Below are 143,521 nucleotides of genomic sequence, written 5' to 3'. Positions count from 1 at the left end.
CTCAGTACTGACCCTCCGACAGAGCCGCGCTCCCTCAGTACTGACCCTCCGACAGTGCAGCGCTCCCTCAGTACTGACCCTCGGACAGTGCAGTGCTCCCTCAGTACTGACCCTCCGACAGTGCAGCGCTCCCTCAGTACTGACCCTTGGACAGTGCAGTGCTCCCTCAGTACTGACCCTTGGACAGTGCAGTGCTCCCTCAGTACTGACCCTTGGACAGTGCAGTGCTCCCTCAGTACTGACCCTCCGACAGTGCAGCGCTCCCTCAGTACTGACCCTTGGACAGTGCAGTGCTCCCTCAGTACTGACCCTTGGACAGTGCAGTGCTCCCTCAGTACTGACCCTCGGACAGTGCAGTGCTCCCTCAGTACTGACCCTCGGATAGTGCAGCGCTCCTTCAGTACTGACCCTCGGACAGTGCAGTGCTCCCTCAGTTCTGACCCTCGGACAGTGCAGTGCTCCCTCAGTACTGAGCCTCCGACAGTGCAGCGCTCCTTCAGTACTGACCCTCGGACAGTGCAGCGCTCCCTCAGTACTGACCCTTGGACAGTGCAGTGCTCCCTCAGTACTGACCCTTGGACAGTGCAGTGCTCCCTCAGTACTGACCCTCGGACAGTGCAGTGCTCCCTCAGTACTGACCCTCCGACAGTGCAGCGCTCCCTCAGTACTGACCCTCGGACAGTGCAGTGCTCCCTCAGTACTGACCCTTGGACAGTGCAGTGCTCCCTCAGTACTGACCCTCGGATAGTGCAGCGCTCCTTCAGTACTGTGCTGGGAGAGTCAGCCTGGAGTTTTTACTCAGATCTCTGGAGTGGGACTCAAATCCACGACTCTCTGACTTAGTGGCAAGAGACTACCCATGCCAGAGCAATACTGTGTAGATCACATGGTGTAAGTCTCCTTTTCATTATAAAATAGCACATCATCTCATTAAGAGTTAAAACAGAGCCCCCCATTTACTAAAAATATCACAAACTGTGACACCCTCACTTAGCTACTTCCAACATTTCATCAAATTTATGTGTTTTGCTTATAGATATTGGAGTGACCTTCACTGCAAAGTTGTTCCCAATCACCAACTCATCTTATTTTCTTTCTGTGGTAAAGTCACTAACACATGTCACCTGTAAGTGACAGTTGATGAGAGACTGTCTTTGCAGGTCAAGTCAAGAGCTTGGGAAAATAAACAAGGATCGATCCATTCATAACTCCAAAGAGTTGTGGTGATGAACGGAGTCTCATCAATTCGAAGAAATTCCCCTAAAAATGTCCCTGTGTTTTCAAAATCCCACTCATCATCTAATTTTGCACTGGTGGGGGATTTCCAGAACCAAGGATCACAAATATGATAAAAGCAAAAGGGCCACTGACCCGAAACGTTAACTCTGCTTCTCTTTCCACAGATGCTGCCAGACCTGCTGAATGGTTCCAGCATTTCTTGTTTTTATCACAAATATGATTGTCAGAGGGTCAGTACTGTGGAAATGCCGCACTGTCGGAGGGGCAGTACTGAGGGAGCGCTGCACTGTCAGAGGGTCAGTACTGAGGGAGTGCCGCACTGTCGGAGGGTCAGTACTGAGGGAGCACTGCACTGTCAGAGGGTCAGTACTGAGGGAGTGCCGCACTGTCGGAGGGTCAGTACTGAGGGAGCACTGCACTGTCAGAGGGTCAGTACTGTGGGAATGCCGCACTGTCGGAAGATCAGTACTGAGGGAGCACCGCACTGTCAGAGGGTCAGTACTGTGGGAATGCCGCACTGTTGGAGGCCTCATCTTCCCTCTCAGGAGCATGGAAAAGAAGAGCAGAGGAATTTGTCAGTTTGGATTTTTACACAAGTTTTTAGAGTGGGACTTTAATCCTCAGCTCTCCGACCCAGTGGTGAGAAGGCTACCCACTGAGCAGAGCAATACTTTGTATATCACATGGGCCAATATTTATCTCTCAACCATCATTAATTGTGATGAAAAGTCACAGACCTGAAACGTTAACTCTGTTTCTCTTTCCACGGATGCTGCCAGACCTGCTGCTGTGTATTTCCAGCACTTTCTGGGTTTTTTTCAGATTTCCAGCATCCACAGTATTTTTCCTTTTGTTTTCACTAAAAACGGGTGATTTGGTCATTTATCACCTTGCTGTTTGTGGGAGCTTGCTGTGTGCAAATTGGCTGCCACGTTTCCTACATTACAACAGTGGCTACACTCCTAAAATTGGCTGTAAAGTTCTTTGGGACATTCTGAGGCAAGGAGAGGCGCTGTAGACCCGCTCCGGAGGAATTGGCACCTGGGGCTGTATACCTGTCACACTAACTCAGGCTTCCTCAGGCGAATTCAGGCAGGAGCAGAAGGTCATTAAATTAGCCAAAAAAATGTAGCATCTTGTTCCAGTCTAGACACTCAATTTGATATAATCTGATTTTAATATATTTGACAAATAGACAGAAACATAAATATAGGCTAGAGTCCAAGGGAAGCCTTTAGCCAAAGAACTGTCAGGACAGGAGAAGAGGTCATTAACAAAAAAGATAATTCTCAAATATTTTGGTGACAAATCTTGGATTTGTGGACAGTGGATTTGCAGTGTGTCAATCTTATTTAGAACATAATCCACACAGAGACCTTTAGATGAACAGACTGCTCTCTGTGCAGTGAAGTAAATGTTGTTGCTCATTTTGCAGATGCTCTTTACTCCTCAACAGTTAATAATGACATTTACGGAAAGGCATGGAAAGTAGTTTCAATTTTGTTTCTTAGTGAACTCATGTATTTGCATAAGGTACTTACCAGTGAGTTCAGCTCTGCTATAAATGTGTCGCACTGTTATATAACCTCACCCTGTTCAAGCAAAGAATAATTTTCATTTTCCCCTGTTTCCTCCCCTTTTGTGCCAGATACACGAGCAGTTTGCACCAGAGAGAATGACTTGCAGGGTGACTTACTTCCCCTGATGATGGTCTTTTCTGCTTTTTTGCGGGGGAAGTGGGGTGTATTTTCTCAGGTGTTAGTGATCCTCACGTACCCCTTCCCCAAATGGCCAGTTTCTGTGAGGGTTCCATAAGCAAGTACCACCCTCTCCTAAAACGCACGCCGAAGGCTACCTACCGAGTAGTAATCAGGAATGGAAATCTTGACTAATTTTAAGGATTCACTAGGGCCAGTTTGTAACTAATTCTTGGGATATGGGTCTCACTAGCAATGCTGAAATTTGTTGCCCATCCCTATTTGTGCCTTGAGAAGGTGGTGGTGAGCCGCCTTCTTGAATCGATGCAGTCTGTGCGGTGAAGGTACACCCACAGTGCCGTTAGGGAGAGAGTTCCAGGATTTTGACCCAGTGACAGTGAAGGAACTGTGATATAGTTCCAAGTCAGGATGGTGTGTGTCTGGGAGGGGAACTTGGTGGTGTTCCCATTTGTCTGCTGCCTTTGTCCTTCTCGATAGTAGAGGTCATGAGTTTGGGAGGATTATCTTTTCTATACAAAATGAGGAGGGAGGTGGTGTGAGTACACTGAGGAACTGAGAAAGACTCCAGGTGAATTCCCATTTACAGTATGTGCAGCAATCAGGCAAAATACAAAACCACAAAGAACATTTTGCATCTTTGTACCTTAACACATTCAAGTGCTATTTCTCCTACCTGCAGTAATTCAGTGCTTTTGGAATTTCTCAGAACTGTTCTCTCTCCAGCACCCCCAACAAAATATTTATCTGATACTACATTTTTCTCTGTTATAAATTTTCTGCTTGCCAAGCATGACACATGTTGGTACCAGATCAGTTTGAGCACTCAGGGTCAGCAACGAACACGTGAAAGTCTGATAGAAGATGGTTAGATGCAAAGAAATGCCGTAGTTTTAACAAGGGTTGTGGGACATAGTTGTTTCCAGAGACAAACCGGCTTGGAAAAAGGCCACATGGAGCCTGTTTTCTAGGCTCCAACATTGCCTCCTAGGCCTGCAGTATGGTGGCAGGAAGTTCATTAAGATAAGGAAGTGCACCGCGCTTCTTATCGTTAACGATAACGGGCATGCAGTGCCTCAAGCCTGAAAGGGGAATTAGCCCCTTTGCATACACCTATATGAGGCCCCGCTGCTTTGCCTTGAGGCTGTTGGTGCTGGCTACACTCAGAAAACCCTGGTCTGTGTCAGCCATGGCTCAGTTGCTAGCACTCTCGTCTCGAGTCAGAAGGTTATGGGTTCAAGTCCCACTCCAGAGACTTGAGCACATAATCCAGGCCGACACTTCCAGTGCACTACTGAGGGAGCGCTGCACTGTTGAAAGGGCAGTACTGAGGGAGCGCTGCACTGTCGGAGAGGTAGTACAGAATGAGTGCTGCACTGTCAGAGGGTCAGGACTGAGGGAGCGCTGCACTGTTGGAGAGGTAGTACAGAATGAGTGCTGCACTGTCAGAGGGTCAGGACTGAGGGAGTGCTGCACTGTCGGAGAGGTAGTACAGAATGAGTGCTGCACTGTCAGAGGGTCAGTACTGAGGGAGCGCTGCACTGTTGGAGGGGCAGTACTGAGGGAGCGCTGCACTGTCGGAGAGGTAGTACAGAATGAGTGCTGCACTGTCAGAGGGTCAGGACTGAGAGAGTGCCGCATTGCTGGAGGGTCAGTACTGAGGGAGCGCTGCACTGTTAGAGGAGACATTAATCCAAGGCACTGTCTTCTTTCTCAAGTGGACATAAAAGATCCCATGGCCACTGTTTTGAAGAAGAGCAGGGGAGTTCTCTCCGGTGTCCTGGGACAATATTTATCCCTCAATCAACAGCTAAAAATGGATTATCTGGTCGTTATCGCTATGCTGTTTGTGGGAACTATGCACTCTTTGGTCATCTATGTCATTGCTGCTTCTTGGATGCCCTGGCTGCAAGAAAGAACTTACATTTATCGGGTGCCTATTATGTTCATAGGACATCCCAACAAGGTAACAGTCAATAAATGACATTGACCTGTAGTCACTGTTGTAATGTAGGCAAATGCAGCAGCCAATTTACATACAGCAAGATCCCACAAACAACAGTGAGATGAATGGCCTCGAAATCTGTTTTGTTCGAAGGGATGATATTGGCCAGGACACTGGGAACACCTTGCTTGTCAAATAGTGCCATGGGAACATCTATATCCGCCTGAACAGGACAGGTGGAGACCTCGGTGTCTTTCCAAAAGGCAGCCTTCCACAACGAGCCCTCCTTCAGTACTATTGGGAGCAGCCACTTCAATTTTACGCGCAGTGTATTGGGCAGATTCAAACTAATACTGGCGTAGTCTATATAAAAACATTCATTCTTCACAGTTAAGTCACTACTTGTGAAGCGCTTTCTACATTTCTGAGATGTGGCTCTGTACAAGGTCTTTCTGCAATTTGCATAACAGCTTTTTGTGTAGCTGCAGAAACTGGTGCTGGGGTTGCTGGGGGAAATGTACCTTGCTGAACAATTGCCTCTACAAGGCTTTGATATTCAGTCAAATCACACTTTTAACAAAACCACAATCTGCACAAGATAGGTAGGTGGCAAACAAGATCCAAGCATTTTATAAATTCACAGTAAGAACCTATGTGATTCAGATTACTCATTTTCCTATGCTGTCCGCCCACAGAACAATCTTCATCTGATTCATCGTATTGAGATGGTGTGTGCTGTGCATCAGGTTGTCTCTGTTGTAGTGCACCAGAATAAAAAAAGAAAGATTTTAAATATTTGCATTTACCCAGTTGCATTCACAAACACTGAACATCACAAAGTGCTTTACAGCCAATGAAAAACTCTTTTTGTACTGTTGTCACTGCTGTAATTTAGGACAGCAAGCCCCCACGAACAGCAATGTGATAATGGCCAGATCATCTGTTTTAGTGATGGTTGGTTAGGGATAAATATTGGCCCCAGGACACGGGGCAGTACTCCCCCTGCTACTCTAATCTTGCCATGGGATCTTTTATGGTCATCTGAGAGGGCAGAATTGGCCTCATCCAAAATAAGGTACTTCCCACAGTGCAGTGCTCCCTCAGTACTGATCCTCTGACAATGCAGCACTACCTCAGTACTGTCCCTCCGACAGTGCAGCGCTCCCTTAGTACTGACCCTCCGACAGTGCAGTGCTTCCTCACTACTGCCCCTCCGACAGTGCAGTGCTTCCTCACTACTGCCCCTCCGACAGTGCAGCGCTCCTTCAGTACTGCCCCTCCAACAGTGCAGCGCTCCCTCAGTACTCCTTCAGTACTGCCCCTTCGACAGTGCAGCACTCCCTCAGTACTGACCCTCCAACAGTGCAGCACTCCCTCAGTACTGCCCGTTTAACAGTGCAGTACTCCTTCAGTACTGCCCCTTCGACAGTGCAGCCCTCCCTCTACTGACCTCCAACAGTGCAGCGCTCCCTCGGTACTAACTCTCTGACAGTGCAGCACCCCCTCAGTACTGACCCTCCGACAGTGCAGTGCTCCCTCAGTACTGACACTCCGACAGTGCAATGCTCCCTCAGTACTGACCCTCGGACAGTGCAGTGCTCCCTCAGTACTGACCCTCCGACAGTGCAGTGCTCCCTCAGTACAGACCCCCAACAGTGCAGTGCTCCCTCAGTACTGACCCTCTGACAGTGCAGTGCTCCCTCAGTACTGTCCCCCAACAGTGCAGTGCTCCCTCAGTACTGTCCCCCAACTGTGCAGTGCTCCCTCAGTACTGTCCCCCAATAGTGCAGTGCTCCCTCAGTACTGACCCTCCGACAGTGCAGTGCTTCCTCAGTACTGTCCACCAACAGTGCAGTGCTCCCTCAGTACTGTCCCCCAACAGTGCAGTGCTCCCCCAGTACTGTCCCCCAACAGTGCAATTCTCCCTCAGTACTGACCCTCCGACAATGCAGTGCTCCCTTAGTACTCTCCCCCAACAGTGCAGTGCTCCCTCAGTACTGACCCTCCGACAGTGCAGTGCTCCTTTAGTTGGCCTGGATAATGGGCTGAAGTCTCTGGAGTGGAACATGAACCCACGATCTCCTGTCTCTGAGGTGAGAGTGACCTACAGAGCCAGAGGTAAATACTCTGCCCAATGCCATGCAGATCATGTGGGGTGCTGCCAAGTGTTGTCTGATATTAGCAGTACAAGGTTTGCGTCAGCATCATCCTACTGTAGGCTGGGGTAAAAATCAGCCTGCAGCCCTCTACTCCAATGACTACTGCTGGAAGGTGCATGGATGCGTGTGTCAGGCTGGGCTGTGATACCAGAATACAGTAGAATAACCTGTCAAACATACACACATTGTCCATGCCACTTGTATAAATTGGCCACTTGGACACACTAAGAGACATCTGGTACTGCTTTCCATACTGTATGCCGAAATTCAGCACCTTCAGTTAACTGGTGATGTAAGGACAGTGTCACACTCCAGGTATATAAAGCAGCAGCTTCATCTCCTGTTAATGCTTAACAACTCATCAGTACACTCAGGAGCTGTGAGTCACGAGATTCCCCCTCATCTACTGCCTCAGAGGGAAGTTACAAACTCACGTGATCGATCACAGGAACCTGCCATCGACTGCGAGCAAAAATAACTCAGAGGAAACAGATTGGGACCAGCCTCCCCGCCCACCCCTCCACAAACCTCACTTTGGTATATATTTACAAACTAGAAGACATAGTTTTTTCTCTTAGACACTAGCCCATAACCGAGGTCTCTCAATAATAGAATATACAGAAAGATTTCTCTGTACTTTGGCAAAAGTCACTGATAATCCATGTCAGCCTGTTAGCTGGTGTCTATCAGATGCTATTACCTGCAGTATTATCAGTCCTGTGTGTGATCCAGGGGGAATGGTGGGGGGTAATCTAGCCTCAGCTAGCATAACACACCCTATGTCATATTCCATTTGACAATCAATAACTCATATTTTGTGATGCCACCAGAACTCAATTAGATCCTGCTGGGAATGCAGCAGTCCCTCAGTGCTGATCCTCCAACAGTGCAGCACTCGCTCAGTACTGACCCTCCGACAGTGCAGTGCTCCCTCAGTACTGACTCTCCAACAGTGCAGCGTTCCCTCAGTACTGACCCTCTGACAGTGCAGCACTCCCTCAGTACTGACCCTCCGACAGTGCAGCACTCGCTCAGTACTGACCCTCCGACAGTGCAGCGCTCCCTCAGTACTGTCTCTCCAACAGTGCAGCGCTTCCTCGGTACTGACCCTCCGACAATGCAGTGCTCCCTCAGTATTGACTCTCCGACAGTGCAGTGCTCCCTTAGAACTGACTCTCCAACAGTGCAGCGTTCCCTCAGTACTGACCCTCTGACAGTGCAGCACTCCCTCAGTACTGACCCTCCGACAGTGCAGCACTCGCTCAGTACTGACCCTCCGACAGTGCAGTGCTCCCTCAGTACTGACTCTCCAACAGTGCAGCGTTCCCTCAGTACTGACCCTCTGACTGCAGCACTCCCTCAGTACTGACCCTCCGACAGTGCAGCACTCGCTCAGTACTGACCCTCCGACAGTGCAGCGCTCCCTCAGTACTGTCTCTCCAACAGTGCAGCGCTTCCTCGGTACTGACCCTCCGACAATGCAGTGCTCCCTCAGTATTGACTCTCCGACAGTGCAGTGCTCCCTTAGAACTGACTCTCCAACAGTGCAGCGTACCCTCAGTACTCACCCTCCAACAGTGCAGTGCTTCCTCATACTGACCCTCCGACAGTGCAGCGCTCCCTCAGTACTGACTCTCCCTCAGTATTGAACTGGGACTGTCAGCCTAGATTTTGTGCTTGAGTCTCTGAAGTGGGATTTGAGCCCATGACCTGACGAAGAGGTGAGCATGTGACCCACTGTGTCATGGCTGACAGTTGTCAAGGAAAGGAATGACCTCACTTGTCCAGCATGTCTGGAGGGAGCAGGAACTGACCAATTGTTGCATTTTAGTGAATGTGAAATTCGAATGAACCAATAAAACTGAAAGTATCACTAACTCTATAAAAATTGTTGCTTTCTGTATCAAAACAAATCAAATGGATAAAGAAAGCATCCAATCAAACCTGGATGCCAACACAGAATCTCATAAACATTTGTTACTTTGAGAAACTCAAACACATCATTCATGAAAAAAACTTACTGATAATAATCAATGTGACCTATGTGAATAAGCAATTGTTAACTGGTTTCAGGACTCAATAAAACTCCCTCTACACTCCCAAGGCAGGTACAGCACAGTTTAGATACAGAGTAAAGCTCACTCTACATTGCCACAACAATGTATCTTAATCAGAGTGGAGTGCCCCCAAATGCACCAGTGTGACATTTTTCCAGTTCCCACCCCAATGATTCTCTGGTCTATCTACATATTACCAAATTAGGGGTAATTTTCAACATTTGGCCTGGTTTTAATCGCTCCAGCATTGATAGCCGTGCCTACAGCTGCCTGGGCCCTAAGCTCTGGAATTTCCTCCTTAAACCTCTCTGCTTCTCCTCCTGTAGGCCATTCTTTTCAACCTAGCTTTTGGTCACCTGTCTGAAAATCTCTTTATGTGGCTCTGTGTCTAATTTTGCTATATAATGCCTTGGGATGTTTTACTATGTGCAAGATGCAAGTTTTTGTTGAACTGAACTGAGTCTCATTTCACATTGGATCCTTACAGGCAGAAAATAAGGGGGGAATCTCTCCTCCGTAGCTCTAGCCCAGTGATCCTCAACCTTTTTCATCTGAGGCAGGGCAAAAAGACTCCGTGGACCACCTACTGGTCCCATCCCACCTGCTTTTGCTTGCCACCGCAAAAAAAACTCATCAGAATTAATGGGAAGAATGGCGCTGCTTTTGATGAGACACCAATGAGGTGATGTCTGATTCCAAGCTGGAGAGCTCCAGTGTCATGTTGGGATTTACGTTCAGCCGGTTCCTCCTCTTTGTTTTCAGCGCCACAAGTAATGAGGATCCCATCTCGCTGTTGCATGTTGCAGCAGCAGTAACATAAATCTTGCTTATAGATCTAAATTATTTTTGCTCGCGCTTATGACGACTCATGCCGCGCTCGCAGGAGCCAGTCTGGTTGTGTGATGTCACGCGAGTGATGGGGTTGAGGGTTCTGGCCTGTGCTCTTGTATGGCCTGGGCTGTGCCGTTGCGCATCAGTGACTAGCAGCCTGTGGACCACCTGGAGGACCCTCGCAGGCCACACTTTGAGAACCACTGCTCTAGCCTGAGTTTGAATCCAGAACCCAGAGGTGGAAGGTCAGTGTCTAATCCACTGCACCAGCTCACTTGCTGTTAAGGAAATCAATGGTGCAGCATTGCTAACAAAAGCACACAAAGTGCTGGTGAGTCAAGAGTTAATATCTGTCTTAAAGCTGCTTCATTGTGGTTAGGCAGAGAACGGAAACATTATGTGTGTGTGTGAGTGAAAGCGTGAGAGAATCAGCCAGCCACCAGGGGAAGGAGAGACTTGTCTTAGTTTTGAGAGAGCGCCGACCGAGATACATCGCTGTTATGTTGGACACTGGAGTGTGTTTAAGCAGCTGAGAATGAATGAATCGGGGAACGGCACTGCCACGGAGGAGCGCCTCATCGAAGTCAGAGTCTTTGCTTCTGTCACCTCCTTTGTCCTGCTGGCTTTCTTCAACCTTGTGATCAATTACACCATTCTGAGTGAGGACCGCCTGCGGTCTCAAGCCAGGTTTGTTTTGCTGTTCCATCTCTTGGTGTCCGGTCTGATCTACTTTGGGCTGAGCAGCACCTTCTACCTTCTCATTTACCTGGGGGTGGCCATGTCCACCTCCTCCTGCCTGACCCTCCTCATGTTCCTAATGATGAGTGGCTCGACTATTCTCCTGACTCTGACTGTGATGGCAGTGGACCGATACTTTGCCATCTGCCACCCGCTCAAGTACAGTTCCTTCTGCACAAAACACAAAATCTGGATTCTCAGCAACCTGACCTGGGTGATCTCAGTGATCATCCCTCTGATCCTGGTCTCCCAACATTTGCGGGGGAAGCTTGGACCAGGAGGGACCGAGAGGTGCTCATCCTCCAACCTCCGCTCCAGCTACAACATGAAACAGACGTCCAAAATCCTGCTGATCTGCATCTGCACAGTCTTGATACTCTACAGCTACTTCAAAATACTGGCGGAAGGCAAACGCATTGGTGTGCTGAACCGGCGCAATAAGCGGGCGCGCAGCACCATCTTAATGCACGGGGTGCAGCTGGCGGTGTACATCATCCCTACATTCATCAACTTCATCCTACAATTGGTCGCACACGCTGGGAAGATCCACCAAAACACCAAAGCCCTCTTTGAGGTGCTAAACTTTGCCTTCTTCAGCCTGGCACAGTGCATCAGCCCCGTCATCTACGGCCTACGCAAAGAGGAGCTTTGGGAGCTCACCTCCCACAAGTTCCCGTGCTTCCTCTGGGACTTCAAGGGAACCCTGGAGTGGTTGGTGCGGACAACCCTACTCCTGCCCACAAAATCAAGTACCACGGCTGCAGTCCAGACCTGTCCCGAGGGGTTAACCCTGGTGAGTGAACAGACCACAGAAACATTCACGTTGTAGCCTCGCCTAAGTCATTTCTAGATGTTCCTTGGGATTTAATGGGGCTTCCCCACCTCTCATTGGCCCTGTGCATATTCAACATACACGTCCGTGGTCTTTGGAATATGGACAGCAAGGATTCTGTGACTTTTACTGCTGGATATTTTTGTTCACTGTGACTAAATGCAATGACTGAATGTTGATGACAGTTTTTCTTTGCGCTTCCTGTAAATGCCCTGATCTCAAATTATTTCTTCAACTCTTGGTTCAAACACTTCAAAAAGTCGCAGATTAGGGAGAAAATAACACTTTAACTTTAGCTCTTTCAAAGAGCTGGCACAGGCACGATGAGCTGAATGGCCACCTGTGATGTACTGTTACATCTTACAGAAACTTAAAAAAAGTAAAGACTCCTGGAGGAAATAAAACAAGGATTTAAAAAGGCTGAAGAGACAGTTTGATTTTTCACGTGAAAGACATTGGCTTGGGAGATGGGAATAAATGAGAAAAACTACACACAGTTATAAGAAGAAAGCTGTGAAGCAGGGCCATTAATTGGGACCCAGCTGTGCAGAGGAATGTGGTGAGGTATCACAGGGCAGGATGTCAATGCTTGGGATATTTTTATGACACAAAGCTTAAAATAAACACTGTGCTCTTTCCTGCCTAAAAGCGAATATCATCAAAACAAAATGTGAAAACTAACACTGCTTTTAGAAATGTTGGATTCCAAAGGAGAACTGTGCAATGATGACAAGAAGGAGATATATGTACAGATGGCTGACGATAAACCAGAGATAACATTCAAGCGGAACCCCCGGGAGTAGCTTGACATTTTCGGTGATGTTCTGGCAGCGAGCATGTGTGTCACAACCTAATCACCCTTAAAGTTGTCCAGATATGGAAGTCAATGTGATGATATCATGGTATCATTCCCCAAGTGCCAATGAGACATTAGAAATGGGACTGAATCTCCATTTGGAGCAACCAAAATGGCTGCCAGGGCAACCAAAATGTCTTGCCTTGCATCATCTCAGTTCTGTCTCAGTTTTTATTTTCCTGGATCATTCTATGGTCAAACGTTTAGGGGAACATTTTTCTTCCTCTTCACTTGAGGCAGCATTAGATACTTTTTTGTTATCTTACACTCATAACTGCCGAGTAGGAAATTACAGAACTTACAGAAAAAGTTCGGTTTGGAACATGCAGCTAAATTAATTTTGAAAGAGTTGCTTTTTTTAAAATTGCTAGTGCCAACACTGCTATGGATTGGTTCAATGTAAAATAAGGTTTGTGTGTTTTGCAAGCAGTCATGTTTTTTAAGAGACTGATTAAAGTAATCTGTGAATTTGAACTATTTCACGTTACATGGCTGATTGAAATCTGTCACTATTTTCTTTGAGGGATTGTGTGGTAAAGGAATTGTGTCTTTGGTTTGAAGATACATGTTTAAGGGTCCCCTCCTTAACAGCTGTGGCTCAGTAGGTTGCACTCTCACCTATAAGTCAGAAGATTGTGGGTTCAGTCCACTGCAGAGACTTAAGCACATAATCCAGGCTGAGGGAGTGCTGCAGTGTTGGGGGGGGGGGTCAGCACTGAAGGAGTGCTGCAGTGTAGGAGGGGCGGTACTCAGTGTTGGAGGGGGAGTACTGCAGTGTCAGAGGGTCAGTACTGAGAGAGTGCTGCAGTGCCGGAGGGTAAGTACTGAGGGAACGCTGCATGGTCGGAGGGTCAGTACTGAGGGAGTGCTGCACTGTCTGAGGGGCTGCACTGAGGGAGCACTGCATTGTTGCAGGGTCAGTACTGAGGCAGTGCTGCACTGTCGGAAGGTCAGTACTGAGGCAGTGCTGCACTGTCCGAAGGTCAGTACTGAGGGAGTGCTGCACTGTCGGAGGGTCAGTACTGAGGGAGTGCTGCACTGTCGGAGGGTCAGTACTGAGGGAGTGCTGCACTGTCGGAGGGTCAGCACTGAGGGAGTGCTGCACTGTCGGAGGGTCAGTACTGAAGGAGTTCTGCACTGTCAGAGGGTCAGTACTGTTGGTGCACTGCACTGTTGGAGGGTCAGTACTGAGGGTGCGCTGCACTGTCAGAGGGTCAGTACTATTGGTGCGCTGCACTGTCAGAGGGTCAGTACTGTTGGTGCACTGCACTGTCGGAGGGTCAGTACTGTTGGTGCACTGCACTGTCGGAGGGTCAGTACTGAGGGTGCGCTGCACTGTCAGAGGGTCAGTACTGTTGGTGCACTGCACTGTCGGAGGGTCAGTACTGAGGGTGCGCTGGGATCTTTCGGATGAGAGTTTAAACTGAGGCCCAGTCTGCCCTCTGACATGGGGATTAAAGATCCCATGGCACCAAAATCATATTGCTGTTTGTGAGAACTTGCTGTGCACAAAGTGGTTGCCACATTTACTACATTACAACAGTGACTACATTTCAAAAGTACTTCATTGACCATGGAGCGCTTTGAGACATCCTAAGGTCATGGAAGGTGCTATAAAAATGCAAGTTTTGTTTTTCTTAACCAAAGTACAGCATTTCCAACAATGTGTTACTATGCCGGACTGTCAGACTAGATAAGCTGCTGGTGTGAAGCTCGAACCCTCAGAGCTGGAGGTGAGAGTGCTACCAGCTGGGCAGAGTTACCACACAGGAGAAGGTGATGCTGCCTTGTCCCCCCACCACCGGCTCAGAATGCTGAAACAACTCAACTGCACTCCGTGCCTACCCCAGGCTGAGAACAGCAAATTCAGTGCGGAATCAAACCTGGGGCCTGTCTGTTCCGTGGGTCTGAGAGAGAGAGAGAGAGAGAGGAAGGTGCACACATTGGAGGGTGCTGGTTTCCAATCATATTTCATTTAAAATGGGGCTGCAAGTGTGCAGCAGTTCCAGAGGACAAGGAGCAGTGGGACTAAATGGATAGCTCTTACAAAGAGCTGGCACCACCATGATGGGGTGAATGGGCTCCTTCTATGCTGTATCATTCTATTAATTTTTGAAGTGTATTTTTTTATCTTAGTGTTAGAAGCTGCTGGCAGTGATTTCTGAAGCTTCATAATCCATTTTGAGGGAAATATAAAACAGATGCGAATCTTCTATTTTTACCATGCACTAAATATACTTTTACACTTCCTCTGGACTGTTTATTGGTCTGCGTGCTAACTCAGACAGGAATCGACTGGAAAACTCTCAGATCCTTTTCCTCTTTCAGTTTACAGCGTTCCATTAACCCTTACAGAGCTGGTTAAAAAAAAGCAGAAAGGAAGAACTCACATCAATACAACGCCTTTTGCCCCATCCTCTGGACATCCCAAAGCGCTTCACAGCCAATGAAGTACTTATTTTGAACTGTAGTCACTGTTGTAATGTAGGAAGCCCGGCAGCCAATTTGTGGACAGCAAATTCCCACAAACTGTCCTGCGCGAATGACCAGATGATCTGTGTTTGATCCTGTTGGTTGAGGGATAAATATTGGCCGGGTCTAGGTTTGCCAACTTTACTGGAGTATCCCAGAATTAATGATTAATCTGTGTGGTCCCCTGGCCTCTCACAGGTAACAGTATTGCATTAGTTAAGATGCTGGACTGATAATCCATAGAACATGAGTTCCAATCCCAACATGGGCCAGTTTGAGAATTTGAATTCAGTTTTTAAAAAAATCTGGAAATATAAAGCTGGTCCAGATAAAAGTGACCATAAAGCTGTCGGATTGTCATCAAAACCCAACAGGTTCACGTTCCTTGAGGGAAGGAAATATATGTGACTCCCATCCACAACAATATTTCTTTCCCCAGAGAGTAGGGAGAATGTGGAACTCGCGACCACAGGGAATGATTGTGATGAATAGTATAGATACATTTAAGGGGATGCTGGATAAACACATGAGGGAGAAAGGAATAGAAGGATATGCTGATGGGGTGAAATGAAGAGGGTGGGAGGAGGCTGATGTGGAGCAGAAACACTAGCATGGAGCAGTTGGGCCGAATGGCCTGTTTCTGTGCTGTACGTAATTCCTTGTAATATGGTTAACTTTATACTCCTTCTGAAGAGGCCTAACAAAGACTCTTAGTTGTACCAAACCTCAGAGACAACGAGGGACAGGCAATAGATGCCGGCCTTACCGGCGGTGCCCGTGTCCTGTGAAAGCATAAAAGAAAACCTGGGACAGAAAAATTGTGATGAGGTTTCAAAACACTGTGCCGCACTGCAATGCAACAGCATACAACGTACCACACCAGGATGCACTGCAGTGAAATGTGCCAGTATGCATTGAAACCCTGGCATATGTCTGTTCCAACTGATCAAGCCACAAGACGGATAGGGCAGTTTCTAGAGAGCGGAGGAATGTGGCTGTGATTATTGGCTCATTTCCGTGAGGATTGACGATACGGGAGACCAATGGTGGGAGAGTTGTGGAGGGGGTCAGGGGTGTTGGCGCAGTTTCAGGTGGGAGGTCTTGTTCTCAAACCCCGCCAGAACCCAGTCCCCCTCTATTGATGGGCGGCACAGTGGCGCAGTGGTTAGCACCGCAGCCTCACAGCTCCAGTGACCCGGGTTCAATTCTGGGTACTGCCTGTGTGGAGGTTGCAAGTTCTCCCTGTGTTTGCGTGGGTTTCCTCCGGGTGCTCCGGTTTCCTCCCACATGCCAAAGACTTGCAGGTTGATAGGTAAATTGGCCATTAGCAATTGCCCCTAGTGTAGGTAGGTGGTAGGGAAATATAGGGACAGATGGGGATGTGGTAGGAATATGGGATTAGTGTAGCATTAGTATAAATGGGTGGTTGATGTTCGGCACAGACTCGGTGGGCCGAAGGGCCTGTTTCAGTGCTGTATCTCTAAACTAAACTAAACTAAACTATTGCTGGCAACCCGAGTCTGGACACCACGAGAACATCCCTGCTCTACATTCTGAGGACAGGAACATCACAGTGATGATCCTCAAATTCTGGCTGCACTTCAGTCCCACGCTCCTGATCTTTGGGCACCCGGTGCGGAGGGGCTTGGGCCGGGAGGAGGATCTCCTCGTCGGTCTGCTCCTGGGCCTGGCCAAGGTGGCAATTCACAGGTCCAGGTTGCGGGCCGTCGGGGGGTCCGTCCTCCCCGATTGCCTGCCCCTCTTCCGTGGGTACGTTCGCGCCCGGGTGTCCCTGGAAAAGGAGCATGCGGTGTCCGCCGGTACGCTTGAGGCCTTCTGCGACCGGTGGGCACCGCAGGGACTGGAGTGCATCGTCGACGCCGAGAATGGCATTTTAATTTGAGTTTTTTTGTTTATTTATCTGGTTTTAATAAAGTTATTTTAAAAATAAAAAAAAAACAGTGATGGTCCACACTCACTGACCACCTCTAGCTACCCTGAGAAGCTGGGCCATGTCGGAGGGCAGTTAAGAGTTAACCGCGTTAACGTGGGACAAGAGTCATATACAGGCCCAGACTGGGCATGGACTTTGTAATGAACTTTAGAGAACCAATTGGGATTTTTCGATGATCTGATAGCTTCATGATTCCTTCATCAAATAGGAGGGTGGGATCTTTTTTGTCCACCTGAACAGGCAGTGGGGAGTTTGTCACATCCTCTTACAGTGCAGCACTCCCTCAAAACAGCACTGAAGCAGCAGCCTAGATTAGATCCTCAAATTACTTTGTGACACATCACACACTATCTGAAGCATTTTGCTCTTCCAGTAGTTGCCAAGGATCAATCCTTTAAAACTACAGCAAACCCAGAGCAGTTAAATCAGTTAGCACTTTTTGCTGATTTTGTTTGTTCTTCTAAGGGGTCAAACATTCCCATGGCAGGTACAGCATGGGGTTACATAGTAAAGCTCCCTCTACACTGTCCCCATCAAACACTCCCGGGACAGGTACAGCACAGGATTAGATACAGAGTAAAGCTCCCTCTACACTGTCCCATCAAACACTCCCGGGACGGGTACAGCAGAGGATTAGATACAGAGTAAAGCTCCCTCTACACTGTCCCCATCAAACACTCCCCAGGCCAGGTACAGCACAGGGTTAGATACAGAGTAAAGCTCCCTCTGCACAAAAAAAAGGGATTAGACACAGTAAAGTTCCCTCCACACTGTCCCCATCAAACACTCCCAGGACAGTTACAGCACCAGATTAGATACAGAGTAAAGTTCCCTCTGCACTGTCCCATCAAACACTCCCAGGACAGTTACAGCACTGGATTAGATACAGAGTAAAGTTCCCTCTACACTGTCCCATCAAACACTCCCAGGAGAGGTACAGCACGGGGTTAGATACAGAGTAATCTCAAAAAGGAAAAAAAAAAGAAAAGGAAATAAAAACAAAAAAAAAACGGGGTTAGATACAGAGTAAAGTTCCCTCTACACTGTCCCCATCAAACACTCCCAGGTCAGTTACAACACGGGTTAGATATAGCTCCTCAAGTTCTGGCTGCACTTCAGCCCCACGCTCCTGATCTTTGGGCTCCCGGTGCGGAGGGGCATGGACCGGGAGGAGGATCTCCTCGTCGGTCTGCTCCTGGGCCTGGCCAAGGTGGCAATTCACAGGCCCAGGTTGCGGGCCGTTGGGGGGTCCGTCCTCTCCGATTGCCTCCCCCTCTTCCGCGGTTACATTCGCGCCCGGGTGTCCCTGGAGAAGGAGCATGCGGTGTCCGCCGGTACGCTTGAGGCCTTCCGCGACCGGTGGGCACTGCAGGGCATTGTCGACGCCGAGAATGGCATTTTAATTTGAGTTTTTGTTTATTTCTGTTTTTAATAAAGTTATTTTTAAAAATATAAGTATGTATATAAAGGGGGTCTGAGCAATAAAGGCCTCCTTGGAAAAAAAAACGGGTTAGATACAGAGACCATAAGAAATAGGAGCTGGACTTTGCCATTTGGGGTAAAACTCCCTCTAAATGCTGTAAATTGTTTCGATGTCATGAAAAGAGCTACAAAAATACAAGTCTTTCTTTAACAGAGGTAAAAAGGCCCTGAAATGGAACAGTCAACAGCAGGATTTCAATTAGTCTCCTCTTTTCCTAGAAACAAATACTCCACACACAGGCAGCTAGTTTTTTTCAGCTGGCACAGACACGATGGGCTGAATGGCCTCTTTCTGTGCCATAACTCTTCTATGCTTCTACTATGTGTTGGAAATAAAGCTGATTTATTTGACATTTTTTTTAAAATGGGGTTAGGTACAGAGTAAAGCTCCCTCTAAAATAAAAGCAAAATACTGCAAATGCTGGAAATCTGAAACAAAAACAGAAAGTGCTGGAAATACTCAGCAGGTCAGGCAGCATCTGTGGAGAGAAAAGCAGAATTAACTGTTCAGGTCTATGACCTTTCATCAAAACTCTGATACAGCGTCTCTGGGCAGCAGCTCAGCAGAACCCCAGAGAATCGGCCTAAACAGCCATTGTGCTATTTTTCAATCTGCTGCCTGTGTTCTGCTGCATTGTGTTAAAAATTCATTCTTGGGATGTGGGCATCGCTGGTAAGGCCATCATTTATTGCTTGTCCCCTAATTGCCTTTGAGAAGGTGGTGGTGAGCTGCCTTCTTGAACCACTGCAGTCCATGTGGTGAAGATCCTTCCACAGTGCTATTAGGGAGGGATTTCCATGAGAAGATTATGAGAATTGCTGTGGATTCTCAGGAACAGAGTGCCAATCTGCAGCAGCTGTATCAGTGCTGTGATCCTTTCTGTTAATGCAGATTCATTGCAATTCAATGTCTAATCATTGTCTCCCGGCCAGGTAGCGCTTTGAATTTAAAATTCTCATTCTTGTTTTCAAATCCCTCCATGATCTTATTCCCTATCTCTGTAATCTCCTCCAGCTCCATAATCCTCCGAGATCTCTGCACTCCTCCAATTCTGGCCTCTTGCACATTCCCGATTTTAATGATGCCGCCCATTGATGGCTGTGCTTTCAGATGCCTGGGCCGTAAGCTCTGGAATTCCCTCCCTAAACCTCTCCATTTCTCTTCTTTTAAGACGCTTCTTAAAACCTACCTCTTTGACCAAGCTTTTGGTCACCTGTCCCAATATCTCCTTATGTAGCTAGGTGTCAGATTGAGGCATACAAAATTATGAGGGGCATAAATGGGGTAGATAGGAAGAAACTTTACCCTTAGCAGAGGTGTCATAGATTTAAGGTAAGGGGCATGAGGTTTAGAGGGATTTGAGAAAAAAAAATTTCACCCAGAGGGTGGGTGGAATCTGGAACACACTGCCTGAAGAGGTGGTAGAGGCAGGAACCCTCACAACATTTAAGAAGTATTTAGATGAGCACTTGAAATGCCATAGCATACAAGGCTACAGGCCAAGTGCTGGAAAATGGGATTAGAATAGATAGGTGCTTGATGGCCGGCACGGACATGATGGGCCGAAGGGCCTATTTCTGTGCTATATAACTTTATGACTCTATGACTGATTTACGCTCCAGTGAAGTGCCTTGGCGATGGTTTACTGCGGTATATGACTGCAGCTTGTGAGTGAGAATATAATTTTGCATACTGCAAAGGAAGTTCATCAGATTAATTTGTCAGTGAAGTATTCTTAATCTTCAAACATGCAACTAAACAGAGCCAGGAAATGCAATATTTCAAGGTTTGGTACAGTTCCAGCTCACAAAGGTCAATGTGCATAAAAGGTCATATCTTAAAGACTTCAAAATAATTCAGCTTCAGACAGTCTTCAAGCAAATCGGTGCCAAAGGTAAAGATCTCACGATCTCCTAAAAAAGACTTGCATTTCTATAGCGCCTTTCACAACCTCAAGATGTTTCAAATTGCTTTACAGCTAATAAGTGCTTTTGAAGTGTAGTCACTGCTGTACTGGAGGAAGTGCAGCAGACAATTTCGTGTACAGCAAGATCCCACAAACAGCAATGCGATAATGACATTTTTTTTAAATGATGTTGGTTGAGGGATAAATATTGGCCCCAGGACACCAGGAGGAACTCCCCTGCTCTTCTTCCAAATAGTGGCTGTGGGATCTTTTACAACCACTGGAGGGGACAGACAGGGCCTCAGTTTAATCTCTCACCCAAAACACGGCAGCTCTGATATTGCGGCGCTCCCTCAGTACTGCCCCTTCAATAGGACAGCGCTCCCTCAGTACTACCTCCTTGGACAGTGTAGCTCTCCCTCAGTACTCACCCTCCGACAATGCAGCGCTCCCTCAGTACTGAAGCTCTGACAGTGCAGCACTCCCTCAATACTGCCCCCTGGACTGTGCAGTGCTCCCTCAGGACTGCACTGGGTGTGTCGGCCTGCATTTTATGTTCAAGTCTCTGGAGTGGGACTTAAATCCTTGTGCCTCTGCATCAGAGGCGCATGTGCTACTCACTGAGGGACAGTTACCACATGTAGGCTCAGATATGAAGATTGGTGGCTGTAGTGAGGTTGAAGGAATGATGTTTTTAGATAGGAGGAGGGGGAATAGTGCAAATCAAAACATTGTTAGCGAAGACAGATTGGACCAGCCAGTGCTGCCCCTTGCAGTCAAACAGCCTGCGGGGACTTATTGCCTGGATTCACAATTGACTAACAGCCACTTGGATGAAGATTCCAAGGGGAGGTGTGGAGTGATGGGGGCGATTGGGGTATGGTGGAGGGGGTGAGTACTTGATGCCACATGGGGCTGTATTCATGTATATGGAGAGGAGAGAATGTCTGAGGGGCAGCACACAAGTGCCTGGGAGTTTAGCAACAGATGAGATGCTAAACCGAGGCTCCGTCTGCACTCACAGGTGGGTGTAAAAGATCCCATGGCCACTATTGGTAAAAGAGCAGGAGAGTTCTCTCCAGTATCCTGGGGTCAGTGTTTCGCAATGAATCAACACTAGCAGAGACAGGTTTGCTGGTCATTCATTGCTGTTTGTGAGATCTTGTTCTGTCCAAGTTAGCTGCATTACTTAAAAAGCAATTTTAAAAAAAATTCATTTTCAAGGTGTGGGCGTCACTAGCAAGGCCAGCATTTATTATCCATCCCAATTGCCCTGAGAAGGTGGTGGTAAGCCGCCTTCTTGAATCGAATATAGTGATACAACTGGGTGTCTCGCAAGGTCACTTCGGGGGCAGTAAAGGGTCAACAACATTGGTGTGGGACTGGAGTCACCTATAGGTCCAGATCGGATAAGGACAGCAGGTTTCCTTCCCTAACAACCTTAGTGAACCAGTTGGCTTTTTAATGACATTCCAACAGCCTCCTGGTCACTTTTTACCAAGACCAGCATTTTATTTCCAAATTCTTTTTTAAGCTGAATTGAAATTCTCAAAATGCCCAGGGTGAAATTTGAATCACTCTCTTCTGGTTGACTAGTCTAGGCCCCTTGGTTACTAACACAAAGCAGAGTACTACGGATGCTGGAAATCTGAAATAAAAATTGAAAATGCTGGATCCCACATGGACTGCAGCGGTTCATGAAGGCAGCTCATCACCACTTTCTCAAGGGCAATTAAGGATGGGCAATAAATGCTGGCCTAGCCAGCGATGCACACATCCCAGGAACGAATAAAAAAAATTACTCAGCTGGTCAGGCAGCGTCTGTGGAGAGAGAGAGAAAGAGTTAACATTACAGATCAACCACCTTTCACCCTCAGTTATTAGTCCTGTAGCATTGCCACTACACCACCGTGCTCAGAAATTGAATGGCCGTGAAATAGTTTGAGGATGCGGGAGGTGCTATATCAGTTTAGTTTCTTTCTTCATACAGTTAACGTTCTGATGTGTGCTTCCACCTCTTGTTCTCCAAAAGTCCACCTGTAACATGAGACTCCCTGATGGAAACACGTCAAAACATTACCGTTCTTAACTTATCATGGAGACTGCAAACTGCTCTTAAATAGCAAACTTTCATTCTGACAAAGCACTTCCCACACTTTATAAAACATTTCAGCAAATGTGGGTTTATTTTCCATTGTATTGCATCTCTGCGTCTCAATAAGTTTCATTCGTAACCTCTGCTTTGATATCCCACCACTTGAAGCACCGCTTTGCATCTTTGCTTGAGGTCCAACCGTTCCATCCTGTTTGTGAGATTTCGATTTGTTATCTTTGAATTTTTGAAAGTTAATATTGAATCTGCTTCCACCGCCCTTTCAGGCAGCACATTCCAGATCACAACAACTCACTGTGTTAAAAAACATTCTCATCTCCCCCTCTGGTTCTTTTACCAATTATTTTAAATCTCTGGTTACTGACTGTCCTGCCACTAGAATCAGTTTCTCCTTATTTACCCTATATAATGTTGAACGCCTGTACTAAATTAAATCTCCCCTTAACCTTGAATAGTAACTTTTGAAAGGGACTGGATAAATAATTCAAAGAGAAAAATTTTGCAGTGCTATGGTGAAAGAGCAGGGGGGAGTGGGACAAATTGGATAGCTCTTTCAAAGACATGTTGGGCCGAATGGCCCCCCTCCTCTGCTGTATGATTCTCTGGTTCTATCCCCAGTAGAGGAGTCAAGAAAAATAAAAGGAACAGATAAGGGGACCTTGACCTTGTTCAATCTGATAAAACAGACTTGAATTTCTACTGTGCCATTTTATACCTCAGGATGTCCCAAAACACTTCACACCAACAAAATACTTTGTGAAATGTAGTCACTGTTGGCTGTAAGGAAACTATGCAGTGGCAGACATTTAAGGGGATATTTCAGAATACACAGAATAGATACATTCCAATGAGAAAGAAAAATTCCAAGGGTGGGGAGACCCGCCATTTGTGGTCAACTAAAACATTTAAAGATAGTATCAAACTTAAAGAAAAGCATATCTTTGCGCAAAGATGGGAGGCAGGTCAGAAGATTGGACAGAATATAAAAAACAGCAAAGATTGACTAAAAGATTCATAAGGAAGGTAAAATTAGAGTACGAGAGAGAGCTAGCTAGAAATATAAAGACATAGTAAGAGTTTCTATAGATATTTAAAAAAGAAAGGTGTTAACAAATTGAACGTTGGTCCTATAGAAAATGAGTCTGGGGAATTAATAATGGATAGTAAGGAGATGGCAGATGAATTGAACAGGTATTTTGCATTGGTATTCACTATAGAGGATACAAGTAACATCCCAGTATTAGCAGTAAGGAAATGGAAGGGAGGGAGGAACTCAAGAAAATTACAATCACCAAAGTGGTACTGAATAAATTGTTGGAGCTGCGGGCTGACAAGTCCCCGGATCCTGATGGACTTCATCCTAGGGTGTTAAAAGAAGTGGCTAGTGAGATAGTTGAAGTGTTAGTTTTAATTTTCCAAAATTCCCTAGATGTAGGGAAGGTTCCGCTGGACTGGAAAATAGAGAATGTAACTCCTTTATTCAAAAAGGGAGCGAGACAGAAAGCAGGAAATAATAGGCCAGTTAGCTTAACATCTGTCTTAGGGAAAATGTTAGAAGCTATTATTAAAGATGTTATAGCAGGGAACTTAGAAAAATTGAAAGTAAACAGGCAGAGTGAACATGGTTTTGTTAAAGGGAAATCATGTTTAACCAATTTATTGGAGTTCTTTGAGGGAGTTACATGTGCTGTGGATGAAGGGGAACCAGTGGATGTATTGTATTTAGATTTCCAGAAGGCATTTGATAAGGTGCCACATCAAAAGTTATTGCAAAAAACAAGCTTATGGTGTAGGGGATAACATATTGGCATGGATAGAAGATTGGCTAGCTAACAGGAAACAGAGAGTAGCCATAAATGGGTCATTTTCTGGTTGGCAAGATGTAACAAGTCGTGTGCCACAAGTATCTGTGCTGGGGCCTCAACTTTTTGCAATTTATATACATGACTTAGATGACGAGACCGAAGGTATGGTTACTAAATTTGCTGACGACACAAAATTAGGTAGGAAAGTAGGTTGTGAAGACAACGTAAGGAGGCTACAAAGGGATATAGGTAGGCTAAGTGAGTGGGCAAAAATATGGCAGATGGAGTATAATGTGGGAAAATGCAAAGTTGTCCATTTTAGCAGGAAGAATAACAAAGAAGCATATTACCTAAATGGTGAGAGATTGCGGAGCTCTGAAATGCAGAGCGATCTGGGTGTCCTAGTGCATGAATTGCAAAGAGTTAGCATGCAGGTACAGCACATAATTAGGAAAGCTAATAGAATGTTATCGTTTATTGCGAGGGGAATTGAATACAAAAGTAGGGAGTAATGCTTCAGCTTTACAGGGCATTGGTGAGACCACATCTGGAGTACTGTGTACAGTATTGGTCTCCTTATTTAAGGAAGGATGTAAATGCGTTGGAAGCAGTTCAAAGAAGGTTTACTAGACTAATACCTGGAATGGGCGAGCTATATTATGAGGAAAGATTGGACAGGCTAGGCTTTTATCCACTGGAATTTAGAAGAGTAAGAGGCGACTTGATTGAAACATATAAGATCCTGAGGGGTCTTGACAGGGTGGATGTGGAAAGGATGTTTCCATTTGTGGGAGAATCTCGAACCAGGGGTCACTGTTTAAAAATAAGGGGTCGCCCATTTAAGAAAGAGATGAGGAGAAATTTTTTCTCAGAGGGTCGTGAATCTTTGGAATCCTCTTCCTCTAAAGGTGGTGGAAGCAGAGTCTTTGAATATGTTTAAGGCAGAGGGAGACAGATTTTTGATAAGCAAGGGGGTAAAAGGTTATTGGGGGTAGGTGGTAATGTGGAGAAATCAGTTCAGCCATGAACTTGTTGAATGGCGGAGCAGGCTCGAGGGGCTGAGTGGCCTCCTCCTGCTCCTAATTCGTATGTTCGTATAATCTGATCTTGAACATCTCTGCAAATTATTTATCAACCATAATATGATAACATGGTTTGTTAAAAGCTCGTGACCTGGAGGCTTTCTTGTTAGAAGCTGAGGGAAGATTCAGTTTAAAGTGATGAGTCCCATGGGACCAGGACTAACATCTTGAAGGGAGTCAGAGCCTGAACCCTATAATCTTGTTCTATTTTTTAATTGTGGTGGAGACAAACTGCTGATTCCAGGTCTCACAGGGTTGCCGAGGCTCTGGGAATCACTGAGCTCCAGCAGTCACGTGACTTCGCCTTGGTTAGCTAAACCTGTTATTTTGCCATTATCTCAACCGTTTATACAGCGAGAGGCCAGAGGGAGAGAGGGAGACAGCTCAGACTACCCTGGGAAAACTCATCACCTGTAATTGTTAGCTGAGGTTGAGCACTCGTTAACGCTGTGGGTTTTCCTATTTTACAATGCGTGTTTGTTAATTCCCAGTCCATTTCCTAGGAATTTGGGTTGCAGGGAACCTGACCGCGGGAAACTGTTTGCTGAATTCTACCCGTCATTAAACTTTGATTGCGTTGTTTTTGTTTTTTCACTCCCAGCTTATGCTCTATCTCCAGTCTGCACTCTTTTTACTCTCTGCTCGGCTATCTCGCTCTTTATCTTTGTGTTTCTTCTGTCTCCATTTCACTGTATCCTAACAGTTATATTTTGCTCTCGCTGTTTACTGTCCTATTTGTCACACCCTCTGTCTCATTCTATACTCTCCTACTTCTTTGCTTTACTCATTTCTTTTCCTGCTTCCCCTTCTCTCATCTGTTTAGAATCTCTTCCTAATTCCCTCTGCTCTGTTGATCAGCTGTGGTTCAGTGGGTAGTACTCTCACCTCTATCCAAAAGGTTGTGGATTCAGGTCCCACTGCAGAAACTTGAGCACAATATCCAGGCTGACACTCCCAGTGTGGTACTGAGAAAGTGCTGCACTGTCGGAGGGTCAGTACTGAGGGAACGCTGCACTGTTGGAGGGTCAGTACTGAGGGTGCACTGCACTGTCAGAGGGGCAGTACTGAAGAAGTGCTGCACTGTCGGAGGGTCAGTACTGAGGGTGCGCTGCACTGTCAGCGGGGCAGTACTGAGGAAGTGCTGCACTGTTGGATGGTCAGTACTGAGGGAGTGCTGCACTGTCGCAGGGTCAGTACTGAGGGAGTGCTGCACTGTTGGATGGGCAGTACTGAGGAAGTGCTGCACTGTCGGAGGGTCATACTGAGGGTGCACTGCATTGTCGGGGGGATAGAACTGAGGGAGCACTGCACTGTTGGGTGGTCAGTGCTGAGGGAGTGATGCAGGGGCAGTACTGAGGGAGCACTGCACTGTCAGAGGGGCAGTACTGAGGGAGTGCTGCACTGTCGGAGAGTCATACTGAGGGTGCACTGAACTGTTGGAGGGTCAGTGCTGAGGGAGTGATGCACTGTCGGAGGGTCAATACTGAGGAAGTGATGCACTGTTGCAGGGGCCGTACTGAGGGAACACTGCACTGTCAGGGGGTGATGGGTGAACAAATCTAGGTGTGAGTTAGGATGCAGGCAGCAGAGTTTGAGATGAGCTGAAGTTTACAGAAGATGTAAGGTGAGAGGCCGGACAGAGTACAGTGAGCCACTGTATAAACTGAGAGGGATAAACTGGGAGTGAGAGGGGAAGTGAAGTTTGATCCTGCCACCTAAAAATGAAAAGCAATAGGTGACAATATCAAATATTGAAAAAGGCCTTCGAATACTTGCCATGCAGGATGTGAGATTGCTGAACATGCATTTTTGTGATTTGTTTTTTTCGCCTTATCGGTGATCTGTCTCACTTTTTAGTGTTATATTTTCTCAGGCTTAAAAAGCAAAAAGAGAGGCTGGACCAATTCCAGGAAACGAGGTAGCAGCTTCAGATTCCAGTCACAGCGGATACTCATGTTGCATTTTTAAAAAAACCCCATTGGGTGGAGAGCTCCCTCTTACCTAGTGCACCCGTCACCTACTGTGCTTGCTGACCTACATTGGCTCCTGGTCCAGCAACGCCTCAATTTTAAAATTCACATCCGCGTGTTCAAAACCATCCATGACCTCTCCCGCACTCCCCACCCCACCCCGCCCTACAACCCCCGAGATCTCTCTATTCCTCCAACTCTGGCCTCTTGTCCATCAGTGATTTTCACTGTTGGCAGCTATGCCTTCAGCTGCCTGGGCCCCAAGCTCTGGAATTTTTTCCCTAAACCTCTCCACTCTCCTGTATGATGATCTTTAATTTTGGCTGCCTGTCTTAATATCTCCTAAAGTGGCTCGGCATCAATACTTATTTAATCATACTTCCGTGAAGCGCTTTTGCACGTTTTACTAAGTGAAAGATGCTATATAAATGCAACGCTTTGTTGTTGAAACATTAATCCTTTACATCAGATGCTTGTTGAATAATTCCACTCTTTCTTGCTGCTTCCCCATCTGGCCAGTCATACGAGACTAAAAGATAATCAAGAGGGAAGTGAAAGAGGCCATCATCAATGGTCAGGCAACATGTGACTAATAACCAAACGGGAAACTCAGAAGTACAAGTGTCGAGTGAGAGAAACTAAATTCAGTTGTTTGTCAAAAGCAAGGATAAATTGGCAGCACTCACAACAGGGCGAGCCACTTAATTTTCATTACTTTATCCTGATGCAGTCTAATCTTGCTCCTTTGTGTGTGACATTTGGTTGGAGGCTGACTCAGATGAAGAGCATTAGGGCTCCCATTCTCCTTCGAAGACCCTAGAGTCAGGAGGAGCTTACGATACCTCTTTGGAAACAGCCCTAAACACTTTGCAGGTATTGAACTGGTTTGAAGTTCAATCACTGTTGCTATGTAGGTGATCGTGCAAGCAGCCATGTACTCAAAATCCCAAAGCACCATTGAAATGAATAGCTGGTTAGTCCACAGCAGGACAAATCGCTGCTACTTGAATAGTGCCATGGGATCTTTACCATCCATCCAAGCAGGCAGATAGGGCCTCAGTTTAATATGCGTCAGCCTTGGCTCAGTGGTAGCACTCTCACCTCTGAGCCCCCAGAAGGTCAGGGGTTCAAGGGTAGGGAGAGGTGAGGCCATGCAGTGATTTGAACACAAAGATGATAATTTTAAAATCGAGTAATTGCCTGACCGGGAATCAATGTAAGTCAACGAGCACAGGGGGTGATGGGTGAAAGGTACTTGGTGCGAGTTTGGATACGGGGCAGAAGAATTTTAGATGAGCTCAAGTTTGTGGAGGGTGGAAATTGGGAAATCGGCCAGGAGAGCATTGGAATAAAAACAGGAAATGCTGGAAATACTCAGCAGGATAGTCAGCATCTGTGGAGAGGAAAACAGAGCTTGCATTTCAGGTCAGTGTGACCTTTCATCAGAACTGGCAAAAGTTAGAAATGTAATAGGTTTTTGAGTAAGTCAAAAGGGGGAGGGGGATGAACAACAAAAGGGAAGGTCTGTGATAAGGTGGATGGCAGAAGAGATTAAATGACAAAAAGGTTTCATGGTACAAAGCCAAGTAAAGAAACAAAAGATGTATCTGGATGAGGTATAAATGGCAGGATAGAGCCATCCAATTAAGAAAGAAACAAGGTTTGTGGGGGACACAAAAAAACAGCAAAGCAAAAAGAAAGAAAAAAGTGGGGGCAGAGGTTATGGTGTAAAATTATTGAACTCAATGTTGAGAAGGGAAGGTCGTAAAGTTCCCAGTCGAAAGATGAGGTGCTGTTCCTCGAGCTTGCGTTGAGCTTCACTGGAACACTATAGTAGGCCAAGGACAGAAAGGTCAGAATGGGAGCACGGTGGAGAGTTAAGATGACAAGTAACAGGAAGCTTGGGGTGATGTTTGCAGACTAAACGGATGTGTTCCACAAAGTGGTCACCCGGTCTGCATTGTAATAGTTGTGTCTAGAGGATATTGGCAGAAGAATGGCTGAGACGGGCAGAGACAGGTGATGTTAGGGAGGTGGAACCGCATATATAATAGAAACTATGGCACCACTATGGGCAGGAGGAAGTAATTATAATGTGACGAGTTTACATAGACAATTCCCATTATAAGTGCTGACAGTGGACATTTAAACATAATGTACGTCTTCAACATGATGACTGATATATGTTCCCTGGTCCAATTATCTCTCGTGCTGTTCCCCTGAAGACTATACTGTTTCAGTCTTGTGCAAAACGGTATCAGCTAGATTTAAAATAAAACCAGAAACACACAAAGCTTGATTATAGTTTCAAATTGTCAGATGTAAATCAATGTCACATCTTTCATTACTTCGCTTCCTAGATACAATCTCTCTAGGCGGATTGACCTACATTTTAAATGTTTAGAAGAACAACAAAAGTTAAACAAAAAAAATTTAAGATTTTTTTAAAATAGGGCAAATCATTGAGTCGGAACATCAGCGATCCTGGGGTAAACAGGGCCTGTGAGGAGCCCAGCACTGTCTCTTTTAGGCCTGGTACCTGTTGGACCTTCAGATCACTTGTGTATCTGAGTGGGTGACAGCAGTTCCATTTGGTGGCCAAGGTGGTTGCAATTACATCCTTCTATACTTAGAGCGGGCACTTGATGAAACGGCTTGCAAGCCACTTCAATTAGTTTTTAGGCTCCCCCATCCTGTCCTTAAGGTGCTGACTCATTCTGGACTACCCAGTCCCTCACCGTCACCAAGAGCTGAATCCTTTGCCCTCTTGCACTTTATCATAATCTTATGTAACCAAAGTCAAAATTGATTCTGAATGAACAAAGGCTTGCATTTTTACTACCACCACCTCAGGATAGCCAATGAAGTACTTCTTTTTGAAGTGTCGTCACTGTTTTAATGGAGGAAAAGTGGCAATCAATTTGTACTCTTGCCTCTGAATCATAGAATCATTTTTGGTACAGGAGGAGACCATTTGGCCCATCGAGTCCATGCCAACTCTCCGTGGAGCAATCCAGACAGTCCCACTCCCCTGCTCGTTCCCTGTAGCCCTGCAAGTTTATTTTCTTCAAGTGCCCATCCAATTTCTTTTTGAAATCATTGTTTGTCTCCGTTTCCACCATCCTTGTGGGCAGTGAGTTCCAGGTCATTACCACATGCTGCATAAAAAAAGTTATTTCTCATACTCTCCCTGTAAATCTTGCCCAAAACCTTCAATTTGTGTCCCCTAGTCCTTGTATCATTAGTTAATGGGAACAGTTTTTCCTTGTCTAACATCTAAGCCTGTCATAATCTTATACACCTCTATCAAATCTCCTCTCAATCTTCTAAGGATAACAACCCCAGCTTTTCCAACCTGACCTTGCAGCTAAAGTAACCCATCCCTGGAACCATTCTGGTAAATCACCTCTGCACCCTCACATCCTTCTTAAATTTTGACCAGAACTGGATGTAATACTCTAGTTGGGGCTTAACCAGAGCTTTATAAAGGTTCAGCATAACTTCCCTGCTTTTGTACTTAATGCCTCTACTTATGAAGCCCAAGAACCTATATACTTTGCTAACTATTTTCCCAAGGGCGGCGCAGTGGTTAGCACCGCAGCCTCACAGTTCCAGGGACCCGGGTTCGATTCTGGGTACTGCCTGTGTCGAGTTTGCAAGTTCTCCCTGTGACCGCGTGGGTTTTCGCCGGGTGCTCCGGTTTCCTCCCACAGCCAAAGACTTGCAGGTGATAGATAAATTGGCCATTGTAAATTGCCCCTGGTGTAGGTAGGGAATATGGGATTATTGTAGTGTTAGTATAAATGGGTGGTTCTTGGTCGACACAGACTCGGTGGGCTGAAGGGCCTGTTTCAGGCTGTATCTCTAAATAAATAAAATAAATAAAAAGATCAAAGATCGATGCACATGCACTGCTAAGTCCCTTGGTTCCTGCACACTCTTTAGAACTGTGTCATTAAGTCTATATTGCCTTCCCCTATTCCTTCTGCCAAAATGCATCACTTCACACTTGTCAGTATTAAATTCCATCTGCCACCTGTCTGCCCATTCTGCTAACCTCATCCTTACTGTTTGACCCATGTCCAAGTTTGGTGTCATCAGCAAATTTTGAAATTCTACTCTGTATTCCAAGATCCAAGTCATTTTTGTAGAGCTAAAAAAGCTGTGGTCTCAGCACTGACCCTTGGGGAACACCACTATCTACCATCCTCTAGTCTGAAAAACAACATTTTACCATGACTTGCTGTTTTCTGTCCTTAAGCCAATTTTTTTAATCCAATTGGACACTGACTCTCCTATTCCATGAGCCTCACTTTTGTTAAGCAGCCTTTTATGTGGTACTTTATCAAACGCTTTCGTAAAATCCATATAGACAAAATCCACCGCATTCCCGTCACCAACCTTCTCTGTTACTTCATCAAAAAATTCAATTAGATTAGTCAAGCATGATCTGCCTTTTACAAATTTGTGCTGGCTATCCTCAATTAACTCAAACCTCTCCAAGTGCCTATTAATTTCTTTCCCCTGATTATTGTTTCTAAAACCTTACCCACAACTGATGTTAAACTGAATGGCCTGTAGTTGCTAGACTGTCCATTAGACTGGGCATTATCACCCTGCTGCATTTCCTGTGACTACACTTCAGAAAGTGCTTTGGAACGTCCTGAGATCATGAAAGGCGTTGTAGAAACTGAAGTCTTCTGTTTTCTGGGACATTCCTGTCTGTTTCACTCAATCCCAGGCCAAGAAGCCCATTCTCCAGCAAGCCTACATAAATAAATACAGAACTGAGACTTTAACTATCAGGGAACATTGAACAGAATGGGGTTCTTTTCACTAGAAAAGAGAAGCCTAAGACCTGATCGAGATCTTTAAAATTATGAAAGGGTTTGATAGGGTAGACATGGAGAAGATGTTTCCACTTGTGGGAGAGACTAAAACCAGGAGCCATAATATAAGATAGTGACTAATAAATCCAATAGGGAATTCAGGAGAAACTTCTTTACCCAGAGAATGGGAGTGTCAACCTGAATTATGTGCTCAAGTATCTCCAAGGCACAGCTGACCCCATGAAGAATACTGCATCAAGAATTGTGGTCAGGTAGCCACTTCACTGACAGTTTATTTTTTTCTGCCCAAGCAAGCAGTGTCTAACAGTACACAATATTTGACGGTTGCAAGATTCTCATTGACTGGGCCCTTGTTTTGAACCACAAATGTTTCCTGTGGAAACCACAGCGACAGTGGTACCAAAAAGAACAAAAAATTTATTTATATATTATATATAAAAAATAACTCGGGTTGCCAATCTCAGCCATCCCAGCAGTGTCAGGGTGAACAGGTGAAATAATTACCATTTCATTTTTCTCGCTGGCTCCAAGGTTGCATCTGAATGGTCCATTGTTTCACTAACTTCCTGGGAAAGGTTCTTAGAGTAACAAAAGACAGATGGAGGCAAGATTCCAAGTTGTCTGGGCATTCAGAAAGTAGGAGACACTGCAGTGAAACTCAATTTCAGCTTTGTAAAACTCTAGCTCGTCCAAATCTCAGCTGCCTGTTTTGTAACTCGCAACAAGTCCCGTTTACCCATCACCCCCGTGCTTGCTGACCTACATTGGCTCCCAGTCCAGCAGTGGCTCAATTTTATTCAAATAACTCCATGGCCTTACCCTTTTCCTATCTTTGTATAATCTCCTCCAGCCTCTAAAACCTCCTGAGATTTCAGTGCTCCTCCAATTCTGGTCTCTTGAGCATCCCCGATTTTAATCACTCCACCATTGGTGGCCATGTCTTTAGCTACCTCGGCCCTAAACTCTGGAAATTCCTCCCTAAAGCTCTCCACCTCTCTCTATTCCATTTAAGACACTCCTTAAAATCTATCTATACGTAAATAGCCCAAGAGAAGATTTACTGTTGGATCTAGTAATAGGGAATGAATCAGAGCAGATAAGGGAAATAAAAGTAGGGGAACATCTAGGCACTAGTGACCATAATATAATACGTTTTAAGATGATAATGGAGAAGGACATAAGTATGACAAAAACCAGGTTAATAGATTGGAGAAAAGCTGATTTTGAGGGGCTGAGAATAGAACCTGGGAAAATAAAATGGGCAACAATATTGGTAAACAGCAATGTAGAACAATAATGGGAAACATTTAAAACAGTGTTCAATACAGAGTGCAGGAAAAATATATTCCGCAAAAAGGAAAGAACAAACTAAACACTAGTGAAACTGCACGGATGAATAAAGACATGAAGGAACAATTGAGGGTTAGGAAAAAGGCATACATTAAGTATAGAGGAGTACACGATAAGAGAGAATATGAAGAGATTAGGAGAGAAGTCAAGAAAACAATTCGGAAAGTAAAGTGGAACTATGAAATTAAATGATCAAGGAACATAAAACAAAATAGTAAAACATTTTCTTGGCACAGCAATAAAAATGGAAGACTGGGATGGGAATAGGACCATTAAGGGACAGACAGGATAATACCACAGGTAACGTTAGAGAGTTGGCAGAAATATTAAATAACTATTTTCACTTTGGTATTTACCAGGGAGATAGAACAGGTAGACATGGTTTGAATGGAGCTGAGTAATGAGATAAGTGCATTTAAAATAAAAAAAGGGATGTATTTAACAAACTAATCAGACTCAAAGAGGATAAAGCACCTGGTCCGAATGGATTGCATCCATACACTTTAAAAGAATCTGGGCGGCACAGTGGTTAGCACCGCAGCCTCACAGCTCCAGCGACCCGGGTTCAATTCTGGGTACTGCCTGTGTGGAGTTTGCAAGTTCTCCCTGTGTCTGCGTGGGTTTCCTCCGGGTGCTCTGGTTTCCTCCCACAGCCAAAAGACTTGCAGGTTGATAGGTAAATTGGCCATTATAAATTGCCCCTAGTATAGGTAGGTGGTAGGGGAATATAGGGACAGGTGAGGATGTGGTAGGAATATGGGATTAGTGTAGGATTAGTATAAATGGGTGGTTAATGGTCGGCACAGACTCGGTGGGCCGAAGGGCCTGTTTCAGTGCTGTATCTCTAAATCTAAATCTAAAATCTAAATCTAGGGAACAGCAGAGGCATTACTACACATATTTAATAATTTGTTAGGAAAAGGTGTAGTGCCAGAGGAGTGGTGGATAGCTAACATAATTCCTATATTTAAGAAGGGGGACATAACATGCCCAGGTAATTATAGACCAGTCAGTTTAACATTGGTGTTAGGAAGAATAATGGAATCCTTACTAAAGGAGAGAATAAAAGATATAGAAAAAATATATAATGAATAGCCAGCATGGATTTCAAAAGGGAAAATCTTGTTTGACCAACCTTATTGAATTTTTTATGGAGGTAACAGAGAGAGTAGATAATGATAATGAAGTAGATGGAATTTATCTGGATTTTCAAAAGGCCTTCAATAAGATGCCCCATAATAGACTACTGGGGTGTTCAGATAGAGGTAGTACCCTTGTATTTTCAGTCAATTGCATCCAATTTTGTAGGATGGACTGGAATCACTGGTCCTCATCTACACCCAGCTCTCATTGCTGGCTTCAAGCGCCACACCGTCTCAGCTGACGGCCGAAACGTAGTGAGGGGAGAAATGATGAACATGACATCACCTGGGCGGATGTCTTTCTTGATAAAGGTAACAGCTAGGGTGGAAGGATTCCAAGTGGCTCAAGTGACCATCATGTTCTGGACCAAAGGCGTACCACACGATATTGCGTGGGCTACGATTGTTGGTATACCAGCTATGGATAAAATAGCAAGGAAAGGAGGGTCCCTTCAAGCCTTAGTTGGCAACCCACCCAGGAGAGGGAAACTCTGAATCCAAACCTACGGCTTAGAGACCTCACTGCCGCCATCTCAGTTCACTGGGCCACGACAGATGAACTCCAGGCTTAAAGGTTGGGGTCAGTCAGTGCAAACTGTACTCCACCTTAAAGCATCACTGTGCAGGCAGAAGGAAATCCATCCACCCCAACTATAGCTCAACAAGTAAGTCCTGTAGCAACGAGAAAGGGGTGAAAACGGCAGGTGCAAGATGGCACTGGCAGCCACAGTTCCAATCCTACATGCAGGCGGCTCAGGATATTGTTCATTTTGATGATGACCTAAAGACGACATCATCAGCCGGTAGCACACCGAGCGATTAAGCAGCCTTTCTGAAGGACAGCACTGCTTGCTCAGAAATTGGAGAGGGCCTAGAAAAGGTGGCCTGAACAAATTCTCGTCTCCCTACCACCCAGTTGGCTTGCCACGGTCAACGGGCATCTCTTAATGTGGTCAAACTATGACAGAGAAGGAAACACGAACTCCTAACCTCGCTTCAAAAGGTGAAGAAAGAAACATTCTGAAACTCGCCTGCTGGAACGTGAGAACAATGCTCAACTCTGGTGACAACAGCCACCCCCAACGACGCTCAGCCCTGGTGGCCCATGAGCTAACCAGACTAGACTTTGATATAGTGGCCCTGAATGAGGTCCACTTCTCAGAGCAAGGCAGCCTAACAGAACACAACGCTGGCTACACCATCTATTGGTCAGGTAGACCTCAAGGTGAATAATGCCTCTTCGGTGTCGGCATCATGGTGAAGAAGACTATTGCCACTAAACTTTCAAGCCTGCCAATTGGCCACTCCGAACGCATCATGTCCCTGTGCCTGCCCCTCCAAGACCAGCAGCATGCAACTTTCATCAGTGTTTATGCTCCAACCCTGAAGGCTAACCCAGCTGACAAAGATAAGTTCTACACAGATCTCCGTGAATTCATCCAGAATGCTCCTCCCAAGGACAAAATTGTACTCCTTGGCGATTTCAACGCCAGAGTGGGCCATGACAGGGAGTGCTCGGAAACCCTGGAGTTGGAAACTGTAATGAAAACGGATGTTTACTCTTGGAATTCTGTGCAGAAAAGCTGCTGTCCATAATCAACACCTTTCAACAAAAAGATTGCTTCAAGACCACATGGATGTATCCCTGCTCTAAACACTGGCACCTGATAGATTACATCTTGGTGCACCAGTGTGACCTAAAGGACATCCTGCATACTAGAGTCATGCCCAGTGCTGACTGTCATACGGACCACCGGCTCGTTCGTTCAAAGCTGAACTCCCACTTCAAGCCTAAGCCCAAGAACAGATCTAGAGACAACCCATCAAAGAAATTTCGAGTCAGCAACTGCAAACCTCATCTTGCAGAGATAGACATCAAGCAACCTTACAGACTAGACTGGAGCATCCTGATCTCACTGCCGATTCCACTCCAGAAGAACTCTGGTAACACATCAAAGCTGCAGTACTGGATACTTCAGCTGAAAATCACAAGGAAATTCAAATTCTGCTAAAAATTAAAAGGTCAGCTCATGAGGCTCACCTGGCTCAGCCAGCCAGCCAAGACAAAAAGACAGCCTATCGTCAAGCATGCAGCACCCCTCAATGTAAACTGAGGGACACCTAAAATAACTGGTGGATTGCACTTGCGGAAAAAATTCAACTGTACGCTGGTACTGGCGACACAAGTTTCGATGAAGCACTAAAATCTGTCTATGGACCAGCATATCAAACCCAAAACCCCGAGGAGCACCGATGGCAAGATCCTACACACCAACAAGGAGTCAGTCCTGGATCGCTGGTCAGAGCACTTTGAAACTCTCTTCAGCGCCAAGTGCACAGTGCATGAAACTGCCATCAATCGTATCCAACGACAGTCTGTCAAAGAAGAACTGGATGACAGCTCAACTCTAGAGGAAACTGTGACCGCCATCAACCAGATAAAGAACAACAAAGCCCCCGGAGCCAATGGAATTCCACCTGAAGTCTTGAAGCATGGTGGCCCTGCCCTATACGCCAAGCTCCATGAGTTTTTCACGGCCTGCTGGGAACAGGAGCAGGATTCCATGGGATCTTCGTGATGCCGTTATCATCACCTTGTACAAAAACAAAGGAGAAAAATCAGACTGTTCCAACTACCATGGGATCACCCTCCTTTCTGTGGCTGGGAAGATCCTCGCTAGAATATTTCTGAACATGCTTGTGCCTACCATTGTGGAAGAAAACCTCCCAGAGAGCCAGTGTGGTTTCAGAGCAAACAGAGGCACCACAGACATGGTATTTGCACTCAGAAAATTACAAGAAAAGTGTCGTGAGCAAAACAAAGGCCTGTATGTCACTTCCATAGACCTCACCAAGGCATTTGACACTGTGAGCAGAGATGGACTTTGGAAAATCCTTGAAAAACTTGGATGCCCACCCAGGTTCCTGGCCATGAAGAAGCAGATTTGTGAAAATCAGTATGGACAAGCCAAGCAAAACAGCGACCTCTCAAGTCCCTTCCATATCTCCAGTAGTGTGAAACAGGGATGTGTGCTGGCCCTGACCCTACTCACGATCTTTTTCAGCAGAATGCTGCAGCAGGCAACGGAAGACCTTAAGGAGGGAGTTTATATTTGCTTCCGGACTGAGGGAGGCCTTTTCAACCTCAGGCGTCTTCAGGCTCACACAAAGACACAAGAAAAACTCATCCGTGAACTTCTTTTCGCCGATGCTGCTGGCCCACAGTCAGTCAGACCTGCAACGTATAACAACACGTTTTTCCGATGTGGCACAACTCTTCGGACTAAAAGTCAGTTTAAAGTAAACCCTGCACCCCAAGAAGAATATAGACCACCAAGCATCGTCATCGAGGGAACCGAGCTGAATGCCAGCTGAATCAAGCAGTTTACATATTTGGGGAACGTCATCTCGTTTGATGCCATCACAGACAAGGAAGTGGACAATAGGCTCTCAAAAGCAAATAGTACGTTCTGCAGACTCTACAAACGTGTGTGGAGCAACCACACTCAAACAGACCAAACTCAAAGTGTACAAAGCTATAATCCTCACCACCTTTCTGTATTGCGCCGAGTCATGGGTCCTGTACCGCCGTCATGTACGCCTTCTAGAGCGCTTCCATCAGTGCTGCCTCTGCAGCATCAAGATCCGCTGGCAGGACCGCATCTCAAAAATTGAAGTCCTGGAAACAGCCAACATCACCAGCATTGAGGCCATCCTCCTGCAAAGCCAACTGCGTTGGGCGGGTCACGTTGCCTAGATGGACGACAGTGGCCTGCCCAAGATCATGTTGCATGGAGAGCCGACCATGGGTAAAAGGAACAGAGAGGCCCCATGCAAACGTTTCAAGGACTCCCTGAAGAAGTCCCTCTCTGGGTGCCACATCGACCGTCGTCATTGGGAAGCGCAGGCCATAGATCATGATGCCTGGAGATGCTACATCAGGAAGTCTACAGACACCTTTGAGACTGAGCGAGGAACCAGCTTGAAAGAGAAAAGGAGGATAGATCCAATTGCTTCCAGCAGCGACTACACCTTCACTTGTACCCACTGCTGGTCACGGATAGGCCTGACTAGCCATCAGTGGGCCCGCAACCGATGACTACAGTCTTCCCAAAATCTTCGTCCGCGAAGAAATGCCAAGAAGGAGGAGAATAGACTAATGAATAAGGTCACAGAATGTGGATTCAGGGGACTAGTGGCAGAATGGATTGCTAGCTGGCTTCAAGACAGAAAGCAGAGAATGGGAGTAAAGGATAGTTATTCAGAGTGTTAGAATGTGGGAAGTGGTGTCCCACAAGGATCAGTGCTGGGACCACTGTTGTTCACAATTTACATTAACAATTTGGACCAAATTCTAAATTTGCAGATGACACCAAATTTTGGTGGGTGGGTGGGGGTGGAAAGAGTCAATACTGAGGAGGACTGCAACAAATTACAGGAGGACATTAATAAACTTGCAGAATGGACAAATAATTTGCTAATGAAAGTCAACACGTAAATGTGAGGTACTACATTTTGGTAGGAAGAATAGGTCACTTATTACTTGGAAGATGCTAGTCGAGGTGGGATAGAGGAACAAAGGGATCTTGGAATACAAATACACCAATCACTACAAGTTGAGCCACAGGTTGGCTAGGCTGTAAAAAAGCAAACCAAGCACTATGCTTTATTTCTAGAGGGCTAGAACTGAAAAGTAGGGAAGTTAAGCTAAACCTGCATTGAACCTTGGTTAGATCACACATAATGCTGTGTGCAGTTCTGGTCGCCATATTATAAAAAGAATGTACAAGCACTGTGGAGAGGGTACAGAGATTTACAAGGATGTTACCAGAAATGCATGGGTATACATATCAGGAAAGGCTGGGAAAAAGTTATTGTGTAAGGTTCTCCTGCCGTAGTACACTGAGGGGCTGGAAACAGTGTAAAAACCCTTGGGCTTTATGCGCCAGAGAATGTTTGGCATGAAATGTAAATGTGCACTGTAAATATAACCTATAATGGCAAGTCTAGTGAAGCATCTTGTGTACTGTGTTGAAAGAAACTGATCTGTATTGCACTTTATGTAATATCAATTTGAACTCTTGTATGTTCATAAAATTTGTTAAAATACATTATATAAGTATATTTTGGAAAACAAAATGAACAGGCTGGGTCTCTTTTCTCTTGAAAAAAAGGCCGCGGTGACCCACTAGAGATCTTTAAAATTATGAAAGGCTTTGATAGAGTGGATAAGGAGAGAATGTTTTCTCTTGTGGGGAAGAACATAACTAGAGGCCATCAATATAAGAAAGTCACCAAGAAATCCAACAGGGAATTCAGGAGAAACTTCTTTACCCAAAGAATGGTGAGAATGTGTAACTCGCTACTACAGAGAGTGGTTGAAGGGAATAGTATTGATGTGTTTCAGGAATGGTTCGACAAGTGTATGTGCAAGAAGGGAATAGAGTGTTACGATGATAAACTTAGATGAGGAAAGATGGGAGGCTTGAGTGGAGCATAAACGCTGGCATAGACTGGCTGGGCTGAAGGACTGTCTCTGTGACGTAAATCCTATGTATCTCTTTGACCAAGCTTTTGGTACCTGTCCTAGTATTGCATTATATGGCTTGATGTCAAATTTTGTTTGATGACACTGCTGTGAAGCACCTTGGGACGTTTTATTCGGTTATATAAATGCAGGTGAATGTTGTTGAGAATACAAAGAACTGCTTTCCATAGGTGGAGCTGTACAGAGCTCCCCTCGTGGAACAACCTGCAGGAACAGCATCAATGTTTACATACACAGCTTGCATTGTAGAATCATACAATTGTACAGCACCTAAGGCGGCCATTTGGCCCATTGTGTTTGTGCCGGCTCTTTGAAAGAGCCATCCAATTAATCCCACTCCCATGCTCTTTCCCCACAGCCCTGCAATTTTTACCTCTTCAAGTATTTATCCAATTCCCATTTGAAAGTTATTATTGAATGTTACTATTGAATCTGCTTCCACCGCCCTTTCAGGCAGCTTATTCCAGATCACATCAACTCACTGTATAAGAATTTGTTTCCTATATCATCTCTGGTTCTTTTGCCAATCACCTTAAATCTGTGTCCTCTGTTTACTGATTCTCCTGCCACTGGAAACAGTTTCTTAATTTCTTAATTAGATGTGACATGACTCCATGACCTAAAGAGCTCCTGAGTCTTGGTACCCATTGCTTCGATTTTTGGTCATGTTTCTGCAGACAGTCACACTTGCAGGCACTGGGCGGGAGCTGTATCTGCAAACTCCTTCCCAACATCACTACCATCTGTACAGAAAGAAGACCCAATATGCAAAAGTTACAGTGGATAAGCCTGCAGGTAAACTACTGAAAAAGGTATCACTTGGTAGCGTGAAGTTGACAGTAAGGAGAGAACCTTTTTGAAATGTATGTAATATTAAATGACTCAGTCGCATAAAGTCCTGGTTGTTACTTTACAATAAGTCCAGACTGTGGAAAGTAGGAGTTTAAAATGAAAGTAATTTTGAAGCCATACCAGTATTATTTCCCAGAGTAAACTGGAATAACGTGGTCGGCAGGGATAGAGAGAGATCAACTTCCAGGACGTTTATAGAGTAGGGAGACCGGGCAGGATGAATTAACACTGTGAAAGAAAATGAATTTTGAACATGACACAGGTGCACAAGACTTGGAGAGGAAGTGGTTTTATTTAGAAGTCATTTTCTTTGAATAAAAATCACAGGAATCCTGAACAATGTTTACTACAAAGAAAAAGCAGGCACATATCGCTGAGAGATGGCGCAGAGATGTAAGGTTTCTGCAATTCTTAACCTACCCTATTACTCTCTCTCTCACACAGACACACACACAGTGCAGATTACAGACTCTGAATGAGACTGGAAACTGATGGAGAGCAGCATAGTTCTACCGCTCAGTGAAGGAGTTGACTGTGGCTGCACTGTAACTACAGCAGCAGCATGAGGTGCTTACTTCATGCTGATGGGAAGACGTAGGGTAAACCTGGACCCTGCCTCAGTGCAGAGCAAAGTGAAAGGAGGCTCATTTCCTTCAGGGAAGTCCCAACTCCAGGTTGACGACTAGAAGGTCTCAGTGCCAGTGACAGATCTACACTGATGCCTCGATTCTAGTATGAATACAGCCTGACAATCCGTGATCACAGAACCAAACAGCACAGGAGGCCATTCAGCCCATCTCACCTGTGTTGGCTCTTTGAAATGTCTTTCCAATTAGCCCCACTACCCCCGATCTTTCCTCACAGCCTTGCAAATGCCTCCTTTCACCAAAGATTGGATTATGAGGACAGATTACATAAACCAGGTTGTATTCCCTGGAATATCAAAGGTTAAGGGGTGATTTGATTGAGGTTTTTAGGATTTTGAAAGGAATTGACAGGGTAGAGAGAGAGAAACTTTTCCACTGGAGAACATAACTATAAAAATCAGCACCAGGCCATTTAGGAGAGAAATTAGGAAACACTTCTTCACAGACAGGATATCAGAAGCGTGCAACTCTCTCTCACAAAATGCAGTACATGCCAGCTCAATTAATCATTTTAAATCTGAGATCGATGGATTTTTGCTAGATAAAGGTATTGAGCGATATGGAGCCAATGCAGGTGGATGGAGTTTGGATACAGATTAGCCGTGATCTCTCTGAATGACAGAACGGGCTCTGGTGCCCAGTCTGATGCATTCTCCTGAAACAGTGTTGGGGGGGAGGGGGTGGCAAGTAGGGGGAGAAGGGAAGAGGGCAGGGGACCCAGAATCCACCCATGCTCCTCTCCCTGACACTCACTACAAAGAGCCAAATGGACTTACATATTCGCCAAATTCCCCCCCCCCCCCCACTCTCTCTCTCATAAATATATATTATATATAATATATATAATACACACACACATATGCATAGGTTCCACCCCCAATATTAAACACATTCTTTCTGGTTTATAAAAATATGGCTTACAGTTAATGCAGTAGTTTCTATGAATCTGTATTCACAAAACACTGGGGGTTCAACCTCTGATTGTAATGGTCTGAGAAAAGCATGGGACTGGCAAGATGAGGGCTGAATGAGGGGACTTACCCAATTTAAACTTCTTCCAGCAATGGTGGTCCTGCGCTTGTTTTGATCATGGGCTTTGTTGGGGGGAGGTGGTGGTGGTCGGGGAGAAACTCTTGACAATCTTCACCAGACTCAGAGCTCTGCTCCCTGGACAGGACAAGCACCTCATGAGGTCAGAGAGCTGGAAGACTACTCCTGGTCCCTGAAGCAGAGGCTGGCTGGGAGCAGCCCACAGTGCAGTATGAGGAATCATTTCAAACACTGCGATGAAAACATAGAACAAGGTGGAATTAAGCTGCTTCAGGGAGGCAGGGCTGGCATGCTGGCACAAACCTCCCATCAGATTGCGTAGACACTGTGGACACAGACTCACAGGGAAGTGTTTAAACAAAAAGATTTGCCCACTGATTCGTTGACTTGTTGCCATGACAGGTTTCCAACTCACTTGTCATTATTTTACGGGTTTAAAACTAGCAAATACTAAACGTGTCACTCAGCTGAGAAGTTGCATAAAATTCAGGTCATTAGGGCCTCTAAAAGCTGTCAATTTCCAGCAAAGCTAGAAGACCCTATTGGGACTTTGCATTGAAATGGCATTGCCAAATTAGGGCAATTCGGATGGGCAATTAATGCTGGCCTTGCCAGCAACGCCCACATTCAAGAATGAATGACTAAAAAAAACACCCACACATTCTGCAGGTTCCAGCTCCAGGTAAACCTGTACAAGATAGCAGCAGAGTAGATAACAAAAGGGACATGATCCTGTTGTAGCTCCTGGCAGAACCTCACTGACAACTTCTCCGTGTCAATTGTTGCGAGGAACATTAATTTCAGGCACCAATAACTATCCACATCTAACACTCCCAGGCCAGGTACAGCACGGGTTAGATACAGAGTAAAGCTCCCTCTTCACTGTCCCCATCAAACACTCGAAGGGCAGGTACAGCACGGGGTTAGATACAGAGTAAAGCTCCCTCTACACTGTCCCATCAAACACTCCCAGGACAGGTACAGCACGGAGTTAGTTACAGATCCACTTCCAGTGAAAAAGGGATAAGATAGAGAGACAGACACACAGATCAGTGCAAATGTGTTGGGAAAAAAAACGGGGGGTTCGATACAGAGTAAAGCTCCCTCTACAAAAAAAAAAGAAAAAGAAGAAAAAAAAAACGGGGTTAGATACAGAGTAAAGCTCCCTCTACACTGTCCCATCAAACACTCACAGGACAGGGACAGCACGGGGTTAGATACAGAGTAAAGCTCCCTCTACACTGTCCCATCAAACACTCACAGGACAGGGACAGCACGGGGTTAGATACAGAGTAAAGCTCCCTCTACACTGTCCCATCAAACACTCCCAGGACAGGTACAGCATGGGGTTAGATACAGAGTAAAGCTCCCTCTACATTGTCCCATCAAACACTCCCAAGGCAGTGTACTCACATCTGTATCCACCAGTACTGTACTCCAGTGCTATACAGCAACAGACCTGGACCCACCATTACTGTACCCTAGTGTTATTCAGCAACAAGCCTGGACCCAGCAGTACTGTACCCCAGTGTTATACAGCAACAGGCCTATTATTAAAACCTGGGTGATAACACTGGTGTCTACAAGTGCACAGATAAACTTGATTCAAATAGGACGATGCTACTTAAAACTTTGGCAGAAATCAAAACTGCAGAAGTATAAATCAGGACACTCCCGATTAACAATTTGAAACTACGCAGGGGAGGTCAGGCTCTGTAATTAAACCTTCCAATAAACAATGAATGAGGTGGTCGATTTTGAGTAGATGTGGTGCTGATTTACATTCCAATATGGCAAGGCAGGTTGGGTTCCTTCTTAAAACCCCAAGGGGTGAGGAGTCACAGTGCCACCATTGCTCACTACTGCTGCAGTGATAGCACGCATGTTCTTGAAGACCTGCTTGGCAGAGCTGGAGCTGAGAGCATTCAGACTGTCCATAATGCGAGCATAAGCCTAAAAATAAAATATACAAATCCTCGTTACCAATATATCCACATACTCATTTTGTACTGAATACAACAGCCCCTGCTCCTAGATTAGGTTTATAATCCCTCAAGTATCGAAGATTATGGGCTGATCTAATTGATGTATTTAAGACAATTAAAGGATTCGACAGGGTCGATACTGAAAACTATTTCCTCTGGTGAGGAAAGTCCAGAACAAGGGGGCAGAACCTTAAAATTAGAGCCGGGCCGTTCAGGGGTGATGTCAGGAAGCACTTCTCCACACAAAGGGGAGTGGAAATCTGGAACTCTCTCCCCAAAAAAGCCGTTGAGGCTGGGGGTCAGTTGGAAGTTTCAAATGGAAATTGATAGATTTTTGTTGGGTAAGGGGATTACGGTTATGGAACCAAGGCAGGTAGAGGGGGTTAAGATACAGATCAGCCATGATCTAACTGAATGATGGAAGGCTGACCAAGAAAGTATTGGGATAGTCAAGTCTCAAAGTGACAAAGGCATGGATGAGGGATTCAGCAGCAGATGAAGTAGTTCAATGTGGTTCTGGGTGGATAGAAGTGAAAGCACCAACCTCAATGCACCAGGTTTCACAAAGGAATTTCTCATGTTGAGCAGTCGCATGCCCCTGGCTTAGAGAACGGGAAGCCCTGTAGTGACCAAATGGACAATAGTTTTAGACAAAGGTGTTGCACAATCGAGCTAAAGAGAAAACTGCAAAATACTGAAATAAGAACAGAAATACACAGCTGAATGGGGTAAAGATGTGTTAACATTTCAGGTAGAGACCTTTCTTCATAGGAACAGGAGGAGGCCGTTCAGCCCCTCGAGTCTGTTCAGCCATTCAATTAGATCATGGCAGATCTGTATCTTAACTCCATTTACCCACCTTGGTTCCGTAACCCTTAATCCCCTTATCTAACAAAAATTAATCTGTTTTGGAATTTTCAATTTCAACAGCTTTTTTAGAGGGAGAGAGTTCCAGATTTCCACTCCCCTTTGTGTGAAGAAGTGCTTCCTAACATCACCCCTGAACGGCCTGGCTCTAATTTGAAGGTTCTGCCCCCTTGTTCTGGACTCCCCCCACCAGAGGAAATAGTTTCTCTCTATTGACCCGATCAACTCCTTTAATCATCTTAAACACCTCGATTAGATCACCCCCTTAATCTTCTATACTTGAAGGAATGCAAGCCTAGTCGATGCAACCTGGCCGCATAATTTAACCCTTTTAGACCCGGTATCATTCTAGTGAACCTGTTCTGCGCCCCTCCAAGGCCAGTATATCCTTCCTGAGATGCAGTGCCCAGAACTGAACACAGTTCAGCAACAACTGATCTGATGGCTCAGAATTATGACGAAAGGTTAACAGTAACCGGTTATTCCCCTTTTCAGATGCTGACCAATCAGTTATGCATATTCAGCATCTTCCCTATTTATATAAAGCACAGATTTTCCAATGATGGTCTGTAAAGAGATCCCAGATAACTACGTCTCTCAGGCTAAACAGACTGATTGTCACTTGTGCAGCTTAATGTTTGCTTAACATTTTTTTTGTTCATGTCAAGGAACAACAAAACAAAGTTTCTCACTGATATCATAGACAGGATATGGTGCAGCAGAATATACACTGCTGCTGCTTTGCCGACTTAAACTCAGTTTTGATATTTCCATGCCTCACTCTCATGTTGGAATATAAATCGTGGAATGGGATAGAACCCATTCTCTCCACAAACCCAGCACAGTTAGTCCTAGAGTCATAGAGAGATACAGCACTGAAACAGGCCCTTCGGCCCACCGAGTCTGTGCCGACCAACAACCACCCATTTATACTAATCCTACATTAATCCCATATTCCCTACCACATCCCCACCATTCTCCTACCACCTACCTACACTAGGGGCAATTTACAATGGCCAATTTACCTATCAACCTGCAAGTCTTTGGCTGTGGGAGGAAACTGGAGCACCCGGCGGAAACGCACGCGGTCACAGGGAGAACTTGCAAACTCCGCACAGGCAGTATCCAGAACCGAACCCAGGTTGCTGGAGCTGTGAGGCTGCAGTGCTAACCACTGTGCCGCCCCAACAATCCCTGTTGTGGATTCTACTTACAGTAGAACCTCATAGTTCGGCCAAGGTAGTAACCAACTGCTCCATTTACTAGGCAATCCCTCCAACTGTCCTCCCTGGTAACTGGGCGATTCTCCCAGTTGAGCTAATCCTTGCCCTACTCTTCCAGTGCACAAAGTGCTGCCCAACTTCACTCGATCCTTTCAGTTCAACACTCACATTGAGGTGTAATCTTGAGGTTGTAAAGGTGGCGACAGGAAGGTGATCACTTTGTACTGAACAGTACAAAATTCTGTGATGATAAAGGAGGCGGCCATTCAGCCCATTGTGTACGTGCCAGTTCTTTGAAAGAACTATGCTGTTAGCCCCACTGCCCCCTGCTCTTTCCCCATTACCCTGCAAACTTTGCCCCTTCAAGTATTTATCCAATTCCCTTTAGAGAGTTACTATTGAATCTGCTTCCACTGCCCTTTCAAGCAGCACATTCCAGATCACAATAACTCACTGTGCAAAAAAAATGATCTCCCCCTTTGTACTTTTGCCATTATCTTATATCTGTGTGCTCTGGTTACCAACCCTCCTGCTAACGGAAACAGTTTCTCCTTATTTACTCTACCAAAAACCCCTTCACGATTTTGAACGCCTCTATTAAATTTCCCCTTAACCTTCTCTTCTCTAGAGAGAACAATCCCAGCTTCTCCAGTCTCTCCACTTTAACTGAAGTCCCTCATCCCTGGGACCATTCTAGTAAATCTCCTCCGCACCCTCTAAGTCCTTGACATCATAATAGGGTCACATGTTGAGTTCCGAAGAAGGGTCACTGACCCGAAACGTTAACTCTGCTTCTCTTTCCACAGATGCTGCCAGACCTGCTGAGTGAATCCAGCATTTCTTGTTTTTGTTTCACATGTTGAAGGCTTTTGTTTAAAACATAGAAATAGCTCAGATGCCACTGATGGAAACTTTAAGTAGAGAAAGCAGTTCCAAAAGGGGTGAGCGATTTTGTGAATTAGATCGGATCTGCATTGTCTTAAAAAAAAAATTCCATTCAGCAAGCTGCAAACCACAGTGTTAACTGGTGCTGTGTGGGAGTGAGCACTGTGGACAGCAAACTGGCGCGGAGGAGGTGGATGGAAAGGAAAGAAGGGCCTATTTATGATGAGGGTGTCTTCATTATTTAACACCACTGTGCACTTACAAGCCAAAGATTTGCATTTCTATGGCGCCTTTCACCATGTCAGGACGTCCCAAAGTGCTTTCCAACCAATGAAGTATCTTTCAAGTGTAGTATTTGTTGTAATGTAGAAAAACGAGGCAGCTGATATGCACATAGTAAGCTTCCACAAACAGCAACGTGATATGATCAGATAATCTGTATTTAGTGATGTTGATTGAGGGATAGATACTGACCCAGGACATCAGGGAGAATTTCCCTTTCTTTACCATCCACTGGAGGGAGCAGGTGGGGCCTTGGTTTACTGTCTCATACAAAAGGTAACCCTTCCAACAGTGCTGCAATCCCTCAGTGCTAACCCTCCTCTGAGGTAGCAACTAGGGACGAACAATGAATGTTGCCTTGCCATCATCTATACACAGAGGAAAAAGTTAAAAGAAAATCATGGAACTCAACTCAAAAAAGAAAAATTTGCACAGCTACAGGGAAAGAGCAGGGGGAATGTGGAGATGATCATCATTGAGGATTCTATAATCAACTTTCATCAACAAAGTAAATATCAAACTTGATTTCTCATCACATGAGCAGTTTGCAGTAGTTGGAATTGCGACTGTAACCCAGTCAAAGCCAACACTTGCAAAAAGGGAGCGGACAACATGCAAAACAAATGGATCCCCATTGCTGATTCCTTACCGTGACAGAACAACCATCATGGCATAAAGATCAATGGCACTGTCTGCTACCCTCTTCAGCAGGAACTGTTCATCTACAAAGACATACAAAACAACAGTGTTAGGAGCTGCCCAATGGGCATCAATTCCTGCCTCTGGAGGAAATGCTGGTGCCAACCAGTTGGTGGCATTCTTGTTTCTGAGCCAGAAGGTCTTGTGCTTGAGTCCCACACTAGAGGCTTGAGCATATAATCCAAGCTGACACTCGCAGGGTCAGTACTGAGGGAACGCGGCACTGTCAGAGGGGCAGTACTAAGGGAGTGCTGCACTTTCAGAGGGTCAGTACTGAGGGAGCACGGCACCGTTGGAGGGTCAGTACTGAGGGAGAGCTGCACTGTCGGAGGGTCAGTACTGAGGGAGCGCTGCACTGTGGGGGGGGGGGGCGGAATGAGGGAGCATGGCACTGTGGGAGGGGCAGGAGTGAGAGAGCGCGGCACTGTCAGAGGGGCAGGAGTGAGGAAGTGCGGCACTGTCAGAGGGGCAGGAGTGAGGGCACGCGACACTGACAGAGGGGCAGGAGTGAGGGCACGCGACACTGACAGAGGGGCAGTACTGAGGGAGCGCAGCACTGTTGAAAGGTCAGCACTGTTGGAGCGGCCATCCTTCAGGTGAGTCTTTTAATGGAATATTTGAAAAATAAAAATTTAAAATCAAATGGGGAATGGGACCAAGTGCATGGATCGCTCTTTCAGAGCTTCTGTCCCATCAGATTCTGTCACTCTACAGGCAATGGTCAAACAATATTATTAAGAACATAAAAGTTGTTTGGAAAATTCCACTTGAATTTATAAATCCAGCTCGCTCACCCCAATGTTCAGATGGTTAGGGGCTGCCAGCATGGAAATGAAGTTTAGAGACCAGGAAGATCCCAGGTTTGAGTCCTGATTTCAGCCGAGTTAGTGGCTAATTGGTTTAGTCTGAGAGATTGGGTCCAGTCAAAGCATTGCTATATCCTCTCCACCTCAAGGTTTTGATAGAATGAATGTTTCCTCTTTTGGGAAAGATCATAACTAGAGGCTATCAATATAGAATAATCACCAAGAAATCCAATACGGAATTCAGAAGAAACATCTTTACCCAGAGAGTGGTGAGAATGTGGAACTCACTACCATAGGGAGTGGTCGAAGAGAGTAGTATAGATGCATTTAAGGGGAAGCTGGACAAGAATATGAGGGAAGAAGGGGATTGAGGGTTACAAAGATAGATTTAGATGGGAAAAGATGGGAGGAGGCTCGAGTGAAGCAAAAACACCAGCATGGACTGGCTGGGTCAAATAGCCTGTTTCTGTGCCGTATATCCTATGTAAAAATATTTTCCCACAGTCCATTATTAGTTAAACAAATCCCGTGTTAAAATCTGATCAACTCTGGGTCTGCTTTCCCCCTCTACCCTTGTGGCTCAGTGAGCTAATGCCCTGAGCAATGAGTAGCTGAGCTGTACCAACAGGATCTTGGGTTCAAACCCTGCTCTATCTGAATTAGTCGATCTCAGAAAAAGTAAACACAGGTTGCTGATGACAGACTGGTGAAATTTTCAGTTAATAAGTATGGGAAGACAATAACCATTGTCTTCGGTCCCCAATACAAAGTCCAATCTCTAGCCACCAACTCCCTGGCAACTGTCTGAGGCTGAACCAGACTGTTCACAACCTTGCTGTCATATGTGGCCCTGAAATGAGCTTCCAAACACACATCCGCACCATCACTCAGACTACTTCTTCCCACCTCCATAACATGGCCGGACTCTGCCCATGCCTCAACTCATCTGCTGCTGAAACCCTCTAGACTTGACAATTCCAATGCAAACCTGGCTGGCCACTCGTAAACTTGAGGTCATCCAAGACTCTGATGCTTGTGACCTAACTGCACCAATTCCCTTTCGCACACCATCCCTGTGCTCACTGACCTACACTAACTCGCAGTTAAGCAATGCCTCCATTTAAAAATTTTTATGTTTGAGTTTAAGACCCTCCATTGTATCTCCCCTCCCTATCTCTGTATCCTCCTCGAGGCCCACAACCCTCTGAAATCTCTGCACTCCCCTAATTCTGGCTTTGAGTATCTCCAATTTTAATCACTACACCATTGGCAGCCGTGCCTTCAGCTGCCTGGACCCTAAGCTCTGGAATTCCCTCCTTAAAGCTCTCCACTGATCTCTGTTCCTTTAAGACACTTAAAAACATACCTCTTTGTCCAAGATTTTGGTCGCCTGTCCTAATATCTCCTTATGTGGCTCACTGTCAAATTTTGTTTGATAAATTGCTCCTGTGAAGTGCTTTGGGATGGTTTACTACATTAAAGATGCTATATAAATGTAAGTTGTTGTTCAGTGGGCCACTCATCACTAACATATTAACAAATTAAGAAAATAATTTGTTCTTATGTAGCAACTTATCACACACAAAGACATCTTAATGGATTTCCACAGTCCATGAATTATTTTTGAAGAGCAGTCATTGTTGTAGGTAAACACTGCAGCCAATTTACACACAGCAGAAGCACTAGAGATAAATGGCTGGCTGATCTGCTTTTGGTGGTATTGCTCAAGAGGTGAATGTTGGATACTGGAGAGAAGGCCCCCTGCTCTTCTGATGCCACAGGATCTTTCTCGCCAGGATGACAGGGACCAAGTGACATCTTCTTCAAAAGATGTCACTTCCCGTAATGCAGCTCTTTCTCCGCACTGCAGTGTCAGTCTGGTTTAGGGGTTCACGACGCACAAGCGAAGATAAAAAGGAAATTTCACGAAAGGGCACACCTTTTTCTCACAGAAGGTCTGTCCAATTTTAATCTTTTCATTTAGCAAGCATGCTCACCGACAATTCTCTTCCCATACTTCAACAGCAGGTCTTCTGTGCAGCCACCAAACTTTTCAATTGCTTTCACTGTCTGAAAGACAAACACAGCCAGTGTCACCCTAAAGGGCATACTTTGTAATGTCAAGCTAGTTAATCAAGAGCTCATAGGAACTGAAATAGGCCATTCATCCCTTTGAGCATGGCTGTTCTGTATCCAAACTCCATCCACCCTTGTCTCCATAACCCTTAACCCTTGGTTAGCAAAAATCCATCGATCTCAGATTTAAAATGATTAATTGAGCTAACATCCACTGCTTTTTGTGGAGAGAGTCATAAACTCCTATTATCCTTTGTGTAAAGAACTGCTTCCTAAAGTCTCCCCTGAATGGACTGGCTCTGATTTTAAAGTTATATCCCCTTGTCCTACTCTCCCTATCAGTTCCTTTCAAAATCCTAAAAACCTCAATCAAATTACTCCTTAACCTTCTATATTCTAAGGAATACAATCCTAATGGTGCAATCTCTCCTCATTATTTAACTCTAGGAGCTCTGCTAACATTCTGGCATGTCAGCACTTTCAAATAGGTCCCACCCAGTGTGGTGGTCTGTATTAAACACGCCCATCTCCCCTCCATCTCCATGTAAAGGGAGGGGATCCTCTCCCAAACCTCTCCTTGGTTGCACTTGCCCTTATTTGCTGCCTTTTTATTGTCCGATCTTTCACCTTTGACCTTTTTCCCATCCCAGCCGCAGTGCACATACTTGCCTTTTGGACTTGCCCTTCAGCAGCCTTAATAATTATGGCTGATACTTTTCCTACTGTAAATACCAATATCCTGGTCCCAACCACCCCTAGCAACCCAAAGCACGAATAGGTCTCTCATAGCCTTCCTCAGACCTTATATCTCCACACCTGATGGCCAAGATTCAATACCCTTTTGATTTTTCTGGTTTATTCTTGCACCAGATGCTTGTTTTTCACCAACTCTTACTTCACAACAGAAGGTCTCAAGAGGTGAAGGAGCCCAGTCAGCCTAACCCCAGCTCATCCTTCCCTAGAAAGGTTCCATCATAGCACCTAACTGCTTCTTAAGGAATTCCTCCACTACCCTACCAAGAACAAGAACTTGTATTTGTATAACGCCATTTAAACTATTAAAACGTCCCAAGGCGCTTCACAGGAGTGATTACTAAACAAAATTTGACACTGAGCCACATAAGGAGATATTTGGGCAGATGAACAAAAGCTTGGTCAAAGAGGTAGGTTTTAAGGAGTGTCTTAAAGACACAGATTCACCAGAATGATACTGGAGTTAAAAGGGTTAAACTATAAGTACAGGTTGCATAGGCTAGGCTTGTATTCCCTTGTGTATAGAAGATTAAGGGGGTGATCTAATGGAGGTATTTAAAGGAGTTGATAGGGTCGATGGAGAGAAATTATTTCTTCTGGTGGAGGGAGTCCAGAAAGAGGGGACAGAACCTTCAAATTAGATTCAGGCCGTTCAGGAGTGATGACAGGAAGCATGCTACCACTCTCTTTGGAACCATTATGTTCCACGCACCATTTGACTTGAAGAAGACATAAGTCAGATTAAAAATGCCACCTTTTATGTTTGCTGAAAACTCAGATTAGTTGAAGGGAATGGGCAGGATTGTCCTCCTCCCCAACCCCAGTAACCACAACAATTATTTGAACTAGTGGTACTGAACTTACATTAAGGGCCAGTCAGAAAACTCGAGTTAGAACAGGGTGGGTCCCTGAAGTGTTATGTAAGTAACAGAAATTAACAGCAATGAACTCTGACCTGTATTGTCATCAACAAGGTTGGAGGGGGGGGGGGGGGGGTGGTGACTTTCACAAAGTTTTCACCAGGCACCTAACATGCTTCACGGGCACGTTCTGTTTCAAAAACGGAAACTTTGATGTGTTAAATGCAGAATTTGCTACTCATTTCAGAATGCATTTCAACTCAACCCCACTGCAAAATATAAATCACATTTTCAGTTTTAAGGAACAATCATTTCATAAATAATAGTAATTCAGAAAGTAATTTAGCTATGGCTTAGTGGCATCATTCTCTCGTCTTTGAGTCATAAGGTTGTGGACTCAAGCCCAATTCAAGAGACTTGAGCCCATAATCCATTCCAGGCTGACTGTCCCAGTGCAGTACTGAGGGAGTGCTGAACTGTCAGAGGTGCCATCTTTAGGATAATACTTTAAACTGAGGCCCCGTCTGCCCTCTCAAATGAATGTAAGAGATACAATGCACTATTTCAAAGAGAAAGGGAGTTCTCCCCGGTGTCCTGGGCCAATATTTATCCCTCAACCAACATCACTAAAAACAGATTGTCTGGCCATTATCATCTAGCTGTTTGTGGGATCTTGCTGTGTGCATTTCCTACATTACAACAGTTCAAAGACACTTCAAAAGTACTTCATTGGTTGTGAAGTGTTTTAGGGAATCCTGAGGTTGTGAACAGCACTGTAGAGAGGTTAATTCTTTCTTGTTTCACTCCCTGACACAGTGCAGTTTGCTCTGCTTTTCTATCACGATTAAATCCTACATCAATAGTTATTTCTTTTTTTGAGATAGAGGGCCCCTGTTGGCTCAGTAGGTTCATACAGCGGATAACCGAATCACTCTGTGCCGAGAAAGCTGTTCTCAGGCCTCTGCGACAGCAGAGTCTGTACAGTGTCACGGTGACAGTAGCGTACTCACCAGCTCCCCACTCTGTTTCAGCTCTGGATGTACAATGTTACTCAGGCTGATGCCTGTACTCAGCCCAGCCTTCCTGCAACAATAATGGAGGCAAACGGAGATCAGTTTAGAAAGGAAAGAGCACAGGGAATTGTTACGGCCACACATTCACACTTTACCCCAGAGTGCTAACAACCGAGTATTGAACGGGGCACTACCCAGTGCAAGCTCATCTACTTTCTTCCCCTCGTCCTCAGCTGAAGTACTGACCTATGTCAGGCACCATTCATCAGGTCCTGGGAATGGGTATTATCAGCTCTTTGAACATGACAGGGTATCAAAGCCAAATTGGTTCCATGCTGGTGTGCTTGGGAGCACTGTCTAGCAATCCTGAGTGGGTACCCTGGGCTGATGTTTACCCACTCCCTTAACCCTTATGAAGTTCCATCAGCATCAACCAAGCTACGATAAGCTAACCTAACACAGAATGGAGTTTGAACCCAGACCCCTCCATGTCTCCATGGAGCAAACCCAGACCCCTCCGTGTCTCCATGGAGCGAACCCAGACCCCTCCGTGTCTCTATGGAGCAAATCCAGACCCCTCCGTGTCTCCATGGAGCGAACCCAGAACCCTCTGTATCTCTATGGAGCAAACCCAGACCCCTCCGTGTCTCCATGGAGCGAACCCAGACCCCTCCGTGTCTCTATGGAGCAAACCCAGACCCCTCCGTGTCTCCATGGAGCGAACCCAGACCCCTCCGTGTCTCTATGGAGCAAATCCAGACCCCTCCGTGTCTCTATGGAGCAAACCCAGACCCCTCCGCGTCTCCATGGAGCGAACCCAGACCCCTCCGTGTCTCCATGGAGCAAACCCAGACCCCTCCGTGTCTCCATGGAGCAAACCCAGACCCCTCCGTGTCTCCATGGAGCAAACCCAGACCCCTCCGTGTCTCCATGGAGCAAACCCAGACCCCTCCGTGTCTCCATGGAGCAAACCCAGACCCCTCCGTGTCTCCATGGAGCAAACCCAGACCCCTCCGCGTCTCCATGGAGCAAACCCAGACCCCTCCGCGTCTCCATGGAGCAAACCCAGACCCCTCCGCGTCTCCATGGAGCAAACCCAGACCCCTCCGCGTCTCCATGGAGCAAACCCAGACCCCTCCGCGTCTCCATGGAGCAAACCTAGACTGCTCCATATTTCTCAGTTCCTGATTGAGGGTTTTTACTAACTGAGCTATCAGAGAACCTCAGGAATTGTGAATACAGCTTACTTTTTTTGGAACAACAGAACATTGGACACTGTGCCCAGTTCAGTTAGGGCCTGAGTTACTGCATTGATTGATCAATGTAGACTTTAGAGGTAATAAAAACAAGAAATGCTGGAAATACTCAGCAATTCTGGCAGCATCTGTGGAGAGAGAAGCAGAGTTAACATTTCATGTCAGTGACCCTTCATCAGAACCTGAAATGTCAACTCTGCTTCCTTCTCTACACCTGCTGCCAGACCTGCTGAGTATTTCCAGCATTTCTTGTTTTTATTTCAGATTTCCAGTGTCTGCAGTATTTTGCTTTTATTTTAGACTTTAGCAGTGTCAGCTGTGGCTCAGTGGTTAACACTTTCGCCTCTAAGTCAGAATGTTGTGGATTTGAGTCCATCTCCAGAGACATGAGCACATTATCCAGACTGACACTTCCAACACAGCACCGCACTGTCGGAGGGGCAGCACCGAGGGAGCGCCGCACTGTCGGAGGGGCAGCACCGAGGGAGCGCCGCACTGTCGGAGGGGCAGCACCGAGGGAGCGCCGCACTGTCGGAGGGGCAGCACCGAGGGAGCGGCGCACTGTCGCAGGGGCAGCACCGAGGGAGCGCCGCACTGTCGCAGGGGCAGCACCGAGGGAGCGCCGCACTGTCGGAGGGGCAGCACCGAGGGAGCGCCGCACTGTCGGAGGGGCAGCACCGAGGGAGCGCCGCACTGTCGGAGGGGCCGCACTGTCGGAGGGGCAGCACCGAGGGAGCGCCGCACTGTCGGAGGGGCAGCACCGAGGGAGCGCTGCACTGTCGCAGGGGCAGCACCGAGGGAGCGCGCACTGTCGCAGGGGCAGCACCGAGGGAGCGCCGCACTGTCAGAGGGGCAGCACCGAGGGAGCGCCACTCTGTCGGAGGGGCAGCACCGAGGGAGCGCCGCACTGTCAGAAATGTCTGCCTATCTTTCGCTGTATTGATGACAGCCTGAAATCTGACACATACAACATGTTGGAAAAAAAGCAGCACACGAGAAATATTAAGGGCTTGCTCATAATAATTTACAATTAAGAGGAACAGAATTAGAGACGGAGGCAGTACAAGTCCTGTTTTCAACCCAGTGAGGATACAGAGAGGAACACAGGAACAGGAGTGTGCTATGCTTCTACCTGTTGCAAACCTCTACACCTGGTTGGATGCTGTTTTCATATCTTCATGATCTTCCCTTAGAGGAGTAGGAGGATTCAAAGGCCGATTAACAGTCTGGCAGGGTGGCATTGTTATTGTTTATGTATCTTCTCCGATGGAAGGACATAAACAGTGTGAAGCAGTAGAAGGCTGATAAACAGTCTGCACGCTGCGGTGTGAACGGATGTTCTGCAGCTGTAACCACCTTCACATCAGTCAATAGGGGTTTTGGATTGATACAGCAGGAGGGTTTTTAGAGGCTCCCAGAATTCTGTATGATAAGGGAGGACTGGGTGGTGGTGGGGGCGGGGAGGAGTGCAGTCACCCACACCCACCGAGTATACAGCTGGATATGAACTCAAAATTTGGAGCCGGAGCTCCGGTCTCCACTCAGCGGGACTGTCGGGAGGGAATGTGGTTCAAACCCTGAACCTTCTGACTCTGAGAAAGTGATTGCCACCCTGGGACAAATTCTCCTTTCTTGGCTTGGATGGTACAGCGCATAGGGATAACAACAACTTGCATTTATATAGCGCCTTTAAGCAGTGCAACGGCCCAAGGTGCTTCACAAGGGCATAAATCAGACAGAAGTTGATAGGATATGGTTTCAGAATTTGAGGGGAAAGATTTTTGTTGGTGATGAGCTTGAACTGGCCATTGGTACTAGGGTGGAGTCACTAACCTTCGTGCCCGTTTGCTGATTTCATTCATCAAAAGGGTGGCATTTCGGACGGGATTCTTCAGTGCTCTCTGCAGTCCCTTCAGGTGATTCCCAGCAGTCTGTGTGGAATAAATGCAAGGCTATTAATCAGTCTCTGTGAGTCGCCTTTACAATAACATCTTTAGCACAGAAATAGGTCCCAAAACGCTTCGCAAAGACAGAAGCAGTGAAGGGGAAAGAAAGAGAGTAAGTCAACAAGGTAGATTTTCAGGAAGTCTTTGAAGTAGGTGTAAAAAGGTAGAAGTTTAGGGAGGGTTCCAGAGCTGGGGGGTGGCAAGAGTTAAAGGCTGAGTTTGAAGGTGGAGTGGGGAGGGAGGGAGGTACTCATTTGGGAGTATTCAGGCACACGAAGGTAGTGCAGGGATCGGGAGGGTAGAAGAGTCTTGAAAGTTGCACAACATCACTGACTGATTACCCCTCCTTCTTTCAGAAATCTCTCTGTTCACTTGGCCTTCAGGTCTCAGCGTCCCAACCCTCCATACACTCCTGCATCCCTCAGTTATCCTCCTCTCCTGCTTTTACGATTCTCCTGCATCTACAAATGTGTTACTGAGTGTATACTACTGGATGAGATTGTGTTAGTTAGTTTGCTCCTGTAGAAAGGATCTGAACGAATGTCTGGTAAGTGGAATTGCAGGGAACCAGGATATATCCAGGCTGAAGTGATTAAACAGTTAGTGCAACTCTTTTTTGTGGGTGATGTTTGAAAGGCAGCATTGACTGGTTGCCCTGACAACTAAGCGGCTTTGTTCATCTACTAGGCTGCTCTGGTGAAATATAACCATCTATGGACCTGTACCTAGCATTAAGGCAGTGCCTTCAAGAATGAATTAGAAAAACATGTCCACCCTCTCCTCATTTCTCCCCTTCCAAGGCTGCCACCCCGAGGGGAACAGGCCAGAGAGGCCGGCTCTTTGAAAGAGCTATCCAATTAGTCCCATTCCCACCTACTCTTTCCCCACATCCCTGCATATTTTTCCCCTTCAAGTATTCATCCAGTTCCCTTTTGAAAGTTACTACTGAATTTGGTTCCACCGCCCTTTTAGGCAGCGCATTCCAGATCACAACAGCTCGCTGTGTAAAAAAAATTCTCATCTCACCCTCTGGTTCTTTTGCTAATTACCTTAAATCTGAGTCTTCTGGTTACCGACCCTCCTGCCACTAGAAAGAGCTTTTCTTTAATTACTCCATCAAAACATCTCATAATTCTGAACACCTCTATTAAATCTCCCTTTAACCTTCTCTGCTCTAAGGAGAACAATCCCAGCTTCTCCAGTCTCTTCACATTAACTGAAGTCCCTCATCCCTGGAATCATTATAGCAAATCTCCTCTATACCCTCTCTAAGGCCTTGAAATCCATCCTAAAGTGAATGCCCAGAATGCTCCAGCTGAGACTAACCAGTAATTTATAATGGTTTAACATAACTTCCTTGCTTTTCTTCTGTCTGCCTCTATTTATAAAGCTAAGGATCTCATTTGCTTTTACTGACTTGTCCTGCCACCTTCAAAGGTTTGCATGCATATGAAGCCTATGCAGTTTCTTTATTATGGACACTTCATGAGAGGACAGGGGACTTTGGTTTGAGACATCTGATCACAAATCAGGACAAAACCGACCTTTCAGGTTGTCTAACAAAACAGCACTGTGCAGGACAAGTTAGCTCCTCCTTTCACCCCATTGCACCCCCCAGCTCCCTCACTTGCTGATCACTGTCCCACGACCCCTGCACCAATGGAAGTCAAGTGAGGATGGGATCAGGCTCAGACACAACACTCCCCGTGGAACAACGCAGCAACATACACTGTGATGGTACATGCAAGCAAACATGTGCTGGGTAGCAAAGGTAGAGTAATGCTCATGAAGTCTTAGTCCAGTTCATACCAAAGTCTTTGGGGGAGACAGAAACAAGAGAATAGAGCACATACCTGAATACCATTGAGTGCAACAAAAAGCCGAAGAATATCATTCGTGCCCTCAAAAATCCGGAAGATCCGAAGATCCCTCATCACCCTCTCAACCCCAGCATCCTAACAGCAGATAAACCGGGTCAGAACACATCACGAATCATTGCAAAGCCTCCATTTTAAAATTCTCATTCTTGTATTCAAATTCCTCCATGACCTCACCCGTCCCTACCTTTGTAACCTCCTCCAGCCCCACAACAACAAACCCCCACAACAACAAACCCCCACCCCAAGATCTCTGGGCCAACTGAATAGCTGTCCAAAACAGCCAGCATACATATGATGGGCTGAATGGCCTCATTCTGTGCTGTAAGATTCTAGTTGTGATTTGTTGCTGAATTTGATATTTGAACCAGCTAAGGGCACACGAGACCTGAAATAATGTGTACAGTTTTGGTCTCCTTACCTAAGGATATGCTTGTCTTAGAGGGGGTGCAACAAAGATTCACCAGAATGATTCCTGGGATGAGAGGGCTGTCCTTTGAGGAGAGATTGAGTAGAATGGGTCTATAATCTCTGGGGTTTAGAAGAATGAGAGGTCATCGCATTGGAACATATAAGATTCTGAGAGGGCTTAACAGAGTAAACTAAAAGAGGCTGTTTCTCCTGACTGGAAAGTCTAGAACTAGAGGGCAGAGACTCAGGATAAAGGGTCTGCTATTTAGGAATGAGTTTAGGAGAAATTTCACCATGCAAAGGGGTTGTGAACATTTGGAATTCTCAACCCCAGAGAGCTGTGAATGCTCAGTCATTGAGTATATTCAAGACTGACATCGATAGATTTTTGTACACTAAGGGAATCAAATGATATGGGGATAGGATGGGAAGGTTGAGTCGAGGTAGATCAGCCATGATCTTAGTAAAAGGCAGAGCAAGCTCAAGGGGATGAATGGTATACTCCTTCTCCTATTTCTTAGTTCTTATGTGACCTTAGTTCTAGTCACAAAATATTTATACAAACAAGGTGGTATAAAGGCAAAAGAGACACTCATAATCTGCCACAGACCTTCATAAAGCCCATTCCACCCATGAGCTGAATACATTCATCAGCAACAGTCCAGGCGGCCTCCTGCGGAGAGATTGTGAATGGGGTCAGTGTGATTGTAACCGTATAATTTCACTTCACCTCCACTGAATCATTCTTGTCTCAGGAGACTGACTCTGTTCCCCCAGTCCCTCCTCTTAATATCATTATTGGACATCAGTCTCCCAACCACCAGACGGGACAGATTTGCAAAGCCATAAAACCATGCTAACTGTAAAGCAGCAGGAGGCCTTAGCTCAAGGGCAGGTGGAGAGACTTGCCTTTTCCTTACTCGGCATTCCCCAGACATCTGGGGATGTGCAACCCACAGCAGGAGAATCGCGATCCACTTGGGCAAAAGTGCCATTATCACAAGAGGAGAGTAAGCTATGGCTCAGTGGGTAGCACTCACACCTCTGAGTCAGGAGGTCAAGGATTCGAGAGGAGGAGAATCCCACTTGAGACTTGAGCAGAAAATACAGGCTGATACTCCCAGTACTGAGGGAGCGCCGCATTGTCGGAGGGGGAGCACTGAGGGAGCGCCTCACTGTTGGAGGGGCAGTGCTGAGGGAGCGCCGCACTGTCGAAGGGGCAGTGCTGAGGGAGCGCCGCACTGTCGGAGGGGCAGTACTGAGGGAGCGCCGCACTGTCGGAGGGGCAGTACTGAGGGAGTGCCTCACTGTCGGAGGGGCAGTGCTGAGGGAGCGCCGCACTGTCGAAGGGCAGTACTGAGGGAGTGCCTCACTGTCGGAGGGTCAGTACTGAGGGAGCGCCACACTGTTGGAGGGTCAGTACTGAGGGAGCGTCGCACTGTCGGAGGGTCAGTACTGAGGAAGTGCTGCACTGTCGGAGGGACAGTACTGAGGGAAAGCTGCACTGTCGGAGGGACAGTACTGAGGGAGTGCCGCACTGTCGGAGGGACAGTACTGAGGGAGTGCCGCACTGTCGGAGGGACAGTACTGAGGGAGTGCCGCACTGTCGGAGGGACAGTACTGAGGGAGCGCCGCACTGTCGGAGGGACAGTACTGAGGGAGCGCCGCACTGTCGGAGGGACAGTACTGAGGGAGCGCCGCACTGTCGGAGGGGCAGTACTGAGGGAGCGCCGCACTGTCGGAGGGGCAGTACTGAGAGAGCGCCGCACTGTCGGAGGGGCAGTCTTTCAGATGAGATGTCAAACCAACATCCTGAATGCTCCCTCAGGTGCACCTAGAAGATCCCACGGTCACTATTAGAATGTCCTATACAATATATAGCCCTCAACCAACATCACTAGAAAACACATTATCTGGTCATTATCTTAATACTGTTTGCAGGAGCTTGCTGTGCACAAACTGATGTTTACATTTGTGACTACATTTCAAAAATACTGTAAAGCACTTTGGGGTGTTGAGGTTGTGAAAGGCACTAGAGAAAAGCAAGTTTTTCTTTCTATTTCTTTCAAATGTTGGTGTGCTGAGACACTGTGCCACTCAGTGTTAGATAACAGGTCAGGAAACACTAGTCTGAGCTACAGCATGGGACAGAATGAGGGAGAATTCTGTTACGCTCAGAATAAGGAGCGAGGGAGAACTGTTCCGCGGTAAAAACACAAGGGAGAGGCTCAGTCCCATGATCGAAATGGAATTAGTCAGGGTGCTCATCGTTTCTTCAAATAAAAAGCACCATGGTCACATTGGCCGTGAACAGCAGATTTCAGGTGGGTAAAACCTGACCAAACGTGATGCTTTTTTACTGCACAAGAAATGGCATCACCCACACTGTTTAAACTAGATTACTGTGACAGGTAGTCCTAACATGCAGTGACAAAGCAAACATACAGCAACACTCACAGACGCAAAGATCTTACTAATGGCAGCTTCAATCTGGAATTCAGTGGCTCCCGAGTCCATGTTTGCACTGATCATGTATGCCATAGACTGTAGGGGAGAAAATAATCACCATTAGGGTTCACAGACATGACACTTAATGCTGTTGTTTCCCCTGTATTTTCCCTTTTCCTCTACTAAAGTCAGCCATAGTTCAGTGGGTTGCACTCTCACCTTCGAGTCAGAAGGTTGTGGGGTCAAGTTCAAATCCAGAGACTTGACCAGAAAATCAAGGCTGACACATCCAGCATAGTACTGAGGGAGTGCTGCACTGTCGCAGGGGCAGTACTGAGAGAGTGCTGCACTGTCGGAGGTGCAGTACTGAGGGAGGGCTACACTGTCGGAGGTGCAGTACTGAAGGAGAGCTGGATTGTTGGAGGGGCACTACTGAGGGAGTGCTGCACTGTCGGAGGGGCAGTATTGAGGGAGGGCTGCACTGTTTGATGGTCAGGATTGAGGGAGGGCTGCACTGTTGAAAGGTGAGTACTGAGGGAGCGCTGCACTGTCAGAGGGGCAGTACTGAGGGAGTGCTGCACTGTCGGAGGTGCCACCTTTCGAATGAGACGTTAAACTGAGGCTAAGTCTGCCCTCTCAGGTGGACGTAAAGGATCTCATGGACACTATCTGAAAAAGAGCAAGGGAATTCTGCCTGATGTCCTGGGCTAATATTTATCCCTTGACTAACATCACTAGGAAGCAGATTATCTGTTTATTATCACACTGTCGCTTGTGGGAGCTTGCTGTGTGCAAACTGGCTGCCATATTTCCTACATTCCAGCAGTGGCTACACTTCAAATTGACCGTGAAGTACTTTGGGATGTGCTGAGACGGTGAAAGACGCTGGAGAAACTCTGTTTATGATGGATCTGTGTCGTGCCTGATAACAGAATGTAAACTGCAGTCACTGGCTATAAAATTGAAAACAGGGGGGCATCTCCTAGCCTCCTGGAGGACTGAGCACGCGTGCTGTTCAATGTGAAGCATGGCCTGCCAACTCTCTTTACCTCCGTCACATACTGTAGCATCGCCATGTGAGCAACCTTCTCTTGAATGGCACCGAAATTGTGAATCTTGCTCCCAAACTGGGTGCGGTTTGCAGCATGATCAACCTATCATAGTGGAAAATAACAGTGTTAAAAGTACATGCATAGGATAGGCTCAGACTTATTCCATATTTGACCCAATAAATGTCTTGGAAATTATGAAGGGGTTTTGCCAGGATAGATTAAAGAGGATATTTCCACTTGTGGGGCAGAGCAGAACGAGGGGCCATAAATATGATAGTCACCAATAAATCCAATTGGAAATTCAGGAAAAACTTCTTTATCCAGAGAGTGGTGAGAATGTGGACTACAGGGAGTGGTTGATGCAAATAGTAATAGATGCATTTAAGGAGAAGCTGGATAAACACACGAGGGAGACAGGAATAGGAGCTTTTGCTGATAGAGTGAGATAAAGTAGGGTGGGAGGAGGCTCGTGTGCAGCATAAACACTGGCATGGAGCAGTTGGGTTGTATAGCCTATATACTAGAATCATATAGCACAAAAGAGGCTATTCTGCCCATCATTCCTGTGCTGGCTCCTTGAAAGAGCTTTCCAATTAGTCCCACACCCTTTGCTCTTTCCCACAACTTTTTAAATTTATCCCCTTCAACTATTTATCCAATTCCCTTTTGAAGGTTATTACTGAATCTGCTTCCTCCATCCTTTCAGGCAGCGCATTCTAGATCACAACGTGCTGTGTTAAAAAATATTCTCATCTCCCTGTCTGGTTCTTTTGCCAATTATCTTAAATCAATGTCCTAGGAAATCCAGTAATAAAATAAAAGCCCCTGCAACTGGAAGGTTTTTTTTAAGAAAAAAGAAAAGCCGACAAATTCTTATTGCTGTCATTGGCGAAAGTTGGTTCAGCTAGTTTTCTGGTAAAGTCACCATCCAAATGAGAATAAATGGGTTAATACCTACAAAGCAACTAGGTACAGTGGTATGGTGGTGATGTTTTTGGATGAATTCAAGTTCAAAACCCACCAAGGCCATTGAATTAAGTTTGAAACATCTGGAAATAAAACAGCTGGCATCATAGAATGATTATAGTACAGGAGGGTATTCGGCCCATTGTGTCCATGCTGACTCTCTGTGAGAACTCAGCTAGTCCCACTCTCCCGCCTTTTTCCTGTTGTCTTGCAAATTTTCTCTCTTCGGATAATTATCTAATACCCTACTGAATGCCACGATTGAATCTGCCTCCAGCGCACTCTCAGGCAGTGCATTCCAGATCCTAACCACTCGCTGAATAAAATGTTTTTCTTCATGTTGCCTTTGGTTCTTTTACCATTCACCTTAAATCGGTGCCCTCTTATTCTCAACCCTTCCGCCAATGGGGACAGTTTCTATCTACTCTGTCCAGACCCCTCATGATTTTGAATAACTATCAAATCTCCTCTCAACCTTCTCTTCTCCAAGAAGAACAGCCCCAGCTTCTCCAATCGATCCTCATGAGTGAAGTCCCTGATTGTTGGAACCATTCCTGTAAATATTTTTTGCACCACTCCAATGTATTCATATCCTTCCTAGAGTGTGGTGCCCATAATTGGACACCGTACTCCAGTTGAGGTCGGACCAGTGTTTTATAAAGGTTCACCATTACTTCCTGCTTTTGTACTCTGTACAGTTAGACAGTGAGTGACCCTTATCCTGAATAAACAGTGACTCTGTACAGTTACACAGTGAGTGACCCTTACCCTGAATAAACAATGACTCTGTACAGTTACACAGTCAGTGACCCTCACCCTGAATAAACAGTGACTCTGTAGTTACACAGTGAGCGACCCTCACCCTGAATAAACAGTGACTCTGTACAGTTACACAGTGAGTGACCCTCACCCTGAATAAACATTGACTCTGTACAGTTACTCAGTGAGTGACCCTTACCCTGAATAAACAGTGACTCTGTACAGTTACACAGTGAGCGATCCTCACCCTGAATAAACACTGACTCTGTACAGTTCCTCAGTGAGTGACCCTCACCCTGAATAAACAGTGACTCTGTACAGTTACACAGTGAGTGACCCTTACCCTGAATAAACAATGACTCTACAGTTACGCAGTGAGTGACACTCACCCTGAATAAACAGTGACTCTGTACAGTTACACAGTGAGCGACCCTCACCCGATAAACAGTGACTCTGTACAGTTACACAGTGAGTGACCCTTACCCTGAATAAACAATGACTCTACAGTTACACAGTTAGTGACCCTCACCCTGAATAAACAGTGACTCTGTACAGTTACACAGTGAGTGACCCTCACCCTGAATAAACATTGACTCTGTACAGTTACTCAGTGAGTGACCCTTACCCTGAATAAACAGTGACTCTGTACAGTTACACAGTGAGCGATCCTCACCCTGAATAAACACTGACTCTGTACAGTTCCTCAGTGAGTGACCCTCACCCTGAATAAACAGTGACTCTGTACAGTTACAGTGAGTGACCCTTATCCTGAATAAACAGTGACTCTGTACAGTTACACAGTGAGTGACCCTTATCCTGAATAAACAGTGACTCTGTACAGTTACACAGTGAGCGATCCTCACCCTGAATAAACACTGACTCTGTACAGTTCCTCAGTGAGTGACCCTCACCCTGAATAAACACTGACTCTGTACAGTTCCTCAATGAGTGACCCTCACCCTGAATAAACACTGACTCTGTACAGTTACACAGTGAGTGACCCTTATCCTGAATAAACACTGACTCTGTACAGTTACACAGTGAGTGACCCTTATCCTGAATAAACACTGACTCTGTACAGTTACACAGTGAGTTGATGTTGAATGCAGTGCAAGTATTGAGATTCCTTGAAATAAAAATATGAGGGTGCAGACTGGGTTAATTAGTGACAAGCCATGATTAAGAATAACGTAAAGGGGAGATTGATGGAAACATAGAATCATAGAATGGTTACAGCACAGGAGGCCATTTGGCCCATTGTTTTCATGCTGTCTCTCTGTAATAGCAACTCACCTAGTCCCACTCCCCTGTCTTTGCTGCATAGCCCTGCAAATGTTTTCTCTTCAGATAATTACCTAGTTCTCTTTTGAAAGCCTCGATCGATTCTGCCTCCACCATGCTTTCAGGCAGTGCATTCCAGATTCTAACCACTAGCTGCATAAAAAGATTTTTCCTTTTGTCACCTCTGGTTCTTTTGCCAATCATCTGTGCCCTCTTGTCCTAGACCCTTCCGCCAATGGAAGTTTCTCTCTATCCAGACCCTTCATGATTTTGAACACCTCTATCAAATCTCCTCACAACCTTCCCTTCTCTAAGGAGGGCAAACCCAGCTTCTCCAATCTATCTTTGTAACTGAAGTCTCTCAGCCCTGAAACCATTCTCGTGAATCTTTACTGCACCCTCTCCGAAGCCTTCACATCTTTTCTAAAGCACGGTGCCCAGAATTGGACACAGTACTCTAGTTGAGGCTGAACCAGTGTTTTAGCATAATATCCTTGTTCTTGTACTCTGTGTTTCCATTTATAAAGCCCAGGATTCCATATGCTTTATTAACCAGTTTCTCAACCTGTCCTGCCACCTTCACTAATTTGTGCACATATACCCCCAGGTCCCTCTGTTCCTGCACCCCCTTTAGAACTGTATCCTTTATTTTATATTTTCTCTCCTTGTTCTTCCAAAATGTATCACTTCGCACTTCTCTGCATTAAATCTCATTGGCCTTGTTAAAGAAAAGTGACTATGAAGCTGTTGGATTGTCGTAAAAACCCATCTTGTTCACGAATGTCCCTTCAGCGAAGGAAACCTGCTGTCCTTACCCAGTTTGGGCCTCTATGTGACACCAGTCCCACATCAATGTAAGCTGACTCTTAACTGCCTCTGAAGCCACTCAGTCGTATCCTGGGAAACTAGGCACAGGCAATGAATGCTGGCATGGCAAATATGCCCACATCACGAGATTAACTTAAAGAAAATCATACAAGTCCGTTAACCCAGCACTCTAGTAAAGCAACTCTAATTCGTAGGCTAAAGCATTCATTTAAAAAAATTATTTTCTCCTTTAATACCTCGGCTGCACTACAAGAGAAAGGTTTTAAAATGGATATTTTAACACCCTGCCTCACGCTGCCCAGACAGCGAGTTACAATAGTTGTTAGATTTGACACCGATAACAGTACCAATGCTAAATGGGGAATTTCTCGATGCACAAAGGCTGTGGGATAGAGTTCAGACAATTGTCCTGCAAACTCTCTGATGCTGAGATTGTGCCCACAACATGTACCTCACTTAGGAGGACTGAGAAAAGCCTACTTGCATTTCTATAGCGCCTTTCACCATTTTAGCATGTCCAAAAGCACTTCACAGCTAAAAAAGTACTTTTTTCCCCCAAGTGTAGTCAATGTGGTAATGTAGGAAACACAGCAACTAATTTGTTCACATCAAGCTCCCAAATCTGGCAACCAGATAATGACGAGATAAACTTTTTTTTAAAAAAAGTGATGTGCGTTGATGGATAAATATCATCCAGGAAACTGAGGAGAACACAACCGCTCTTCTTCCAAATAGAGGCTGTGGGATCTTTTACATCCACTTGAAAGGGCAGAATGGGCCTTGATTTAATGCCTCATCCGAAAGACTGCACCTCCGACAGTGCAACACTCCCTCAGCACTGAACCTCCGACCGTGCAGCGCTCCCTCAGCACTGAACCTCCGACAGTGCAGTGCTCCCTCAGCACTGACCCTCCGACAGTGCAACGCTCCCTCAGCACTGACTCTCCGACAGTGCAGCGCTCCCTCATCACTGCCCCTCTGACAGTGCAGCACTTCCTCAGTACTGCAACTGGAAGTGTCTGCCTGGATTATGAGCTCACATTAGCTACAGCATTTCCTACATTGCAACAGTGACTCCACTTCAAAGAAGTGCTGTAAAACGCTTTGGGACATCCCGAGGTTACGAAAGCATTATAGAAATGCAAGGGGTCAGGGAGAAAGAAACAAAAGAATTTGAAATATAAAGTATGTCCAAGTTAGATCAGTAAAATTAGTTTCAAAATGGACGAATCTCTCTTTCAGCTCTTTTTCTTAAATTTGGGGTGCAAATTCAGTGCCAGAAAGTAGGTCAAGTACAATTTTACGCAAGATGCGACGAGCATGTGTGGCGAGCGGGCCGCAGCTCAGATTAGTGTTTCAGGCAGCAAAAACACAAACATGTAATTTCCAAAAATAACTGTATCCCATGCTCATCCTGTCACCTGACCCTGCTCACCGCCAGAGCTGCCAAACTGACACTGCTTAGCACAGCAGCTTCGACAGAAAGAAATGCAGAAATCAGCCGCACTCAGCTGCAAAATTCCTCACCCACAGGCAGGCCTGTGAGAAAAGAAATGCAGCATGTGCTCCCCCTAAACCGACCCCCCCCAACCAATGTTTCCTCCTGAAGGTGCTGATCCAAGTAGGTGAATAGTTCCCCCAGGATAATGGCACCCAGCCTCCGCCTTAAACATTCACTCCCTCTGCCAGCACACAGTGGCAGCAGTGTGCAACTAAATGGTGCACTGCAGCAACTTGCCAAGCCTCCTTCAACAGCACCTTCCAAACCCGCGTCCTCTACCGTCTCGAAGAACAAGGGCAGCAGACGCATGGGAACACCACTACCTGCAAGTTCCCCTCCAAGTCACACAACCATCCTCACCTGGAACTATATCACTGTTCCTTCATAGTCATAGAGTTATACAGCACAAAAACAGGCCCTTCAACCCATCGTGTCTGTGCCAGCCATCAAGTACCTAACTATTCTAATCCCATTTTCCAGCACTTGGCCCGTAGCCTTGTATGCTATGGCGTTTCAAGTGCTCATCTAAATACTTCTTAAATGTTGTGAGGGTTCCTGCCTCTACCACCTCTTCAGGCAGTGTGTTCCAGATTCCAACCACCCTCTGGGTGAAAACATTTTTTCCTCAAATCCCCTCTAAACCTCCTGCCCCTTACCTTAAATCTATGCCCCCTGGTTATTGACCCCTCCGCTAAGGGAAAAAGTTTCTTCCTATCTATCCTATCAATGCCTCTTATAATGTTGTATATCTCAATCATGTCCCCCCTCAGCCTTCTCTGTTCTAAGGAAAACCCCAGCCTTTTCAGTTTCTCTTCATAGCTGAAATGCTCCAGCCCAGGCAACATCGATAGGTCAAGATCCTAGAACTCCATCCCTAACAGCAGCCTGGGTGTACCCGCACCATATGGACTGCAAAGGTTCAAAAAGGTGGTGGTGAGAGGTGACTAGGGATGGGCAATAAATGCTGGCCTTGCCAGCGATGGTTACACCCAAGAATTAGTGGGAAAAAATCTCCCACGTCCACCGGGACCTCACACAACGCCCTATTGGAAAATGTCAGTAAAATATTCAATTGCAGTTGGGGGAAGGGTGTGGCATGGTGGAAATCACAGCCCTTACCCAGTATTGATGCTTATGTACCTTTCAGCAGAAGTGCTTGGAAGACGATTGGGCATGGGAACCCCGGACCATTTTCTCTTCCCTAATCTCAGGGAAGCTGAGGTCACTTGTTACAATCCGTGCTCACCAGACCCAGTTAAGATGAGCTAACTCAGCAGAGATGAGAATGGCCGTGGGATTTTTCAGGTCTGTTTGGTTCAGCAACTCTTGTTTAACTCAATGAGGCTCAATTAGTGCTTCAAGTATAGATAGGCATGGACGTGGTGGGCTGAAGGGCCTGTTTCTATGCTGTACGATTCTATGACTCTAATCAAATGTAAACTACTTTACATAAAGAAAACATTTGAATTTATTCGGCACTTTTCACCATCTCAGGGCATCCCAAAGCACTTTACAGCCAATGAAGTACTTTTTAAAGTGTAGTCACTGTTGTAATGTAGGAAACGCAGCAGCTAATTAGTGCACAGCAAGCACCCACAAACAGCAATGTGATAATGAGCAGTTAAGCTATTGGTGATGTTGGTTGAGGAATAAGTATTGACCTGAAAACTGGAAAGAACGCCCCTAGACTTCATCAAAATAGTTCAGCTCTCCCTCAGTACTGGCCCTCCATCAGTGAAATGCTCTCTCAGTACTGACCCTCCAACAGTGCAATGGTCCCTCAGCACTGACCCTCCAACAGTGCAATGGTCCCTCAGCACTGACCCTCCAACAGTGTGGCGCTTCCTCAGTATTGCTCTATTGAAGCTACAACACTTCCTTAGTACTGGCCATCTGACAGTGCAGCGCTCCCTCAGTACTGACCCTCTGACAGTGCAGCACTCTCTCAGTACTGCTCCATCGACATTGCAGCACTCCCTCAGTATTAAACCTCTGACAGTGCAGCACTCTCTCAGTATTGCACTGGAGTGTTGGCCTGGATTATGGGCTTAAATCTCTGGAGTGGGAATCGAAACCAGGACCTGACACAGGCTACCCGCTGAGCCATGACTGACACAGGCAAGCACACCAGCAGAGGGTCCAGGTTCGATCTCTGGTCTGTGCTGAGATAGCTAAACTATGCTAGCTTCAATGCCATAAAGCTGAGAACAAAATCAGCCCGAGGTTTCTGCTGCCGTTCGTTGTCCAGGGACTCCTGCTGGCAAGTGATCACTGGATGTGCACAGGGTTGATGCTGAACACAGACTGGGGTTGAGGGAGCTACTCAGGGACCTTGTACTCTATAAGGCAGTAGACAGTGCCTTTACCTACAGAACCAACATGTCATCTGTGGCTTAGTGGCTCACACTCTCACCTCTAAATCATAAGGTTGTGGGGTCAAGTCCCCTCCAGAGACTTGAGCCCATAATCCAGGCTGACATTCCCAGTCCAATACTGAGGGAGTGCTGCACTGTCAGAAGTGCCATCTTTCAGAGACATTAAACTGAGGCCCCTCAGGGGGGCATAAAAGATCCCACGGCACTATTTAGAAACGGTGCAGGGGAGTTCTCCACAGTGCCGTCAATCAGCATTGCTTAAAAAAGTATCTGATCATTATCATGCTGCTGTTAGTGGGAGCTTGCTGTGCGCAAATTAGCTGCCGCATTTCCTACATTAAAACAGTGACTACACTTCTAAAAGTACTTCATTGGCTGTAATGTGCTTTGGGACAGGTGCTGTAGAAATGCTTTCTTTACAATTAGATACACGTTTAAAAAGGAACGTTAATTGTTTAATATCACTGAAGAGTGAGTGACTTGATGGGATATTAGCCAGTAGTTGAAGTGGGCGAGCTCTCACTGCAGGAACAGTTTCAGAGACACTTACAGCTCTGGCAATGACTCCTTTCATCGTCCCAGAGAGGGCAGCTGCCATACCAAAGCGTCCGTTGTTCAAGATATTCATGGCCACCTTAAACCCGCCGCCGACCTCTCCCAGAATATTTTCCACTGGCACCTTAACGTTGTCGAAGTGCACCTCTGCTGTGTTTGACGCTTTAATCCCCATCTTCTTCTCCGGTGGGCCACTGAAACACAAGCGCACGAAGACAGTGATCTCTTGGCGCTTATAGACAGATGCAAGAAGTCATTTTAAACCTTTATAAATCACTGGTTAGGCTGCAACTGGAATAATGTGGCCAGTTCTGTTATGGGCACCACTCTTTAGGAATGATGTCAAGGCCTTATGGAAGGAGAAGTGCAAAGGAAGTTTAATAAAATGGTACCAGGGATAAGGGACTTCAGTTTTAGGGAGAGAAAAGAGAAGTTGGAATTGTTCTCCTTAGAGCAGAGATTAAAGGGAGATTTAATAGAAGTGTTCAAAATTATAAGGGGTTTTGACAGAGAAATAAGGAGAAACTGTTTCCACAGGGTCAGTAACCAGAGGACACAGATTTAAGATCCTTGACAAAAGAACCAGAGGGGGAGATGAGAAGAATTTATTTTAATGCAGTAAGTTGTTGTGATCTGGAATCCGCTGCCTGAAAGGGCAGTGGAAGCAGATTGAATAGTAACTTTCAAAAGAGAATTGGATAAATATTTGAAAAGGAAATATTATTAGGGCTATGGGAAAAGAGCAGGGAGAGTGGGACTAATTGGGTAGCTCTTTCAAAGAGCCAGCACAGGCACAATGGGCCAAACAACCTCCTCCTGTGCTCATATTCTATGCCAGAACCGCCAGTGACGGAGACATTTTACTTGAATTTTCCTCACGCCATCTGGACCTTAAACTAATGGCATTTAATTTGCTCTTGGATCTACAATTGCCACTATTAGAATTTTCTCAGAGTGATGATAGCAGCGTGACATGTTCACATAGGCTATTTCAATTATAAATGGGGGACATAGAAATAGAATAAAATTTCCAGAAATGCACGCAGATGTCAGTCATGGCTCAGTGATTAGCACTCTCGCCTTTGTTGTGGGTTCAAGTGCCACTCCAGAGACTTAAACCCCATAATCCAGACAGACATTCCCAATGTCAGAGGGCCAGTACTGAGGGAGCGACACACTGTTGGAGGGTCAGTACTGAGGGAGCGGTGCACAGTCAAAGGATCAGTACTGAGGGAGCGGCGCACTGTCGGAGGGTCAGTACTGAGGGAACAACGCACTGTCTGAGGGTCAGTACTGAGGGAGCAACGCACTGTCGGAGGGTCAGTACTGAGGGAGCGCTGCACAATCAGAGGGCCAGTACTGAGGGAGCGACACACTGTCGGAGGGTCAGTACTGAGGGAGCAACGCACTGTCAGAGGGTCAGTACTGAGGGAACAATGCACTGTCAGAGGGTCAGTACTGAGGGAGCGCTGCACAATCAGAGGGCCAGTACTGGGGGAGCGGCGCACTGTCGGAGGGTCAGTACTGAGGGAGCAACGCACTGTCAGAGGGTCAGTACTGAGGGAACAACGCACTGTCAGAGGGTCAGTGCTGAGGGAGCAACGCAGTGTCAGAGGGTCAGTACTGAGGGAGCGCCGCACTGTCAGAGGGCCAGTACTGAGGGGGCACCACACTGTCAGAGGGCCAGTACTGAGGGAGCGGCGCACTGTCGGGAGGGTCAGTACTGAGGGAGCACCGTATTGCTGGAGCTATTAGACCGAGGCCCTTTATGCCCTTTCAGGTAGACCCAAATGATCCCATGGCCACTATTTCGGAGAACGGCAAGAGTGTTCTCCCTGGTGTCCTGTGCCACTCAACTCAACACTACTAAAAACAGATTATCTGGTTATTATACATTGCTGTTTGTGGGAGCTTGCTGTGCGTAAACTGGCTGTCATCCTTCCAACATTACGACAGTGACACACAAGTGCCAGTCAATGACGATCTCCAACAAGAGAGAATCAAACTATCTCCCCATTACATTCAACAGCATTATCATTGCTGAATCCCCCACTATCAACATCCTGGGAGTTATTTATTGAACTGCAGCAGTCACATAAATAACGTGGCTACAAGAGCAGCTCAGATGCTGGGAATGCTATGGCGAGTAATCCACCTCCTGACTCCCCAAAGCCTGTCTACAAGGCACAAGTCAGGAGTGTGAATATTCTCCACCTGCCTGGATGAGTGCGGGTCCAACAACACTTAGAAAGCTCGACACCATCCAGGATAAAGCAGCCCACTTGGTCGACACCCCATCCTCCACCTTAAAGTTCACTCTCTCCACCACCAGTGCGCAGTGGCAACAGTGTGTACCATCTACAAGATGCAGTGCAACAACTCACCATGATTCCTTCGACAGCACCTTCCAAACCCATGACCACTACCACCTAGAAGGACAAGGGCAACAGATGCATGGGAACACCACCACCTGGAAGTTCCCCTCCAAGTTGATAGGTAAATTGACCATTATAAATTGCCCCTAGTATAGGTAGGTGGTAGGGAAATATAGGGACAGGTGGGGATGTGGTAGGAATATGGAATTAGTGTAGGATTAGTATAAATGGGTGGTTGATGGTCGGCACAGACTCGGTGGGCCAAAGGGCCTGTTTCAGTGCTGTATCTCTAAATAAATAAATAGAAAAGTCACACACCATCCTGACTTGGAACTATATCGCCGTTCCTTCACTATTGCTGGGTCAAAATCCTGGAACTCCCTCTCTAACAGCACTGTGGGTGTACCCGTACCAGATGGACTGCAGTGGTTCAAGAAGGCAGCTCACCACCACCTTCTCAAGGGCAATTAGGGATGGGCAACAAATGCTGGCCTAGCCAGCGACGCCCACATCCCGTGAAATGAATAAAAAAAACTATGCTTCAAAAAAAGTACTTAATTGCCTGCAAAGCACTTTGGGACGTAATGAGGTTGCGTAAGGCACCATCAAAATGCCAGTTTTCTCCTTTATGGTCAATATATTACTAATTGATCCCCCATGGCCGTGACTGAAAATGGTTAGTGCTAAGTGTAATATTCAGAGTAAGCAAGGTTGAGGAGGAGAGATGATTAAAGTGGGATGTGCAACTGTAATTTAGTCCTCATCTTCCGTTGTTTATATTTCCATTATAAATCCCGATGTAAACATGTACACTGTAATTGCACCTTCCTGCCAGTGGTAAAGCTGAAATGTTTCACTGGAGGGAGGGAGTGCAGGTACAGCATGACATGTTTACATAGGAAGTCTGCACTATAAATGTTGACATAGGAGTTTAGAATGGAACACGCTGACTGAGAGTGTGTGTGCAGTCCCAACATTTTACACCACTCAGATTAGACATGCATACAACTTACCTTGTCACTCCACCGAAACCCCTCTCCACAATGAACGTGGTGGTTTTGTCCTTCACTTCACCGCTGGTTTCATCAGTCACTGGCACTTTAGCAAAGACAGTGAAGATATCTGCCAGGCCACCATTACTGCCAAAACACATGGGCGCCATTATAGGATTACTGTTCTGTTCATATATACTCAGGCTTCTAGAAGACTTTTGAAGACAAGCAGCTTCAGACAATGGTCAGGGATGTGTGTAGCCCAATGGTTACAGTACTGGAGGTTGGGAGTTCAAATCCCTCCATGGCAAGCTGTGAGACTGAGGATCAATGGCCCAAATCTCACCAGCAAAATAACAGTGAGTTCACAACACAAGTCATTATTAACGTGAAAACCAGGTGGCAAGTTCAGATGAAGAGGAGATATACCGTGATTCGCAAATTTGTTTTGTTTTAGTTTTAGAGATACAGCACTGAAACAGGCCCTTCGGCCCACCGAGTCTGTGCCGACCATCAACCACCCATTTATACTAATCCTACACTAATTCCATATTCCTACCACATCCCCACCTGTCCCTACATTTCCCTACCACCTACCTATACTAGGGGCAATTTATAATGGCCAATTTACCTATCAACCTGCAAGTCTTTTGGCTTGTTGCCAGAATTACCTCGTTGATTTGCACCACTCGCCGTCAACCTGCTTGTGAGATTCGTAAAGTTACTGAATCAGCACATTAGTTACCAATGACACCACAGAAAGTTACAGCTTGACTTAACAGTGTAAGAACCCTAGTAGTGGCATGATAATTGTTAATACAATGCCAATCAGTCTCTCCATCCCAGAATGGGTACAATTTAAACTGTTCAATCTCATTGCTACAATTTAAACAAATTACATTTTAAACTAAATTTTTCCCTTTTTTATCCTCTCTTCGAATCTTTCTCTCTCTCTCTGCCCCTGAATTTGACTCCAATTTACCCTATTTCCTTCTCGGTCCTTCCTCTCTTCATTTCTCAATGCTTAAATCTCAAGGGTTAGGGATCCCAGATGCCCTGTTTCTCTCACCACATTGTTATCGGCTCGAACTTCCAGCAATTTACAATGCAAAAAATTTGGTCTGAAGGGTGTGGTAGAAAGTCTAACTAATGGGGCTCATTGTGAGATGCCCCACTCCAGCAAACATATTAGAATCTTGCAGCTTCCCCCTTCATTCCTCTCATGTTGATCCTCAGTCCGTGTCCTCCGGTCATCAAATCACCAACCAGTGAGAAAATGATTTTACTAGTTAGCTCTTCATCACTATCCATATTCATTTCTGTTGAGTTCCGAAGAAGGGTCACTGACCCTAAACGTTAACTCTGCTTCTCTTTCCACAGATGCTGCCAGACCTGCTGAGTGAATCCAGCATTTCTTGTTTTGGTTCATTTCTGTTGGAATGGGAGGCCATTCGGCCCCTCAAGCCTGTTCCACCATTCTGAGAGATTATGGCTAATCTATTTCTTAAAGTCATCCAGCTGCTTTGGCTCCATCTCCCTCAATACCCTGGGGCTAGAAAAATCTAGAGATCTGAGATTTCAAATTAACTGAGCTAGTCTCTGCTGCTTTTTGTGGGAGAGTTCCACACTTCTACTGCCCTTATGTGTAAAGAAGCGTTTCCTAATTTTATTACAACTCTCAACTCTGCCAAGTCACACCATTACCTGATCCATATTTTGCCCCCGTTCAGGATGTAGTGTTTTCCGCAGTCGCTCTTGATGGCCGTGGTTTTGATGGATGCGGCATCGGACCCGCTCGCTGGCTCAGTCAGGCAAAAGGCAGCGATTGTTTCACCTGGGCAGAAAGAACTTTAGTTTATACAGCGCCTCTCGCCACCTCAGCATGCCTCCACAGCCAATAAAATAATTTTTTTTTAAAGTAATGTATTGTTGAAGGAAACGCGACAGCCAATCTGCGTGCAATAAGATCCCACAACAATGTGACAATGACCAGATCCTTTGTTTTAGTGATGTTGGTTTAAATATTGGTTCCGGGACACTAGGGAGAACTCCCCTGCTCTTCTTTCAAAATAGAAGCAATAGGATCTTTTATGTCCACCTGACAGGGAAGATGAGATCTCGGTTTAACGTCTCATGCAAAAAATGGCACTATCAACAGTAAGCACTCCCTCAGTTCTGCACTGGGAGTGTTGGCCTGGATTACATGCTCAGGTTTCTGCAGCAGGACTCGAACCCATGACCTTCTGACTCAGGAGGCGAGAGTGCTAGCCAGGGAGCTATGACTGGCAAAAGATGGAGTAACTATATTTTGGGGTGAGGCGGGGTGTTGGGGGTGGGAGGAGGAGGAGGAGGGGCTCCTCTACACTGTCTCATCAAACACTCCCAGACCAGGTACAGCACGGGGTTGGATACAGAGTAAAGCTCCCTCTACACTGTCCCAGACATGCTAAAAATGAACTGGACACTTTTTCACCTCCCATACCAGTTGCTTCTGGATGAAACTGTCCCAAGTCTTCAATTCAACACACTTTTCTGCCTAATAGGATCCAGGTTTCACAATGGGCTCTTACACAAAGCAGAAAGGAGAAACCTCACTGTAAACTGGATTTGAACCCTCTCAAGAAGTGAGTCTCTCTTCCCCCTACCCTGAAATGATGAAATGTTAGTCCCTCTCCCCAGCTGCTCAACGCTCCATACCTGTAGCCAGCTTTGGAAGGTACTTCTTCTTCTGGGCATAATTTCCAAACAAGAGAATTCCTTTAAAGCCGATGGACTGGTGAGCGCCCAGAGTGATGCCCACACCCAGGTCATGCATGCCAACAATCTCGACCAGCCGAGCGTACTAACAAAGAAAATAAGCATTCAGATTCTTTACATCAAAGTAACGCCTGACCCAGTTCTCTTCATGATAGCCATCGCCTCAGTGCAGGGCTGCGTTGTCCTACATGCTGGCCTCTGGTTCTGTTCCCTCCATCAAAGCTTTGGCCCTCACCTCTGCACAGCAGGTTCAGAATCCGAACCTAGAACTGACCAGGGGCCTCCGGAAAAAAAATGGACTCCTGCCATCTTGCAGAATTTTACAGCACAGGCAGCCATTCAGCCCATCGTGCCTGTGCCAGCTTCTGGAAAGAGCTATCCAATTTGTCCCACTACCCCCTGCTCTTTCCCCATACCCCTATAAGTTTCTCCTTTTCAATTCCTTTTGAAAGTTACTATTGAATCTGCTTCCACCGCCCTTTCAGGCAGCGCGTTCCAGATCACAACAACGTGCCATGTAAAAAAAATTCTCATCTCCCCTCTGGTTCTTTTGTCAATCATTTTAAATGTGTCCCCTGGTTACTGACCCTTCTGCCACTGGAAACAGTTTCTCCTTATTTACTCTATCAAAACCTTTTATGATTTTGAACACCCCTATTAAATCTCCCCTCAATTTTCTCTACTCCAAGGAGAACAATCCCAACTTCTCCAGTCTCTCCACATAACTGAACTCCATCATCCCTGGTATCATTCTAGTAAATCTCCTCTGCAGCCCCTCCAATGCCTTGACATCTTTCCTAATGTGTCGTCCCAGAAATAGATACAGTACTCCAGTTGGGGCTTACCCAGTGCTTTATAAAGGTTTAGCATAACATTCTTGCCATTGTACTCTATGATTTTATTTATAAAGTCAAGGATCCTGTATGCTTTTGTGAATAATCTCAGCTTCTCTAGTCTCTCCACATCATTGAAATCCTTCATTCCTGATACCACTCTAATAAATCTCCTCTGCTCGCTCTCACACACAAGAATGGCCACTTGATCGGGCTATCCGAGGAGCAGCTCCTCCCAGCGGAAAGTGGAAGAGGCTGAGAAAGCTTTTGTAGTGCATGACAGGTCAGAGAGGTAACAAAGAAGTTACTGGACAATTCTACGCTGCTTCTCCAGCAATTTATCTGAAAATCAGGGAGTTGGCAAAATAAAATTTAGTAAAAGAATTCTCCCCTCAGAGCTGGGAGTGCAAAGACAGGGAGACCTGCAAACATCACTCCTACTGTATATCGTGGCGGTGAGTGCACACAATCTTTATTTCTGAAGATTCACGATTGCATATGCTGCTAAATATTTTACTTCATAATACGCAGTGAAAAAAATTAATTCTTCAACTGAAGTACTGCCATCTAATGGAGAGTATGTCATTTCCTCAGAGACCCAACTGACTGGTGAAAGGTGAGACAGCTCCGACAATGGCTTGTTGACTACGCATGCCATGTTGTGTGGTTCTGAACAATATGGACTGCAGTCTCCATCTGTGGTATGTGCTGAGATACTTGTTCTCAAGCAAAAGGCAACAGAAAGACAATTCCGTGTGTTACAGAAGGGTGGAGAGAAAAGAACAAAAAAAAAACCAGCCAATGAACTGCATATGATTCCTGCCCGGTACATCCACAACGCCAAACGCAGGTAGAAAGTGGGTGTGTGGGCATTGGGCGGAGACAGAATTGTGATGTCCCAAGTGACTGGATATATTTCTGACAATGCATCCCAGCATTGAGTCAAAATCTTCAGGAAGGAGGAGGCCATTTGGTCTCTTGAGCTTGTTTCACCAATCTGTTAGATCGTGGCTGTAACAACTCCATCTACCTGTCTTTGTTCCCTAGCCCTTAATAACCTTGCCCAACAAAACCTATCAATCTCAGTTTGGACATTTTCAATTGACCCAACAGCTTTTTTGGCGGTGAGTTTTCTAGATTTCCACTACCCTTTGTGTGAAGAAGTGCTGCCTGGAGAGAATTAAAATACCCCATAGTGAAGCAAGTTACACGCTTGCTGTTGATGCCTGCAAACGTTGCCTTCCTTTGTCTGGTTTACCTGTGTGTTGGTGAGTCCCAGTCCCCCGAGCTCAGAGGGCACCTGCAGACCGAACGCCCCCATCTCCTTCAGGCCTTCCATCGTACTGTCCTCCACTTTCTCCAAAGAGTCGTTGGCTGCTGGGTCATTGACCTCCTGCAGGGCAAAGGGTCAAGATCCACATTGGAACGTTTGTTTGTACCCTGTCCCCTGCATTCTTGCAAAGACTAGTTTTCCTTAGAATGTGACAGGCACTACTTTCAGAAAGACCACTTCAACCTTGCAAGGGGCAAGGTTGCACTGGGCAGCCGCAGGGCGGTTCCCCGATTGAGAGGCTAGGGTGACAGAGTGAGTCCCAGAGTGCAGGACCGAATCAAGGTCAGATAGGGTGGGAGCGAAGTGGAGGTATATCAGGCAATGCTGGCTAAATGGCACTAGGAGCTGGACTGTAAGAGAAAAGGAGGATTTAAGAAGCATGAGTTGTTGTATGGTTTTGAAGACCTGGGAAGGACAGGGTTGGACACAGGAGTCATGGCTGGTTTAAACACAGGGAGCATTAAGAGTTTATAGGGCAGAGTATTTCGAACATAGAAAGAGCAAGAGAACAAACTTTAGGTGAGCAATGACCTTAATAGCATTGATTAAATAGAGCACGATGAGAATAATTTGGATAGGAATTGCAGCCCCTCAATAATGAGAAATAAGGGATGAAGAAACAGCATGCTAGAGGGCAGGTTTGTACTTTTATATCAGGGTGTGTTAAGAGAGTGTATATGGAGATTTAATCCATGTCTAACCTTGTTGTACCTCATCTGGCAGTGTTCAATACACCCAGGCCAGGAATGGAGTGGAAAACATTTCATTTCCCACTGCTAACAAACCTTACCTTGAAGAATTAAAAAAAGGTTTAAAAGCAGACAGAAACTGCTCTCAGATTAACCTAGTAAACAGAAATTCCAACAATCTATAGGTAGAATTCCCTCAGTCATTGCATGGACTAATACTAGGTTCTACCTCCAGGATCTCCCGTGTCAGGGTTCTAGGTCTGATTGTGAAGCTGGAGATTGTTCTCCAGCAGCTGATTTCACATTTCCAGCATCAGGAATGAAAGCTAGTTAATTCAGAACCCACCGACCATCCCCCCCCCCCCCCCCCCCCCCCCAATTGCCTGCTGTCATCAGAACTAGGAAATTCACGTTATACTCTTCTGTTCTCTCTGATCAGCTGCTGAAGGACACCTGTTTATTTCCAGCAGTTTCCCCTCTATTTCAGATGTTGGGTGTTCATAGACTTTTTAAAATCTCTATCGAAAATGGACCCAGTGCCAGGAGAGGTTGACTGCCCTCTGCTGGGGACTCCAGACCTGCAGTGTCAGACAAGGATGTGTATGTGAGCAAGAAGGAAAGAGCGAGCGAGAGCACAATGGATTATCGGTTGTGGGGACTTTATGCCGACACACACGTAAAGTGAATGTCTGGTGACTTTCTTTCCAGCACAGATTGAAATAACTTACCTGGAAAAACTTGCTGACTGGTCCCACCAGTTCTCGGAGGAACTGCTCCTGTTCATCATTCAGAACTGTACAAACACACATTCAAGGAGTGATGTTAGTTTGGCTGGCTAGGGAAGAAGAAAAACTCTTTCTACATTTTCAAAAGTTTTCTTTCCTCTCATTTTGTCCCTCCTCACCTGAAGACCCCAATTCATGGTGGTGGCGACTCCTAATCACTGTGCATGTGCCCATCAGGTGCCATCCGACATAATGAGAGTCAAAGCATCACAACCTATCCTGATCCTGTCCTCACCCAAAACACAGGAATGGGGGGAGGCCATTCAGCCCCTTGAGCCTGTTCCAGCATACAATTAGATCTTGGCTGATCTGTCGCCTAACTCCATCTACCCGTCATATCCCTTAATCCCCTTACTCAACAAAAATCCATCTATTTCAATTTTGAAATTTTCAATTGACCCCAGTCTCAACAGCTTTTTTGGGGAGAGACTTCCAGATTTCCACTCCCCTTTGTGTGAAGAAGTGTTTCCTGACATCACCCTTGAACGGCCTGGCTCTAATTTTAAGGTTCTGCCCCCTTGTTCTGAACTCCCTCCACCAGAGGAAATAGTTTCTCTCTATCGACCCGATCAACTCCTTTAATCATCTTAAATACCTTGATTAGATCACCCCTTAATCTTCTATACTCGAGGGATAACACACCTAGTCTGTGCAACATGTCCTTATAATTTAACCCTTTTAGCCCCGGTATCATTCTGGTGAATCGGCACTGCATCCATTCCGATGCCAATATATCCTTCCTGAGGTGCGGAACCCAGAACTGAACCATGCAGCACAATGCGGCTCACCACCACCTTCTCAAGGCAATTAGGGATGGACAATAAATGCTGGCCTAGCCAGCAATGCCCACATCCCGAGAATGAATTAAAAAAACCATGCTGTTTTGTTATCAACAGATCCTGTCAAATTCATGTTTTACATCTTTACCCCAGTTAAAGAAAATTCCTCAGGCATACCAGAGGGGTAGGGGAACACCTGCTCAGTTTGGACATCACCCCGAAACATGTGCACAGCAAACGACTTGGATTCCTGTAATATCAAGATAAAAAAGCATTACCAGAGGTCCTCCTCTGACACGCCCACTTGTGCCCCTTCACCTCTCAACACAGATTAGTTTCCACCAACACCCCCCACCCCAGCTCCTTTAGTCTGGTTCCCAACATGCCAGTCAAACCCTCAGGCCCCTTGGCCAAGCGTCTGGATTTTGCATGCAAGTGCTATCGGGCTTTTCGACTGCAAAGGGCTTCACAACAGAACGCTGGATCCAGCCCTCACCAGATGTCCCCACTTCTGAGTAAGAGTGAATGGACAGCGATCAAGGACTGAAATCACACAAAGCTCAGAGAGGTAAAGAAAAGACTTGGCATTTCTCTGGGCAAACTCTTATTCTCTCTGTGCTGTTTTTAAGCCCCACTCTCGCTGTTTCTCACCGCTTTCTGGGTCTATAAGCACCTTTCACTACCTCAGGACGTCCCAAATCGCTCCACATCCAATAAAGTACTTTTGAAGGGTATTCACTGTTGTACTGTACAAAACACAACAGCCAAGTTGTGCATAGCAAACTGCAACATGATAATGACCAGATAATCTGTTTTGTTGGTGATGTTGGTTGAGGGATAAATACAGAACACTGGGGAGAATTCGCCTTCTCTTTTTTGAAATAGGATCTTTTACACCCACTTGAGAGGAAAGAGACTGCGTGGGATTAATGTCTCATCCGAAAAGAGGGCCCCTCTGACAGTGCAGCTCTTCCCTCAGTAATGACCCTCCAACAGTGTAGCACTCCCTCAGTACTGACAGTGCAGCACTCCCTCAGTACTGATCCTCCGACAGTGCAGCACTCCCTCAGTACTGCCCCTCCAACAGTGCAGCGTTCCCTCAGTACTGCCCCTACAACAGTGCAGCGCTCCCTCAGTATTGACCCTCCGACAGTGCAGCGCTCCCTCAGTACTGTCCCTCCGACAGTGCAGCACTCCCTCAGTACAGACTCTCTGACACAGCAGTGCCCCCTCAGTATTGACCCTCCGACAGTGCAGCACTCCCTCAGTACAGACTCTCTGACACAGCAGTGCCCCCTCAGTATTGACCCTCCGACAGTACTACACACTGGGAATGTTGGCCTAAATTTTGCACTCAAGTCTCTGGAGTGGGACTTGATCTCACGACCTTCTGATTCAGAGGTGACTGCGCTAGCCACTGAGCCGTGGCTGACCCAGGTATGGCAGATCGGTCAATGTTTAGAGGCTTGATTATACACAAGGAGGAATGCTCGTCAGCACAGAGCATTACTAAGGTTCCTGTTTGCAAACCTAGGGTCACCCTACCTGTTTTAAATTGCGGGTTAGCTGCAGCAATCCCACTGTGCCACCATCCCCAATCCACAGCCTCTGGTCAGTCAACCAGTAAATAATCTCACCAGAGGCACAGGAAAAACTCTGTTAAACATACCGTGGTGACCATCTTCTTGTCCGTTATGGTTTTTGCTGCTGTGGTGTCAGTGGCTGTTTTTTCCAGCACCGCCTGATATAAAAAGGGGGGAAACAAAGGAGAGTTAAACACAATCAGCTAAAGAAGGCATGTGGCCTATCACGTTACCTGAAAACTGGAAAATGCCACTTAAGCCCATGAGACCTGCTCCTTCCACAGACCATATTCAGTCCACTCAGGGACCTTACCCAGCATTTAATCCCAATGTAAGGTTCCTCAAAATTTCTCTTGACCCCTCAAAAGGTCAAACTCCCTAGCCTTCCACCTAACAATGTACATTCTGGCCCAGTTCACTCCCTTGCCCTGATACATTCATTGTCCCACCAGCTCAGGAACCACCATATTCCTCACAGCGTTCAATCATCCTTCACGATGTTGAACCTTTGAAGTCTCCATTCTGCTCCTACCCAGATAATTTATTCATCCGCACAGTGCTGGTTGCTTTTTTCTGGTATGCGTTCCACATCTTTCCCTCTGCGGGGAGATGTTTAATCTTACGTCATACTTGGAAGCTGCCAAAACTCTGCTACCCATATACTAACCTGCACCAAGTATCTTTCACCCATCACTCACTGTGCTTTCTGACCTACACTGGCTCCTGATCTGGCAATGTCTCAATTTTAAAACTCTCATCCTTGTTTCAAATGCTTCCATGGCCTCATCCCTCCCCCTCTCTGTACCCTCCTCCAGCCCCACAACCTTCCAAGATCTCTGCGCTCCTCCAATTCTGGCTTCTGGAGCATCCCTGATTTTAATTGCTCCACCCTTGACAGCCGTGCCTTCAGCTGCCTGGTCCTAAGCTCTGGAATTCTCTCCCAAAACTTCGCTCCTTCTTTAAGATGTCCCTTAAAAACTACCTCTTTGATCAAGCTTTTGGTCACTTGTCCTAATATCTCTTTATATGGCTTGCTGGCAAATTTTGTTTGCTAATACTCCTGCAAAGTGTCTGCGGCTGTTTTCCTGCATTAAAGGTGCTGTATAAATGCAAATCGTTGTTCATTTCGTACACTATTTCCTCTGCACCAATGTTCAGTCAGACAGCAATTGCCCAGAATACTCCAGCTATGGCTTCATCCTTGCTCCACCTGATAGATGCTGTGCTTGACTTTTGTTGGGAGTTCCAACAATATGTTATCGCGATTTAATCGTTGTTTTACATGTTCAAACATTTTAAGTTACTCAAAAGCTGGTTAGCCAACGCCAACATGGCCACTTTAACAATCATGCTGATCTGGGGACTTCTTTACCCAGAGAGTGGTGAGAATGTGGAACTCGCTACCACAGGGAGTGGTTGAGGTGAATATATAGATACATTTAAGAGGAAGGTGGATAAACACAGGAGGGAGAAAGGAAGTGAAGGAAATGCTGATGGGGTGAGATGAATTTGGGGGGGGGGGGGGGGGGGGCGGGGGGAGGGGTGGAATTCAGGCTCATGTGAAGCTTCAAGGCTGCGTTAGACAGATTTTTGATCTACAAGGGAGTAAAGGGTTATGGGGGGCAGGCAGAAAGTGGAGTTAAGGCCACAATCAGATCCACCATGATCTTAATGAATGGCAGAGCAGGCTCAAGGGGCCGTATGGCTTCCTGCTGCTCCTAGTTTTATGATGTTAAACACCAGCATGGACCAGTTGGGCTGAATGGCCTGTTTATCTGCTATAAATTCTGTGTAATTCATGGTCTGAAACCATCAAGACATTCGGTATTCACCTTTACGATTTGCCAACCACGCTCTGAGGAGCAGATAGTTTGCATTTTAAGTATTCCAATAAATTTCTTGTGATCACTTGAAAAAAAACAAGCCTTTTTATCTACTGGAACAGGGACAGAAACCTCAGGAACTCACTCCAGAGACTGACCACATCATTACAGGAAATGATTTAACAGCAGGTCTTCCACGTTAAATGTTTACATCAGCAGCTTCAATGTTAAATGTTGACATGATCAAACATTGGAAACTTGCAAAATGGCAGATGAACTTCAATATAGACAAGTGTGAAGTAGTACATTTTGGTAAGAATAAGGAGGTCAGATACTGTTTGGAAAATGTGTCTCAATGGGGTAGAGGAGCATTGGCATCTGGGGTTATACATATAGGTTAATAAAGCCATAAAAAAATGATTCGAAACACTGGGGTTCATTTCTAGAAGGGTAGAATAAAAAGCAGAGAAGTTTATGTTAAACTTGTTTTAAACCTTGATTAGACAGCACTTGGAAGTATTGTGAACAGTTTTGGTCACCATATTAGAAAAGGATATAGAGGCATGCAAAAGGTGCAAAAAAGATTTACTAGAATGATACCGGGACTGAGAGGTTTTACCCATAAGGAAAGGTTGAACACGCTGGGGCTCTTTTTGTCTATAAAAAAGACTGAGAGATAACCTGATTGATCACTCTCTGGGTAAAGATGTTTCTCCTGAATTCCCTATTTGATTTATTCGGGACCATTTTATATTTAGGGTATAAATATACAATTTATAATAATATGTTATATTTAGTTTTGGTCTCTTCCTACAAGTAGAAACATCTTCCTGACATCACCCCTGAACCACTTAGCTCTAATTTTATTATGCCCCCTTGTTCTGGACTTACCTCCACCAGAGGAAATAGATTCTCTCTCTCTCTCTACCCTACCAAATTCTTGAATCATATCAACTTGCAGTTATATAGCGCCTTTAACTTAGTAAAACGTCCCAAAGTGCTTCACAGGAGCGTTATTAAGCAAAACTTGATACCGATCCACATAAGGAGATATTATGAAATGTGACCAAAAGCTTGGTCAAGGTGGAGGTTTACAGGAGTGTCTTAAAGGAGGAGAGAGAAGCAAAGAGTTTTAGGGAGGGAATTCCAGGGCTTAGAGCCCAGGCAGCTGAAGGCACGGCTGCTAATGGTGGAGCGATTAAAACTGGGGATGCTCAAGAGGCCAGAATTAGAGGAATGCAGAGATCTCGGAGGGTGGTAGGGCTGGAGGCGGTTACAGAGTTAGGAAGGGGGGGTTGGTGAGGCCATGCAGTGATTTGAACACAAGGATGGAAACTTAAAAATCAAGGTGTTGCTGGATCAGGAGCCAATATTGGTCAGCAAACACAGGAAGTAATGCGTGAATGGGACTTGCTGCTGGTTAGAAAATGGGCAGAGGAGTTTTGGATGAGCTCAATTTTATGGAGAGTGGAAGGTGGGAGGGCAGCCGGGACAACACTGGAATAAAAAAATGACGATACCTCAAAGTGTTCTTCGAGACAAAACCCAAGTATGGGAGGACAGAATGTGTAATTGTACTGTTGGGTGCTTTTTTTTTTTAAAAGGACCAGTTGAAGTGGACACAGTGTGAGAAGCTCACACGCCCACTGTTCCACTTCACTGCGTTTACGTTGACATCACTAATTATAGCTGTGAGATCTTGCTAACACCATGCACAGGGGCACTGCAGGAAAGAGTTCAGACAGAGGATGATACAGAGACCTGACCAGCCTAACAAGCAGGAAAACAAGGTATCAGCACAGGTCTATTAAGAGTCCCCCAAACCTTATCTTTAGCCCTTTGAGAAGGGACCTGACTTATTAATATTAAAATAATAAAATAATTTTTGAACTTTAAAAATTCACAAGCAAGTGTGGTATCGAACACACAGTTGGAAGTGATAGGACGGTTCTGAGCCAATGGGATGGGCACAGGTGGAAAACTTGTTCCACTCCTTTCTTCATCCAGCCCACGCCAAACAGGTTGGCACTAATTTGCTAATTCCAGGTATTAAGGACAATAAATAAAAGACTTGAAAGAACTTGCATTTCTCTAGCACCTTTCACGATCTCAGGACGTTCCAAAGTTCTTCACAGCCAACAAAGTACTTTTGAAGTATAGTCTTTGTTGTAATGTCAGAAACGCAGCAGCCAATTTGCATACAGCAAGATCCCACACACAGCAATGAGCAGACAATCTGTTTTAATGATGTTGGTTGAGGGATAAATTTGGTCGGACACTGGGAAGAATTCCCTTGCTCTTCTTCGAAATAGTGGCCACGGGATCTTTTACGTCCAATGCAGAGGGAGCCTCATTTTAACGTCTCAGTGCTGAGCTGGAAGGGTCAGCCTGGACAAATCTCTGGAGTGGAACCCAGGACCTTACAACTCAGAGGCGAAAGTGCTACCCACTGAGACATGGCAGACAGCTGGTATGGAAATAGTGAATCCAGAACACGACTGCAAGTCAAGTTGTGATTGTGGAACAAGGACACGCGGGTCGAAACTAAGAAACGGTAAATTCAGGAGTGAGAAGCTATTCTTCACATAAAGACTGACGAACATTTGGAATAAACTCTCCGGTCAGATAGTGGAGGTGGAAACCCTGGAAACATTTAAACAACAGTTGGATGATTGACAGGAGAATGTGGAATCGATTTAAATGGAGCAGGCAACAACATAATGCTTATTTTAGAATCTGCCCTCGTATTGTAACCCATCATTAGGTTTGTCTCTACCTATTTCTGTATGCCTAGATGGTCAGAATGCCCTGACTCATCCCGTATGCTTTCTGTCTCTTACTTCCTGAAAGGTGCAACAGCTTTATTGCATCCCACCCTCTTCCTTTCCTCCCCCCTTGCTCCTGTCCCCATCCCTCCGTCTCTTTCATCCCATCCTCCCTCCCAGCTCCCTCTCCCCATCCCACTTCCCTCCTCTCTCTCCACCCTCTCTCTCCCCTCCCCCCCCACTCCCCAGGATTGCAGTTGTTGTAACCTCTCCCCTACATTCCAGCAGCATGATCCCATCCCACACGATGCCAAGTGCAGCAATGACCTCTCACCCAAAAACTTGCACAACTGGTAGCAGAAACAAGACACACTGCCAAGAAAACACAGAGGCAGCAAGTTCAAGCTGACCCATTAACCACGAGACATCCTGCACTCAGAATCATTCACAATCAGCCATGCAGTGTGTGTATTTAAAATGTCCATTTTAAAAGGCCAAAATTTTCCCCTGTCTAGAGATACAGCAACAGCTTACATTTATACAGCACCTTTAAAACTTCCGAGGAGCAATTACCTGGACAGAAACTGCTCAATCTCTGTAACCTCCGCCAATCCCTACAACCCTTCCTCTCTCTCTCTAACCTCCCCGATTTCCATCGCTCCACCATTGGCAGCTGTGTTTTCAGTGGTCTGGGTCCTAAGCTCTGGAATTCCCTCCCTAAACCTCTCTGCCTCTTTCTGCTCCTTCAAGACACTCCTTAAAAACAACTTCTTTTGGTCACCTCTCCTAATATTGCCTTATGTGGCTCGGTGACAAATTTTGTTTGAGTACACTCTTGTGAAGCGCCTGGAGACATTTCACTATGTTAAAGGTGCTATATAAATGTAAGTTGTTGTTGACGGACAGTCTCTCCCCATCCTTTTCTCAATGCGTTATGTCAATATTTGTGTAAAAACATAATTAACAGAGAAGTACATTTTTTTTTTGTTTAAAAGCCTCATATAATTTAGACATGTGTTCTTGCCCACTACATGTGCATTAGGACAAAAGAGACATCTCTCCTCAAAATACTGACAGGTACCCCCTTACCTGTGTGGCCTGAGTGGCATAGGGATGTGCATCGTGCATCACAAGGCAGCAAACCATGGAGTGCCAGGTGCTGAAAGACACAGACAGAATATTTAAAGCAAGCATCGAGCCATGCTGCCTGGAGATCCTGGGGTCGTCAACACTGGCGATTCCCCAACTTTAGACTTTGTAACGCTCTCAAAAAAATTGTACCATCGCATTGCTTGGTGTTTTAGCACGGTTCAAAAGGGTGTCATTACACTTTACTGAGTTAACAGCAACTGCAGAGCATGAAAATAACTGCTGGCAATATTACCAGCTAAATGCTTGATGCACAAGTGTGATATGCCCCTGTGTACCTTGCTAGCTGGGATGTTAACTCATTTAAAACAACTGGTTAATACCGCTATTATAATAGAAGGAAAGCTGGTTAGATAAGGCTGAAGCATTTGCAACAATATTCAGCCAGAAGTTGATGATCCATCTCGGCCTCCTCCTGAAGTCCCCAGCATCACAGATGCCAGATTTCAGCCAATTCGATTCACCCTGCGTGATATCAAGAAACGACTGAAGGCACTGGATACTGCAAACGCTATGGAACCTGACAATATTCCAGCAATAGTACTGAAGTCCAATGCTCCAGAACTTGCCGCGCCCCTAGCCAAGCTATTCCAGTACAGCTGCAACACTGGCATCTACCTGGCAAGGTGGATAATTGCCCAGGTATATCCTGTACACAAAGAGCAGGACAAGTCCAGCATGGCTAATTACCGCCCCATCAGTCTACTCTCAATCAGCAGTAAAGTGATGGAAGGTGTCATCGACAGTGCTATCAAGCGGCACTTGCTTAGCAATAACCTGCTCAGTGACACTCAGTTTGGGTTCCGCCAAGGCCACTCAGCTCCTGACCTCATTACAGCCTTGGTTCAAACATGGACAAAAGAGCTGAACTCAAGAGGTGAGGTGAGAGTGACTGCCCTTGACATCAAGGCAGCATTTGACAGAGTATGGCATCAAGGAGCCATAGCAAAACTGAGGTCAATGGGAATCAGGGGGAAAACTCTCCGCTGGCTGGAGTCATACCTAGCGCAAAGAAAGATGGTCGTGGTTGTAAGAGGTCAATCATCTCTGCTCCAGGACATCACTGCAGGAGTTCCTCAGGGTAGTGTCCTAGGCCTAACCATCTTCAGCTGCTTCATCAATGACCTTCCTTCAATCATAAGGTCAGAAGTGGGGATGTTCGCTGATGATTGCACAATATTGGGGAGGCGGTGGCGTACTGGTATTGTTACTGGACTAGTAACCCAGAGACCCAGGTATTGCTCTGGGAACATGGGTTCAAATCCCACCACAGCAGAGGGTGGAATTTGAATTCAATTAATAAATCTGGAATTTAAAGCTGGTCTAATGATGGCCATGAAACCATTGTCGATTGTTGTAAAAACCCATCTGGTTCACTAATATCCTTTAGGGAAGGAAATCTGCTGTCCTTACCTGGTCTGGCCTACATGTGACTCCAGATCCACAGCAATGTGGTTGACCCTTACATGCCCTCAAAATGGCCCAGCAAGCCACTCAGTTCAAGGGCAATTAGGGATGGGCAATAAATGTTGGCCCGGCCTGTGATGCCCACATCCCATGAAAGAATTTTTTAAAAATTCAGCACCATTCGCAACTCCTCAGAAACTGAAGCAGTCCATGTAGAAATGCAGCAAGACCTGGATAATATCCAGGCTTGGGCTGATAAGTGGCAAGTAACATTTGCGCCACACAAGTGCCAGACAATGACCATCTCCAACAAGAGAGAATCTAACCATCTCCCCTTGACACTCAATGGCATTACCATCACTGAATCCCCCACTAACAACATTCCAGGGGTTACCATTGACCCAGTATCATTCTGGTGAGTCTGCGCTGCCCCCCCTCCAAGGTTAATATATCCTTTCTGAGGTGCGGTGCATGAATGGAACACAATGCTGACCAAGAGGTCTGACCAAGGCTCTGTACTGCTGAAGCATCACTTCCACGCCTTTGTATTCCAGCTCACTTGAGATAAAGACCTGGATTCCATTAGTCTTTATAATTGCTTTTCAGGGTAGCAGGGAATATTTTAATCAAGGCCTGCAATGATTTGTTCTGTGAAGCTAGTGAACACCAAGGCTGATACCGTCTTTTTTTCATTCATTCATGGGATGTGGGCGTCGCTGGCTAGGCCAGCATTTATTGCCTATCCCTAATTGCCCTCGAGAAGATGGTGGTGAGCTGCCTTCTTGAACCGCTGCAGTCCTTGTGAGGTAATTACACCCACAGTGCTGTTAGGAAGGGAGTTCCAGGATTTTGACCCAGCGACAGTGAAGGAACGGCGATATAGTTCCAAGTCAGAATGGTGTGTGATTTGGAGGGGAACTTGCAGATGGTGGTGTTCCCATGCATTTGCTGCCCTTGTCCTTCTAGTTGGTAGAGGTTGTTGGTTTGGAAGGTGCTGTTTAAGGAGCCTTGGTGCGTTGCTGCAGTGCATCTTGTAGATCGTGCATACTGCTGCCACTGTACGTCGGTGGTGGAGGGAGTGAATAGTACTGTGATTACAAGAGCAGACCAGAGGTTAGGAATCCTGCAGCGAGTAACTCACCTCCTGACTCCCATCTACAAGGCACAAGTCAAGAGTGTGATGGAATACTCTCCACTTGCCTGGATGGGTGCAGCTCCAACAACACTCAAGAAGCTCGACTCCATCCAGGACAAAGCAGCCTGCCTGATTCACACCCCATGCACAAACATTCACGCCCTCCACCACCAACGCACAGTGGCAGCAGTGTGTACCATCTACAAGATGCACTGCAGCAACGCACCAAGGCTCCTTAAACAGCACCTTCCAAACCAACAACCTCTACCAACTAGAAGGACAAGGGCAGCAAATGCATGGGAACACCACCATCTGCAAGTTCCCCTCCAAATCACACACCATTCTGACTTGGAACTATATCGCCATTCCTTCACTGTCACTGGGTCAAAGTCCTGGAACTCCCTTCCTAACAGCACTGTGGGTGTAATTACCTCACAAGGACTGCAGCGGTTCAAGAAGGCAGCTCACCACCATCTTCTCGAGGGCAATTAGGGATAGGCAATAAATGCTGGCCTAGCCAGCGACGCCCACATCCCATGAATGAATAAAAAAAAGACAGTATCAGCCTTGGTGTTCACTAGCTTCATAGAACAAATCATTGCAGGCATTGATTAAAATATTCCCTGCTACCCTGAAAAGCAATTATAAAGACTAATGGAATCCAGGTCTTTATCTCAAGTAAGCTGGAATACAAAGGCGTGGAAGTGATGCTTCAGCAGTACAGAGCCTTGGTCAGACCTCTTGGTCAGCATTGTGTTTCGTTTTGGGCATCGCACCTCAGGAAGGATATATTAACCTTGGAGAGGTGGCAGCGCAGACTCACCAAAATGATACTGGGGCTAAAAGGGTTAAATTATGAGGACTGGTTGTGTAGTTTATATTTCCCTTAAGTACATGGGATTGATTAAGGGGAGATCTAATTGAGGTTCATAAAAATGTTAAAAGGAGTTGATAGGGTAGACAGAGATAAACTATTTCCTTTGGTGGGAGGAGTCCAGAACAAGGGGACAGAACCTTCAAATTAGAACCAGGCCGTTAAGGGGCGATGACAGGAAACATGCTGCCATTCTCTTTGAAACCATAACGTTCCACACACCATTTGACTTGAAGACATGAGTTGAGTCAGATTAAAATACCATCTTTTATGTTTCTTGAAGACTCAGATTAGCTGAGGGGAATGGGCAGGATTGTCCCCCTCCCCGATCCCAGGGAGGTGGTGGCATAGTGGTATTGTCACTGGACTAGTAACCCAGAGACCCAGGTATTGCTCTGGGGACAAGGGTTCAAATCCCACTACAGCAGAAGGTGGAATTTGAATTCAATTAAAATCTGGAATTTAAAGCTGGTCTAATGATGGCCATGAAACCATTGTCGATTGTTGTAAAAACCCATCTGGTTCACTAATGTCCTTTAGGGAAGGAAATCTGCTTTCCTTACCTGGTCTGGCCTACATGTGACTCCAGATCCACAGCAATGTGGTTGACTCTTACATGCACTTGAAATGGCCTAGCAAGCCACTCAGTTCAAGGGCAATTAGGGATGGGCAATAAATGCTGGCCTGGCCTGCGAAGCCCACATCCCATGAATGAATTTAAAAAAAAATTTGAACGAGTGGTACTGAACTTACTTTAAGGGCGAGACAGAAAACTTGAGTCAGAACAGGGTGGGTCCCTGAAGTCAAGGCCTGCTCAGGTCGGGAAAAAGAACCTGACCCGAACCCGACCAAGCCACAGTGGACCCGAGTCCGACCCAGCCCGAGTCCGATTTTTCCCCGAGCCTGACCTGACCCCGACTCGGCCTGACCATCCCTTTACTTAACTTCTAACTGGGAAACTCCACGAAGCTGCAGCACATGCTTGATGGTGTCATAGTGACGTCCCGGACTCCCAGCTCAGGTAGGTTTTAAATTTCAATACGTACCGGCAGAGCACTTACCATGTGTGTCCGGCCTGACCCGAACCCGACACGTCATCAGGTCCCGTCGGGTTCGGGTCGGGTAGCAAGCCTTTACCCTGAAGTGTTATGCAAGTAACAGAAATTAACAGCAATGAACTCTGACCTGTATTGTCATCAACGGTGAGGGGGTGGGGGAACGGGACTTTAGCAAAATTTTCACCAGGCAACTAACATGTTTCAGGGGCATGTTTTGTTTCAAAAACGGAAACTTTGATGTGTTTAATGAAGAATTTGCTACTCATTTCAGAATGCATTTCAACTCAACTCCATTGCAAAATAAAAATCACATTTTCAGTTTTAAGGAACAATCATTTCATAAATAAGAATAATTCAGAAAGTAATTTAGCTGTGGTTTGCTTAGTGGAAAGGAGTGTTAAAAGGATTTGATGAGGTAGACAGAAAGAAACTATTTTCTCTGGTCGGGGAAGTCCAGAACAAGGGGACAGAACCTTCAAATTAGAGCCAGGCCGTTCAGGGGTGATGTCAGGAAACACTTCTTCACACAAAGGGGAGTGGAAATCTGGAACTCTCTCCCCCAAAAAAAGCTGTTGAGGCTGCGGGTCTTACAAGACTGAGATTGATAGATTTTTGTTGGATAAGGGGATTAAGGGTTATGGAGTAAAGGCAGAAGAATGAAGCTGAGGTACAAATCAGCCATTATCTAACTGAATGGTGGGGTAGGCCTTAAGTGCCTCATGGCCTCCTCCTGTCCCTAATGTTCTGAAGGGCAGCTGATATGCAAATTTCAACACTGAACATGACACAGGACAAACCCAGGAATGATTTGATGAAAATGGCTTCTATCTACAACCTTAAACTCAATTGCCCTGATACATGGCCAAGATTAAAAAACTGAGTCACTTGGTTAAAGGGCTCTGATTACAAATCACAGAACAAAGATCACGCAGTCCACACCCAATCATAGAATGATACACCCCAGAAAGAGGCCATTCAAAACTCTTTGGAAAGAGCTGCCCAATTAATCCCACTCCCCTGCTCTTTCTCCATGGCCCTGTAATTTTCTCCCCTTCAAGTATTTATCCAATTCTCTTTTGAAAGTTATTATTGAATCTGCTTCCACCACCCTTTCAGGCAGTGCATTCCAGATCACAACAACTCTCTGTGTAAAAAAAAAAATTCTCCTCAGCTGCATAGCTTTTTTGCCCATTATTTTAAATTGTGTCCTCTGGCTACCAATCCTCCTGCCAGCAGCAAATTTCTCCCTAACCTGAATAGATTATCTGGTCATTGCAACACTGCCGCCTGTGGGATCTCGTTGTGCTCCAGCAGCACCCCCACTCCCCCACCCCCAACTAACATTACAACAGCAACCACACTCCAAAACTATCTATGAAGCACTTCAGGATATCCTAAGGCTATGGAGGGCGCTACATAAATGCACATCTTCCTACCTCTCAAATTACAGCATGGAGACTGGACTACGCTTATGAAATACTAACTATAGGCCGCAACTACTGACAGGCACGGTCGTGTAATGGTTACATTATTCTCGTAATCCAATGGCCTGGATTAATAATCCTCAGAATGAGAGTTCAAATCCCATCATGGGGCAGTTTGAGAATTTGAATGCTGTTTTAAAAATCAGCAAATAAAAAGCTGATCTCAGTAAAAGTGACCATGAAGCTATTGGATTGTCATAAAAACCCAACTGGATCACTGACGTCCTTTAGGGAAGGAAACCGGCCATCCTCACCCGGTCTGGGCCTATATGTGAGACCCACATCAACGTGATTAACTTTTTAATGCCCTCTAAAGTGGCCTAGCAAGGCACAGGGTCATATCAAACTGTTACCAGGCGGCCCACCAACAGCTTCTCAATGGTAACTCAGGAATGGGGCAATCAATGCTGGTTTTGTCAGCAGCACCCTTATTCCACAAATTAATTTTAAAAGGTTGTGTGAACTCTTTCATTTGAAATTCCATGCTCATTTATTTGTGGGATGTCGGAGGGCTGTTAGAGGTTTGTGTACTTCTGTGTTGCTGTGGTTTAGCAGTACCCACTTATTAGGGACCAGGTCTAAAGCATGGCAGACAGGAGTGGTGCTTTACCCAGATCCCTAACTTCAGTGCCTGGCAAACTAGCAGTCCACGATACAACACAGTTAGGGATCAGGGTAAAATAACACCCCTATTCTATCTGGCCTGTACTCGCGTACACCTCCTGAAAAGGCAAGGATTTGCATTTCTACAGTGTCTTTTACCAGCTCAGGACGTACCAAAGTACATGAGAGCCAATGAAGCACTTTTTGAAGTGTCGTCACTGCTGTAATGTAGGAAACGCAGCAGCCAATTTGCGCACAGCAAGCTCCATCAAGCAGCAATGTGATAATGACCAGATAATCTGTCTTACTGATGTTAGTGGAGGGATACAAATTGGCCCCAGGACACCAGGAATAACTCCCCTGCTCTTCTAATCTTGCCATGGGATCTTTTATATCTGCTTGAAGGGCTTGATGGGATCTTGGTTTAACATCTCATCTGAATTATGGCACCTCTGACAATGCAGTACTCAGTACTGACACTCCAACAGTGCAGCGCTCCCTTCGTACTTCCCTCCAACAAAGCAGTGCTCCCTTACTACCAATCCCCCCCGCCCCCCCTGACAGTGTGGCTCTCCCTCACTTCTGATCCCCTCCAACTGTGCGGCACTCCCTCAGTACTGCACTGGAGTGTCAGCCTAGATGTTTGTGCTCCAGTGTCTGGAGTGGGACTCGAACCCACGACCTACTGACTCAGAGGTGAAAGAATGCGACCCACTGATGCTACAGGCAGTCTGCCTTTAAACCACAAGCTTAAACAAGCAATAAGTGGCAGCTGGGTATCACTGGAGATTCTGTCCACCTTTACCGTTCTCACACACACTGGTCAGCAATCAAAAGAACTTGCTCCATATTATGGAGATGCAAGAATCAATTACTGCCACAAGACGCCTGCTCTGGCAGGTATCAGTTGGGTCAGAAACTCAGCTATGCAGCTGAATTCCATTCTGGGAAGCGTATTCATCCATCATGCTATTGGGTGGACTTGATCAGAGCAGACTTTGCCCGAACTGTACTGCTGACGTGAACAAGAATTGAACTTAGCGATAAGTAATTGTCAGCCAACATAGCAAGTCCAATGTTCATCAGATTCCATGCTTCTATAAATATGTGAAGAGAAAAAGATTAGTGAAGACAAATGTAGATCCCTTCCAGTCAGAAACAGGGGAAATTATAATGGGGAACAAAGAAATGGCAGAACAATTAAACACATACTCTGTCTTCACAAATGAGGACACATATAACCTCCCAGAAATGTTAGGGAACCAAGGGTCGAATGAGAGGGAGGAACTGAAGGAAAGCAGTCATAGTAAAAAAAATAGTGCTAGGGAAAGTAATGGGGTTAAAGGCTGACAAATCCCCAGGGTCTGATAATCTACATCCCAGAGTACTAAAGGAAGTGGCCCTGGAAATAATGGATGCATTGGTGGTCATCTTCCAAAATTCTATACACTCTGGAACAATTCCTACAGACTGGAGGGTGGCAAATGTAACCCCACTATTTAAAAAAGGAGGGAAAGAAAAAAACAGGGAATTACAGACCAGTTAGCATTACGTCAGGAGTGGGGAAAATGCTAGAGTCTATCATAAAGGATGTGATAGCAGAATGGGATTGGGCAAAGTCAGCATGGGTTTACAAAAGGGAAATCATGCTTAACAAATCTACTGGAGTTTTTTGAGGGTGCAACTAGTAGAATAGATAAAGGAGAGCCAGTGGATGTGGTGTATTTGGATTTTCAGAAGGCTTTTGATAAGGTTTCACATAAGAGACCAGTGTGCAAAATTAAAGCACAAGGGACTGGGGATTGAGAATTGGTTGACAGACAGGAAACTGAGAGTCGGAATAAACGGGTCTTTTTCCGGGCAGTGACTAGTGGGTACCGCAGGGATCAGTGCTTGGGCCCCAGCTATTCACAATATATATTAATGACTGGGGTGAGGGAACTATATGCAACATTTCCAAGTTTGCAGTCGACACAGAGTTGGGGAGGAAAGTGAGCTGTGAGGAGGATGCAAAGAGGCTCCAATGTGATTTGGACAAGTTGGGTGAGTGGGCAAATGCATGGCAGATGCAGTATAACGTGGATAAATGTGAGGTTATCCACTTTGGTTGTAAAAACAGAAAGGCAGATTATTATCTGAATGGTGATAGATTGGGAAAGGGGGAGGTGCAACGAGACCTGGGTGTCCTTGTACACCAGTCGCTGAAAGCAAGCATTCAGGTGCAGCAAGCAGTTAGGAAGGCGAATGATATGCTGGCCTGCATTGCAAGACAGTTTGAGTACAGGAGCAAGGATGTCTTACTGCAATTATACAGAGCCTTGGTGAGACCACATCTGGAATAATGTGTGCAGTTTTGGTCTCCTTATCTGGGGAAGAATGTTCTTGCCATAGAGGGAGTGCAAAGAAAATTTACCAGGCTGATTCCTGGGATGGCAGGATTGACATATGAGGAGAGATTGGGTCGACTAGGCCTATATTCACTAGAGTTTAGAAGAATGAAGGGGGATCTCATAGAAACCTATAAAATTCTAACAGAACGAGACAGGGTAGAAGCAGGGAGGATGTTCCTGATGGCTGGGGAATCCAGAACCAGGGGTCACAGTCTCAGTATACGGGGTATGCCATTTAGAACCGAGATGAGGAGAAATTTCTTCACTCAGAGGGTGATGAACCTGTGGAATTCTCTGCCGCAGAAGGCAGTGGAGGCCAAGTCATTAAATATATTCAAGAAGGAGATAGATGTATTTCTTGATGCCAAAGGGATCAAGGGATTTGGGGAGAAAGTGGGAACAGGGTACTGAATTAGATGATCAGCCATGATCTTCTTTGAATGGCGGAGCAGGCCCGAAGGGCCTACTCCTTCTCCTATTTTTATGTTTCTATGTTCTAGAGAAGGGTCAATCACTGTCTGCAGGATCTCTAATGGTTGTTATATGTCACCTTTTAAACAGTCAAACAGAACAAAGCATGAACACGAGGCAGTAGATTTTGCCCTTTAAGACTTGGACTGTATCACAGACAGTATATTGAGTTGTATAACAATGGGGTACAGTACTGGTGGGGACAGGTCTGTCACTGTATAACACTGGGGTACAGTACTGGTGGGGACAGGTCTGTCACTGTATAACACTGAGGGTACAGTACTGGTGGGGACAGGTCTGTCACTGTATAACACTGAGGGTACAGTACTGGTGGGGACAGGTCTGTCAATGTATAACACTGGGGTACAGTACTGGTGGGGACAGGTCTGTCACTGCATCACACTGGGGTACAGTACTGGTGGGGACAGGTCTGTCACCGTGTAACACTGGTGTACACTACTGGTGGGTACAGGTCTGTCACTGTATAACACTGTGGTACAGTACTGGTGGGGACCAGTCTGTCACCGTGTAACACTGGTGTACACTACTGGTGGGTACAGGTCTGTCACTGTATAACACTAGGGTACAGTACTGGTGGGTACAGGTCTGTCACTGCATAACACTGGGGTACTGTACTGGTGGGGACCAGTCTGTCACCGTGTAACACTGGTGTACACGACTGGTGGGTACAGGTCTGTCACTGCATAACACTGGGGTACAGTACTGGTGGGTACAGGTCTCTCACAGTGCCGTTATCACCAGCCAAACTCACTGCATGAATGGCATTTCTGATTTTTGAATAAAAAATTAACAGACTTTGTTGTTGGGCCCACTCATATTGGCACAGGGTGTGCATGTTTTCTTGAATTTTTTTGGCTGTTTGTTGAAATGATTGGATGAGCGTGAGTGCGTTTCAGTAGTTAGAATTAGAATTAGAACATTACAGCGCAGTACAGGCCCTTCGGCCCTCGATGTTGCGCCGACCATCTGACCCACACTATTCCATTTTCATCCATATGTCTATCCAATGACCACTTAAATGCCCTTAAAGTTGGCGAGTCTACTACTGCTGCAGGCAGGGCGTTCCACGCCCCTACTACTCTCTGCGTAAAGAAACTACCTCTGACATCTGTCCTATATCTTTCACCCCTCAACTTAAAGCTATGTCCCCTCGTGTTTGCCATCATCATCCGAGGAAAAAGACTCTCACTATCCACCCTATCTAACCCTCTGATTATCTTGTATGTCTCTATTAAGTCACCTCTCCTCCTCCTTCTCTCTAACGAAAACAACCCCAAGTCCCTCAGCCTTTCCTCCTAAGACCTTCCCTCCATACCAGGCAACATCCTAGTAAATCTCCTCTGCACCCTTTCCAAAGCTTCCACATCCTTCCTATAATGCGGTGACCAGAACTGCACGCAATACTCAAGGTGCGGCCTCACCAGAGTTTTGTACAGCTGCATCATGACCTCGTGGCTCCGAAACTCGATCCCCCTACTAATAAAAGCTAACACACCATATGCCTTCTTAACAGCCCTATTAACCTGGGTAGCAACTTTCAGGGATTTATGTACCTGGACACCAAGATCTCTCTGCTCATCTACACTACCAAGAATCTTCCCATTAGCCCAGTACTCTGCATTGCTGTTACTCCTTCCAAAGTGAATCACCTCACACTTCTCCGCATTAAACTCCATTTGCCATCTCTCAGCCCAGCTCTGCAGCCTATCTATGTCCCTCTGTACCCTACAACACCCTTCGACACTATCCACAACTCCACCGACCTTCGTGTCATCCGCAAATTTACTAACCCACCCTTCTACACCCTCATCCAGGTCATTTATAAAAATGACAAACAGCAGTGGCCCCAAAACAGAACCTTGTGGTACACCACTAGTAACTAAACTCCAGGATGAACAATTGCCATCAACCACCACCCTCTGTCTTCTTTCAGCTAGCCAATTTCTGATCCAAAGCTCTAAATCACCTTCAACCCCATACTTCCGTATTTTCTGCAATAGCCTACCGTGGGGAACCTTATCAAACGCCTTACTGAAATCCATATACACCACATCCACGGCTTTACCCTCATCCACCTGTTTGGTCACCTTCTCGAAAAACTCAATAAGGTTTGTGAGGCACGACCTACCTTTCACAAAACCGTGCTGACTATCGCAAATGAACTTATTCTTTTCAAGATGATTATAAATCCTATCTCTTATAACCTTTTCCAACATTTTACCCACAACCGAAGTAAGGCTCACAGGTCTATAATTACCAGGGCTGTCTCTACTCCCCTTCTTGAACAAGGGGACAACATTTGCTATCCTCCAGTCTTCCGGCACTACTCCTGTCGACAATGACGACATAAAGATCAACAACGGCTCTGCAATCTCCTCCCTGGCTTCCCAGAGAATCCTAGGATAAATCCCATCTGGCCCAGGGGACTTATCTATTTTCACTCTTTCCAAAATTGCTAACACCTCCTCCTTGTGAATCTCAATCCCATCTAGCCTAGTAGGCTGCATCTCAGTAATGTCCTCGGCAACATTTTCTTTCTCTAGTGTAAATACTGACGAAAAATATTCATTTAACGCTTCCACTATCTCCTCTGATTCCGCACACAACTTCCCACTACTATCCTTGATTGGCCCTGTTCTAACTCTTATCATTCTTTTATTCCTGATATACCTATAGAAAGCCTTAGGGTTTTCTTTGATCCTATCCGCAATGACTTCTCGTGTCCTCTCCTTGCTCTTCTTAGCCCTCCCTTTAGATCCTTCCTGGCTAGCTTGTAACTCTCAAGCGCCCTAACTGGGCCTTCACGTCTCATCCTAACATAAGCCGCCCTCTTCCTCTTGACAAGCGTTTCAACTTCTTGAGTAAACCACGGCTCCCTCGCTCGACAACTTCCTCCCTGCCTGACAGGTACATACTTATCAAGGACACGCATTAGCTGCTCCTTGAATAAGCTCCACATTTCGTTTGTGCCCATCCCCTGCAGTTTCCTTCCCCATCCTACACATCCTAAATCTTGCCTAATCGCGTCATAATTTCCTTTCCCCCAGCTATAATTCTTGCCCTGCGGTATATACCTGTCCCTGCCCATCGCTAAGGTAAACCTAACCGAATTGTGATCACTATCGCCAAAGTGCTCACCTACATCTAAATCGAACACCTGGCCGGGTTCATTACCCAGTACCAAATCCAATGTGGCATCGCCCCTGGTTGGCCTGTCCACATACTGTGTCATAAAACCCTCCTGCACACACTGGACAAAAACAGTTGTGAGTGTTTGACTTCCTTGGTTACTGAATGTTGGGAGATGTGTGTTGGTGCGCAAGGAGTTTTCTGCTAAATTGAACACTCTGCTAAAACAAAGTCACCATCATCACACCTGGGACTAGTTTGTGATATCTATTGGACAACATGGCGCCAGCACCAGTGGCTCGACAGGAGCATTAGAACCTCTTTCACTAAGACTGAGGTTTCCACCTTTCCCACTGCCGCTCTGTAGGGTATATCCCCTCTCCAGAGTATACCCCTCCAACCACTCGCCCCCTCTGATCCCCTCCAACCTCTCGCCCCCTCTGATCCCCTCCAACCACTCACCCCCTCTCATCCCCTCCAACCACCCGCCCCCTCTCATCCCCTCCAACCTCTCGCCCCCTCTGATTCCCTCCAACCTCTCGCCCCCTCTGATCCCCTCCAACCTCTCGCCCCCTCTGATCCCCTCCAACCTCTCGCCCCCTCTGATCCCCTCCAACCACCCGCCCCCTCTGATCCCCTCCAACCACCCGCCCCCTCTGATCCCCTCCAACCACTTGCCCCCTCTGATCCCCTCCAACCTCTCGCCCCCTCTGATCCCCTCCAACCAATCGCCCCCTCTGATCCCCTCCAACCAATCGCCCCCTCTGATCCCCTCCAACCTCTCGCCCCCTCTGATCCCCTCCAACCTCTCGCCCCCCTCTGATCCCCTCCAACCTCTCGCCCCCTCTGATCCCCTCCAACCTCTCGCCCCCCCTCTGATCCCCTCCAACCACTTGCCCCATCTGATCGCCTCAAACCTTACGCCCCCCTCTGATCGCCCCCAACCTCTCGCCCCCTCTGATCCCTTCCAACCTGTCGCCCCCTCTGATCCCTTCCAACCTCTCGCCCCCTCTGATCCCCTCCAACCTCTCGCCCCCTCTGATCCCCTCCAACCTCTCGCTCCCTCTGATCCCCTCCAACCTCTCGCTCCCTCTGATCCCTTCCAACCTCTCGCCCCCCTCTGATCGCCCCCAAACTCTCGCCCCCTCTGATCCCTTCCAACCTCTCGCCCCCTCTGATCCCTTCCAACCTCTCGCCCCCTCTGATCCCCTCCAACCTCTCGCTCCCTCTGATCCCCTCCAAACTCTCGCCCCCCCCTCTGATCCCCTCCAACCTCTCGTCCCTCTCTGATCCCCTCCAACCACCCTCCCCCTCTCATCCCCTCCAACCACCCGCCCCCTCTCATCCCCTCCAACCTCTCGCCCCCTCTGATTCCCTCCAACCTCTCGCCCCCTCTCATCCCCTCCAACCACCCGCCCGCTATCATCCCCTCCAACCACCCGCCCCCTCTGATCCCCTCCAACCTCTCGCCCCCTCTGATCCCCTCCAACCTCTCGCCCCCTCTGATCCCCTCCAACCTCTCGCCCCCTCTGATCCCCTCCAACCTCTCGCCCCCTCTGATCTCCTCCAACCACTCGCCCCCTCTGATCCCCTCCAACCTCTCGCTCCCTCTGATCCCCTCCAACCACTCGCCCCCTCTGATCCCCTCCAACCACTCGCCCCCTCTGATCCCCTCCAACCTCTCACCCCCTCTAACCTCTCGCCCCCTCTGATCTCCTCCAACCTCTCGCCCCCTCTGATCCCTTCCAACCTCTCGCCCCCTCTGATCCGCTTCTCTTCTGCGCCATCCCTCCTCCTACGCTCCGAAGCTAACAGCCCCTTCCGACCCCGGCCTGACATTTGCCCCCCTCCCACCCCGCCGCTGTCTTTGCCTTACCGCCTCCGCAGAGTTCGGACCCGCCCGCACAGCGCTGCCGCCGCCCTCAGTCCCTGCATCTTGACTCAAATGTTCGCAACCGCCGCCGGGCCTGGTTTGCGTCACCGCGGACGCAAGGACGCTGTGGATGCGTCATCGCGTACATCATCACGCAGCCACGTCTGCTCAGCTGGCATGCTGGGAGTTGTAGTCCTGTACCTTTGAGGGCAGGTTCATCTCCCCCCACCACCTGGCCAGGCAACCTTAGATTTTAACCATCACTGCTACTTACTTTCAAAGAGCATGTGCCCCTGGTGGGTAACGCTCTCGCCCTGAGTCAGAAGGTCCTGGGGTCAATCTTCATAACCCCAACCAAAGTCACGGTCAACTTTTACAGTCACAGCTTTTAAGAATCGTGAATTTCACACGTTCAAGTCGTAAATTTCACTGTGTCCCAACAAACCATGAAAATGATCTATTTCAAACAAAAAAGACGGCATTTATTGTATATTTAAAAACTATGGTAAAAAGCTGACGATAAATGGGTCACATTCTTTACTAAAAGCAAAATACTACGGATGCTGGAAATCTGAAATAAAAACAAGAAATGCTGGATCACTCAGCAGGTCTGGCAGCATCTGTGGAAAGAGAAGCAGAGTTAACGTTTCGGGTCAGTGACCCGATGAAGGGTCACTCACCCGAAACGTTAACTCTGCTTCTCTTTCCACAGATGCTGCCAGCCCTGCTGAGTGGTTCCAGCATTTCTTGTTTTTATTTCACATTCTTTACTTACCGATTCAGTGGTTGAATGTAAGCATGGAGCAACCTGCAACTGTCCGTTTCTTCATTCCCTGTCTCCGCACTGTGAACACCTGTCTGTGTCTGTGTTTGGGCACAGCTTTCTCCATGTCAACAGAGTTTGCTGGAATTGTCAGACAGTGCCTTGCAAGGTGGGGGATTCTGCATTCCACAGAATTCCAAAACTGCGGCACAGGCAAAGTACAATCTGCTTCTTTTGCAATGCTTTTATAAGCAGAAATTTGCAGCCTACAGTTTTAGTCAAAGCTAGGAATTGCATCAAATGACTTTAAATGCTTAAACATTGCAGCTTGTGCAGAACAGTATACCACCATCAGCATGCAGGATTTGGCTTGCAAATTCTTTCACTGAATGTGCCGTAGTAAGGATGGCCGTTTTTGATTTGCTTATTCTGCAGTTCTCACTCGTCTGCTAACAATTGAGACTGCTATTCTCAAAACTGCACCAGAATCCCTCCCTCATCTACCAATCTGTGAGGTGAGCCTTGTGTCAATCAGTAAAACGTGCAAAGTTCGCAAAATGGCCAATTTCACTGAGGACCCCAGACTTCACCGTCTGTGATGCATTTTCCATGGCTGTGAGTTTGGTAGGGCCCTCCAAGAACTCTGTGCACCTCTAATTCTGGCCTCTTGTGCATTCCCCGATTTTAATCGCTGCACCATTGGCGAGCGTGCCTTTAACTGCCTGGGCCCAAAGCTCTAGAATTCCATTGCTAAACTTCTCTATCTCTTTCTCCTCTGTAAAACCTACCTCTTTGACCAAGCTTTTGGTTATCTGACCTACTATCTCTTTACATTGTCATACTTTGTTTTATAATGCTCCTGTGGGGGGGGGGGCCTTGGGACGTTTTATTACTTTAAAGGTGTTATATAAATATATATAAACTCTATCCATGGCCATCTGCTCCCATCCCTAACGTTTTCTCCCCCAATCTGCCCTCTTAAACTGTTTAAATTCCCCTGGCTCTTTAAATCAGTTCATTTTAGCCCTATCTAAAAGTTAACAGTTAGTTTAGTGTATGTTACCTGGGCCCACTGCCCTCCCCCAGCCACACCTGCTCTTTGTTTTCTCAATGAAATTGATCCGGATGAAACTGACGAGCACAGCTGCCGATACTTCAATCTCCGATCCTGCTGTCTTCACAGTCCAGAGTGTCTGCAGCCACGGCATGCGGTAAGTCCATTGAGGTGAAGAAGGAGCTGCGGGACCCGAGAGAAGTCCTGTGAAAAGGTGCCCCGAACACCCAAAACATCCACGAACGGCCCCCCCGGCCGCAACTTCAAAGCGCCCGCGGGAGATGGCTCGGAGAGCATCTGCAGCGCACTGTCGGCAATGCTGCGTGCCTTTATTTAAACCACTGCAAAAAAAAACCTTAGCAAATGTAATCACCTCTAAGTCTGCCAAATGATGCTTCACCTCCCGAAGGACGTGGATGAGCTTTCCGGACGTCGATGGTGGGCACTGAGGAAATGGCTTATTACCTGCACCAGATTCCACCCCCCCTCCCCCCCCCTTTACCCCCCTTCCACCCCCCCCCACCCCCGTCCCCTTCCCTGCTCCACCCTCTCAGCTCACCCCCTCACAACCCCGTCCCAGCCCGCCCCCCCCTCGCACCATCTTCACCCCGCACCCCCTTCCCCTGCACCCCCCCCCACCCCCTCCCTCTACCCCTCCCCCTTGCATCCCCTCCTCCCACCGGCACCATCCTACACCTGTGTAGGGGCCCCAACAACCCCACTGCTTTGTGGGCGTCTCGGGAGAGACCAAGGCTAAGGGAGTAAACCCTAACAGAAAATCCGGAGCGGAACCCCGTAGGCGGTCATGTGTCACCTTTGGCATGTTTCCGGCAGTTCCTGCAGCCATACTGGTGCCAAACGTCGTGTCCTGCACTCCTTTGGACCCCACCAGAAAGGCCGAGAGGGGGGTTTTGACGACTGGGCAACTCTCAACCTCCATAAATTTGCCCAGGCATGCGCCATGGAGAGGTCACTCCATAGTTGCCTCACAGCGACTAAAACAACACGGAAGGCAGCAGTTACGGGTTATAAGTCCAGATAAATTGGCGTAGAAACTGGGCGCCACGGGTTGCCTTTGTCGGTGGGAGAGGTCATTGCACCTCACTGGATAGCTACCGCCCGCCTCAAACCGGGCAGCCCCCGGTCAATAAGGTTCTGTCCCGCCACAGTCTGCCTGCTTCAATGGGTGCTTGGAGCTCAGGGTCATTGCCCGAAAGGTGGACTGATACACCGCACCAAACAACATGAAAAAAGGAAAGAAGGTACCAGCCCTTCGCTTTGCAAGCTGGAACGTCAGAACTATGTGTCCTGGCCTGTCGGAAGACCTTACACAAATCAACGATTCTCGGAAGACCGCCATCATTAACAACGAGCTCAGTAGACTCAATGTAGACATTGCAGCACTTCAGGAGACTCGCCTCCCCGCGAGTGGCTCTCTAGCAGAGCAAGACTACACCTTCTTCTGGCAGGGCAGGGATCCTGAAGAACCAAGACAGCATGGAGTGGGCTTCGCCATCAGAAACTCCTTGCTCAGCATGATAGAGCCTCCCTCAAATGGCTCGGAACGCATACTGTCCATCCGACTGCTCACCACCTCTGGTCCAGTACACCTACTCAGCATCTATGCTCCAACACTCTGCTCCGCACCTGAAGCTAAAGACCAGTTCTATGAACAACTCCATAACATCATTAGCAGCATCCCCAACACCGAACACCTATTCCTGCTGGGGGACTTTAATGCCAGGGTTGGGGCCGACCATGACTCATGGCCCTCCTGCCTTGGGCGCTATGGCGTTGGAAGGATGAATGAGAACGGGCAGAGACTGCTTGAGTTGTGTACCTATCATAACCTCTGCATCACCAACTCGTTCTTTCACACTAAACCCTGTCACCAGGTTTCATGGAGGCACCCAAGATCACGTCGTTGGCACCAGCTAGACCTCATTGTCACAAGGCGAGCCGCCTTAAACAGTGTTCAAATCACACGCAGCTTCCACAGTGCGGACTGCGACACCGACCACTCCCTGGTGTGCAGCAAGGTTAGACTCAGACCAAAGAAGTTGCATCATTCCAAGCAGAAGGGCCACCCGCGCATCAACACGAGCAGAATTTCTCACCCACAGCTGTTACAAAAATTTCTAAATTCACTTGTAACAGCCCTTCAAAACACTCCCACAGGGGATGCTGAGACCAAGTGGGCCCACATCAGAGACGCCATCTATGAGTCAGCTTTGACCACCTACGGCAAAAGTGCGAAGAGAAATGCAGACTGGTTTCAATCTCATAATGAAGAGCTGCAACCTGTCATAGCCGCTAAGCGCATTGCACTTTTGAACTACAAGAAAGCCCCCAGCGATTTAACATCCGCAGCACTTAAAGCAGCCAGAAGTACTGCACAAAGAACAGCTAGGCGTTGCGCAAACGACTACTGGCAACACCTATGCAGTCATATTCAGCTGGCCTCAGACACCGGAAACATCAGAGGAATGTATGATGGCATGAAGAGAGCTCTTGGGCCAACCATCAAGAAGATCGCCCCCCTCAAATCTAAATCGGGGGACATAATCACTGACCAACGCAAACAGATGGACCGCTGGGTTGAGCACTACCTAGAACTGTACTCCAGGGAGAATGCTGTCACTGAGACTGCCCTCAATGCAGCCCAGCCTCTACCAGTCATGGATGAGCTGGACATACAGCCAACCAAATCGGAACTCAGTGATGCCATTGATTCCCTAGCCAGCGGAAAAGCACCTGGGAAGGGCAGCATTACCCCTGAAATAATCAAGAGTGCCAAGCCTGCTATACTCTCAGCACTACATGAACTGCTATGCCTGTGCTGGGACGAGGGAGCAGTACCCCAGGACATGCGCGATGCCAACATCATCACCCTCTATAAAAACAAAGGTGACCGCGGTGACTGCAACAACTACCGTGGAATCTCCCTGCTCAGCATAGTGGGGAAAGTCTTTGCTCGAGTCGCTCTGAACAGGCTCCAGAAGCTGGCCGAGCGCGTCTACCCTGAGGCACAGTGTGGCTTTCGTGCAGAGAGATCGACTATTGACATGCTGTTCTCCCTTCGTCAGATACAGGAGAAATGCCGTGAACAACAGATGCCCCTCTACATTGCTTTCATTGATCTCACCAAAGCCTTTGACCTCGTCAGCAGACGTGGTCTCTTCAGACTACTAGAAAAGATCGGATGTCCACCAAAGCTACTAAGTATCATCACCTCATTCCATGACAATATGAAAGGCACAATTCAACATGGTGGCTCCTCATCAGAGCCCTTTCCTATCCTGAGTGGTGTGAAACAGGGCTGTGTTCTCGCACCCACACTTTTTGGGATTTTCTTCTCCCTGCTGCTTTCACATGCGTTCAAATCCTCTGAAGAAGGAATTTTCCTCCACACAAGACCAGGGGGCAGGTTGTTCAACCTTGCCCGTCTAAGAGCGAAGTCCAAAGTACGGAAAGTCCTCATCAGAGAACTCCTCTTTGCTGACGATGCTGCTTTAACATCTCACACTGAAGAATGCCTGCAGAGTCTCATCGACAGGTTTGCGTCTGCCTGCAATGAATTTGGCCTAACCATCAGCCTCAAGAAAACGAACATCATGGGGCAGGATGTCAGAAATGCTCCATCCATCAATATTGGCGACCACGCTCTGGAAGTGGTTCAAGAGTTCACCTACCTAGGCTCAACTATCACCAGTAACCTGTCTCTAGATGCAGAAATCAACAAGCGCATGGGTAAGGCTTCCACTGCTATGTCCAGACTGGCCAAGAGAGTGTGGGAAAATGGCGCACTGACACGGAACACAAAAGTCCGAGTGTATCAGGCCTGTGTCCTCAGTACCTTGCTCTACGGCAGCGAGGCCTGGACAACGTATGCCAGCCAAGAGCGACGTCTCAATTCATTCCATCTTCGCTGCCTTCGGAGAATATTTGGCATCAGGTGGCAGGACTATATCTCCAACACAGAAGTCCTTGAAGCGGCCAACACCCCCAGCTTATACACACTACTGAGTCAGCGGCGCTTGAGATGGCTTGGCCATGTGAGCCGCATGGAAGATGGCAGGATCCCCAAAGACACATTGTACAGCGAGCTCGCCACTGGTATCAGACCCACCGGCTGTCCATGTCTCCGTTATAAAGACGTCTGCAAACGCGACATGAAATCGTGTGACATTGATCACAAGTCGTGGGAGTCAGTTGCCAGCATTCGCCAGAGCTGGCGGGCAGCCATAAAGACAGGGCTAAATTGTGGCGAGTCGAAGAGACTTAGTAGTCGGCAGGAAAAAAGACAGAGGCGCAAGGGGAGAGCCAACTGTGCAACAGCCCCAACAAACAAATTTCTCTGCAGCACCTGTGGAAGAGCCTGTCACTCCAGAATTGGCCTTTATAGCCACTCCAGGCGCTGCTTCACAAACCACTGACCACCTCCAGGCGCGTATCCATTGTCTCTCGAGATAAGGAGGCCCAAAAGAATAAATATAAGTTGTTAAAGGCACTATATAAACACAGGTTTCTGGTGGTGTAGAAACCTGTGACAAACTTTTCTTCGGACAGCTACTCCTTTGCAGGAGACCAAGAGATAAAAAACTGAGATTAATTTACATGAAAGCCTGTGACACTCAATACAAAACACTGACATCTGATAGGTTCCCAAACCGCTAAACTAATGACGTGGGCGTTTCTGGGAGTTGTAGTCCCACCAACAACTCATTCTGTACTTCAACTCGAATAAAGAAAAATCAATAAGATTCATTTAAAACTGAAAGGTGGGGAGCGCTGGCCTTTCGTGCAAAAGAGCTGTAGAATGCGGAAAAAGAAAAGGACAAAATTAAATTTTATGGGTTTTGCTCCTGCGCAAAGAACTACAAACTCCAGCATGCCAAGCGCGGGCCCGCATGCGCAGTGCGCCCTGACTAATCCCAACTCATTCTAATCTCAGGGTGTTAATGGGTTTGTGTGGAATCAGCAGAGAAAAACATTTTCAGGTATTGCAGATTCTAAACAAGGTAACAAGGCTGCAAATGAATAAATGCAATCCATTAGTACTTTTCCTAGATTGCATTTTTGCTTTCTTTTTTAAAATAGTGAGTGGGTTCTCCAACCAATTATTGTTTCACAACTTTATTTCTGCTTAAATCCTGCTAATAGATTTCGTGGAGTGCTGTGGTGTGTTTTTACTGTTATAAATATTTTGTGTTTTTCTGGTTAATTACTCTATTACTTGTACATCTGTGGGCTTACAGTCTCTCTTTGGAATGTTGTCAATGTTATAAGTTTCTCTGCTTTCCATATTCGGAATTAATACAGCAATATGCATTTACATAGCACCTGAAATGTAGGAAAAATGTCCCAAGTCACTTCACTGAAGCATATCAGGCAAAAGATTGCTCCCGAGCCACGTAGCGAGATATTAGGACAGGTGAACAGATGATAAAACAGATTGCAGAGCTCTGAGATGCAGAGGGATCTGGGTGTCCAGTGCATGAATTACAAAAGGTTTGCATGCAGATGCAGCAAGTAATTAGGAAAGTTATTGTTTATTGCAAGGGGAATTGAATACAAAAGTAGGGAGGTTATGCTTCAGTTATACAGGGAATTGGTGAGACCACATCCGGAGTACTATGGTCTCCTTATTTAAGGAAGGATGTAAATGCGTTGGAAGCAGTTCAGAGAAGGCCTACTAGACTCAACTGGAATGGGCGGGTTGTCTTATGAGGAAAGATTGGATAGGCTAGGCTTGTATCCGCTGAAATTTAGAAGAGTAAGAGGCGACTTGATTGAAACATATAAGATTCTGAGGGGTCTTGACAGGGTGGATGTGGAAAGGATGTTTCCCCTTGTGGGAGAATCTAGAACTAGGGGTCACTGTTTAAAAATAAGCGGTTGTCCATTTAAGACAGAAATGAGAAATTTTTTCCCTCAGAGGGTGGTGAGACTTTGGAATTCTCTTCCTCAAAAGGCGGTGCAAGCAGAGTCTTTAAATATTTTTAAGGCAGAGGTAGATAGATTCTTGATAAGCAAGGGGGTGAAAGGTTATCGGGGGTAGGCAGAAATGTGGAGTTGAGGTTACAATCAGATCAGCCATGATCTTATTGAATGGCGGAGCAGGCTCGAGCGGCTGAGTGGCCTACTCCTGCTCCTAATTCATATGTTCGTATGAGCTAATGCTTGGTCAAAGAGGTCAGTTTTAAGGAGCATCTTAAAGGAGGAGAGAGAAGTGGGAGGTTTAGGGAGGGAATTCCAGAGCTTAGAGCCCAGGCAGTTGAAGGCATGGCTGCCAGTAAAAGCGGGATGCTCAAGAGCCAGAATTGGAGGAGCGCAGTGATCTCGGAGGGTTGTGGGGCTGGAAGAGATTACAGAGAAAGGGAGGGTGTGAGGGAATGGAGGGATTTCTGCAAATTGGCTGCTGCGTTTCCCGCATACACCTCTTGAAAAGCACTCCATTGGCTGTAAAGCACTTCAGGATGTCCAGAAGGTATGAAATGTATTGTATAAATGCAAGCTGTTACTTTCTTTGTGTATCTGCTAGGTCACTCTGTCAGCCCGTCACTCTGTCTCTCTGTCTCTTTTTCTCAGCAGAGATGAGAAATTTGACAATTGTGGCAATTGTCTTGCCAAGGCCACTCTAGATCACCTGGTCGGGAGGCAATTGTCGATTTTTTTTTTTTTTTTTTGAGTGCGTATTTGGCTGGCCGGGCTAACTTGCTGTGTCATTTTGTCTCTCTAGATACCTAAGCTGTACAGCTGATGGAGGAGTACCAGCCAAAGCTGGATCCAGCTCAGGATGATCGCTTCAAAGCAAGGACTGAGAGAGTCCTCACCATCTTCCACAGTGACCTCTTCCAGGCTCTGCTCGGTACGGTTGTGTACAGGCCTCCGGCTCACACTCTGACTGAAGGAGGGAGGTGGGACTCTAGTTGATTGCGCCACCCCCACATGCCACCAATAATGTCACTGCATGTCTGACCACTGCCACCCCAACCCCCCACCCCCCCCCCCCCCCCCCCCCCCCCCCCCAAGGTGATGATGACGTCACATTGGGGTAAAGTTAATATTTGAAGCAAAAAATCAGTTGGCTAAAAAGGTTGGCAGATGGTGTGAGACACACGAGTTATGTATTTGGTTCCCACTGGTGTAATTTCCAGTGATATTCACTGGGCGAGGATAGAGACTAGGGTTACCAATCTTCAGGACAGATACAGCATGGGTTAGATACAGAGTAAAGCTCCCTCTGCACTGTCCCATCAAACACTCCCAGGGCAGATACAGAATTTGTATGTTATGACGTTAATCTCTTGTGAGCAGAACCTAATTTTGTGTTTATCTCTGAATACAAATTCGCTGGTGTTTCCTTTTGTCTTAGTTAGTCCAAATTCTCAGCAACTATCCTGAGTTCCTTTGAAATGAAATATCCCATTATCAGAATGGTTCTTGTACTAGGGATTGTCTCTGAGTCCACACCCATTAGAAATTGGATTGGAAATGCCCCAGCCCCCTCCACACATTTTATATGTGGCCAGGGTGGGTTTTCATCCCATCAGCTACAGATGGGTTTGATTTTGACGTCTTGCGCCTCCACCATGCGGCAAGATGTGCTTACTCTTTATTTATACAGTTTGATGTTCAGTTTATTTATTTTATTTAGAGATACAGAACTGAAACAGGCACTTCGGCCCACCGAGTCTGTGCCGACCAACAACCACCCATTTATACTAACCCTGCAGTAATCCCATATTCCTTATCACCTACCTACACTAGGGGTAATTTACCTATCAACCTGCAAGTCTTTGGCTGTGGGAGGAAACCGGAGCACCCGGCGAAAACCCAAGCAGTCACAGGGAGAACTTGCAAACTCCGCACAGGCAGTACCCAGTGGCGGCACAGTGGCGCAGTGGTTAGCCCCGCAGCCTCACAGCTCCAGCGACCCGGGTTCAATTCTGGGTACTGCCTGTGTGGCGTTTGCAAGTTCTCCCTGTGTCTGCGTGAGTTTCCTCCGGGTGCTCCGGTTTCCTCCCACATGCCAAAGACTTGAAGGTTGATAGGTTCATTGGCCATTATAAATTGCCCCTAGTATAGGTAGGTGGTAGGGAAATATAGGGACTGGTGGGGAAGTGGTAGGAATATGGAATTAGTGTAGGATTAGTATAAATGGGTGGTTGATGGTCGGCACAGACTCGGTGGGTCGAAGGGCCTGTTTCAGTGCTGTCTCTCTAATAAAATAATAATTAAAAAAATCGAACCCGGGTCCCTGGAGCTGTGAGGCTGCAGTGCTAACCACTGCGCCGCCCCTTTTAAAAATTAAGGGAAGACATCAGGGTGGATTAAAGGACTAAGATAGGTTTGACGTCATCTAAGGAGCTTACTGGGTGTTTAAGAGCTTGGAAGTTACTAGGTGTTGATTGACAGTGATAATAGCACTGAACAGCTTCCTCCACCATCCACAATCTCTCAAATGGCAAAATCAACGTGTTCAGTTCATTTTCCTCAGCTCTAATCCTCTTGTCCGAATGTCCATTTACTTCTTGATGACCTCCTCTCACACCAAGAGGATAGACGGCTAATGATTAAAATATCTCTTTAGGTTTCAATCATTTCTCAATCGAGATGATTCCTTCTGTTTGGTTATGGGAGAGCAAAGGATTGCAGGGTGTCTGATGGAGGGGAGACACTTGACAATGGGACCAAGGGGTTAGTCAGTGATGAAGAGGTGTGATCAGGAGAGAATAATCTGACAGATTAGCGTGCAGTTTACAGAAAAGAATTTTCCCACCACTGAAGGACTTTGACTCTTATATAACAAGAACAACTTGCATTTATATAGTGCCTTGAACTTATTAAATCAATGGTGTGCAGTTTTTGGTGAGAGGGTCCCCAAGGTTGTGTCGTGGTAGGTTAATAGGTTACTAGGAGTGTGAATATTTTCAGGGGATCCTGTCAAACACACTCCCAGGACAGACACCAAAGGGATTAGATACAGAATAAAGCTCCCTCTACACTGTCCTATCGAACACTCCCAGGGCAGGTACAGCATGGTCCCTAACCTGCACGTAATGAAGGCCATGCATTCTTTGAAATCTCATGGTTATGTAAAGGAGCAGTTTGCTTGGCGACACTTCTACTGGTACTTGACAAATGAGGGCATCCAGTAATTGCGGGACTACCTTCATCTTCCTCCAGAAATTGTTCCAGCTACTCCACGTCGCCAGACTCGTCTTGAAACTGCCAGGCCAAGTCCTAAAGGTCTGGGTGAGGACCGTCCAACTCATTATCGTAGTGACGCTGACAGAGACACTTACAGGCGGACTGCTCCCCCTGGTTCTGACAAAAAGGCTGAAGCTGGTGCTAGTGCAGCTACAGAATTCCAGTTTAGAGGTGGATTTGGTCATGGACAACCTCAATAAATGTGTGCAATTTGTTATCTAAACTAAAGTCAATTGAAATACATTTTTAAAAAATGGTTGTTATACTGGATGAACACAAGTTGGATCCTTTCAGCATTTGTGCTCTGGTGAGAGCTTCTTTTGATGCGTCTAACCTTGTGTCTTCTCCTAACAGATATTCAGCAGTTCTACGAGGTGTCGTTGGAGAATCAGCCAGCCCAGCTCTGTTCCAAGAAATGGCCCCTCAAGGTAGGAAGCTTTGTATTGGTGTGTTTTAGGGTCCTGTGGCTGCGATGGATCTTGGGGCTCGAGCCGGGACCCTTGATTATCAGTTATAAAATAGGTGGAGCTCTGGTTCTTTAGGCTTGGAGTGGGTGCTAAATCGAGGAATGAGAGAGCCAGCAATCTTACAGCATTTTGCCTTCTCAACCCACGACAGTATAACTGTGACTCAAATTGCTCTGATCATTCTTCTTTTTCTTCTTTTGGGCCTCCTTATCTCGAGAGACAACCTCCCTGAGAACATGGCCAAGTTTATTCTTTCAGCACATGGGACCCTGGGGCTCTTTCTCCCACCTTAGGCACCTGTTCCCTCCCCCACTTTAAACATTCACTCCCCTCCACCACACACGCACAGTGGCAGCAGTGTGTACCATCTACAAGATGCACTGCAGCAACACACCAAGTCTCCTTCGACAGCACCTTCCAAACCCGCGACCGCTACCACCTAGAAGGACAAAGACAGCTGACGCATGAGAACACCACCACCTGCAAGTTCCCTCCAAGCCACACACCATCCTGACTTGGAACTATATTGCCGTTCCTTCACTGTCACTGGGTCAAAATCCTGGAACTCCCCTCCTAACAGCACTGTGGGTGTACCTACCCCAAATGGACTGCAGCGGTTCAAGAAGGCAGCTCACCACCACCTTCTCATGGGCAATTATGGATGGGTAATAAATACTGGCCTGGCCAGCGACGCCCACATCCCATGAATGAAGCATGTAGACCTGTTCAGGGTCATGTTGACCATTACTGAACACAGCATTGAAAGAATTTGTTGCACTGCTTTAGTAGGATAAATTGAAAAGCAGAATATTTTTTAAATGATGAGAGACTGGGAAATGTTGCTATTCAGAGAAATTTGGGCGTCTTTGCACATGAATCGCAGAATGTTATGATGCAGCAAACAGTTAGAAAAGCAAATGGTGTGTTAGCCTTTCTTAGAAAGGGATTGGAGTATGAGCAAAGAAGTCTTAGTGCAGTTATCTGGCGCCTTGGAATACTGTTTACAGTTTTGTTCTTTGAACCAAAGGAAGGATATAGTTGCCTTAGAGGGAGTGCAGTGAAAGTTCCGTAGACTGATTGCTGGGATTGTCCTATGAAGAAAGATTGAGTAGACTATATTCCCTAGAGTTTAGAAAAATGAGAAGTGATCTCATTGAAACATATAAAATTCTTATGGGGCTTGACAGGTTAGATGCTGAGGGGCTGTTTCCCCTAGCTGGGGATGTCTAGAACACAGGGGAACAGTCTCAGGATAAGGGGTCAACCATTTAGGACTGAGTTAACGAGGAATTTCTTCACTGAGTGTTGTGAATCTTTGGAATTCTCTACAGAAAGAGGGCTGTGGATGCTGAGTCATTGAGTATATTCAAGTTAGAGATCGATAGATTTTTGAGCATTAAAGGAATCGAGGGATATGGAGATAGTGCAGGAAGGTGGAGTTGAGGTAGAAGATCAACCATGTTCTTTGTTGATTGGTGGAGCAGACTCGAGGAGCTGAATGGCCTCCCTGCTCCTATTTCTTTTGTTCTATCTAAGTATAGTGCAAAAAGTTAACAGCAATAAGTGTTTAGATAAATGCTTTGTTATTGAAGAAAGACTTGCTGTTGTTTCTTTCACGACCTCTGCGCATTCCAAAACATTTCACAGCCAATGATGGACTTCTGAAGTGTACTGTTGTAATGTAGGAAACATGGCAGTTAATTTGCGCACAGCAAGCTCCCACAAGCAGCAGTGTGAGAAAGGCCAGATAATCTGTCAGTGATGTTGATTGAGGACAAATATCGGCCCAGGACAGTTGGTCATACTCTCACCTCTGAGTCAGAAGGTCATAAGGTCAAGTCCCGCTCCAGAGACTTGAGCCCCATAATCTGGGTCGTCACTTCGTGCAGTACTGAGGGAGTGTCGCATTGCCAGAGGGGCAGTAGTGCTGCAGCCTTGGAGGGGCTGTGCTGAGGGATAGAGGCCTGCTAACCGACCGGGACCCGACGACATGTGTCGGATTCAAGTTGGGTCGGGCCCATCTTCCGGGGACGGGTTTCAGGCTCAGTTCGGGTTGGGCCGAGTCCAAATCGAGTCGGGTAGGGCCGGGCCGGACACATACGGTAAATGCTCTGCTGGTAAGTATTAAAAATAAAAAAACTTACCTGAGCTGGGAGTCCGGGCTGAAACTGAGTCTGCGCAGTGAGTGAGTGACGTTACTGTGACGTCTCATGCATGCGCTACAGCTTCATACAGGTTTGATGTCAGGAACGTAAGTAAAGAGATGGTCGGGCTGACTAATGGCGGGTTCGAGTCGGGTTCTTTTTCCTCTGGCTCGGGGCAAAATTGGAGGGAGGTCGGGCTTGGGCCCGCTGCGGTTCGGTCGGGTTCTTTTTCCTGACCTAAAGCAGGTCTCTACTGTGGGAGTGCTGCAGTACTGAGGGAGCGCTGCATAAAGCCTGGCTCAGGTATAAAATTAAAACCTGATCCGACCACAGCCAACCCGGGCCCGAGTCCTTTAATTTTATTTTGCACCGGACCCGAATATCATTCATCCGTTCCGGCAGCAGGCTATTTCTGCAGATGGAGTTGTGGGGAATTGCAGGTAAGCCTGATCCCATGACTTCCCGGAAGCAGCACTGTCCAGCCTGACCCGACCTGAGCCCGAATGCTGGACTCGGAATATAGACCCTACCCGACCTGAACCCAACACATATGTCTCGTCGGGTTGGGGTCGGGTTGCCAGGCTTTAGCGCTGCAGCCTCGGAGGGGCAGTACTGAGGGAGTGCTGCACTGTCGGTGGTGTCGTGTTTCAGATGAAACGATAAACTGTCTGCCCTCTCGGGTGAACATAAAAGAACCCTCAGCTTCTATTTCGAAGAAGAGCAGGAGAGTTCTCCCTGTTGTCCTGGGGCCAATATTTATTCCTCAACCAAAATCAATAAAACAGGTTATCTCCTCATTATCACATTGCTGTGTGTGGGAGCTTGCTGTGTGCAAATTGGCTGCTGTGTTTCCTACATTCCAACAATGACCACACTTCAAAAAGTACTTCATTGGCTGTAAAGTGCTTTGGGACGTCCTGAGGTTGTGAAAGGCGCTAGAGAAATGCAAGACTGTCTATCCTTTGTATTCAGTAAGCCTTTGAGGTCTTTGACCTGCTAGTCTTACCATGGAATCCCTGCTGACGTGACTCCCCAATGCTCCAGATTGCATTAGTCATGGCCGTTACCTTTCACAGCTTCTGAGGTGATATCAGCTGCCTTGCTGCAAGCTGCATCTTTGAGGAAACGATTCTTGCCTCCCTGGGCAGAGGGAAAATTGCCCCAGAACTGTATCAGCAGGAGCACTGATTCCACCCTCATCACCTGAGTGCAAACTTTGGGCAGCGGATCCTGTGGCCTATATAGAATCTGCTCTATTTTCATTCCATTCACTTCACTGCCCAGGTGCTGGAGGTGGGAATCTAACACCCTCTCTCCAATCACAGTTGATCCTTGAACTGATTTGCTCTAACTGGACCAGCATAGGGACTCCAAGAATCTTCCTGCCAGGACTGCACTTGAGATCATTCAGTTGAACCTTGAACCAAGCTAGGTGCCTGCCATGGCCCAGTTGGTAGCACACTTTCGCCTCTGCGTTAGTAGGTCATGGGCTTGAGTCCCATTCTGGGCACTTCAACACAAAATCCAGGCTGACACTCCCAGGGCAGCATGGAGGGAGTGCTGCGCCATCGGAGGGGCAGCATGGAGGGAGAGCTGCAAACTCGGAGGGGCAGCACGGAGGAAGAGCTGCGTCATCAGAGGGGCAGCATGGAGGGAGAGCTGCACCGTCAGAGTGGCAGCATGGAGGCCGCGTTGTGCCATCAGAGGTTGAGCTGCGCCCTCGGAGGGGCTAACATTAAACTGAAGCCCTCTCTCATTTCCCAGGTGGATTTTAAAGGTCCTATGTTTCTATTTCGGTGAAGGGCAAAGGTGGTTCTCCTCAGTGTCTTGGGGCAATCGTGATGTCACTCAACATCACTAATAAACAGATTTTCTGGTCACTGCCACATTACTGTTTGTGGGAGCTTGCTGTGCACAAATTGGTTGCCACATTTCTTACATTATAACAGTGACCACAGTTCAAAAAATAAAGTACTTAGTTATCTCTAAAGTGCTTTGGCATGTCCTGAGGTTGCACAAGTTCCTGGAAGCAGTTAACATTTCATCAGCATGGTCACAGACATGAAACGTTAACTCTGCTTCTCTCTCCACAGATGCTGCCTGACCTGCTGAGTATTTCCAGCATTTTCTGTTTTTATTTCAGATTTCCAACGTCTGCAGTATTTTGTTTTTATTATCGTACAAGTTCTGCCTTTTTGTTTTGAACTCTTGAGTTGTTACTGAACAGGTCCGGTGTTTCTAGTCGTGATGTTCCTGGCCTGTGTAATTAGCCAATAATAAAAAGTGACGGAGCAGAAACTGATGATTCATAGAGGAGCTGTGTAGAGGATGACAAAGCCCTTTAAAGATTATAATAGCCATCCCTCGCACTTGCACACACATGGCCTTTATCATTATCCATTCCTGGGGCTTCACGCTGCTCTGCATAATGTTTTAAGTGCTGTTTCTCACCTCAGGTCAGTGATTAATGTTTATGATACACCCAAATGACCAGCCTTCAGGTGGAAGCCCTGACATTGAGTATTCCTTGAGAGATTTGACCTTAAAACTGTCACAGCCAAACCTTATCCGTTCTCCAGACATAGTGTCACAAACAGAAGCCCATAGCTACCCCTTCCTGACACCTTTCCAGATGTTGGGGTTGGGTGGAAGGTTGGGGTGTTTAGAAGGCGCAGCGTTGGTTGTGAAACCATAGATGGTGCCTAGTGCCAAATGTTGGGAGAGCAGGACTGAGCCATAATGTGCATGTGTGCAGTCAGACCCGATGCTGTTCATAGGCAAATCTAGAAGCTGCCAACCCTCCAGGGTTTCCCTAGATTCTCCAGGACTTGAAGGTTAATCTCCGGGACACCGCACTGAGCAACACCCAAGGAGAAAAATCATGGAGGCAGTGGTGGAGGTGGGGAAGCAAAGGCTGTCTGACAGTGATGGATCATCCAATCGGGACAAAGATTCTTTGCTTTCCCATTGGCTGTGGGGAGGAGTAGTGCTGCAACCCTTGACATATCAGGCCACCAATGGAGGCAGGGCAATGGATGGTGGTGGGGCGGGATGGGGGTTGGGGGGCAGTTCATGTGATAATACATTCAGCCAGGGTTGGCAAACCTGGTAACTTTTTGCAAGTTAACTTGTAAATTTAATAGCAGTCGGCCTCCTGTTCCAACAACTGGAGTGTGTTTATTCTGCTTGATGTGTGCCCACAGATCCTGCAGCAAACAACGAATTGTGAACTGTTTGGTCCAACTCGCGATGGTGACCAGGAATGGAATGGGTGGGGGATAAGGGAGAGGAGTTCATGGTAGGGTGATGAAGGTGGTGTGTTGGGTTCTCACAATGTTGAGCTGGAGGGAAATCTAGTGGCAAACAAGCTCCAATTAATGGTGTAATTTTTCCAGGTTGCAGGAGGTGGACATCAAAGCAGCCCACCCAAATCTGGATTGTGCGAGCCCGCACCAATATCTGAGTTGCACTGCCTTTACCATGTGTCAGTCCCATGGCATTGACTGTTCAGCGCCCGGGACTCACGATCGCCACCCATTCTCATGGCACGGTCCTACTTTGTATTGCGCCTTACCCTCTGGCAGTGGATCACAAGATCCAGGATCAGGAGATCCAGGATGGAGCTGGGCTCAAGTGTGTGCCCTGATCCCGCAGAAGTCAACCTCTCGCCCAAAAAGCCACCAACTGCTCAACACTCTGTCTTGGGGCGTCACAGGCGCTGGATTCATGGAATAGGGAGCAATGGAACAATGTTAAATCCAGCTTTAAATATTATTTACATAGTCTGTTTTCTCTGTAAGCAACTTGAGTGCTGTATTTTAAAAAGAAATTAACATCTTCAATGCTGGTAGAAAAAGAAAGACCGACTTGCATTTCTATAGCGCTTTTCACTCCCTCAGGATGTCCCAAAGTGCTTCACGGCCAATGGTGTACTTTCTGAAGTACTGTTGTAATGTAGGAAATGCAACAGCCAATTTGTGCACAGCAAGATCCCACAAATGACAATGTGACAATGACCAGATGATCTGTTTTTAAGTGATGTTGGTTAAGGGATAAATATTGGCCCGAGGACACTGGGGAGAACTCCTCTGCTGTTCTTTTGAATAGTGTCATAGAGTCACTTACAGCACAGAAGGAGGCAATTCGGCTCATCAGTCCATGCTGGCTCACTGTGGAGCAATTCATTCAGTCCCACACCCCCGCCCAATTCCCATAGCCCTGCAAGTTTATTTCCTTCAAGTATCCATCCAAATTCCTTTTGAAATCGTTCATCGTCTTTGCTTCCACCATTCTCAGGGGCACCGAGTTCCGGGTCATTATCACTCGCTGCGTAAAAAAGTTCTTCCCCCTGCATCTCTTACCCAAAACCTTCAATCTTTGTCCCCAAGTCCTTGTACCACCAGTTAATGGGGACAGTTTTCCCTTGTCTGCCTTGTTTAAACCTGTCATAATCTTGTACACCTCCATCAAATCTCCCCTGAAGCTCGAAATGCTGGAACCACTCAGCAGGTCTGGCAGCATCTGTGGAAAGAGAAGCAGAGTTAACGTTTCGGGTCAGTGACCCTTCTTCGAAGAACGGTCACTGACCTGAAACGTTAACTCTGCTTCTCTTTCCACAGATGCTGCCAGACCTGCTGAGTGGTTCCAGCATTTCTTGTTTTTATTTCAGATTTCCAACATCTGCAGTATTTTGCTTTTACTCCCCTGAATCTCCTTTGCTCCACCAAGAACAACCACAGCTTTTCCAACCTAACCTTGTAGCTAAAATCCCCCATCTCTGGAACTATTCTGGTAATGGTAGTAGCCGTGGTATCTTTTACATTCACCTAAGAGGGAAAATGGAGCGCTCCGTTTAATGTCTGATCTGGAAGACGGCACCTCTGACAGGGTGGCGCTCCCTCGGGACTGACCCTCGGGCAGGGCGGCGCTCCCTCGGGACTGACCCTCGAGCAGGGCGGCTCTCCCTCGGGACTGACCCTCGGGCAGGGCGGCTCTCCCTCGGGACTGACCCTCGGGCAGGGCAGCTCTCCCTCGGGACTGACCCTCGGGCAGAGCGGCGCTCCCTCGGGACTGACCCTCGGGCAGGGCGGCGCTCCGTCGCGACTGACCCTCGGGCAGGGCGGCGCTCCGTCGCGACTGACCCTCGGGCAGGGCGGCGCTCCGTCGCGACTGACCCTCGGGCAGGGCGGCGCTCCCTCGCGACTGACCCTCGGGCAGGGCGGCGCTCCCTCGGGACTGACCCTCGGGCAGGGCGGCGCTCCCTCGGGACTGACCCTCGGGCAGGGCGGCGCTCCCTCGGGACTGACCCTCGGGCAGGGCGGCGCTCCCTCGCGACTGACCCTCGGGCAGGGCGGCGCTCCCTCGGGACTGACCCTCGGGCAGGGCGGTGCTCCCCTTGGTACTGTCCCTCCGAGATCATGGCACTTCATTGGTAATGCTCCTCCGACATCACGGCACTACCTCAGTACGGCACTGGGAGTGTTGACCTGGATTATAGGGCTCAGGTCTCTGGAGTGGGGTTTGAACCCACGACCACCAGACTCAGGTGAGAGTGCTGCCTACTGAGCTACTCTGACACACAAGGAAGACCATCCCCAATAGATAGCAAGCAGGTGGCTGGAAATGGCCTAGGAGTGGGGAAAACTGACTGAACCAGGATCATTGTCCTGACTGGGACTGTGGTTTCTGGGATGGAGACTGAAGAGAGAAATAACTAAGAGGAGCAACAAATTAACTTTATCACTCAGCAAAAGAGCACGCAGAAAAGAGTACGTACAGTGACGAAGCTCACTGAAGGGTCAGACTAGTGAATCTCATATTGCAAGATTGATGTCTTTTATCAGTTTTGGTAATTAAATCTTTTGTTAAGCCCTGGAGTTCAATTTTTAATCAGACTGTAGCTCCAATAAAGCTTTGTGAATAGTCTTTTAATTACTTTTTAAAGCATTTCAGTGCCTCAACACTGCCAACCAGAACCCATAGATCTGTACTTAACTAGGAGACAACTTCAAAACAAAAGGAGTTGGAGCTGGAAACTTGTTTCTTTTTTAAAAACTTGGAACAAAATCTTAAACATGTAGAATTCTTGTGAATTTCTGACTGGAAATTCATCCTTTTATTTAGAGATGAGGGTTAAAATATTCCCAATGTACTTTTTATCAATTGGTTTCTACCCTCTTTCGGAATGAACTGATCTACTGATGACATCAGGGGTTGAGCACATTAGTGTAGAGGGGGTAGGAGGCTGAATCCATTACCTCCTTGAGGGAACTAACATCAAGGAGTCACAAATTCCTTAAGTTTCAAATACTGAATGTATACAGTGAGCAGTTTCCTTAACGCTACATTGCTTGTTGCTCCTGTCCAGTGGGATGCACGATGCTGAAACACAGAAAGCAAATAAAACCTTGCATTTCTATAGCACCTTTCATCACCTCAGGATGTCCAAAAGTGTTTTACAGCCAATGAAATACTTTTTGAAGTGTAGTCACTGTTGTAATGTAGGAAACACAGCAGCCAATTTGCACAAAACAAGATCCCGCTCCTCACCTCACACAGTCTTACCTTCTTCTGACAATCTAAAATCAGGCTTGATTTCATCTAACTATTGTATCCTAATTTATCTTTATCTTCAATCTAGGTGCCATCCTGTACTAGAGGTCCTTTACTTAGGTTTTTTTTAAGTATAAAAACTGAGGTTTACAACATTTCTAACCTGTACTGTACCTGTCCTGGGAGCATTTGATGGGACAGTGTAGAGGGAGCTTTACTCTGTATCTAACCCCGTGCTGTACCTTTTTGGGAGTGTTTGATGGGGACACCGTTGAGGGAGCTTTACTCTGTATCTAACCCCTGTGTTGTACCTGTCCTGGGAGTGTTTGATGGGGACAGTGTAGAGGGAGCTTTACTCTGTATCTAACCCCGTGCTGTACCTGTCCTGGGAGTGTTTGATGGGGACACTGTAGAGGGAGCTTTACTCTGTATCTAACCCCTGTGCTGTACCTGTCCTGGGAGTGTTTGATGGGGACAGTGTATGGAAAAAATGGAACATTGTTCTATTACTGAGCTATGCACTGATATCCATTATCGAGCAAAAGCAAACTTTATGAAAAGATATTTGAGTTTCTAATTGGTTTTAAGTTAAATTGTGAGGAATCCCAGGGAGGCACGCCAGTGTTTGTGACATCATCTGTAATGGCAGGTTAAGAATTAACACTGGGAGAAAAGTGATGTTGGTTGAAGCTTAAATATTGGTCCGAGGACATCAGGGAGAACCTGCCTGCTATTCTTTGAAATTGTGGCCATGGAATCTTTTACATCCATGAGAGAATTTATATAAATGACTTAGATGAAGAGACCGAAGGTATGGTTGCTAAATTTTCTGATGACAGGTAGCAAAGTAACTCGTGAAGAGGACATTAGGAGGCTACAAAGGGATATAGGTTAAGTGATAGGTAGGCAAAGATCTGGCAAATGGAGTATAATGTGGGAAAGTGGGAAATTGTCCACTTTGGCAGGAAGAATAAAAAAGAAGCATATTATCTAAATGGTGAGAGATTGCAGAGCTCTGAGATGCAGAGGGATCTGGGTGCCCTAGTGCATGAATCGCAAAAGGTTAGCATGCAGGTACAGCACCTAATTAGCAAAGCTAATAGAATGTTATTGTTTATCGCAAGGGGAATTGAATACAAAAGTAGGGAGGTTATGCTTCAGTTATACAGGGCATTGGTGAGACCACGTCTGGAGTACTGTGTACAGTATTGGTCTCCTTATTTAAGGAAGGATGTAAATGCGTTGGAAGCAGTTCAGAGAAGGTTTACTAGACTAATACCTGGAATGGGCGGGTTGTCTTATGAGGAAAGATTGGACAGACTAGGCTTGTATCTGCTGGAATTTAGAAGAGTAAGAGGTGACTTGATTGAAACATATAAGATCCTGAGGGGTCTTGACAGGGTGAATGTGGAAAGGATGTTTCTCCTTGTGGGAGAATCTAGAACTAGGGGTCACTATTTAAAAATAAGGGGTTGCCCATTTAAGACCGAGATGAGAATTTTTTCTCTCAGAGGGTCGTGAGGCTTTGGAATTCTCTTCCTCAAAAGGCGGTAGAAGCAGAGTCTTTGAATATTTTTAAGGCAGAGGTAGATAGATTCTTGATGAGCAAGGGGGTGAAAGGTTATCGGGGGTAGGTGGAAATGTGGAGAAATCAGTTCAACCATGAACTTATTGAATGGCGGAGCAGGCTCGAAGGGCCAAGTGGTCGACTCCTGCTCCTAATTCATATGTTCGTATGAGAGGGCAGATGGAGCCTCGGTTTAATGTCTCATCTGAAAGATTTGGGCATCACCAATTTCTATCGCTCCACCAATGGTGCCCATGCCTTGAGCTGTCGGGTCCTAATCTCTGGAATTCCCTCCCTAAACCTCTCCACCTCTCTATCCTCCTTTAAGATGCTTTTTAAAACCTGCCACTTGACCAGGATTCTGTTCATCTATCTTAATATCTCCTTATGTAGCTCAGTGTCAAATTTATGTTTGCTAACACTCCTGTGAGCACTTTGGGAGGTTTTGCTGTGTTAAAGCTGCTATATAAATTCAAGTTCTTGTTGAGTGAGTTGATCTCAGTCTTTACAGCAGAGGCAGCAATTGGCTTTGATTTTCTTTGGGGTCAGAGGGGCGAGAAAATCAGCAATGTTTTCCCTGCTCCTGATCATTGTCCAGTGACTCTGGCTGGGAGGTGCAGCTGTGGATGTGGGGAGTGTGATACCCCCCTCAAGTTCAAATGACCTGAAACCAATTGTTTAGGTGAGGTTGTCACACTTGAAAGAATACCAGTTGTGGGCAGCCGGTGCCTGTGGGAATCGTACTCCAGTGGGTGTCAGCACCTTAAGAAGAGTAGGGTTAAAATTTTGAGTGAGGCATGATCAGTGGTGAAAAGTGTGAAGGAGGGTGGTGAGTGTCCGGGATATCAGGAGGGAATGGAAACTCACTCTCATGTCAACATTTCCGATGCTTTTTGTTCTGAAATAAATAAATCCCATTTAAGAGGTCATTGGGGTTTGAAAAGAACAGATATATTAAACCATTTTTGGAGTTTTAACACAATTCAGTATTGGGTGACTATATTTCTTGGGAGGAATAGTCAGGGGAAGGGGATGGGGGATGTAGGGAAGCATTTTAAATTGAGAAGCATACCACCACCCCCCCACCTCACCCCTTGTATATCGCTCTGCTTTTCGCCTTGGTTGCTCTTCCCATCCCCTGAGAACAGCAGCCTCCTCCCTTTAAGTGACTGAGCAAAGCTGTTGTAATGATAATTAGATTTCGATCCGGCCTCTCTGGGCCAGGAGAGAGAGAGAGAGACACACACACACCCCGTGGGTAATCTTCCTTTTCCTCCTGCTCCTCCTTTTGCTCCCCCCTCTTTTTTTATTCCTCTTTCATATCAATACTCATTCTCTCTCTCTCTCTCTCTCTCTCTCTCTCTCTCTCTCACACACACACACACACATACACGCATACACACACACACACTCACACACACTCTCTCTCACACACACACTCTACGCCATCGCCTCCTCATCATCCTCCCCCTCTTTTCTAGTCATTAATGAACAAATTCACCTTCCGCTCGCAGAAGCCAAGAGGGTTCCTTTCCCGAGTTGTAACAAAGAGAGATTTCTCTAATATTTTTAATAAATGAACCATCCCTCTTTCGTTCACTCCCACACATCCTTTCTTCATACAGACACACACTGACACACACACACTGACACACACTGTCTTACACACACACACGCGCGCTCAACACTGGCATCACCCACCTCTTGCCTGCATGCCCCCAAATCCCACAGTTTCCGATGCACGAAATCCCCCTTTCGAAGCCACGGCCACCTGTTTCGTCTTAGAGAATGGATTGCCTGTGTATAGTCACCACAAAGGTAAGGGATCTTTTATTCTCGATTTCCATTGCTTGCAAAATTCCACAAGTTGCTGACATGTAGAAGACTCTTCATTGTCCTTCCTCCTTTGAAGGCTTTTTTGTCTGTCTCTCTCTCTCTCTCGCTCTGTGTGTGTGTGTCTGTGTCGCTTCCCTCCGGCATGTGTGATCCGTTAGGGATGCTGAGGCTGATCTGCGAGAAGCCGGAGGTTGATCAATCATCTATCACAGTTCACACAGTCTCTGATTTTCATGCGACTATGCAGGCTCCTCTTGAGGCCTCCTAACTCCTTAGGTGCCTTTTTATTATTTATTCTTGAAATCTCCTCCCTCCTTCCCTACCCCACTGTAAAACCGTTCAGAAAATCCACAGTCCTCTGATTTGTGCCTGGCTATTTAACGGGAAGAGGGAATAAATCCAATCGGAAAGAGAAGGAGTGTGTGGTGAATGTGTGGGAATACATTCTGGGGGTTTTGCCTGATAAATTCACAGAGTAAGAGAGAGAGAATGAGGAAGAAAATTAATCGCTTGGAAATTAATTTGATGGAATTATTCCAAAGGTTGGACTTGAAGGGAACAGGCACCTCCTTTTGTGTGTTAGCTGGTGTACATTTTGTGTGTGTCAGAATTAACAAAGAGCCTTAGCAGAGTGTGTGTTGGGAGGCTGTGGGTGAGCAGCCAAGAAACACGCTGTTTTTCCCAGAATGTAAATCACAAAAATAAATTTTTTTAAATTCTGCAAATCTGGAATTTGAACTGCCGACATTGTAATTCTGAGGAACTCTGAGAGTAAATTGTGTTTTAACTAATAAATCTCACCCCACCACCCCCACTACCCCTTACCCTGCATTCCATATTTGGGCAGGTTCAGAATCCTGACAGTGTCAGTTGGCGGTTTGCAGTGGCCAGGGCAAGTGCTTTTGAACAAGACACGAGCTTTTTGACTGCCCCTCGCACTACTGACCTTCTCACCTCCCTCTCATTCCCCCTCCCCTCCATCCCCCTCCTCCCTCCCTCATGTTGTCTCTGGATCACTGTTCAATTCTTGTATAGCATGGAATTGAAGTTTAGAAATCCAGTCGGTGCTGTAATGGTCATCGTGTAGTTTACAACTGAGAAGGTTCAGAGTTTGCGATGGAAGGGAGGTTGGGGTTTGGAGACGATGATCATTGGCATCAAAGGGATAGGTGGAGGGGGGGTGCCGGTGGGTGATTTCCTTAAAGTCATTTTTGCAGAAGTATGTCTTAAAATGTCGATGTGAGGTCTGCTGGTGGGATCACTTGTGACTTCAGAAGCCAACTGCGAGTGAGATGTTGGGGGCAGTTGTATTTGCTAGCGAAAGGAGTAGTGGGAAGAGAAGGGAAAATTGCCTCAAGGCTGATGGTTTATGACGACTGCCAATGCCAGATTTCATTGTTGTCAGGCAGGATTTTGAAGGGTGTTTGAGCGTTGACAGTTTCATCGCTTCTGCCTTGGCTGAAGGAATCACCTTTTGTTATGTGGGGGTTTTCTAGGATTTTGAGCCAGTGTTTTTGTCAGGACCGTGCTTGGCAATTCTGCCCTCTCTCGTGATCAGCCCTCAATTGCGCGTTTAGTCGCCAGATGCTGTTGATCAAGGATGGGGGGGGATGCGGTGATGCATTTCCAAACCCAGGCTGTGCCCTGAGTAGGGGTCGCGAACTCCAGTCGGGCATATTCTTGGCGGACCTTCAACCGCATCCCCCACCCTCCCACCATTGGTCGATCCTCCAAGTGCCACTGCCTTGCCACAGCCAATCAGAAAGGGTGCAGATAAGAACTGTGAAGTTATACCTATCAAGAAAGGTTGAATAGGCTGGGTCTCTTTTCTCTAGGAAAGAGAAGACTGGGGGGGGGCGGGGGTGACCTGATAGAGGCCTTTAAGATTCTGAAAGGGCTTGATAGAGTAGCCGTTGAGAAGATGTTTCCATTTGTGGGGGAGTCCAAAACTAGGGGCCATAAATTTAAGATACTTACTAATAAATCCAATAGGAATTCAGGAGAAACTTTTTTTCCCAGAGAGTGGTGAGAACGTGGAACTCGCTACCACAGGGAATGGTTGAGGTGAATAGTATAATTTAAGGGGAAGCTGGATAAACACATGAGGGAGAAAGGAATAGAAGGATATGCTGATAGGGTGAGTTGAAGAGGGGTGGGAGGAGGCTCGTGCGGAGCAGAAACACCAGCACAGAGCAGTTGGACTGAATGGCCTGTTTTGGTGCTGTACGTTTTATATAATTCCATGTAAAGACACCATTACCCATTTGGATAAATCTTGCCTGCGAGTGAAACAGTCTTTTGCACGCTGCCCCCTCCCCAATCTCCAATATTGTTATTCGTAAGAAATGAAAATGTTACAAGAGAATGAAAAAAACACACACGTTTGTTCAATGTCCTTTCTCTGATTTCTCTCCTGGCCTTTTGCCCCCAGCAGTATCCTGCAGATACATCCTGGTGGGTTGGCATGCCTTATCTTGGAGGTGCCGGGTAACGGGCGGTTGGTTTCTGTAATTGAGGTTCCATTGGGGAGCAAGAATTCAGACTGACTGCCGAATGGGAAAAGTGGGAGCAAGAGAAAGGGAGTTCTAGATGAGCTGAGGCTTCTGTTAAGGAGATTTGCTCTCAGTTTTGTATGGCACTCACCGGCTATAGGCCAAAAGCTTGCTCCTAAATGACACAACACATGGCTCTGTATCAGCTCTCCATAGTTTCCACACACCCAGCTGAAGGCTAATGAAGAAGGAAAGACAGAACTTGCATTTCTATAGTGCCTTTCACCACCTCAGGATGTTCCAAAGTGCTTTACAGTGAATTAAGTACTTTTGAAGTGTAGTCGCTGTTGTAATGAAAAAAACGTGGCTGCCCATTTGCGCACAGCAGGATTCCACAAATGTGATACCGAGCAGATAACGTGTTTTTTAGTGATGTTGGTCAAGAGATACATATTGGCCCCAGAACACTAAGGAGAACCTCCCTGCTCTTTTTTTCAGTAGTTGACCTGGGATCTTTTACGTCCATCCGAGAGGTCAGATGGCTGCTCGGTTTGATGTTCTCCGACCGTGCAGCACTCCCTCAGTACTGGCACTGAGAGTGTCAGCTGAGATTATGTGTGCGGGTCTCTGGAGTGGGCCTCGAACCCACTTTTTGATTCGGAGGCAAGAATGTTACCAACTGGACCGTAGCTGATAGGATTATCTAAGTCACCCCAGTGTCTAATAGTGGTGTGTCAATACTTGAGCAGTGAAAGCAATTGTATTCTGGCCAGTTCACAGGTTGAGTATGGTGTTCCATTCTGAATACTGGAGCGCAAGGGAGACACGGGGAGGCGGTGGAGTGCTGGTAATGTCACTGAACTAGTAATCCAGAGGCCCAGGCTAGTGCTCTGGGAACTTGGGTTCGAATCCCACCATGGCAGATGGTGAAATTTGAATTCCATTAATGAATCTGGAATTAGAAAGCTAGGCTAATGATAGCCATGAAACCATTGTCGATTGTTGTTAAAACCCATCTGGTTCACTAATGTCCTTTAGGGATTGAAATCTGCTGTTATTACCTGGTCTGGCTTACATGTAACTCCAGATCCACAGCAATGTGGTTGACTCTTAAATGCCCTCTGAAATGGCCTAGCAAGCCACTCAGTTCAAGGGCAATTAGGGCTGGGCAATAAATGCTGGCCTAGCCAGCGACGCCCACATCCCACAAACGGGCTGGTGACACAAAAGAGCAGCCACAAGGCTATTTCCACCAACGAAAGGATAGGGTTGTGAGGAAGGACTGGAGGATTTAGGGATGCTCCTTGTTGAAAAGTGGTGACTGAGAGGAATGTGGGAACAGGAGGAGGCCATTCAGTGAGATCATGGCTGATCTGTAACCTAACTCCAGTTACCCGTCTTTGCCCATATCCTGTAGTATCTGTGGTTATAAAAATCGATCAAACTCAAAATTAACAATTGATTTAGGATCAATGGCCATTTGTGGAAGAGAGTTCCAAACTTCGACCACTCTTTGTGTGTGGAAGTGTTTCCTAAGTTCACTCTTGAAAGTTCTGGCTCTAATTTTTAGACACTGTCTCCTAGTCTGAGACTCCCCAGTTTCTCTCTCTCTACCTTATCTGTTCCCCTTAATATCTCGAAAACTTTGGTCAAATCACCCCTTAACTTTCTAAATTCAAGGGAATACAACTCTAGTTTTTTTAATCCCTCCTTTGTAATTTAACCCTTGGAGTCCAGGTATCTTTCTGGTAAATCTATACTGCACTCCCTCCAAGGCCAGTGTAACCTTCCTAAGGTGTGGTGCCCAGAACTGTTCACAGTGCTTCAGGTGTGGTCTAACCAGGGCATTGTACAGCTGAAGATCTTGTTGAAGTCAGATTAAACCCTGACTGTTAGGACAAAACAACCAGAAAACAGGCAATTTTGCACTGATGTCAAGGAATTCTTTGTGACCTGTGGGAACATAGGAACAGGAGGAGGCCATTCAGCCCCTTGAGCCTGTCCCACAATTCAATTAGATTATGGCTGATCTGTATCTAAACTCCATTTTCCTACCTTTTCTCCATATTCCTTGACCCAACAAAAATCTATCGACCTCAGTTTTAACATTGAGTTGATCTCCAGCATCCACAGCTTTTTGGGGAGAGAGTTCTAGATTTCCACTCCCCTTTGTGTGAGGAATTGGTTCCTGACATCACCCCTGAATGGTCTGGCTCTAATTTTAAGGTTCGACCCTCTTGACTGGACTCTCCCCACCAGAGGAAATAGTTTCTCTCTATTGAATCCTTATTAACATATCACCCCTCAATCTTCTATAAGGGAATACAGGCTTCATCTATGCAACCAGCTCTCGTAATGTAACACTATAAGCACTGGTATTATTTTGGTGAATCTGCACTGCACCCCCTTCAAGTCCAACATATCCTTCCTGAAGTGCGGAGACCAAAAATGAACATAATTACTCCAGATAGGGTCTGACCAGGCTCTGCACAGCTGAAGCATCACTTCCTCCCCTTTGTATTCCAGCTCACTTGAGATAAAGGCCAACATTCCATTAGCCTTTTTGATTACGTTTTGTACCTGCCGACGTGGAAATAGTCTTCAAAGAAGCGGAGTGAAGGCGTAACTGGAATAATTCAAGAAACAGTTGGATATCGTATGACTCGTGCGCTCTCCGTAGTCTCCACGCATCTCCTAAAGGTTAATAACACCCAGCTAGTACTTGAGGACTTGTGCGTGTCTCCATGGCAACCGTCGCCTCTCTACGTCTGCTTCTCTTGCATGTCGTAAGCTGAGAGTTTAAACTGATGGCACGTACTGTTGGCAAAGGATGAGAACTTGATGGAAAGTGTACATTGGAGGGGTCCAGACTTTAATCTCAGTGAATAACAAAGGATGGGCCGAATAGCCTTTACTCATCATCGTCGATATTGTAATTTGATTTTTCGTTCCATGCATACAAAAAAAATCCTGTTTATTGGCTTTTCATTTAAGGGCAATAGGTTGTAGAAATGGCCTGCAAGTAGATAGCTCTGTGTTCATCTGGCTTGGCTCTCTGGATAGAGAAAGCTGAGGGGTGACCACGGTTAGAGATCTTAAAATTATGAAAGGGTTTGATAAGATCGACGTTGAGAAGATGTTTCCACTCGTGGTAGTTTCTTAAAGTGACAGACACCTAAGGCAGTGTTGTCCATTAAATGGCCCCTTTGTTCTCTAGAGATAATTAGGGTCATGTGATTTCCAGGAATCCTGCTTATCACTGCGAGCTGAGGAGACCACATGATTTCCAGGAGTCTGAACTCTGAGGAGATCGTGTGGTTTCCAGGAAAAGGTCTGCACATCTTACATTGTCTTTATAAATGAAATTATTAAGTGGTGACTAGTGGTTTCAACCATGTCAAAAGTAAGGTGGTTAGTTACTAATCTCAACACTAAAAGCTAGTCCACTTAACAACTAGGATGTATAACAATGCATATAAATATATAACTCGAGTGTTTAAAATATTAATGTATAAAAATATGGTGTATAGAAAATGGCAGCAAGATTTCAAAATATGCTTGATTAATACTTGTGCATGGATAAATGAATCTGAACATAGTTCAAATTCTTACATGCTGAGGGTGAGATGAAGAGGGGTGGGAAGAGGCTGGTGTGGAGCACCCACACCAGCATGAAGCAGTTGGGCTGAATGGCCTGTTTTTGTGCAGTACACTCTGTGTAATGGCAATCCAGTACACAACCAAATGAAGCCATATTTCTGTAGCTCCTTTAACAAGCTCAGGTTGTCCAAAGCTCTTTACAGCCAATGAAATATTAACAGTTGTAATTTAGGAAAGGCAGCAGTGGATTTGCGCACAGCAAGCTCCCCCAAACAGCAGTGTGATAATGACTATTGGCCCAGTACATTGGGGAGAACTCCCCTGCTCTTCGAAATAGAGGCCATGTTGCGATTTCCGTTCACCTGAGAGGGCAGACGAGGCCTCGGTTTAACGGCTCATCCAAAAGGTGGCATTTGGACAGTGAAGCGCTCCCTCAGTGCTGTCCCTCCGACAGTGCGGCACTCCTTCAGTACTGTCCCTCCGACAGTGCGGTGCTCCCTCAGCGCTGACTCTCCAACGGTGCTGCACTCCCTCAGCGCCGACCATCCGACAGTGCGGCACTCCTTCAGTGTTTACAGGGGATTTCAAGGGTGTGTCAGTATTTATTGCTGGTCCCGGGGAGTGTGTCAGCAAGTAAAGAGGATCCTGGAAGTGTGTCAGTGTTTACAGGGAGAGCCCGATATTGTGTCAGTATTTACAGCATGTCCCTGGGAGTGGGTCAGTATCTGCAGAGCGACTCTGGGAGGATGTCCTTAATTACTGATGGTCCCTGAGAATGTTTTAGTATTTACAAGAGAGTCCCTGGAACGTGTCACTAATTACAGGTGTCCCCCGGGACATGTAGGTACTTATGGTGGTTCCATAGGAGTGTGTCATTATTATAAGGGGTCCTCGCGAGAGGGTCAGTATTTACAGGGGTTCCCTGGGAGAGGGTCAGTATTTGCAGGGGGTCCCGAGGAGTGTGTCAGTATTTACAGAGGTTCCCTGGGAGAGGGTCAGTATTTACATGGGGTCCTGGGGAGTGTGTCAGTATTTACGGGGGGGCCCGGGGACTGTGCCAGTATTTAGAGGGGGTCCGTGGGATCGGGTCAGTATTTACAGGGTGTCCCTGGGAGTCATAGAGTTATACAGCGCAGAAACAGGCCCTTCGGCCCATCGTGTCTGTGCTGGCCATCCAGCACCCAACTATTCTAATTCCATATACCTGCACTTGGCCCAGAGCCTTGTATGCTATGGCGTTTCAAGTGCTCATCTAAATACTTCTTAAATGTTGTGACAGTTCCTGCCTCTACCACCTCTTCAGGCAGTGCGTTCCAGATTCCAACCACCTCTGGGTGAAAAATCTTTTCCTCAAATCCCCCCTAAACCTCCTGCCCCTTACCCTAAATCTATGCCCCCTGGTTATTGACCCCTCCGCTAAGGGAAAAAGTTTCTTCCAATCTAACCTATCAATGCCCCTCATAATCTTGTACATCTCAATCATGTCCCCCCTCAGCCTTCTCTGCTCCAAGTAAAACAACCCGAGCCTTTTCAGTCTTTCTTCATAGCTGAAATGCTCAAGCCCAGGTAATATCCTGGTGAATCTCCTCTGCACCCTCTCCAGTGCAATCACATCCTTCCTATAGTGTGGTGACCAGAACTGTACACAGTACTCCAGCTGTGGCCTAACTAGCGATTTATACAGCTCCATCATAACCTCCCTGCTCTTATATTCTATGCCTCGGCTAATAAAGGCAAGTATCCCATATGCCTTCCTAACCACCTTATCTACCTGTGCTGCTGCCTTCAGTGATTTATGGACAAATACACCAAGGTCCTTCTGACCTTCTGTACTTCCGAGGGTCCTACCATCCATTGTATATTCCCTTGCCTTGTTAGTCCTCCCAAAATGCATTACCTCACACTTTTCAGGATGAAATTCCATTTGCCACTGCTCTGCCCATCTTACCAGCCCATCTAAATCTCCCTGTAATCTAAGGATTTCCTCCTCACTGTTTACAACACCACCAATTTTCGTGTCATCTGTGAACTTACTGATCATACCTCCTATATTCACGTCTAATTCATTAATGTACACTACAAAGAGCAAGGGTCCCAGCACCGATCCCTGGGGTACACCACTGGTCACAGGCTTCCAATCGCAAAAACAGCCCTCGACCATCACCCTCTGCCTCCTGCCACTAAGCCAATTTTGGATCCAATTTGCCAAATTGCCCTGGATCCCATGGGCTCTTACCTTCTTAACCAAGCTCCCATGTGGGAGTGGATCAGTATCTGCAGACTGACTCTGGGAGGATGTCCTTACTTACTGATAGTCCCTGAGAATGTTTCAGTATTTACAAGAGAGTCCCTGGAACATGTCACTATTTACAGGGTGTTCCCCGGGACATGTCAGTATTTACAGTGGTTCCATGTGAGTGTGTCAGTATTATAGGGGGTCCTCGCGAGAGTGTCAGTATTTACAGGGGGTCCTGGAGGGGTTTGTCACTGTTCACAGGGGGTCCCGGGGAGTGTGTCAGTATTTACAGGGGGTCCCAGGGAGTGTGTGTCAATTTGTAGGGGGTTCCCATGAGAGTGTTGATATTTACAGGGTGGGTCCCCGGGAGTGTGTCAGTATTTGCAGCGGCCCTCGGGAGGGGGGTCAGTATTTACAGGGGGTTCCCTGGAGTCCTTGCGGATGTCACTATTTACATGGGGTTTCTGGGAGCGTATCAGTATTTACAGGGTATCTTCAGAATTATTATTATTTACAGGGGTCCCCCACATTCATTCAGCTCCCATATAATTTTGGTTTAAGACAGAGAATGCTTGAAAGAGTTATATGAACATATGAATTAGGAGCAGGAATAGCCACTCAGCCCTTCGAGCCTGCTCCGCCATTCAACAAGATCATGGCTGAACTGATTACTCCACATTTCCACCTACCCCCAATAACCTTCCACCCCCTTGCTTATCAAGGATCTGTCGACCTCTGCCTTAAAAATATTCAAAGACTCGGCTTCCACCACCTTTTGAGGAAGAGAATTCCGAAGACTCATGACCCTGAGAGAAAAAATTTCTCCTCATCTCTGTCTTAAATGGGCGACCCCTTATTTTTTAAACAGTGACCCCTAGTTCTAGATTCTCCCACAATGGGAAACATCCTTTCCACATCCACCCTGTCAAGACCCTTCAGGATCTTATATGTTTCAATCAAGTCACCTTTCACTCTTCTAAATTCCTGCAGATACAAGCCTAGCCTGTCCAATCTTTCCTTGTCAGACAGCCCACCATTCCAGGTATTAGTCTAGTAAACCTTCTCTGTACTGCCTCCAAGAGTCAGTGGGTCAGGCACGATTGTGCAGGTGTAGTGACTTCATCAGAATTACATGTATATGAAAAATTGACAAGTTTCCATTTTCTGCAGCTGCAGATTGACCGAACTGTTCACAGCTGTTTCTGGTTGTGTAGAAATGTTTCTGATTTTTTTAAAGGAGTAATTACTTGAAAACCAACTTGAGCAACTGAATATGAATATGCAGGTGAATACAGAAGTTGCAGGTCCCATTGCTGCTTGCTGTGTAAAACCATCAGTTCCCTCTTCCACAGCTTGCTTGGGTCATAGTTTTTTGGTTTACAAACTCAGGTCTCAGGCCAAATTCAGACATAAGGGAAAATACTTTGAGGAAAAAAGCATTTGTTTCTCTGTAGCTGCTTTCACAATCTCCGTCCCAAAATGCTTGACAGCCACTTAAGTACTTTTTTTTAAAATAAAAGTTTTGTGATTTTGGAAATGCAGCAGCCAATTATTGAACCACAAGCTCCCACAAACAGCAAGGTGATCATGACCAGATAATCTGTTTATTAGTGATATTAGTTGAGGGAAAATATCGGTCCAGGACACCGGGCCTGCTCTTCTTTGAAATTGTGCAATGGGGTTTTTTTTATGTCTAACCGGAGGACAGACGGGGCCTCTGTTTAATGTTTCCTCTGAAAGACAGCACCTCCGACAGTGCAGAGCTCTTTCAGTACTGCACTGGGAGTGTTAACCTGGATTTTGTGCTCAGGTCTCTCGTGTGGGACTTGAACCTGTGACCTACTGACTCGGGGGAGAGTGATACCCAGTGATTCACACTGAAAAGAGGAGAGAGAATGAAGATGAAATTAGTGATTCTAAGACACCACACCAAGCTTGTGTTTGAAAGCCTTTAGACTGTAGGGAGTAGAGAAAGCAGAGAGACAAATCTCACTGTCTGGCGGGGAAGTTGAAATAAGCAGTCTGGTAAGAAAGTGTCTTTCTTTATTTGAGTTTGTTTGCTCCCTCTTCATAGCTTTAACTGCTTTGTTGTTGGCTCTTGTTTGGCAAGGCCTTAATTTTTAAAATTCTCATCCTTGTTTTCAAGTCCTTGATGGCCTCACTCCTTCCTATCTCTGTAAGCTCCTCCAGCCCTGCTCCAATTCTGCGCTTGAAACAGGACTGTAGCTCACTGATTAGTGTGGATATTTTAGACACTGGAGATTTGCAGACTGGAATCCTTCTCTCTCCTTTCCAATCCCATGTACTCTCCAGAAGTTATTGGGGTATAGTGTCACTGACTGTGCCAGTCCACTAGTACCCTCTCTAAATGGTCATTCTCTGTGGGTCAAAGGGAAAAGGGTAGAGGAATGGGACTGAAGTCAGAGCTTACTCCAAAAGAGAGGTTTCTGGGCTGATGGGCTGAATGGATCCTGTGTTGCAGAATTCCCTGATTCTAAGAGTGAAACTTGGCAGGCTATTTTACCATGGGGTGCATCTTGGGCCAGTCCAATCCCATCATTGACCAGTGTATGTTTTCCAGCAGGGATTATTGGACAGTGATCACTAGCAAGAACTCTGGCTCACTTCATCTCTCTTCCCTCTGCTTCAATTTACATTTCAAGTAGGCAGGGAAGGAGGAATTGGAAATGAGTTGTTCTACTGTGAATAGATTATACGTTTTAATAAAACTGAGCTGTACACAAAGCACTGCGAAGGAGGCAGCACTGTCAGGATGAGAGAGGCTGCCTCAGTTAAAGGTGTCTTTCTGTGGAATTTCTTTGTCACTGTTGGAGGTTTAGCAGTACTTCTTGTGAAATAAAGAGTATCTTTCACTACCTCAGGACATCTCAAAATACTTTACAGCCAGTGAAGTACTTTTGAAGTGTAATCACTATTGTAATGCAGGAAATGTGGCAGCTAATATGAGCACAGCAAGCTCCCACAAACAACAGACCAGATAATCTTTTCTTGTGATGTCGATATTGACCAGGACACTGGGGAGAACTCCCCTGCTCATAGGAACATAGGAATAGGCCATTCAGCCCCTCAAGCCTGCTCCAACATTCAATTAAATCATGGCTGATCATCTACCTCAATGCCACTTTCCCGTGCTCTCCCCATATCCCTTGATGTCGTTAGTATCCAGATATCTACTGATTTCTGTCTTGAACATGCTCAATGATTGAGCTCCACCGCCCTCTGGGGTAGAGAATTCCAAAGATTCACCACCCTCTTCCAAATTTTATGACCACCAGAGAGGGCAGTCAGGGCCTTGGTTTTTATGTCTCACCCGAAAAATGGCACCTTCTTGAGTGCAGCACTTCCCTCAGTACCGCGCTGGAGTGACGGCCTTGATTTTTGCGCTAAAATCCTGGAGTAGGACTTGAACCCAGAACTTTGTGATTCGGAGGCAAGAGTGCTACCGACTGAGCCACAGCTGATACACAACAGATGCTTCCTAGGTTTAACGTCTCATCTCAAAGATGGCGGTACTGTCCCTCCGGCAGTGCGGCGCTCCCTCGGTACTGTCCCTCCGGCAGTGCGGCGCTCCCTCGGTACTGTCCCTCCGGCAGTGCGGCGCTCCCTCGGTACTGTCCCTCCGGCAGTGCGGCGCTCCCTCGGTACTGTCCCTCCGGCAGTGCGGCGCTCCCTCGGTACTGTCCCTCCGGCAGTGCGGCGCTCCCTCGGTACTGTCCCTCCGGCAGTGCGGCGCTCCCTCGGTACTGTCCCTCCGGCAGTGCGGCGCTCCCTCGGTACTGTCCCTCCGGCAGTGCGGCGCTCCCTCGGTACTGTCCCTCCGGCAGTGCGGCGCTCCCTCGGTACTGTCCCTCCGGTGGCGTGGCGCTCTCTCGGCGGTGCCCCTCCTTTTTTACCTGAGCTGGCTCTTTGAAAGAGCAGTCATGCTTCATCCCACAGCTGAGCTAGAGTTTGAGATTTGGGTTTGGGGCAGAATTCGGTGCAGACTCTGTGTTTTAGTGTGCTGTCCACTAACAGGATGAATATCATTAGGAGGGACAGTTATCACAGCTTCCATCCAGCTATTGAAAGAGCCCATTACAATAGAACTGTTGGTAATTTTCCTTCTCTTCCGATGAGGAAGTTGCTTCACTTGGCAACCGTGCGTCACCATGTGGATGAATGGCAGACGCAGACCATATCCCATCACCGTGTGGGGGGATCACAGACACAGACCCACGTCCCATCACCGTGTGGGGGAATCACCGATACAGACCCACGTCCCATCACCGTGTGGGGGGATAAAAGACACAGACCCCTGTCCCATCACCGTGTGGGGGAATCACAGACACAGACCCCTGTCCCATCACCGTGTGGGGGAATCACAGACACAGACCCCCGTCCCGTCACCATGTGGGGGAATCACAGACACAGACCCCTGTCCCATCACCATGTGGGGGAATCACAGACACAGACCCCCGTCCCGTCACCATGTGGGGGAATCACAGAGCTGGAAACATTTTCCATCACTTGCATTTATAGAAAACTTACTACACTCCCATAATGCTTCACATACATGGAATTGCTAACAAAACACAGTCACTTGTTACATAGGCAAATGCGGCGGCCGGTTTGAACACAGCAAGATTGCACAAGCAGAAAAAAGGACAAATGACCAGTTGATCTGTTTTTTTGTTTTGTGTTGTGTGAGGGTGGAATAGTGCCGCATACAAGTATAACAGCAATAGTTGAATGGCCGGTTGTCCGAGGGTAAGGGAAAGAGAGGGTTTCAGTGTTCTTGGAGGACTATTGGTGACGTAACTCTACATTAGCACAAACCTCAGGAGAGGAGGGAACCTGTCGGCGTGGGATTAATGGGACGGCTCTTTTAAAGAGCTGGCAAAACCATGATGGGACGAATGGCTGCCTCCTGTATACGACTGGTACTTCTGACAGTGCCACGATATGGTGAGATAGAATCAGAGAAAGCACTGCAGATAGCTAAGCCAATCCCATTTCACTGAGTCTCCACTATGATTTATCATGCACACCTTTTCAAATGGTAAATTCTCTTGCCAAAATGTTTATTGAGCCTGCTCCAATTTACAAATAAGACTTGCATTTCTCAAACGCCTTTCAAGGACTCAGGACATCCCAAAGTGTTTCACAGCCAATTTAGTACTTTTTTTTAAAGTTTAGTAGAAAATGGGGCAGGGAATTTGCGCACAACAAAACCCATGAACAGTGATGTGCTAATGACAGATAAACTGTTTTTTTGGTGATGTTGGTTGAGGGAATAAATATTGTTCCAGAACATCAGGAAGAAAACTCTTGCTGTTCTTCAAAAAAGAGGCCATGGGACCTTTTATGTCCACCTGAGAGGGCAGACAGGGTCTTGGTTTAACATCTCATCCGAAAGACGGAAACTCCAACAGTGCAGCACTCCCCCAGCACTGTCCCTCCGACTGCACAGAGCTCCCCCTGCACTGTCCATCCGGCGCAGCTCTCCCCCAGCACCGTCTCCCTCCGGCGCAGAGCTCCCCCTGCACCGTCCCTCCAGTGCAGCGTTTCCCCCAGCCCCGCCCCTCTGTTGGCACAGAGCTTCCTTGGCACTGGCACCAGGAGTGTCAGCCTGGATAATACACACAAATCGCTAGAGTGGGACTTGAACCCAGAACCTTTTCTTAATTTGTTCATTTGTTGTGGGCATCGCTGGCTAAGCCAGCATTTATTGCCCATCCCTAATTGCCCTTGAGAAGGTGGTGGTGAGCTGCCTTCTTGAACCACTGCAGTCGTTGTGGTATAGGTACACCCACAGTGCTTTAAGGAAGCGAGTTCCAAGATTTTGACCCAGCGACAGTGAAGGAACGGCGATATAGTTCCAAGTCAGGATGGTGTGTGACTTGGAGGGGAACTTGCAGGTGGTGGTGTTCCCATGCATCTGCTGCCCTTGTCCTTCTAGGTGGTAGAGATTGAGGGTTTGGAAGGTGCTGTTGAAGGAGCCTTGGTGAGTTGCTGCTGTGCATCTTGTAGATGGTACACACTGCTGCCACTGTGTGTCGGTGGTAGAGGGAGTGATTTTTTAAGGTGGTGCATGGGGTGCCCATCAAGCGGGCTGCTTTGTCCTGGATGGTACCGAGCTTCTTGAGTGTTGTTGGAGCTGCACTCATCCAGGCACTGACTTGTGCCTCGTAGATGGTGGACAGGCACTGGGGAGACAGGAAGTGAGTTACTCACTGCAGAATTCCCAGCCTCTGAGCTGCTCTTGTAGCCACAATATTTATGGGACTGGGAGGTGAGAGTGCTACCAACTGAGCCATGGCTGAGAGCAATAGCCAGTTTTGGTAATAATAATGGCCCAGCATTTGCTTTGGAAATAACCGTGAGGCTTGCTTTTATTTATGTGTAAATGGTAAGGCAAGGGGCAGATGCCTGGTTAAACACCAATTACCAAATGATGCTGCCCGAGATTTGTGCTCTGTTAGATTCACCATTGAAGATGCCGTATTTGCGTGTTGGATATCTAGTAAGCTCACCACAGACAGTTAAGTCTTGTCCATTCCAGTCTAAGTACCCTTTGAACGATGTCAGTAAGAGTCATTTACTGCCAACTAACCTCTCTGGCACTGAGAATTAACTATTACATGTTTGGGGTCTGTTACGACCAGGTGAGGAAGGGTTCTCAGGCTCCCCTCTTGCCCTTTTCCTGGTTTGGTCGGAACAGGGTTTATCTTTTAAAAACACATTGATTTTAGCTTCCCACCTCAGTGAACCCTTGCTCACTGCTCTCTCATTATAATTGCAAATGAACAAATCAGACAGGGGTTTTCTTGGGTTTAAACATGGAAGGTGTAAGTTTATTAGCCTTATCGCTCTAACCCGATTAAAATTACTAAAATATGCGATGCAACCACTTTCACATGCATGCAAGAGACACACGCACACAAATAGATACAGAGGGGAAGAGTTGAGGGGGGGTGTTGAAGTAGAGATGGCAATACATGGAGTACAGGTACAGTCTTTTGTGTCTTTGATGTAATGTCTTGATTGAAGTTAAGGTCTGGTGTTCTAGCTGGGGCCCCTTGCACAATTTCAGACTTGCTTCTCTGGTACCAGAAGGTCGAAGAGGTGCTTTGTCTGTAGTCTTGAAGTCTAAGCTGCCACTGTGGGTTTCCTGGGACTTTGCTGGAGAGAGAGACTTTTCTTCTGCCAGTCCAGCTGCAGTCTTTTCCTTTCTGTGTGGTACAATTTTAAAAAAAACAGTCTGGCCAGCAGGCAGGTCATGTGACCATCTGTTTGAAACAGCAGCTTCTTGGAGGATTGATGGATTTCAAAGCTTTCCGCACACGCTCGGTGGGGGCTGGAGGTCTGACTCTTAAACAGTCAAAGGATGTTGACCACTATTGACAAACCTCATCTCGCTAATTGAATCAGTGAGCATTATCTCTCTATTCAACTGGCTCTCAGCTAGTCCTGGTCTTTTCAGAATGCAAATGTGCAACCATGTTTTCAGGTGTTCAGTTTTTTTTAACCAAGTTCTTTGCAATGCCCAGTAAAAAAGTTTTAAGTAGTGTCCCATATGACAAAATTAATATGTTTACATTTGGCAGATTTCCGTCACAGGCCTCATTCCTTCAGGTTTTAATTATTGTTGGAGATTTTAGAAATGCCAAATTTTTCATTTGAGTTTTTTTTTGCTTTTCCATTCCGTCTCTTTTTCTCTCTCTCAATCCAACCTTTCTTTCCTTTTTTATTTTGCTCTCAGCACCTGATTTGACATTGAATTCAACCTCTCTAATTCACCCTGTTTCTCTTGTCATTTCCAAGTCCTTGAATCTGATTGGTTAAGGAGATGCCCTGTTAGTTACCCATTCGCTTAGGTCCCAGATGCCCTCTTGCCCTTGCTATAACGTTCTCAGTTTGCACTTCCAACAACTTGCCTTGCAAGGAATGTACTCAAACAGAAAATTATGGCCTTTGGTTTTCCAG

At 46.5% G+C, this 143,521-nt stretch overlaps 3 protein-coding genes across 4 annotated transcripts in view; 2 read left to right on the top strand and 1 right to left on the bottom strand.

Annotated features, from left to right (window-relative positions):
- Positions 1-10,377: 10,377 nt before the first annotated feature.
- zgc:194312 (uncharacterized protein LOC794943 homolog) lies at positions 10,378-12,846 on the top strand. Its single transcript, XM_068023749.1, has one exon. It carries the CDS (start codon positions 10,482-10,484, stop codon positions 11,511-11,513), a length of 1,032 nt encoding a protein of 343 aa, XP_067879850.1. The 5' UTR covers positions 10,378-10,481; the 3' UTR covers positions 11,514-12,846.
- A 28,326-nt stretch (positions 12,847-41,172) lies between these two features.
- Positions 41,173-103,713, bottom strand: acadvl (acyl-CoA dehydrogenase very long chain). 2 transcript variants are annotated; one of them, XM_068023637.1, is made up of 20 exons: positions 103,612-103,713; positions 89,104-89,173; positions 83,513-83,584; positions 82,021-82,093; positions 81,008-81,072; positions 79,516-79,650; positions 77,365-77,509; positions 76,372-76,501; positions 74,689-74,814; positions 71,296-71,494; positions 63,033-63,137; positions 61,993-62,079; positions 60,146-60,208; positions 59,101-59,202; positions 57,135-57,232; positions 54,043-54,115; positions 51,341-51,413; positions 48,488-48,560; positions 45,126-45,201; positions 41,173-44,549 (listed from the first exon to the last, which is right to left on the bottom strand). In XM_068023637.1, exons 1-20 carry the CDS (start codon positions 103,668-103,670, stop codon positions 44,412-44,414), a joined length of 1,962 nt encoding a protein of 653 aa, XP_067879738.1. In that variant the 5' UTR covers positions 103,671-103,713; the 3' UTR covers positions 41,173-44,411. The 2 variants fall into 2 exon arrangements, with proteins under 2 accessions (XP_067879738.1, XP_067879739.1); XM_068023638.1 differs by lacking the exon at positions 74,689-74,814.
- An 8,462-nt stretch (positions 103,714-112,175) lies between these two features.
- The window catches only part of LOC137357325 (disks large homolog 1-like), a 377,389-nt gene continuing 346,043 nt past the window's right edge, over positions 112,176-143,521 (top strand). Inside the window, exons 1-2 of the mRNA XM_068023579.1 lie at positions 112,176-112,296; positions 114,996-115,069. Of these exons, the coding sequence (XP_067879680.1) occupies positions 112,188-112,296; positions 114,996-115,069 (183 nt within the window). The 5' untranslated portion in view covers positions 112,176-112,187. The remainder of the gene's footprint in view (positions 112,297-114,995; positions 115,070-143,521) is intronic.

The sequence above is a fragment of the Heterodontus francisci genome, chromosome 48 (genome assembly GCF_036365525.1).
Source record: "Heterodontus francisci isolate sHetFra1 chromosome 48, sHetFra1.hap1, whole genome shotgun sequence".
In the NCBI taxonomy this organism is placed as follows: Eukaryota; Metazoa; Chordata; class Chondrichthyes; order Heterodontiformes; family Heterodontidae; genus Heterodontus; species Heterodontus francisci.
The sequence above is the reverse complement of the archived record's forward strand: the minus strand, read 5'-3'. Positions and strand labels throughout refer to the sequence as shown.

Coding starts and splice junctions, on each gene's coding strand:
- zgc:194312 (XM_068023749.1), top strand. CDS start 10,482: ATGAATGAATCGGGGAACGGCACTGCCACGGAGGAGCGCCTCATCGAA.
- acadvl (XM_068023637.1), bottom strand. CDS start 103,670: ATGCAGGGACTGAGGGCGGCGGCAGCGCTGTGCGGGCGGGTCCGAACT. Junction 89,174..103,611: donor GTCCGAACTCTGCGGAGGCG/GTAAGGCAAAGA, acceptor TGTGTCTTTCAG/CACCTGGCACTCCATGGTTT. Junction 71,495..74,688: donor GGTTTCGGTGGAGTGACAAG/GTAAGTTGTATG, acceptor CTTGTGTTTCAG/TGGCCCACCGGAGAAGAAGA.